At 34.3% G+C, this 121,896-nt stretch overlaps 2 protein-coding genes across 2 annotated transcripts in view; both read right to left on the reverse strand.

Moving 5' to 3' along the window:
* The window catches only part of LOC111050989 (transcriptional coactivator YAP1), a 76,517-nt gene extending 34,967 nt beyond the window's left edge, over positions 1-41,550 (reverse strand). The window contains exon 1 of the mRNA XM_039434516.1: positions 40,827-41,550. Coding sequence (XP_039290450.1) covers positions 40,827-41,296 — 470 coding nt within the window. The 5' untranslated portion in view covers positions 41,297-41,550. The remainder of the gene's footprint in view (positions 1-40,826) is intronic.
* Positions 41,551-47,456: 5,906 nt separating this feature from the next.
* On the reverse strand, positions 47,457-120,782 carry LOC111050990 (multidrug resistance-associated protein 5). The gene is given in 32 exon segments (XM_039428021.1): positions 47,457-47,931; positions 48,659-48,823; positions 56,192-56,384; positions 56,895-57,078; positions 65,013-65,175; positions 65,802-65,986; positions 66,350-66,441; positions 66,866-66,994; positions 67,546-67,699; positions 69,118-69,247; positions 71,725-71,871; positions 74,040-74,224; positions 76,002-76,135; positions 76,457-76,538; positions 76,541-76,607; positions 77,155-77,281; positions 79,127-79,276; positions 80,100-80,296; positions 81,106-81,211; positions 81,938-82,089; positions 85,985-86,095; positions 89,864-89,974; positions 92,005-92,196; positions 94,637-94,951; positions 96,019-96,109; positions 96,820-96,962; positions 97,429-97,576; positions 98,726-98,884; positions 105,766-105,918; positions 106,550-106,666; positions 108,019-108,125; positions 120,590-120,782. Coding segments are annotated over 31 exon segments (4,458 nt in total). The 5' UTR covers positions 108,081-108,125; positions 120,590-120,782; the 3' UTR covers positions 47,457-47,817.
* Positions 120,783-121,896: the final 1,114 nt, after the last annotated feature.

Genomic DNA, 121,896 nt, shown 5'->3' on the forward strand with positions numbered 1-121,896 from the left:
CAACAGACTGAAAACAACTGAAGAGAGTTCCAATTAATAAAGTGAATCTCTGGACCGTCGACAATTTCCAATTAAGATTCTTCTCTGCAGTAACTAGAGGTGAATTCATACTTCAACTTTCCAACTACACTGTACAATGTTGCAGAGACGATGGCGGAAAATTGAGTTTATCAGTTGAAAGTAGTCGAACTACACTTGCATGCAAATTTCACGAGAATGTTGACTGTGGAGAGAATAAGCACTCAAGCCACACTGTAGACATTTTATGAGTCTTATTGATTCTAAATTGAGCAGCTCCAACAAATATTTGAGATACCATTTGAAAAAGTATATGGTAGCTAGTCAATATGATCAACTATGTTTTACAAAATTATTTTAGTTTCATAACAAGATAATGGAGGATATATAATGGGAGTTGGGGTTTGTGGAGTTGGAGAAAAGCTTGTCATTTTTATTCAGAACAATTTTGTATTGTGAATGAATGATATCAATTTTGCTGCATTGAGGATTCCTGTACAGTACTAAAAAAATACAATATTCAAAGAGAATGGTGATAGGTTGATGAAGAATACATCAACATCTTTGATGTAATAATATTATGATTTATGATTGATGAATTAAAAATAATACTAGAAAATATAATAATATTCTAGTATTATTGGAACACTGAAAGTTTTGAAGATGAATCGTCCAAGTTGAATTTCATCCGTACACCATTCAAAGAATGGTGCCGCTTCGCCGCAAATTTTCCTATATTCACTGATAATAAAGATTCTCATTCACTTGGATTTTTTAAAATCAACCATCTTCATTAAGCAATTTTGAGGATATTGTGAAATTTCAAGTTCCAGTGAGCAAGGTTTTCCGAATTCTATTATAATAATATTTTAGAGGAAAGTCGACTACGGTGGCGCAGTAGCTGGATAAGGCATTAATCATAATTTATTTATATATAGTACAAACATAGAAAGTCACACAGACAAATTCCAGCACAAGCCTTAATGACATATCTGATAAAAAAGAGTACAGTACATTTAAAAAGTGAAACAAAGAAATATGGCTAATATTTTCTTTGAATGATAAATTCCATCAATTGTTCTATTGCCGATGATGCCCAAATGAGCTCTTCGCCTGTGCGTGGATAATGGAAAGTGAGAGGGTAATTCGATGGGATGATCAAATATGTCCATGCCTACCGGTTGGATTCGAACCCGCGACCAGGTAACGCTAGCAAACTGAAGGGTGCAAAGCTTAGCAGTCTCGACTATCCTGGCCGACAACCAGGCCAAACTTCATAAATTTAGTATTATCAACCATTAATAGAATATTTAAGACTAAGAGTGTCAGGGCAGGTTCCCGAGGAAATATCTCATCACACATGTAAGCTCATGTGGGTATCACCCTCAGCAAAAAAGTAGAAAGAATAATACACTAACGAGATAAGCTGATGATTTCCAGCGAAAAGAATACAAGACATATTGAAAGTTAATCAGCATTAGCCCAAAGTACATTGTAAACTTGAGAAACCCTTTCATGACTCATAATTAAATGGCACGTGGGAACTGGACCAACAGCATAGGGAGGAGGGAGGACTACCACAGGGTTTAATTTGAGAATTAGGAGAAAGTATGAAATTAATGTATGATGTACTAATACTAGATGGCTGCAGCCAATAGACACAGCGACAAAGACAGAGAGTGTGAGTGAGAGAGAGAGAGAGAGAGAGAGAGAGAGAGAGAGAGAGAGAGACCGTACCTATTTATATACTGGTTCTTGAGACTTGGGAGGAGGTCATAGGTGAGCTTTTAAAATACGGCCTTTGCAGCAATACTCAACATAAACATTGGCGATTGAGAAATCTGTGCGAGCTTGCGAGTCAGTGCGCGTGCGAGAGTGCTAGGTGGTACTTCATCGACTGCGCCCTCTATAATTTCATTTTGCAATAAAAATCACGAGTTATATTACAGCTAGTAATAGGGCTTGACAATAAATTAAGAGATTGTTTGAAAGCAAGAACCGAATGAGTTCTGTCAGCACTCAGCACTGCGAATGGTCTTTGTTACAACTTCAGCTGACATAAAGGCAAAGACAACATGTTCCAAAGTAAAGGTTCCAAAGTAAATAAGGAAGCATGGACTTGTTAAGAAAATATCTATTCATTATTAGAATGAAATTAAAGTTTGGAGTATCAAAATTATCTCAAAAAATTTCGTAATTTGCAAATTGATTAATTTCAGAAATGCATCTGAATAATATTATTCACTTAATTTTACATCTGATTTGTAGAATAGAACAAATTCATAAACAATATTCATGATTATGCTATACTTGGAAAAGTCACGATCCTGTGTTACAGTACCCGAGAGAAAAGGCTCTTGGAAAAAGGAACACACAATAGGGGATGAAGACTCTTAAACAACTCCCTTCAAATTTAAGCTTGATTCATGAAATTTCAGTAAAGAATTTTTGTCAATGTTCAAGTGTATCTGACACTTTCAATGTTGTGGAGTACAGTCTCGAGTATGGGTGTATGCAATTTGTTGAATTAGGAATATTTTTATTTATTTTATTATTGTAATGGAATTTCTATATTGTTATGTTATGACTTATGAGTCATTGTTATGATACAGTGGAGGAGTAAATTGTGGTTCAAATTTACTCTTATTTCAGTCTAGAAATAATTAATGAATGAGTGATCAAAACAATGAAAACAATGAGGAATAAGAAGTGTTAATACGATTAAAAATTTGATTCTTTCAAAAGTAGGATTACAGTGATTCAAAATGCAAAAAAGGGAAAACATTTTTGAAAAAATGCGAGTTTATAATCATCTGAAGAACGAACAACCTTTCTCTAATATATTATTTATTTTTAAACTATTCGAATTACTGCCTAAAAAATTGAAGTATTTCTAGAGAAGAAGAGCAGAGTTTTGAGTGCAAAGCTGGAAACAGAGCAAGCTTTGGTCTCACCACTGCTTCAGCTGAAAACCAGATGCCTCCTTTCTTGCTATTTATAGAACTTTATAGATATTCATAGATCTTCGATGTTATATGCTTGGTTAATGAATGAATGAATGAGAACATGAAGGAACATCTAGTCGCCTTCTCTTCACACTCAGGCTCACAACCACACACAACCCTGGTTTGTGAGAGAATCATTGATGAGCAATTTTGAACAATCATTAAAAATTGAAAATTACAATCATCAACAATGTTGAATTACTCTCTAATCGAAAAAAAAACTATTTTAATAAAAGAAAAAATATTGATGCAACTCCACAGTAAGTTAACAAAATGTAGACTCTGATGAACAATAGCAAAGCAATACGTGTAGCCTGAATATATTTCTAATGAGTATGAAAAGTGTGAAATAAGCTTTTGGCCTCATAATAAGATAAGAAATGGGCTTAATTCACTTCTTAAAAAGGAAAGTCTACAAAGATTTTTTCTGTGGAAGACAATTTTAAACAAAACAACAGTAAATAAACAGAATCCTAAGCGATCATAGAGATTGAAATTGTAAGGGAAAATATCTTTCAATATTATAATATGCATTTTCATTCATATGAATCATATTAATTATTCTGATTATGAGCATACATATTATATAATTTGATTTGATTGGGTCGACGTCAACCTGTCTCCCCGACAACTAGTCTCCTCGCTATTTTGATCACAGGCGTCAGTAAATCCCCTGGCAAAATATACCATTGCCGTCAACTAGTCTCCCCGACAGTAAATCCCCTGCTGGATAGGCCTATGAGGGGTCTGGTTGTCGTGATCGTACCCGACAACTAGTCTCCCCGACAGCTAATACCCTATTGAACATTGGAACCAGCTTGAAGCGGGCGGGGAAGTAGTACAATCACAGATACTGTTGTACACATTCTATGAATTCCATTATTAGAAGAAAAGCTTGTTGGAGTTGTCACTTCTATCACTGCAAACATAAAATTAAAAAAATTAACTACCTATTTCTCTTTCCGAATTCAACTGACATGGAAATGTTCCTTATTGAATTGGCAAGCAGTTTCAGAATGAGTTTGTACATCTCGCTTCCTAAAGTGATTCCTGCATGTTTGCATAGAATATAACATATATCATCGCTTACCTCACCTAATTTTTATTACCATTTTATATAACATATTTTCAACACATATGAGTTTTAATTTCATATATATTCTCAACATATATTTCACTTAATTTCCATTCTTTATGATTTGATACAAGCCATATAAAAATAAATTGCACCTTTTTCATATATGAAGTTTGGACAATATGATATAACTCTTAAAAAAGCTATGAATGACTGGGAAAACCAGGCGTGATTTGAGGAAATCCATAGAGTAAGTGCATGGAATATATATTTCAGTTTACTCGCGAAAACTCCGGGACTCAGAGCGAGCGAGGAGCTTGGTTGTCGGTTGTCGGGTTCGGTGACAACAACCAAGCTCCTTGCACGCTGGTGTCAACTAGTCTCCCCGACAGTAAATCCCCTACTGGTTAATTGATTGATTGAGTACTTTATTCATGTAGATTACAACAATATATACACTTATATACAATAGCTTACAATACAGCAAAATTATAGATGAATTCACGTAATATAGACTAAGAAAATAATTATTATTGAACTGCATATGATATGAAAAAGCAATTGGTAATAGCTATAGATAATATTGTAATGCATCTACATAAATTGGCGGAGCTTTGGACATATCAATGTCCATTCTTCGGAAACAATATTCAATATATCCTTCCCACTAACTTTCTATAAAATACTCTACAGATTGATTGATTGAGTACTTTATTTATGTAGATTACAATATATACTGGCTTATACACTTATATACAATAGCTTACAATACAGCAAAATTATATATGAATTTACATAATATAGACTAAGAAAATAATTATTGAACTGTATAATATGATATGAAAAAGTAATTTGTAATATAATAACTATAGATAATTATATTGTTATGCATCTACATAAATTGGCGGAGCTTTGGACATATCAATGTCCATTCTACACTAATTTTGTGAATCGATTCAAGGTCAATATTGTTTATAAGACGAGAATATCCAATTATAATGGGTTGTTTTTTGATGGGATTAAGCTTAAGGCCATTTTTCTTTGTCCATTCCACTATCGAATTGATATCCTGATTCATTATTCCAACTGTTTCATTAATTTTTGTTATGGGACAGCTTAAATAGATTTGAAGGTCGTCTGCATAAGTATGGAAACTGGAGAATTTGATAATGGAAGAAAGCTCATTAGCATACAAAGTGAAGAGGAGAAGGCCTAAAATTGAACCTTGTGGTACTCCATGCATAACGTTTCTCCAAGTAGACTTTTTGGCACCGACAGATACACATTGTTTCCTACCTAATAGATAGGATTTAAACCAAACTAACGAGTTGTGACTGAAACCAAGAATAGCCAACTTATTCAGAAGGACTGTATGATCAACAGTATCGAATGCTTTAGAAAAATCAAATAGGGTGTGGATGGTGCATTTTCTTTGGTCCATAGCTGGTTCAGAGGGGACTAGTTGTCGGGACCGTAGACGACAACTAAGCTCCTCGAACGCTGACGACAAACTAGTCTCCCCGTCAGTAAAGCTCCTCTCTCAGGAGCTCAGTTGACGCCGTCAGTAAATCCCCTCGAATGTGGTTTTAAAAGGAGCTTTACTGTCGGGGAGACTAGTTGGCGCGTTCCCATTTGATTCACAAACTAGCATCATTTGTGTAAAGCTGTTCTAACGGATCGAAGTTTGATGTAGAAACATTGGAATTAGAATGCTATTAGAAATGCTACATACTAATTTAATTTGCATCAAATACTAATGAATCCCACCTAGCCTATCCCCGAACATAAATAATTGCTGAGTGAGGATTGAGGTGCCTCCAAACCAATATCAATTTCATGGTCAACAAAAATTCCTTTCAAGATGTGAATTGAGAAACAAGTAAAAGAAAGAGACGAATTGAGAAAACATTCATGATTATAATTATTTGATCATTCATTCATGATTGAATGTGATCGAGATTATATGAAAATAAGCTCATAATAACGTAATATGAAATTGATCTATTGAGAATAGGGAAGAACTCCATGAAAGAGCTAAGAATAAGAAAAACTAAGGCTTATACTAAGCATAGAACGATTTTGGTATAAGGGAGGACTTCAGACTGGGAACAAGACCACAGGATTAGTTCAAGATAAAAGGATAGGGAAGAACTCCTATTTTGCTAACAATACTTTCATACCCGGTTTCACAAAGCTTGGTCAAGACATTTCAACATGTTCGAATCGCCTACGCTTTACAACGAGTGCACAAAATATATGGGTTCTATGACGATAGCTTCTATCAAAAATTACAGTGCACTCATACAGACCTAGTTCTTGGGTTGGACCATGTTCAAATCTCTTGAACGAGCTTGGTCAACCGGGCATCAGGGTTTACGCTGAGCAGAGGGAATATAGAGAACTCTTATCTTTAAAAAGAGACTCTACGGTCAAACTGAGACTCCTAGCTCTATCGGTACGTCAAAGAATTAAGGATTTCGAATAATATAGTAATCTAGGCATAAAAGGAAGACTCTAGCATTTCGAATAGGTGAAGATTGTCTTAGGGCCGGTTTCTCGAGCTCGGGATTTAGCCAAGTCCTAGACTTTAAACAGCTGGAGTCAGAAAATTGGTTTTCCAAAACGGGGCGTAGTCGCAGTCATTGTCATAGTCACGTTTGAATTACATTTCGAAAAACTATACAATTGAACACAAAATAAAATAAAGAGAAAATAAGTTTCAGCTATTTTGTATTATTTAGAAATGTCTAATTTCGTCAAGGAAAAGCATTTCCAATTATAGAAATTAGAAAATAAAAACTACGACTACTGTTATAAAAGCTGTGACTACGCCCGGTTTTGAAAGCCAATTTTCTGACTCCAGCTATTTAAAGTCTAGGACTTCGCTAAATCCCGAGCTCGGAAACCGGCCCTTAAAGTTTAGATCAAGCAGAGTTACGTAGAATTAGGAAAGACTTAGTTTAGAAGGACGATTCTTAGTTTGTTAGACTAATCATAGAAAGATTCAGAATAGGGAACTATACAAAGAGACTAGGTTTTTAGAATGTGGAAGTAGATTAAATTAAACTATATATCATTGCTTTAATGGTACTTGAATGTTCAAAATAGAATTATTAGTACCTACCTTTTTAGTTTTATTTTACACACGATTCGTGCCTTACAAAGAAAACAAGAAAAGGGTGCTAGTAATTCTATTCAATTATACATTAGACATCTTTATTTGTCATGTTACAATCTGCAAGGGAGGAAGAAAGCATGGAAGTTAGAACACTAGATGAGATAGAAGACTCTAGGTTGGGACCTAACAGAGGAAAACTGATGAGAAGTGTGGCATGGAGAGTGCAGTAGCCTTTGGTGGTCCAGCAGGCAGCGGACGCACATCAATACATCCTTGAACAAGAAGTGAAAAGAAATAGAAAAATAAGAGAAAGATTGACCGACCCGACCGAGGCCTTTGCCTTGAGGCCGGCGACTTGGCCAAAATAAACTCTCACAACGACTCTCTCTCACTCTATCAAGAGGAATTATCTTCCTCTCATACGTTCGTCTCATTCACTCTCATACTATTCCACCATCTCTATTCACGCTCTAACCGGGAGAGAGACTATTTCATTACCACTATTCTACTCCCTATCTAAAAAGTGTTTCACTCTCTAAAGAGTCTAGTAGTCACTCACTCTCTCTCTCTCTCTTGCTGCGGCTGACATTGTCCACACCGGAACAAACAGCGTCTCGTGTTACGAGAGCAGCGATCCTCCTCCAATCGATGAGGCGGCTATTGTTACTCAAAAACGGGGCATAGAAGCCTCCTCCTCACTTTGGGATCCGAATCCGATTAGATACGATTTGTAAAGAAACTATCAAGATCGAAGGAGAACCATGCAACTGGCAACCAACAAAGCCATCAAACCTTTCCCCAATGAATTGGTTATCCGAAAATTCGAAAGTGTTTTGAACTTGAACTAATTAGCATGAGAATTGATAATTGTTGGTGGCATGAGAATTGAATGTTCTAACAGTTGAACGAATTCCATATTGAGGGTAACATATAATGAATGATCAAGTAATTCTTTCTGATTATTTAATAATAATCTGAATCTGTTTAAAGCTTGAATACAACTGTTCATCAATTTTTGTGAATCAGTTAATATTTTATTCTATTTTATAAACTGACTAGCTGGCCCGGCGAACTTCGTACCGCCAAATAGTTAATGCATCTCATGACACACTTTAGCTGGATGCACACCTGAGGAGGTGCGATGAGGCATTTTTCATCCAGGTGCTTTTTGTTTATTAGTTTGAATGGAAGAACTCACACACATTGAATCGGGCATGGTGAGGAACGGTGTGATAAGGCAATGTCCATAAGATCAACATTTTATATCACCAAGCCGCGCCTCCTCAGGTGTGCTTAGCCTTAGCTTAATCTGATTCACTATACTTTTATGAAAATTATCCAACAATCAGTATTTAAATTTATATCTCAATATGGACTTCCTATGTGCTTAGTTAGTTGTGCAGCAGTTTGTATTTTTAGATAAAGTTGAATGCAGCTTGCTGGGAAATTGAATGGTATATCTGCTTGCTGCTGATTTTCCCGTGCATATTCTAAATTTACAGCATTTTGAGTTCTACGACCCAAGTTTGGACGTCGTTCGTACCGCGGCATTATTATCAGAATTAGAATTTTGTTAATCAGTAGAAAGAAAATAGAGAAACAGATCTACCGACGGCTGTTGGATGACGCAATGATTATAACAGCTGATTTTTATTTCTGTGTGTGGCCAGCTCAAATTTTTTTTCTCAAAAGGATTACATGTAAACTCTGAAGAACCGTAGGAAAGAGTCCTGGAGTCGGATCATAGATTTGATAGGCCATAAACCTGGTCCTGAACATAACGAACAAAACTAAAAAAATCATCAAATTCGGTGCACACATAAAAAAGTTATTGAATGTCAAAATTTGAGGCTCGATTTTTATTTATATAGATAAGTCCGGCACACACACATCGATTTTTGTTCGTACGGTATTTTGCTGTCCTAATAAATTCTATTAGATTAAACAAATGATTTCAAACAAATGGTGTTTGTCAAGTTCCGTTCAATCTGATAGAATTCATAAGGACGACAAAATATCGTACGAACAAAAATCGATGTGTGTGTGCGGGGCTATATTTGTTTTGAAGAATAACAGGTGATGATGTTGTTGTTGCTGATACTAAAGGGTAGTCAACTTAGAACTGTTCCAACTGAAAATGCACGTAAGATTCTTAATCAGCTTGTCACATTGGACAGGGCACCTTGAAGATCTAATATGACGCAGTAAAAGATTGAGAATCAAATTATTATTGAAAACGTTGCAGGCCTATCAGGACTGGATTTCCCATCAGGCATACTAGGCGAGTACCTAGGGGTGACAAATAACTTGGCCAGATTCAATCAAGTCAAACCTTGTTTACGAGATGGAAATTATATTGTTTGATTCTCGAGTAATTCTCATTCAACAAAGAGGAAGATTCTGTCCCTTATTCTTCATCAGAATGAAGATGAGGACAGGAAACCGAGTGATTTACGATATGGAATACACCCACATTATCGATGCTTGTCTTAGGAGGCGACTAAAATGGACCTCAAGGCAACTCCAGAAGTTGCCTTGCCTTCAAACCCAAGGGATGTGCCCCATCAGGGCAGTTTCGGAGGGGCAAAAAGAAAAACCCAAGAGAAAAGAATGGGTGAAACTGCAAGCACAAATGTGGGCCAAGAGGCGAGGGTGGCCGGGCGCCCTAGAGGCAGTTTGACGTCCCCTCTCTCAGTGGAAGGACCTACAAAAAGGCCAGGAGTGGAACTCACGTAGGTCACGAGTTTATGGGTGAAGAGGCCAAAACTCACCACTGCTCAAAGAAGGGCGGCCATTTAGGCAAAAGTTCTTGGGAGAGGCGAGGCTTTTGACCCTGCGAAGTTTCGGAGGGGCAAAACGAAATAACCCAAGAGACCAGTGATGGGTGAAAAGCCAGGCACAAATGTGGGTCAAGAGGCTGAGTCAAGGGTGGCCGGGCGCCCTAGAGGCAACTTGGTCGCCCCCTTCGTCAGCGGAAGGACCTACAAAGAAGGCTAGGTGTGGAACTCACGTAGGTCACGAGGACTAATCAGTCTGAAGAGACTGCCAAGCATATCACTCTGGATTGCAACCAGGTGATGAATGGAATGTTAGTATAGGGAAAAACTCCTGGTTCTTGTAAAGGACATAGGTATTGGTTTGCCTAACTAACATAGGAGCACAATAAGCATTGGTTGACGTGTGGGATTCTTAGAACCTTTGGATCCTTGAATCCGTCCCTTCAAAAACAATAAACCATTAAAATGAGTCATGGCAAAATACAATCACCATCTGTCATCAATATAGACCATAGGTAGTTATGATGCATAATAATTATTTATAAAAATCGTCTGGCAATACAGTAGAAGCACATCCTCAATCTTCATAGGCTAATTTTAAAGCCTACGCCAATGCAGAACCAAGTAAAAAACAAGACATTTCAATCAGATTCGAATTGGATCCAGGACAAAATTTGAATATTTGTCGAATGTAATCTTTTAAAATTCCTAATGGAGTCGCATAAAATGTAAAATTTTAGTAAGAATAGGAGGATGTCAAGTTAGCACGTGTCATCTGTTAAGAATTGCATGTACAAAAGGTGTTAAATTGGAGTGATTTTGTTTCCGGACCACTTATATTAATCTTGATGAACAGTTTTCAAAAAACGTACTTTAGTACTCCCATTACAGGATGTGATTAACACTTTTTAACTATGAACATCATCAGATAAACAGAGAATGGAGAAATTGCATTCTGCCTCGTTTTTGGGGAGTGTAGAAGTCATGCGCTTGGACATTTAACAATGTAGTAAGCAACCGTTGATCTCAATATCTCAATTACTTCCTACGCCTAGAAACACTTTTATACTATGCAGTGAAATGGTCAGGAACTACTGAGTTGCCAAACTATAAGATAAAAAAGCACTTGGGATATCGTTAACTTCACGGAATCTTATCATGGAGTGATCTAGATTCAACAAAACCCGGTCACACCATTTAATATCTCACTAATAACAAGTTATCTGGAAACATGACTATCTTGAAAAATATAGGAAAACACTTTGGTGACGTTCCGCTTATAATAACGGAATGGTATATCCAGTGAATTTGAGAGTTTTTCCACTGAATTTGTCTGCTATTATAATAGAATACGATAAGCACCAAATATAAATTGTGGTAGAGAAAATTTTCACTTCAAAAAAATATATAATTTATAAATAATTGGAAATTGACAAGAATTTAAATTTTGAGGGGGATACGTCAACTTAGAGAAGTAATTTCCAAAATAATGCAACATAATCACATGTTATTCATGATTACCAACATATTTTAGGAAAGGAATTAATCATTTGAAGTATTATGTCAACCTTCAAAATTCAAAATCTTTAAATATTATTCCTGGATCAAAAATCAAGTGAAGAAGCAGTGTGTGATATCATAACCTCAAACTTTGGACAACATCAACTTTTTATAAAAAAATTTGGAGAGAAATAGTTCAGGCTCAGCCTATTTTTTCCTCCAATGTCATAATTATATTATTATGATTGTAGTATTTTGCTCACTAAATATAAATCACACTACACGAATAGGAATGATGCTAGGCGTTTATTTAAAAATAAATAAATAACTTGTATTAGATAATAAAGACATGGAAGCAATATGAAACTGATTTTTTAAATTGCATAGCTTGCTTCAAAAACGAATACAGATACAGCTCACAAGGTCAAATTTTATTGAACTCATTTTTATTGCCTCACCTCAATAGATAAAATCAACAGTCTACCTTACGAAATAGAAATGAGTTGAAAAGGAATATAGACTGTTGATTAGTTGAACATGATACTGTATGAGAATAGAATAGTCTATTGACGAGTAAGGAGGTTTTTGAATGGCTTTCTTCATTTTTAGTGACTCAATATTGGAAATTCTCAGTTATTAAGGGAGGCAGTCGGAGAAAAATCGTCAGATTAAAGTTTCATAGATTTAAATTGCTTTTCATAAATATAACTTCAAACTGCTATGTTTACACATTACAGAAGAACGTACAAACGAATAGTTGTAGCCTATGTATTTCGTATGCTAACACATTTTGTTCTTGAGTTTTGACTACATTCTTTGCTACAGAAACGCCGAAGATGAAAAATCGTTAAATTCCATAGTACTTTCTGTACTAAGACGAAGATTTTAAATGCGAAGTTTTCCAAAGAAAGTTGTGTCTTCAGGAAGGGATGGGACATGCGCATTGCGTAATTGATAATAGCCCTACTTTAAATTTAGATTCCACCATCTGTCTGTCTGGACTGTTGTATGCCTTGTAACATCCCCCCAACCCCCAACAAACCCACTCAAATCGGCCGCGGCATATCAACAATTTAAATACAAAAACAATATTTACAGCTCCAATTTCCAGCCATTGCCAAAAGTCAGAAGTATGCTTTGAACTGAGAAAGATGGAAACAACCAGGCTCACCAGCAACAATACTACAGAAATGAACAACATAGACAAATAATAAAACTTGAAAAAATGTTTGAAATCTAGGTATAATTTTCAAAGATCATGGCTAAGTTATTAGAATACAATGATGTAATTTAAACTTTTTTTGGTAGGTATGTTCAGTTGGCCCTTTAGAGGCGCACTAAGAAATCTTTTGGCAATATTTTAACTCTAAGGGTTGTTTTTAAGGGTTTAAAGTTCGTATTTTAGCATGTATATTCTTTTTCTCCCAATCTCTTAATTATAATTGAAATTTTCATATCATATGTTACTATAGAACTATAATCTGGATAGAGTACCTCTTCGAAATAGTCGTTAACTGGCAACTAAATTAATAATTTTGTCAGCTTGGCATTAAGTTGAGTTGACTTTGTTAGGTTGGCACCAAGTTGAAGATTTGAATGCATTTATCGCGGAAAAATTGATTGGGCACTGCTACTTCAATCCTGGGAATATTATATTACTAGCCGTCAGGCTCGCTTCGCTCGCCATATCCGTTTAGCCAGACGTTGAGTCTGGACCCCCGACTGGATTGTCCTAACATATGATAAAAATGCTCAAATGGAAAATGCAGGCGAGCGAAGCGAGCCTGCTGATCTCATTCTTGGACGATCCAGTCAGGGGTCCAGGGGGCGGAGCCTCCTGGCTAGACGGATATGGCGAGCGAAGCGAGCCTGACGGCTAGTTATTAGAATATGAGACCAATTTGAGATGAACAGATTGGAAATACATATTTACTGGATTCGTGGAATATTTAATTGGATTCGTGAATCCTCGAATCATTCGATTAATTCATATCATCGCAGTCTATCAAGGGAAAAATTGTCATAGAATTGAGTTGTTTTGTTGAATTCAAATGTCAAGAGCAAGGAAGTAATTCAGATAACAGAAATTTAACAGCCTAAGTCATAAATGATTGGAGAATAGTAAACAGCAATAACAGCATAGATCAGTTTCAATAACAGTCAATGCAAATTAGGATTGCAGTATTATTTTAGAACACTCTAAAAATACAAATCTATCAGGAAAACAAGATGCCTCAGTATTTAAGTGGTTGCTTACACTTAATTTAAATATGATGCTAAAATTATTGATGCATTGAACAAGGAAGGAAAGGGGTGAGTAGGAATATGTAAAATTAGGAACGATTAAAGAAAACTGCAGTAAAAAAAGTTGCAATAGAATCAAGATTAGCCAGGGTCAGTATTCAACTTAACATAGTAGCATAATATTCGGTTTACTGTTTGACGTTTTTGAACACTAAACTTGTTGCAGAATCTGTAAACAACCAAGAATTTCGTCTATTTTTACGTGTTCTAATGATTTTCTATTGTAATGTTTGTTTCTATAATGATGTTTTTAAAATTTTTGTGTTTATAATCTATTCTTGTTCATACCATAGATACGCTAAAATTTCCATTTCAAATGTGGTGACAACTATAGATCATTGATGAAATAGGACGCAAACGTAAATCCAGACTGCATCACTTGGAAGTTTTCGAAAATATTTGAGGGATATATTCCTCGCCTTATGTAGTGACCTAATAAATTAATATTTTCTTGAGGTTAATACATTGTGGTACATTCGAAACCAAGAAAAAGTGGCTTAAGCCTCCTATCAACAGTGATTGACTCAGTGGTTAGTGTGACAACTATATTATAGCTACTGCATATCTAATCATACCAATATCGGGGACCGAGCTTCGCTCTAGAGTACAAAAGCATAAAAAATGTATTACGAAAGAAGAAATTATAATAATATTCATACATAAATGTTCTATCTAATAACAGTAAATTGAGATTAATTCCCAGAGGAATGCAAAAATTTCCCTCTCAAAGGCCCAGTTGCACAAAATTTCAAATCCCGATTAACTTCACGTGAACCAAATCAGAGAAGACCATTTTAAAAATATGGATCTACTGGGATTAATCAGGATTGAAAATAACCCGGCTTTTTTGCAACCGGCACTAAGTACCTGATTGAATGATAACAAAAGTTCAGCAGCTTATAGTTTGTGTAAAATAATTTGAGATTTGGCCATCCATCCGAAGAAATTACAGGGTTGCCAAGTCGTGTGAAATTACAAATTTCTAATTCAACGTCAGAATTGGATGTAGAACATCATCCCCGATATCCTAGTAGAACTAAAAAAGCTTCAGGGTTGACGGATTAAAATTTAACTTTTATGATAAAATTGGAAACATCGCGAAGATTTGTTTTTCTTTTGAATATCACTTCTCTCAGAATCATGGGGCGCCGTAATGCGTAGTAATTTTAAATTAGATTAACGGGGAGAATGTCTCCTTTCTATTGGTGTTTGGATCATTTTTAACCGACTTATAGTAATTTTTTAATTAATGATAATGTTCGTCAATGTCGAGACATTTCGAGCAGAAAACATGAAATTTTCGACATGCTGGAATCTTTTTTGTTTCAAAAGATAAGTAGGTGGTGGAAGCGAGAAAGTTTCTCACAAATAATTGAAATTATTTTTACAATATTGTCAAAAGTAGATCGGAAGAATTATTTTGGTCTCCAAGGAGTTTTAAAGTCAAGGATAGCGGCTGAAAGGTGTGCCACCATATGCTATCAATAGCTGGGATCAACAAAAACAAAATACAGAACGATTGAAAAATTCAGCAACTGTAGCATGCCACATGATTATAATTGACAACCTCGCCTCGAATAATCCAAGCAGTGTTTCATTACAGCCTTTCTAGAGGCAATCAGCAGCTTGCGTTTTAAATAATTTAGTCAAATATCTCGTAAATTGCCAGCCTTCAGCATACAATTTGGTACACAATGCATACCATGCAGCCACTCTCCTAAATTTAAAATTCCTTGAAGACCTAAATACGAACTTCCGACTAATTTTGCCAATTGGTAAAATAATTTGAATTATTTGTGAGAAATTTTCTCGCTTCCACCACCTACTTATCTTTTGAAACAAAAAAGATTCCAGCATGTCGAAAATTTCATGTTTTCTGCTCGAAATGTCTCGACATTGACGAACATTATCATTAATTGAAAAATAACTATAAGTCGGTTAAAAATGATCCAAACACCAATAGAAAGGAGACATTCTCCCCGTTAATCTAATTTAAAATTACTACGCATTACGGCGCCCCATGATTCTGAGAGAAGTGATATTCAAAAGAAAAACAAATCTTCGCGATGTTTCCAATTTTATCATAAAAGTTGAATTTTCTTTTAATCCTTCAACCCTGAATCTTTTTTAGTTCTACTAGGATATTGAGGATGATATTCTACATCCAATTCTGACAGTGAATTGGAAATTTGAGAAAGTTGTAATTTTACACGATTTGGCAACCCTGTAATTTCTTCGGATGGAGGGCCAAGTCTAAACTTATTTTACACAAACTATAGTCATAATTTTGACACAGTCCCACACACATGAACTCGCTCACTCACTTCCATCACCAACAGACGACCAAATAATTATTATCAGCTGTTTTTCCAAGGATGAATAATAATTATGCTTTCAATGTCCTTCAGCGAGTTTTCCCAGGGATAAGACTTAGTGCAATCGAATCTTTATATTATAAACCTACTATGTTTTGAATTTCGTGAGAATCGTTAGAGCCGTTTTCGAGATCCGGTGAAATACAAACAACTAAGCATATAAACAGAAGTTGCTCGTTTAATAGTATAGGATAGCTAACCAAAGCTCAGATAGATAGATGTCGTGAATACATGTTGAGAGTCTGACAGCTGATTTCCCGGTGATTTGGAGCCTAGTGCTGAAGGCTTCAGATCCATTCATCTAGGACCATCATCCCTCTCATCAGCCATAATTACCCGAATCTCTTGTGGGAATAATTCTAAGCAATAAAATTCAACATCTTATGAGAAATTTTGTTAAAATTTGGTGACAATAAAGAAGCGACCACGAACAACTTCAAGAAGTCACCAACAAACGAGGACATCCTACGGTATATTTACGTATGTGGTTTTGCTAGACATTCTCCCCGACAATCTTTTGTACTAGCCAAGCAATACAATGAACAGTTTGCCACAGAAACAAACAGAGAATATGGGACAAGAAGCTGATTGCCGTTCGTTTCACCACAAAATCAGCCACCGCTGCTCATTATAAACAGAATACAGTCACATTCACTATAAATTGTCAGCATCCTTCATAAATAGCCTCAATGCTGCCCATTTCAACAATGCTGATTATTTGAAGTGAATCTCACTACAACAGCAGCAGGAGCAGCAAAAGTAGCGAGTAGATCTGACTGGTTGGACGGCCTTCAGCTGGTTCAGTTCACTTCATACTGTCACCATTGGCTAAATAGAAAGCGTTGGTGTTATGCTGGCAGGAATGCTGACAGTCTAAAGTGAATCTCAATAAAGTTGCTATCAAGCCACTGGTCAGCTGGTCTCACAGCTCCACCTATATACATTTATATTCCGCTAAATACATACATTGTAAATATATTTGTGTGAGAGAGCCAAGCCAAGACAGGCAACAACTTCCACTTCCTAGTAAAATCTGCCAGCAAGTTTAACATTATATTATCCGAAGTGAATGACGTCACTGATATAAGGGTTTGTTGTTATCTGAGTGGTCGCAGTACAACAGTCAACCTCTATCAATGCAACAGAAGTGTGTTGTGTAACCCGAATCTGTATTGCAACGGTAAATGCAAGACGAAGAGATGGGTTCAAATTGATCACCATTTATTTCTCCAAAAATACATCATTCATTCATATTATAATATTCTTATCTTCTGTTTGGGGAAGAGAAGTTTTTTATTTGTTTTGCAGGAGTTTGTATTGAACTTTCAGCAAAAGATGCTTCTTCAGTGAGTGGCTTTACAGTGAATCAATCAAGTAGTATAATCAATTCTCCAATAATTATTGATATTCTATGTTCAATATATCCATGAATTTATTCAATTTCGTATTACAAACTGCAGGCGTTTATATACTGAGGATTATTAACATAACATCAAGTGTTTGTATATGCTTGCACCAACTTCCACTTTATATGAAGCTTACGTTTGAACACAGATAGTTTCTATATTACATAGCCTTTCAATCACATTTCTGTAGAAAAACAATGGAAAAGAACAAGCATTGCTTCATATAAATACTAACACGAACGGTAATTCTAAATTCATCAGGAGGCTTGCGTTTTTCAACCAAAAGACTCAAGCTGATGATCATGAAATGCAATAAAAAATATAATTCAACTACAACTCACCATGAAATATGTGCTTAGATTACTCACCTGAAACATAAAAGAGAAATAAATTAATAAATAATTACATGATCCATAATTCCCTCATCATCCCTCCCTCATTAGTAGCTTACCAGCCTAGGACTCCAGCATGCATCATTTTCAATTATTTTTTTCAAATTGGAAAAATTGAACTCTTGGTCTGTTTTGTTCTCATGAAGTTGTCGAGTTGATTATGCATGATCAATTAATTATTGGAGAAATTCCTCTGAATCTCAATTGAAATTAGTTAGATTAGATTCTGGAATTAAAACTACTTAAAACATTCTTGCAATATTTAGGACTGATATTGTACACAAAGTTATGTTATGTAAACAAAGTGACAGTTTGATGCTGTACCGTACATTTTTTAATAAGAATACCTGTAATTTGCAGAAAATAGTTTATAAGCTTCATCTAATTTAACGCTCTATGTATAACTACCTATCTATATAAAAGAAATCACGAAACGTCAACGGTATACTTTCTAGAGATATATTTTTCAATTTCATTCAATCCAAAGCTCTACAACATCCAAATTATTGAAATTACTTAATATAGTTCTAATTTGCAAATAAATTTTATCAAGTCTTACTGGACTAACGCTCTACAATCTCCAAGGTGTCATTTTTACACATCAATCAACAGTTGCTTCAAAAAATTGTTGCTACTACCACCTTCTTCTACTGTCTGCGATACCAGAATCTTTTGATACTTAAGAAAGAACGAAATATAGACTGCGAATGTGCTGTATAGTAGTGAGTGTGGGCTTGGAAGGGACAGTGCATGCCACATGCACTGCAGAGCACATGAATGACGAGGGAATGGTTTAGTTGGCCGGCTGGTTAATCGTGAAGTCATGAAGCCGGTGCGTCATATCCTCGGCTTATAATTAGGAACTGTAGAACAAATTGCCTGGAGAAGAGCTAGACAAGCGAAAACTTTCCTGCGGAAAAGTTGGCACAAGTGATAGATTCAATGAGTGGGGGGAAAGGGGTGAACCGGTCAATTCCCTACCGGCAACCGCTCCTAACGGTAAAAAATGCTGATCCGCAATGCTGAACGGAAGAGCTGCGAGCATTTAAGGAAACGCCAAAGAACGCCATAAAACTTATAATATGCGTGTTTTATCGCTGAAGCCACATTAACATGCTCGTAATATTTGAAATCAACTCAAATAACAGTGCCATCGAGCCATTCCTGCAACTGATCCACCTGCATTTATAACTCTATAAATGATACAAAATTTAATGTAGGCAAGTTATGTAAATGAAATCCTGATTGATTTTTCTTCTGGATGTCCCATACCATGCTGATTCAATCATGACAGATCACAAATAAATAATGAAATGAAAATATTTTTAGCTGTCTTTTCTACTCAAGATAGTCCTATTCTGACATCTCTGGTAACACTAATAAAATATTATACACTAGTAGGTAGCCCGTGCTTCGCAAGGGTCTATTTTAAAACTGCAAAATGAAAACTTGACGTAATAAAAAATTTGAAATTTGAAAATAGGCCTATAACCATCCTCGGTTAATGAAGAATCTTTATGCAAAATGTCAAATCAATCCGTCCAGTAGTTCAGACGTGATGATGTGTCAAACATAATTTTCCTACATCATGTACGTGTATGAGCCAGCTCTTTCCATTATTATAGTAAAGATGATGGATAGATGGATGATTTATCAGTATATTTGAATGAGAATAACTTTTGAATGGCTTGAGAAATCGGTGCGGTTTTGATGCGACAGAAAATCAGTTATTTTTATTCGAATAGGATCCCCAATCATACCTATCATCTAGTGTCCCTTTTAAAAGAAATGTTCAGCTGCTTCTATACAACAACTGGAAGCATGACAAATTGAAATCTTGACGTAATGAAATCTTGAAGAACTGAAAATAGGCATAAATAACCATCCTCGGTTAATTAAGAATCTATATGCAAAATTTCAAATTAATCAGTAGAGTATATTTCAGCCGTGATGATGCGTTAAACATAATTCCCTATTCCTTACGTGTATAAGCCAGTTCTTTCCTTTATTATAGTATAGAAAACTGAAGAATACATAATACTTGAAAACCTCACAGAATCATATTGATTTTCCAATAGCCTACATCAATAAATTTTAGTTCGATTAGGATCCTCCTCAATTTGAATCAGGCAGCCTTTTGTTTTCCCAATTCCAAACAAAATACTTGTTTCACTGGGATTTCGTGTCTGATAGTACATTATAACTGAAGAATATAAATTATTACTTATTTTTTTGTGATCTATTCATGTTTTTCTTATGAAATTCAATGATAGGCCTACAGCATGAATACTATGTCCAATTCATTTGTACTGGTGGCAAAATTTCAGATTAAAAATAATTATTTAATAAAATCCTAGTTCAATTGTAATGAAAACAAATTCCTTCAAAAAATAATTAATAATAATACGTTTCGAGGTAGAAAATTAAGAACGAAAAAATTGGGAAGCATCGGGATTCCAACCGAGGAACCATCGCTCCGTAAGCTAGCGTTTTACCGTTGCGCTACACTGCCGTTCGAAAATGATGGTCTTGTAACAACAGCTTTATAACCTCCTCATGAAAAAACACATTTTGGGCTGCAATAATGTAGCCTATGTTGTATGGAACTTCTTGTACGGTAGCATAGATGAATTTGATTATTAATTCTGAAAAATCTAGAAGGAAAATTGAAATTTGGGCTCCCAGGTGCTCGAGATTGATACTTTTAGAATCTATGTTCAAAATTTGGAGATCTAAATCATTCCCGTTTTTCCGGTATGCAATCCACAAGTTGACATGTTTTGATGCGAACAAACGAACACATGAACAAACACAACCCTACTATCTCTTATTATATAGAAGAAGATAGATGCAATCCACAAGTTGACATGTTTTGATGCGAACAAACGAACAAACACAACCCTACCCTCTCTTATTATATAGATGCCTAATATTCCGAAAATAGATCATATTTCCTCATTTGATGAAACTGTACCAGTACCGATGAAAAATTGTGACTAGTGTACTACTTGTCTTTTAATTTTTAAAGGAGCATGAAAGATAATATAATTGGATATAATTATTTTATTATAGTCTAATAATTGAGTTGATATCAATAACAATATTGAGTTGATATCCGCTGCTGACTTTAGGTTAGTTCAAAGGGAGTAGGACTTGGAAATGAAAAGAAGGTTATAGAGGTATAAGCGAAATGTGATTTAAAGTGACTTTAAATCAATTAATACTTAGGATATTCAAGTATATGCTCATGTTTTATTAACATAAGTTGAACAAAATTCGTAGTTGGAAATGAAAGAAATTCATGCCAGTTAGCTACCAGGCCGCCAAGGATTGATAGTAAGGATCAGATCAGCAATTGATGTAAATAAAAAATAAAAGGTCAAATCTAATATGAAACTCAGCGATCATACGATTACGGTTGTCTCCTAAAATATGGCAACTGGAATTAACGGAGCAGGCTCGTTTGCCGGGAAAGAAAGGCGTTTCTTAATTCAATGTCACTGTCAAAATAATGATTGTCATTCTGAGGACATGCAGCGCAGGGTACGCCGGAGGAATATTTCGACACTGTACGCAGAGGATAAGGTCTTGGCCAAGCATCTACAACCTTATTGGGAAGCCATGTGCTGTACTCAACATTAGTATATAGTCCTATATACTAACCTTGTCCTGTACCAGCATATCGTTGTCAGCTGGGTTAAGGCTCACACGGGTCAATGGAAATTATTACGGTTATAGCTTTTGAGTATTCAGCACTGCTCATATAATTGCCGAAAATGGGCCAACTATGTATCATCGACCATTGCTCAATAATTCAAATCAATCGCTCAGGAAACCAAGCAATTAGGCTATAAAACTAACAAGGCTTTCGTGAAAAAGTAGCCCTTTCTCGAAAAAGCGCGTTAAAGCTGCGTTTACACCAAAGTTATTAATAAAATGTTTATTTTTCGTCTTTATAGATTCCATTAGATTGAACGGAAATTGACAAACACATATGTTCATCATGTGTAAGATAAGTTTTGATCAATCTAATAGAATATATAAGGACTGAGAAATAAACATTTTGTTAATAAACTTGGTGTAAACGCAGCTTAAGTGTAATCTAGGTATTTCATTGTGTAGCTACTTTGTAACTTAGTTACAATTATTTTGCAGATTCTCCTTCGAACTCAATTTGTATAAATGTTCATTAAGACACTATAATGTTTGACGATTTGAATAGCTTCTGATACTGTTCTCAATGTGACAAGAGAAAGCTCTTAAATAATAATAAGTGGATTATTGATTATTGTTAGTTATAAGTACCACATGTTTCATTAATGCAATAAATACATTTTAATTAAAAAGTAACCAAGATCAATACATCCGGTTATCAAATCATACAATTAATATACTGTAGTTGCCGATTGCCAATCAATAAAATTAATGACTTGCAAAGACTAAATTAATGAATAATTTTGATTACTGATTGGTTCAGAGTCACAACAGTGTTCTCGTAACAATGCTATAGACTTGGCAGGCGTTTCAATTTCCAATATGGGAATAAGACAATTTTTTGCTTGGAGACCACAGAGCAGTCCAACCTCAACTCAACTCAACCAGTGGATAGACTGCAAAGTCAGTACCTGAATTATGATCAAGTCGTTCGAGAGAAAGCAATGCTGTCTGCTTATGTAATTTATCCGGTCTCTAGAGCGAACAAGTACCTACAAAGGTGCAAGCAACTTGACATGGCAGAATATCTAAACCAAAATAGACATTGAGGGATACCAATATGGCGTGTTTTCAATTATGGCGTGAGCCTGTACAACTCAACAGATGAGGAAAATCGGATGAATTATAAGTAGTCAAGTCCCTGTATAACAATAACAAAAAGTACAACAGTTATTAGAAATATTGAAAGATATTTGAATGACAAATATTATAATACATAAACAGTATATAAAGTCACTTGAAAGCAGTTTATGTAACTTATTTCAGTTAATTATAAACCAGGAAATCCTTAGGGATAAGTGTAGGGATATACATGAAGAAGTGCGATATGACTTCAATTTCAAACGATCTTGTCAGTGCCTAGCTCAGCTTAAAAGTTGTGATTTAAAAAAATTATAATTTAAGTTCATGAGCAATGAAAATACTGTACTGAATCTATTGCTGAGTACTGTAGTGTATAGATTATTAATTTATCATATTGTATTTATGATAAATATCGGGGGACTGAGCTTCGCTCTGGAGTGTAAAAGCATAGAAAATTTGTAACGAAAGATTAAATTAATAGTTTATATTTATTTATTCATTTTATCAGTCGTACAATTATTTTTACAGTTATATGAGGAGGCACATCAGGCTTATGCGCAAAACTGTCCCTTTTCAAATTCATACTACAGTCCAAATCAAAATGTAGGTTAAGCTACCTACTATCAATAATCAAAATAACAATTTATTCACACTTCAAAAAACAAACACATCATCAATTACAAATAGATATACTATGAATTCGATTTAGAATGATATACTATGTTTGCCACAATATTTGTTAATATACTATGTACTATTCTACACTAACAGCATCTAGTTACTATTTTGGACTTTCTGAAGTAAACATGTTTTCTAGAAAAAAGAGAAATAAGCGAAGTTTTTCTTGCTGAATTTTTATTCTCGTGAGATCAGCTGGATGATCCCACACATGCACTCGTTCACTCTCTTCCATTACGGTATCGACAGACGAAAAAATTTCCAGCTGTTTTTCCAAGGACGTATTTATCCTTTTAATGTCCTTCAGCGAGTTATCCCAGGGTTGAGACCTAGTGCAATCGAATTTTCTTATCATAAACCTACTTTGTTCCAAATTTCGTGAGAATCGTTAGAGCCGTTTTCGAGATCCGTTGAACATTGAACATGAATATATATTACATGAATATTTATATATATATATATAATATATATATATATATATATATTACATGGGTTTACTTACCCATATAATCATATAAATATATAATAAATATATACAGAAATTGCTCGCTTAATATAATAGGATAAAGCCGGGTCCAGACGTTCATTCTTTTTTACCATCAGTCTTTTGCTCAAGCAAAAGACGGATCGTTTGGTTCAAGAAAAAAATCTGGTGGGGTGCACTCACACAACTTTCCTTGCCGTTATGAAAATTGATCAACTGACGCTAGTGTTCCCGCGCATCTCAGGTCTACTTTTCTAAGATCTGAGCCAGCTGGTGACAGGACTATAGCGCTGCAGACACACGAAGTCTGCTATCTCTTCATAGTGAATGATTTAATAGGATCAACAGTTGCCAACAGTTTGCCATTGAATAATCTTTTTTTCTCGAATTTCGAGAACATTTTCAATTTTAGGTGAAAATGCTACTGAACATTAATTGTAGAGATTTTTATGCTCAATCTTTTCCACTTTTTCCAATTTTTTGTTTAAATTGTATCAGAAGCCTGATAATTGAGAATCTAAAATCAAACTTTGCATAGATGGTGCAGTGCTCCTGAAATTTTTACAGATATGAGACTTGTGGCAGTTGATGGAGCTTATCAATGACTTTTCTAGGTATGAATTTGATCAAAATCGTTGGAGCCGTTTTCGAGAAAAACACGAAAAACCCTGTTTTTGACAACATTTTCGCCATTTTAGCCGCCATCTTGAATTGCATTTGATCGAAAATGTTCGGGTCGGATCCTTATAGTGTAAGGACCTTAAGTTCCAAATTTCAAGTCATTCCGTTAATTGGGAGATGAGATATCGTGTACACAGACGCACATACACTCACACACACACACACACACACCACACACACACACACACACACAGCACACACACACACATATATATATATATATATATATATATATATATATATATATATAGACCAATACCCAAAAACCACTTTTTTGGACCCAGGGGACCTTGAAACGTATAGAAATTTAGAAATTGGGGTACCTTAATTTTTTTCGGAAAGCAATACTTTCCTTACCTATGGTAATAGGGCAAGGAAAGTAAAAATTGCGTCCACACGCATCCGTCTTATGTGGTCCGTTTTCCTATTTACCGCAGCTCCACTGCGTTGATATTTCATAATTTTCATCAATTCTTTTTGATAAATTATACGCATAGAGTTTATTTTTGTTGCTACTAGCAGTGCCTAGTAGCAGTAGCAGTCAATCTATGCTCCTTCACATTTATTCACTAGTATGTCATACGCGTTTCTCTTTTTATCTCTATGACTAACGCTATGACTGAAATCGTAAGTTAAGCCCGGTCCAAACGCTCAAGTTCAGCTTCAGTCTTTTGCTCAAGCAAATGTCGGAGCATGTAAGTCGTTCGTCTGGACGGTAAAACGGATGGGTGTTCAAGCCCTTCAAACTTAAAATGTATCGGCCGGGAATCTTTTTCCATCAAACCGTCCGTCTTTTGCCTAACCACCAAAACCTAAATCGCTTAAAAATGGAGATAGAGAAATTGTGATTACAGATTCGAATTCAGCGCCCTCAAATTAATAAAATGCCTAGCGAGTACTTGAAAATATGCAAGTTTTTTATGCATTGTATATAACGCCATAACCCTTTTTTGATTCTCATGAAACTCTCAAAATTTGATGTTGATATTATTATTTACTATCATGATTTATAATATGTACTATATTGTTGATAAGAATACTATCTATAAATTTCAATCCATTTACAATCACTGTGTCTCGAGATATTACATGTAAACAAAGCCATTTAGTGATTAACAGTAATATTTTTGTCATTAAGTTGTTAAATATAGCATTATCCAGTAGAATCAGCGAAAAAATACGATATAAATTATTACTCATCTACCGGATATATATCAACCGTATACAATTCAGACTCAATGAACCATATCAAGCCCAATTTCCATCGGTCATTGACAGAAGTCAAACATCATTGTCAACACGATGACAGGCATACCAACCAGGAAATTATGAAAATCATTTCACTCAATACCCTTGTATTATATAAGTACAATACCCTTGGCTTGTTGCCAATGTTTAATTATATGACATGCGCAGGACATACAGTAGCCTACTTCACTTTGGTTTCTATTGCAGATTGCAGTATTCATTAACTTCTCGATGAGTGAGTGTATACTGAGCTGTCAAGTTTCCAAGCTATTATCATAAACAAATGTCTGTGGTGAATCAGTGTTAATATATATTAATATATTTTCAGTATTTATATATCAGTCTTATTATTAGTTATTTCATTTCATTTATCAGTTAGTTGGTTTATATTCTTATTATGTCAGATTTACGCACATACCCACGCGAATTCATTGAACTCTACAAAGCACATCCATGTCTTTGGAAAATAAAATCGAAAGAGATAAGAGAAACGCCTATGATATTAAACCAGTGAATAAATTCAAGGCCCCACTAGGGACTTTGTAGCTAGAAAAATAAACTCTATGAGTATGATCTATCGAAAAGAATTGATGAAAATTGTGAAATATCAACGCAGTGGAGCTGCGGTAAATAGGAAAACGGACCACATAAGACGGATGCGTGTGGACGCAATTTTTTTTCTTGAACCAAATGATCCGTCTTTTGCTTGAGCAAAAGACTGATGGTAAACTGGACCCGGCTTTATCCTATTATATCAAGCGAGCAATTTCTGTAAACCTGTTTTTATATTTATCCGAAATGCTTTTAAAAAAGAGAATTTTCAAAACCAAATATACATCGTTCTTCTTCACATTCAAATGCAAAAAAAATGACTTGCAGAAAATTAAATTAATTTTTAAAAATGAGTTTTGAATTAATGGCTAAAGGTGGACTACCCAGACCCACTTTACATACAAAATGAGATTAGTACGAAGGCAAGACAATAATATCAGAACTTAAATAATTTTTAGTAAATCCATGATAATTGGTTACATGTTTACATGCTCAATTGGTTCAATCACGAGTTTGATAAAACACATCATTAATTTTAATAATTAAAACACACCAATTCAAACACTTCATACATTTCGAGATTGATTGAAGACATCGATTATTACAGGTAGATAGAGACTCACTTTAAAAATAAAAAGGTTCCGATTAAACACCAAGAAAGCCGTATCAAGGCAATTACTAGACTGTATCAAATTGAGCAACATCTTTTTAATCGTGAGTGCAGAGTGGGATTCCTTCTGGTAAACAGCCAGACTCAATTTTGTGTGTCTTCCGCTCTGAACTCTGCATGTTTTGTTGTATTCTGCTTCTGTCGCTCTTCCTGTTGAGTAGAATATCTCGCTGCTCGTTGTTTTGTGTACAGCTTTGCTGCGAACTCGCTACTCATTAGCTCATCTATTTTATCAAATCAACACGTTCGCATCAAATAACTTATCAAAAATATATAGGTCTACAACTCATTTTCCGAACTAGATTTCATTTTTAGAGGAAAAATCAGTGTTTTGTAAGTAAATAAGCGATCAAATTTTATACAACACAGCTCTACAAAAAACATCTCTCTCACTCTCTCTGTATCTCCTCGATCTAATGAATGACAGATGACACAACAAATTTCCATCACGTGACTCATGTTCCCACGATCGGCCAAGCACTACTACATTTACAATCTTCCCAAATACCATACCTATCAATGAACAATAATCTCATAAAAAAAATAATAAAACAATAATCTTCACCTGTATCCCCGAGGATCATTACATGATCATTACACTGATCAAAATCTGTGTAAACAATTGAAATAGTTTGATTCTGAAATATGAAATTTGTATTAGCCTAATCATTATTATTTATGTGTTGAATTTTTTTCAATGGTCTGATGGCACAGAACAAATTTTGATTAAAATATTAGTTTTCGGGTCATGATTGTTGTAAGTATAATATGCCGAATGGCACTTACAAATTAAAATTAATTTTCAATTCATTTTAATTATGAATCGATTTTCAATCAACAAAATAAGAAAAATCTATACAAATTAGCGTAAGCTACTAAATCTTGCGTATGTTTTCTGTATGATAAAAATATAATTTAGAGTGCACAAATTTAATGAAGTAATTAGTAATAAGTGGTACCTCGATATAGTACACTCCGTTATGATAAATTCCTCGTTATAGTACATTTTTTCTGCAGTCCTTTGAAACGTCCATATGTAGAAAGACCCCTACATAGTACATTATTTTGACCTAGACCTAAAATCGAATCTAACCCAGACATTATAAATTTTCGTTTGCCAGAATCCAAGTAACTACTGTACATATTTTCCACATTCAACATCGATACACATCCCGATTTGGTACAGACCTCGTAATACTGCAGTAAATTTTTGAGCGGTCCCTTGAAATTAATATCGAGGTTCGACTGTACAACTTATTCATATACGTAGAAGATGTTTCGTGAATATAATATCTAGAAGACGTGTAATGAGATGATGAGGCTTTCTTCCATACCAGTTTTCCCCACGTTTTCATGTTTAGCGTCCCACCATTTAATTCGAGACCCATTTCCAAATTCTGTCACTATAAAAATATATAAGATAGATGAAAGCAGGATGATGAACAACTGCTCAAATTGCAAGACATCAAGTGTCTTTCATGTTCCCCAATTTTGAAGTGTTTTTCTGTTCCCATTAATAATCAATTACCAAGAAGTTACTTTTATCAGAGATTCATAATAAAATATTCTAGTATAGAGAATACCATAGAATAGCAAAGAAGCTAGAAGTACTGAAGTAGTTAAGTGTAAGTAGCAACGGTGCGGCGTTCATTGTATCTTATAAACTATGTGAGTGCTCTGTTGGTAAACGACCACCAACCACCATGACGCCATGACGAAGAGGTGGTCCCCGGTCTCTGTTGTACGGTGAGGCGACTCTAGCTCCAGCTCTTCTAGACTCTAGTAGAGTCCGACCACAGCCATAGCCCGAGTGCGGTGTTGCCAATGTCATGCCAGTCCAGTCCAGCCGCATCACTCACCGGCTCACCGCTACAACGCAAGCACGCAAGGCCTTTTATTCCCTGTTCCCTCGTAGTCTACTGTCTCTCCATAATGTACTCAGCGCTACTTGTGCTATGCTATGCAATCAACTCACTTCAAACAATACACTTACAGCTGAAAATTGTTTAATTATTTGGAAAATAGATCATGTATCATCCATAATATATTCTCGATAAGTTTAAGGCTAGCAAACAAAAAGAACAGAGCTTACCGAATTTAAAACAGTGGTAACTTATTGAAACATGAATTTTAACTAGTAAGGAAAAATTCAAACTTACTAAAAGCATGCATTTAAATATGAGATTTATGAGATACGGTAGATTTTCCCTAGTGATGTATCTGTCCACTCCCTTTCTTCGGCCAAAGATGAGATTACATTCATCAGTTGTGATTTATTCATCTTTTCTTACAGATATACAATTTCCCTTGCGGCTACAACTTTCAAACATCCTACTGTAGTTCTAATGCTGTGATTTTGTAAAAATGGTAGCATAATATTTGATTTGGCTGATATCTATTTCACTCTGAAAAAGGAACATCGACATCACCACCATACCTGTCTATAGTGAAATTAATGGATTACTCTGACACCAACGGTACTTGGCAGACAACCAGTATGGAACTTGGCAGAAGTTTGATTGATTTATATGAAGAATCGTTTATAATTGAGCAGTTATTGGGCATTTTGTGTGGGTGCACTACTACTGTACTAAAACATCAGCCAGATCCTGATACGGTTTTGAGCCGGCGTAGCGAATAGATGGTGTATAAGAGAAAGAGGAAGAGAGAGAGAAGAGTGAGAGAGTAGCTAATATTAGATCGGCAGTCGCCAGTGTCGCTTCTCCCAAAACATGGAAAACGACCTTATTTTTACACCCGGCGCCCGACAAAGTGACGACGATTTCAAGCCCAATACCACCTCACTAGCCCAACCCGTGATTCCTCCAATACAACCAACAACAGTCAAACTCAGATCAGCCCAATAAATGGGGACCAGGGCAAACAGACAGAATTTATATATGAATAAAACGAATCGTCGATGACCGGAATGAACAGAAATTAGGATAGGCTAGCTAAAGTTTTCGAGGAGGTATTCAATTTTAAATAGTAAAATGAAGTTTGATGGATATTTAATAATGTGATTATACAACTATTCAAAATAGAAACATGTATCCATACCTACTACAAAGTTTTTCTCTTTAACATGACTAGAAAACTGGATTGATTGAGTCGCGTGTTTGTTCTTGTCAAATAGTTGATGTCAAAAAACTTGAATTATAGTATTGTAAAAGCAGAAAATACAGTTTCAATCCATCAACAACAGTACTGTGACAATATGTCAAAAAACTGTATTAAGTTACATGATTTTTTCTACTGATACTTTTCCCTTGTAGGTAGTTCTGATAATTGACTATTGGGATGATTGGAGTTCGGATAATATTGAAGTTATATACAACAGCCTACAAACACACCCTAACAAACAAAATTTCAATAGTTGAAATGATATACTCAAAAACCTAATTATTGCTGTTCATTCCGTTAATAAGGAGTATAAATTTATATTCAATAAAAAATCATTGACACCTTCTTCATAATGGAGAAACATGTACCGTACACGGTAAAACATGTTTTATAGTACACGCGTTAATGGTGACTATCGATCATATTCGAGTCTGTTTAGACAATATTATTAAAGTTTCAAAGATATTACTAGAGACAAATATTATGGTTTTGACATATTTGTTGGATCCCCACACTGTCATCTTGACCTTGCTATGGCATACAGTTATGATACAGTATTGATATAATGTAATATTATTATATTAATTTTGTATAGTGTTTTTCGTGTTAGGCCGCTATCGATCTCACTAGTGTGGGTAGAGGATGAAGGAGGTATTAAGGTAAAGAGCATTTTTCAATCACTCCAAGAATGAATATGAATATACCGTAACGATTTGAATACTTATAACGCAACAACGACAAACAAAACATAATTAGATGATGCTTATTTTGTCTAAACTATCTAGACGACTTCATTGGTTCTCCAGTCATAGAGACTAGTTTCCTAACAAATATGACGATTTTGTTTAACAATGATATCTATTGAAAAAAATGATGATTGAAAATAGACTTTTATAGTATAATAAAACATGCTATCAAACATAAAATATTATGTGTTGATTGTTGAGGTTATCAGTCGAAAGAATTCTATTATTTTTTTTCATTTTATTGCACGGCTTGATGTAGCCTAGTTGTCAAACTTATGAAACATCGTAGCATTAAAATCAGTATTATCGAGTGAATAGCGTATCAAGTTTTGAAAAATGATGTTTTTCAACTAAGGAATTTAGTTACATTTCCTCTTCGAATTGGTAATACTGTATAGCAGATTTCTAATAAAACAATAATTATTGCATTATATTATCAAGTTTCATCATACTCTCCTTGAAGAGAGTGAAACTTAGGTAGAGAGAATGTTTTTACTTTAAATTTAATGGAAAATAATGAAGACATAATTTATTGATGAATAAAATGTATTTGAAAAAGAATTGATCATTATTAAAAGATTCAACAATTGATATTGGATCAGATAAACAGTATCCATCGATGTCATTACGTATGAATCACATAAGAATCTATCAAAGAAGGCAGTATTATTGAAGGAAACGTCGCAAAATTCTCTCCAACGAAATTCACTGACTTTAAAATGTGAAACTCATCATACAGATAATTTCAGACAACTTTTCAAACTTTTATGAACTTATAAAGTAATTCCATAGCAAAACAAGGAGCTTCAAAAATTCTAACATTATAACTATGGTTTTATGAAAAATCTAGACAGCTTTTCGTTCGAGAACCGAACAATTGCAGTGTTGTTGCTCTACGCCAGGGCTCTCCAACCTACGGCCCGCGGGCCACATCCGGCCCGCGGATAGATTTTGTCCGGCCCGCCGAGAGTTATTGCTGCAGATTTTTAAAAATATATATCTATACACATTTTTGACAACTGTGAGTTCAGTACTCTTCTCTTACTAACCACTCCATTTCTAAGTGTAAAATAAGCTGTAAACAAGCAGCGATCAACCATTGCGAGATATTAGCAAATGGTCTGCACGGACTGTACATGTCTCTCCCAGTAAAAGACTCTAAAAACATAAAAAACCATGCTTAAGCTATGTTTTCTCTTTTTGGATCTACCTACAAGTGTGAGCAGACATGTTCAAAAATGAAGTTTGTTAAATCAAAATACAGATCTACCTTGTCAGATGAACATATTTGAAAACAATTTTAATGATCGGAACCACAAAGTTTGATCTTAAATGGGCGGACATTCTAAGTGGAAAAGAAATGCAATCTTCTCACTAAAAATAAGTATTCTCTTTTAGCTTGGTAACTTTCTGTAAATTTGTGTATTGTCAAGTTGTCTTATTACTATTAAAAAATTATTATCATTTTGTTTAACTTGCTAAATTTATGCATTGTCAAGTTTTCTTATGACCTTTCTACACTCAATAAATTGGACTTTGCATTGGAATGAAATGAATTGGTTTGTTTCTTCCTGTGTTTTAATTAAACCTACTTGAAACTCCTCATATTATTTAAATGGAAATATAATAATTTTACACCCCACAAATTCCCGTCGTGTGTGCCTCCACAAGTCAAATTCACGTACATCCTTGTTATTGGCCCTCTAAGCCTCCCAAGAATTAACAATGTGGCCCTAGGATAAAAAAGGTCCCTACTCTACGCTAAGGGACTTGACTAAATCTAATCTACCTGCCGTCTACTGAGAAAACTATGAAAGATAGATATTAAATACTGTACTGTATTCTATAACGACCAGAACATCCATGGGGATGGAAAAAGAGCACAAACTACAAAGAAGGAAAGCAACAACATTCGTGGCCGAAGGTTTCAGGTGCCGTTGGTAGAAAGTAAAAGGACTGAGGAGGAGGAGAAAAAAGAAGAAATAGGATTGTATGAGAAGCAGCAGAGGGTCCAACAAACCCACCAACCTGTCCACTGTGAAGGTGGTCTCAGCTTAGTGTAACGTCACAGGTTTCTTTCTACCTGTTGATTGTGAGGCAGTTAGCCGGGGGGGGGGGGATATTCTTGGAATCGCGGTCGTCTTTCCGCCCTTACCCTCCCCCTGGCACTCTACCAGAACCATAATGGAAAACCAAGGTCAAACACGCCCCCTCCCTCCCCCGACAACGTGATCAGTCGACCGAATCTCACACGGTATGGGTGCTCTTCTACAAAAAATCGCCCGGTTCCTAGAATTTTGTGAATAGCTGTAACAATAAATGGGGCCAAAAATTGGAACAGTGTGCGTGGCCATGTGATGGGAGTATGGGGCAATAAAAAAGCGAACGGAACACAGGGTTGCAGCTAGCAGGTGAAATTCGAACGGTAAATTCCAGGGCATTGTACAGGTTTACTTCAAAGTTTACTAAAATATTGTCAATTTTTGTCGAAACATGATTACCGTATATGAAAGAAATAGATATACAGAAATGTTTTTTTATAAGGGTGGATCATTATTTATTTAAGAAGTACTGTAGATTATTATTTACTATTTATTCCAGTTATTTGTGAGAAGTAGAAATAAGTACATTGAAAGTTGTAAGAAAATGAGTGAATAATAAATTATTATGGAAGCCAATTAGGTGCAAGGCTAAATCAATTGAATTGTTATTTTCTCATTATCTTCAAAATATTAACGTACAAAACAGAAGGTTATTAAATAATCGTTTACTTGGAGATCACTACTAAATTTACAATTTTCATGATTTGTGTGGGGTAAATATAGCATAACAATAACTAGGTATTTCAAAATATATTAAAACTCCAAAAAGTTCATAATTACATATTTCCTATCTCTGATTAAACCCTACAAATATTACTAAGGAATGACTTTCTATTATGAAGAGTTGAAAAATGAATACGAAATAGACCTACTGATAAATAAATCGATTTTAGTGAAATGTCCTCACTAATTGAATACAGAGAATAAGAAAGATGAATAAGGAAAATGGAAGAGAATATAACGGCTGATGTAATGAACCGTACACCTTCGAAGACCTTGAATTTATTGTTTCTACGCCAAAGAGAACAACTCCGTTATTCTATGATAGGATTTTCTATTATGACTGAGGAGTTGGAGCTCAAGTTGAGTTTCGCCCAATAATTGCATCTCAAAATAAATAACAAGGAAGCCTCACTCTCACTCTCAAGTCTTCATTCATCTTACTTACACTCGGATGAGAAGAAAACAACTTTTATTATAGAAACTGTTTCCCCAACAAATTCCCCAACCAGAGTCCAAGCAGGTAGAGTTGTAGCTTATGAACAGTGAATTTCCTTGGAACAAACTTTCTACCACCACTCCTTTATTTTATTTACATATACATATTTTTTACTTTGGAACACAATTTATTGCTGTATGTATAATCATCAATATTTCTACTGTTGATTCCTGCACTGAAATTAAATCAACATTAAGTTAACGTAAACCAATCGGTTAAGTAAATTTATTTCAAGTTAAAGTAGGATAAATACTTCACCTTACCGTTACACAACATGCAGTAAAACTTTATTGAACCTATAATGAGAAAGGGCGGGCACTTAAATAAATTCTACCCTTGTACAAACCAACTTCAGTTTGATCTGTGGGTACTCAAGAAGTTTCACATTTCATAGGACAATTGGCAAGCATCTGAGCGCCGTAAAACAGATACTGTAATATCGATTTGATAAGTTGAAAGACCGACACTGGCAAAGCGGAACTATTCATTTCTTTCACACGCATGGTCAGAACCAATCAATGCTGAATCGAACCAAGTATCCTCTAGCTATTATTTTCGCTATAAAGATGATAACTTCATTTACAGTTAGAACTTAAGCATTTGTTTTATAGGCGACTTAAAAACGTCATTGCGCACTAAAAAGGTGTTGTAAAGGCGCAGCTTTAAACTATCGGTCATGTCACGACCACAAGGTGTTTCTCCCCATCACTAATGATTCACAAAATCAGCGCGCTTATGTAAGGCGCTGCACGATCACGCTGCTCGTTGCTAATGCTAATACTATTCGATTTGCAACTTTCACGGTTCCAAAGGTCGAATTTATTCCCATGTCCATTTGTTAAATCAACTCTTTTATGACAGATGCTGAGAGATCCAGAGAGACCTTTGTTTTAAAGGTAATTATGAAACGAATTCGAACCTAGATGTAACAAGTGAAATAAAATGAATTTCATAAGTGAGATACTAACTTGTCTTCAATCTTTTTGCAATCACAGCCTTAGAGTAGGAAGTGGTTTTCAATCTATTAATTTTGCCCTAATGTAAGAGCAATACCTAATGTTTATACGTGATTTATGTTAATTGACAGGAGCTGACAATTCCACTCTATGCTTAATTAGAATTTTATTTTCACTCTAGCTAGGCACTTTCATTCACTTAAATTCATAATGAGTAACTGGAATATGCGAATACAGTCACGATTGCGATTGATTCATAAATGTGAATCACATAAAGTTCGAGTCCCTTAGCATTAGCAATTTCATCAATAACTGAAGATCTAGACTTCCAGACAAATGACTCAGGTACAGAGAGCTGATAATCAATGAGAGCTGAATGATGAAGCTTGAATACAAACTTTTGATCGGTTCAGCAATGAGGAGTCACATTGTAATTATTAAATAACTGTAGAAGGAGATTCGCAGAGGCATATTTTGTCTAAAATCAACAATCTTGATAATCTCATCTACAGTATTTACGAATATGTGGCACACTCAATTAGCTGAAGCTGTTCAAGTTGATTATTATCCTAAGGTGCATACAAACTTAAACGCAATGAACACGCGCATTTCGCTTTTCATCAGCTGATTTCCCCATAATACATTATAATTATTGAAGAAAGACATCACTCCAATGGGGGAAGGCTGACTCTCCTTTCTGTGAGTGTAAAGCAGTTCAGAATGTGATGTACATGGTGGAGGAGTGCCCCAGAAGGCAGAACAGCTACAGGGAGGCCTCCTGATGGCTACAACGGCATCAATAGTCTATTTAAATTATTTGGATGCATGCCTCTTATTACCAGTACAAAATGACTATTAAATTGGATAAGATGTTTTATTCGTTTTATTTATGGATTTTCTATTTACAGTATGTTTAAGAATGTTGTGATATTATATGTGTTGTGTATTTGCTTTAAGCTAAATAAATTGATCACTCCGCTCAAAATTGGTATTATACTTTACATATTATCACACAGAATATACTAATACAAAATTTAAAGATTCTTATGTGAAGCATCTAGAAACATTAAAAAATTTAGCCAAGTTTCAACTTTGCATATGGAAATAGAGTGCACTAATTGACATAACAGGTGGCAAATTTATTTTTTTAAAAACTCACAAACTAAAACAAGGTGTAGGCCTGTGGAAGAGCAAGCGATTTCACTTTTCAAAATTATTACAGTAACTTGTATAGGTCGTGGAGGGTGGAGGGTGGGGGGTGGAGGTAGAACATCTTCTCGTTGCGTAATGGCCGTATAACGATGTCTGCCTCATGTTAACGATTGAAAGTTGCATCTCAATTATAATACAATGAGCAGAAACGGCATTCGCCTCACGACTATTTTGAGCTTCTAACGAAATGTTAGCACAATCCCAGGATTGCCTCTGCACTGAGTGATCATGTCCAACATCAATTAAATGGTTACTCTGCAATAATATTGAAATACATTATAAATTCAAAGCTGGTGAAACCGTGATAGGTTAAAATGATTTTCAGAAATATAACAGGTTATAGCTGAATTCACTCAGAAACGACAGCAGCTTGCTTCTCAAGTTATCACGTAACCGTAATTCAAACATCGTGAGAAAAAATTGAGTTGAAAATAATTTATTGAATTTGTCCTTGATATGTATTCAATTTAATACGTTTTGGGACATTCAATACACAAAAATTATAGAACCATGGTTTTATTTCAGGTGGATATATATTTGACAATGACAAATCCTTTCCAATCTATAGTTATGCTACCCAGTATTTGGTGCATTAATTTATAAAATTAAAGTGGATTTCACTGGTACTTGTCTCATGATAAACAAAGACACAAAAGAGTATTCAAGAGTTGCATTCATGTTCATGAAAAACTTATCTGTAATTTAAATATTCTTTATAGATTCTATAGGTAACAGGTGTGATGCTGATGATGTTCACCTGATTTGATGCTGATCTCACCACCCAAATTTTGATTCAGGATGAAAGTAGATACTCCAGTTTTTTAGTTGATATAGTGTGACCCAGCATGACATTGTTTATCAGAGTTACGGTATGAATGCAATATTGCATCTAAAAAATGGGAAGTACTGGAGATATTTCGTATTTAATAGTCACGGAAAGATATGAGTACCGGTATTTAAAAATTCAATTGTTCTACAGTACTAACTCTTGTACTGGAAAAAAATGAAATGACCAAACTTGTTGGATGTGGAAAAAATACTACGTCAGATAACCGACACAAACCAATTTTTACTGATGTATTATGTCATCAGAACGATTCCATCACATATCTGGTCTAAATATGAGTAATAAATTGTAAAGAATTTATTTTTAACGAGAATGAGTCAACTAAACAGTGTGATAGATTTATAAATCTCAATGAAATGAATGATTCTATAGTGAGAGAAGATAGTAATATTATTCAATAGAGAAGGATAAATAAACCGAACGTTGAAAATATTTTGTTTTCATAGAGATAATAACAACGGGATAAAATTTAGAGTACAGATAAAGATTACGGTACTGATAATGTACGTCATTTAAAAGCATTAGTCATATACAATTTCGAAAAGGAAAAGCGCGGTATATGAAGCAGAATGAAATGATATGCTGATTGATAAACAAAAAAACCACTAGCACTAGTACAGTAGCTGCTAATTATCTTTTGCAAAACACGAAATTTACACGTGGGATGAAATTTTATGAACAAAGAGTTGCATGGTTTGAATGCATAATGCATAATATATTATATTTAAAGTGGCTCATTGTATGAATATCATACGGTACTGAATTGTGTACACCTCTAGACTTATTCATGTAGGCCTACATTTTTCCCACATATATTGTTATTGCTCTTCTTGGAAATTAAGTTTTTGAATCAATTGGAAATATTCAAAAGTGTTTGGATCAGACATTTTGGAGAATACATAATACACCTCATGAAATACGATAGAATATTCATTCACTTGAGGTACCCAGATTTTCAGACACACCAAATTTACTTGTCGTAAGCAATCTCATGAAGAATAGAGCTGTAGCTTATGCTATCCTTTCCTTATTGTAGCATATACTACTGTATATTGATCCTTATATTTTGAATATACTGCATAGTTGATAAACCTCCAGACATATGAGTATTTATAAATCTGTTTACCTAGGTGGCTTATGTATAATTTATTATTGCGGATGTGCCCACATGAGATTTGCGCTTATGCGTGATGTAAAGTGCGAGGGTGATTTGATAAGATGATCAAAAACGTCCATGCCTACCGGCGGGATTAGCCGGAGGTAAAATTACAATATTTAGTGTTTTTTTTTATTGATGTTGCTCTTCATTATGTAACTTAATAATTGAGCTGAAAACACATTTTCATAAATGTTTCAATTAGATGCCGTAGACTAGATACGGTATTTCACAACACGGTTGTATAATTTATTAATTGCTTGAGAAGTAATTACTTGGATGGGATGAAACAACGGAAGATCATTCAATATAGAAATAAATAATAATTGAGGCAAATGGAAGCATCATCTCAAAGAGAGCCGCATCCACTCTCTACTCTACCAACTACCTTATTACTGGTTCTCCTACTTAGCTTGAAAACAAAACAAAGGCCTGATTTGATAAAGCCTGTTATCGAGACCCTGCACATTATTAGGCAAGACCTCACTTCCACACATGCAGCAATCACATTCTACAATGTTCAAAGTCTGTACACTCGAATAGATTATGTGGCCTCCTGATAATGCATTATGAAGCTTGTCAATGTACATCAAAACGGCCACACGTCTTTTTGCAGAAAACAGTTGTGATAGGCCTAACGCAACACGGGTGACAGTCGTTGTGTTGACGGCATTCAATTCAAAACCTCAATCAATAGTCTACAGGTTTCGAAAAGTGTCAGGATTATAAAAGTGCGGTACACCCTACAGTTTACACGGCCCATTAGGCCTACTTCGTTAGTAAAATCGAACGAACAATCATCACAAACCATTGAAACATTCATGAAGGATCGAAGGAGGCCAAAATACAACATAATCTCTTTCTCATTCAAAAAAATTTAAGATATTCAATAATAAAACCATTTCCACCCAAAAATTCCAAGATGACTAATATTTTGTCGTTTTATTCATTTTAGAAATCTCCCAAAAGGATTGGAACCTACCATCACACAATTCCAAATCAATCTTGAGTGAGTTTGACACCCAAGGCCCAAGGAATGGCGCTACTTAGGCCTAAAAGCCAGGAGGCGAGTCACGAGGATGTTTAGATGTTTGTGTTCCATTCATTTTCCAAGGTTGGATCAAATTTTCCACAAACCGAGTGTCCGAAAAACTAGAAGACATTTGAGGTCCAAATTGAAATTTACCATGTTGATTACAATCATTGAATTGAACTGGTTATCTAGTTCTGCTTAATACGACAACAACTAAGTTATTGTTACCGTATATTTAGTTTACGTTCAAACTTAAAATGTTATCTATATGCAACTGAAGGCTATCTTTCAGAAATATGAAAGTGATCATGATTACCGAGTGTCTGTTGCATTTTTTTTCAGTTATCAGATGGTCAAGATTATTATTTATGAATTTCTGAGATATTTTTTCCGAATTGCCAACAGCAATGTTAGTAGGCCTATTATTGTTAGTAATGTAACTAATAATGTTATTAATGTAATTAGTACTAAACTACTATGTTAGTTAACAAATTATTGTTAGTTAACTGGCAAATAGGCTCACTAAGAAAAACGTTTCAATGTTACTCAACTGCGTATTTGTGTCTAGTTTGCATGTTACATAATAATAAAATTCGTTTCAACAAAGATAAAACGCTCAGCACCAAATCCAAATTGACTGATGCACCGTACTGCAATACACTATACCGTATTGGTTTCTAAAATCAAGGTTACATCATGACTCTCGGTAAACTAATGATTTTAAATAAGGTGAATTAACAGTTATCAATAAGGTATGCCTAGGAGGGTGTCAACTAAGCACAATGTAGAATAGAGATCCACTCTGACTATTTAGTACACATTGTACGGTACCGCTGCTGTACCGTATCGTATGTCATATTTTTGCAGAACCAACTCAAAAACCAACATGCAACAGCGATAAATGGATTGACAGTTGACAAAAGAAGCAGTAGGGTACCACTATCACCGAAATATTGGTCTAGGTAAATTCAAGTTCAAAGACCGCTAATAGGTACACAGACTATTTTCATCCTCTTTTTTATAGCTGGCAGAAACAAAGTTGTAAATGAGATGGAGGACAAAAAGAGATCTTCAATGAGCTCTGGTTCTGGTCTGGACATACCAGAAGAAAATGTGGAGGTTTGTCCTTCACTTACAAATGACAGGGTGGTTTCTGGTTTTCAAATAACTCTGGTACCGTCCCCAAGAATCTAGGAGCCCTCGACACTTGATTATTTTCAATCGTTGTTACTGGACTGACATAATATGCAGATTCATTTTGTGTTTTGTAAAAAAATTGAGCGGGACTAACTAATAGAATTTCACTCTAGCATCCAAGTTACAGAAAGTTATTGAATGAACAGCCTACTTACTTGAGAAAATAAACTTGTCCCTCGGGAGTTCTGGCCTGTTCCCAGCCAGGCGGCAGAGGACCCAATTCGTCGATGGTGCCTCCAGTAATGTCATAACTGCGCTGCTTGAGGTGCTGCTGCACTTGTGGCGGAGGTTGCTGTTGGGCCGAAGCGTAGGTCTGCTGAAGAGATGCTGGTGAACTGTGTGCCCTCGGATGGTTAACCTGCAGTCCAGTGTTTGTGGTTGTTCCGAAAGCTGAGTCGGCTGAATTTTCACGACTGTGCGAAATCGACGACACCGATGGTGACTTGGAGCCGGTGGTCGGTGGATTGAAGAACGAGGTGGGCAATTTTCGCATTCTAAAAGGCACTTGCAAAGGTCTTTTCGAGTCGGGCTTGAGAACGGTGTCGAAGAGTGCTTGCAATTCCGTATCCGAGTCTTGGTCGATCCGCACTACCTGATTGCGTTCAACATCTTGATTTAAAGCCATTTTTACGACAGTAATATCTAACTCGAAAACTAAATCATTCGCAAAACTACAACTAAGTAAGATGAAATTATAAAAGAGAACCCAAATCCCCCCCGAAACTAATAACAAAATAAACTACACCGAGCCCTGCCGACGCACACACCCGCACACCTAACCCTAGCACTGAATCACTGCACTCTGAATCGTATTCGTATTTGTGCCTTCACATTTCTGTATTGTGAGTTCTGACACTTGAAAGGCGAGTCGACCTCGGAATGTGAGCCTGCGCATCAGCAGCCGATTCCGGTTCACCGCCACTCCCAGCCACTGGCGCGCTGTTTCCTGCTTTGGCCACCAGGTAGCAGCACCGTCCGAGCCTCACTAACTGCCTCATCAATGGACAGTTCATTCACCCGCCTTCTGACTGCTCACTGCTGTTGCCTCAGAGCAACCTGTGCAGACTCATGAACATCACGATCTGTCATCTATGCAGACTATGCATGTCGTATGAAGAGCAAGAGCCAGGCTATCTCTAAACTGAACCAATTTCTTATTTGAAATAATATTATACAAATTAAAAATGTGTGACTAAAAAATTATCGTAATAGATATGAAGCCAACTCAAAGCCACTAAAGTTGTATGTTGTATTCACAATAGAATAATATCCAATTGACAACATTTATAGATAGGCTTGATTCTTGAATCTGGAATCTCACGAGGTGCCTTTTATAAGCCTCCGCCTATCCGCCTATAGAGGGGCAAGGGACTGGCGCTGCTCTACCATATCAACCATATATGATTAGCCTATATGTATTCGCAGACAGGTTGAATAATATTTCTTGAGATCTTATATTGTGATTGATCTTCTGTATTCTATTACCGTATTCCAATAGAATTTGTAGTTTGTAGAGCTGTTCTCCTAAATTAGGTACATTTGCATTTTTAGAGCATAGTGTTTTTATAGGATTCCCTCTTCTCAAACATAATGAAAGAGGAAAATGTTATATTCTAAAAATTAGGCTACATACCACCATTGATGTGTTAATGGATGATAAAAAAATTATGTTCTCTTCACTCTATGGAAGGATAGAAGCTCAAAACAAACGGTGAACAATTTCCATTCTCTTCGGTTTGTCGATCGTAGACTGGTAGACCTAACTTTTATTATAATCAGCATAAAAAAGTATACCATATAAATAAAAATTATAGTACTCTTCTGAAATTGTTCAATCACGACATGTTTCGGCTATATATATAGCCTATATATATATATATATATATGCCATTGTCAATGCCATTATCAATTTCAAAAGGGTACCTACTTATATTCATAATTTTTATTCATATTTAGTAGCTCTAAAGAAAAAAAGTACCATTATTAATTAAAAAGTCACCTAGTGGAACAGTATAAAAATTGAAAATGCCTGACCTACAGTACTGCAGGCCTGCACAGTAGTACCTACACTTTTTTTACAATTGGTAAGCGCGACAATTTTTTTTTAGTTTGTAATGTTATTGTGTATAGCGTAATATTGTTAGTATTTTTATAATGTTAAACTGATACTGAAGTTCTCTTTCATTTTTTTCTTGTATTTTTAGTTTTTTTCTCTCTTTCTTAATTTGCTTTGTGTTAACTGTAACACTTCCTTTTTTCGACCCAAACAGGTTTTTGTAAACTTTGGGATTATTTTCCATTAATTGATTTTTTGTAATGTTCTTCAGGGTATGATTGTGATTTTTTAGTTATCAATATCGGGGAACCGAGCTTCGCTCTGGAGTGTAAAACCATAGAAAATTTGTAACGAGAGAAGATTCTTCTGGTGAGGTATAACCCAGCTGAGGAATAACCCACAAATGCACTCGCTCACTCACTTCCATCACGGTATCGACAGACGACAAAATTTCCAGCTGTTTTTCCAAGGACGTTTTTATCATTTTAATGTCCTTCAGCAAGTTATCCCAGGGTTGAGACCTAGTGCAATCGAATTTTCATATCATAAACCTACTTTGATTCAAATTTCGTGAGAATCGTTAGAGCCGTTTTCGAGATCCGGTCAAATACAGATATATCCTATACTATTAAACGAGCAACTTCTGTTTATATGTTTAAATGTTTGTATTCACCGGATCTCGAAAACGGCTCTAACGATTCTCACGAAATTCAGAACATAGTAGGTTTATAATATAAAGATTCGATTGCACTAGGTATCATATCCCTGAGAAAACTCGCTGAAGGACATTAAAAGGATAATTATTATTCATCCTTGGAAAAACAGCTGAAAATAATTATTTCGTCGTCTGTTGGTGATGGAAGTGAGTGAGCGAATTCATGTGTGTATGTGACTGTGTCAAAATTATGACTCAGCTGTTGAACTTTTGTAATCATTCAATCAGGTACTTAGTGCCTGTTGCAAAAAAAACGGGTTATTTTCAATCCTGATCAATTCCAGTAGATCCATCTTTTTGAAAAATGGTCTTCTCTGATTTGGTTCACGTGAAGTTAATCAGGATTAAAATTTAACCGGCTTTTGTGCAACTGGGCCTTTGTGAGGGAAATTTTTGCATTCCTCTGGGAATTAGTCACAATAACTGTGATTAGATAGAACATGAATGTTATAATAATTTCTTCTTTCGTAATAAATTTTTTATGCTTTTGTACTCCAGAGCGAAGCTCGGTCCCCGATATTAAACATCTAAACAAAAATTGTTCTTTTAATAGTATAGGATGTAATTATTTCTGTAACTATGATAATTTCATGCTCTGTATATACTGTAAAAAGTGGAAAATAAATTGATTTGATTTAAAACGGAATATGACTGAATTAATGATGGGTGAACGTTGAACAAAACAACCGTCGAGTATTGAAACAAATACGTAAAACCATTTAATACAAACCATTATACTGTATTCTTGAAGATAGAAGTGATAATAATTATAAGATCTGAAATTATCGATCAGATTTTAATTTCTCTGCAAGATAAAAACCAAGGGTTCTTGATTTCCCCGCAACAAAATTCTCAAACTAAGTATTAATTTTTCCTGTATAACAATAAAAAAATACAACAGTTATTAGAAATATTGAAAGATATTTGAAAGACAAATATTATAATACATATACAGTATATAAAGTCACTTGAAAGAAGTTTATGTAACTTATTTCAGTTAATTATGAACCAGGAAATCCTTAGAGATAAGTATAGGGATATCCATGAAGAAGTGAGATATGACTTCAATTTCAAACGTTCTTGTTAATGCCTAGCTCAGCTTAAAATTTGTGATTTAAAAAAATATAATTTAAGTTCATAAGCAATGAATATACTGAATCTATTGCTGAGTACTGTATAGATTATTAATTTATCATATTGTATTTATGATAAATATCGGGGGACCGAGCTTCGCTCTGGAGTGTAAAAGCATAGAAAATTTGTAACGAAAGATTAAATTAATAGTTTATATTTATTTATTCATTTTATCAGTCGTACAATTATTTTTACAATTATATGAGGAGGCACATCAGGCTTATGCGCAAAACTGTCCCTTTTCAAATTCATACTACAGTCCAAATCAAAATGTAGGTTAAGCTACCTACTATCAATAATCGAATTAACAATTCATTCACACTTCAAAAAACAAACACATCATCAATTACAAATAGATATACTATGAATTCGATTTAGAATGATATACTATGTTTGCCACAATATTTGTTAATATACTATGTACTATTCTACACTAACAGAATCTAGTTACTATTTTGGACTTTCTGAAGTAAACATGTTTTCTAGAAAAAAGAGAAATAAGCGAAGTTTTTCTTATTGAATTTTTCTTCTCGTGAGATTAGCTGGATGATCCCACACATGCACTCGTTCACTCTCTTCCATTACGATATCGACAGACGAAAAAAATTCCATCTGTTTTTTCAAGGACGTATTAATCCTTTTAATGTCCTTCAGCGAGTTATCCCAGGGTTGAGACCTAGTGCAATCGAATCTTCTTATCATAAACCTACTTTGTTCCAAATTTCTACTTACAAATAGCCTATATTGGGCTCTTCTATATTTTTCCGTCTATTTTGAATAGGTAGGATAATTGATTTGTTGTTCTTATTGCTTCTATAGGGGAAGACGCGGCTATCCTTTTGCAAATTGAGATAATGAAAGTAGTTTTCACTCAATGAAGAGCAGAACTGCATCAATGTCTTGAGCTATAATTCGCCAGCTCCACTATGTTTGCTGATAGCTATCATCATGACATATGTACCGTAGGCCTATACAGAGTGCATCAGATGCACTTATTTGCATGGATTTTCTAGAAAATCGCTTTGAACTTCTGTGGTACGTGTGTGGCAAGAAATTGATTATCGGTGGAATGCATGTCGCATTACCGACGGCAGTCACATCGAACCAAACTAACACCCACACCTTAAACTTGAAGAGTTTTGTAACAGAAACCACTTTCGATGGGATCAACTGAGCTCCTGAGAGAGGAGCTTAACTGACGGGGAGCTTGGTCCTCTGAATTTGCTGCGGGGATTTGCTGTTGGGGAGACTAGTTGACGCCAGCGTGCAAGGAGCTTGGTTGTTGTCACCGAACCCGACAACCAAGCTACTCGCACGCACGCTCAGTGCCGGAGTTTTCGCGAGTAAACTGACATATATATTCCATGCACTTACTCTATGGATTTTAAATAAAGATTAAATTTGATCTATCAAAATTAATCAATGTAGCTAGAATTATTCCTACAATTCACATTACATGGAAAAGCAAAAATATAAGAGTATAAAGTCTCAATCTAAAGTTTTGAATGCCATAAGTTGGAAGACTAAACAGTTGATCAGAGTTTTTCTTGATGATAATATGGGTTGTTTTTCCAACCTCAACTGTTTAGGTATTGTAAGAGAATACACTTGTATTTTGTGCACAGATGTTTATTGAATTATGTTCAGCTTTCAATGCATCTAGTGGCATCAATATAGACTATACTGGTAATATATTATATTGTTACAATTACGTATTATATTCATACAATTACAATATATTCATTCAATTACAATTACATATTATATTCAATATACATACATGCATGCATACATAAAGTACACACATGCAGGAATCACTTGCGAGACGTACAAACTCATTCTGAAAATTCTTGCCTATTCAATAAGAAAGATTTTCAAGTCAGTTGAATTCGGAAAAAGGAATAGTTTATTTCTTTCACTTTAAGTTTGCAGTGATAGAAGTGACAACATCAACAAGCTTTTCTTCTAATAATCGAATTTATAGAATGTGTGAAACAGTGTCTGTGATTGTACTACTTCCCCCCCCGCCCGCTTCAAGCTGGTTTCAATCTTCAATAGGGGATCAGCTGTCGGAGAGCTTGGTTGTCATTAGCGTGCGAGGAGCTTAGTTGACGGGTATGATCACAACAACCAGCCCCACCAGGGGATCAACTGTCGGGAAGCTTGATTGTCGTGAGCGTGTGAGGAGCTTGGTTGTCGCGTTCTAGTAGGGGATTAGATGTCGGGAGACTAGTTGACGGCAATGGTATATTTTGTCAGGGGATTTACTGACGCCTGTGATCGAAATTGCAAGGAGCTTATAGTTGTCGGGGAGACAGGTTGGCGGCGACCCGAAGAGCGACCTACAACCGGTTGCATGAAGAGCAACCAATAACATGTTGCATGTTATTGCAAAAAGCAACCAATAAAAGTGACATAGGATCAGCATTTTCTCAGGCATTATGCCTACATTGTGGCATTATGTGAATTTTAAGTATCTCAAGTTGAAAAGTTTTAAAATGTCATAATTAAATTAAAAAATTTATTCATTACAGATTTTGATAGAAAATATCGAAAAGCAGATCATGACATTGATAAATCGATGGTATAAGATTCAGGAATTTGGGCAGTTGTTTTGCAATGAAGTGTGGTACTTGATGCATTTTTAGAAGTACTGATATCTCTATAATGCAATTTTTATTTATTCTTACAATAATGATAAATTGTACTTGTACTTGTGCATAATACTGTCTCCACAACAATGCCAAGACTAATAAACAATGGTAAAGAACGATTTAAAATTGGGTAAGAACATTTCCTGGATATAGAACGTTTTCTGGAATAATAAAAAGGATGGGATTTTTTAAAAATAATAATACTAATGAAAATCAAACAACAAAATTGTGCACCATAACATAAATATAAATTTTTAATAGTATCTTTTTTACAGTCTTAACATAAATAGATAAAGATTTCACTCAAAACTAGATATTAGAATTATTATGTGATAACAAAACAATATTTACATTATGACAGCCCTTATAAGTTTTAAAATAGCTGCTAAGTGAAATTATCAACAATGAATAAAGTTTGGAAAAGCTGCAATGATATGAAAATGAACCTGAAAGCACACATTATTCTAATGTTCAAATATATTGAATTTCATTCTCAGTCAGACATTAGATAGAAACAAAATATCACAGAGACATGGTGGTTTCAATAATAATAAAATGAAAAAAAAACGCAAACGAGTGCATCAACTTCACTTTACAGAAATATTCTCACTTTTAGCTGCCTCTTTAGCCGCTTCAATCATTTTTGAAAATCTCGAATTCGGATCATCTAGAAGAGCTGAAGGGGTGTTCATTTCGGCTACCTGTAACATAATCAAAACATAAAAAACCGAATATTCTTATTGCCACAAACACTTTACAACCTCATGTAAAACGGAGTGAACAAAAACAGATAAGCTTTGATATACTAACATGACTTGAATCGATAAGGATCATTTTAATTTTAGTTTTATTTGATTAGTTTCATTTTTGCGAGTGACGAAGCAAAATTGTAATTGATGAGACCTTTTGCTTTGGTCGAATAAATTGAATGAAAAGTAGAATCACAGTCAAATTGAATTTTTGCTCAAATTTAACAAGTAATGTTGAGTAAAAGTATATAAAAATACTAAGTTTGGTTGTTGAATTATGAAGCGTTGGTGATCGACTTAATAGGGTTATATTAACCTTTTGATTAACTTGACATTTCAAAAACATTCGTTTTTATAATGATTATTAGTTTTGTCAGCGGCGTTTGGCCAGTGGTCAGTTCGGCGGTGGCCAATCTAGTCTATCTTGGTGGAAGTAATGACAACTATCATATTCATTATTGTGGTTTTAATTTTGTTTTTAGTAATAACACTCAGCCCCTGCGCTCAGGTTTTTAACCTTTTCACGGACTTTTCGTATTTAATAATAATACTATTTTTACTTTTAGCTTATTTTGTTAATTGTCAATTGTATTTATGTAATTATACATTCATGTATGCATTGTATAAAGGAGAAATAAACTATTGATTGATTGAAATCTATTTATTGAATGCAACCTACCATTCCATCGTCCATCACGATGATGCGATCGCACGATTTGACAGTGACCAAGCGATGTGCTATGGTCAGAACTGTGCAGTCATCGAATTCCCCATTGATTGTGCCTTGAATGGCTGCTTCTGTGTCAGGATCGACTGCTGCTGTAGCCTCATCCAGAACTAGAATCTAGAGAGGCAGAAAATTGGAACGAAAATTGTGAGAAATTTAGAAAATAACAAGTTTTACACAACTGTAGTCGGATTCATTTCTAACTGTAAGAATTCCTTATAAATAAAGTCAATGCTTTCCATGCACTATCAATGCTGAAAATTCGTTGTGAATCTGACTATAGGAGGCATACAATATAGCAATAAGCTAATCCAGTCAACAGAATATCGAGTGATTGTCATCAGCACTTCAATACAAACATTATTTATTTTTCTAATTTCAATAAAACTAATTCATTTGTGTCGGCCTACTTTTCATTTCATTTCATTTTTATTTCACCACCTACATCACAAGGATGAGGGGCACGTCAAGGAAGCGAATGAAAGTCGCTACTTTTGAATTACACTCTTCACTGGAAATTCCTTCAGTGAATAGAGTGGATTGTCTAAAAAGTATTTTTTTAGAGCTTGCTTAAATGGTTTAGGCTCTTTTATACTTTTTATATCGTGTGGCAGGCAATTATGAAAGCGGAAACCCTGTGTATGTGGCTGTCTCTGTGTTTTCAGCAGTCTACTGTATGGGAGGTCGAAATCGTTTTTTCCTCTTGTATTGTGTTCATGTATATTGTGTCTACATGGCCTAACCGTTACATACTTTTTTATATATAGAATTGTCTTGTAGATATAGAGGGATACTACTGTAAAGATTCTGTCCCTCCTGAAATAAGGCCTGCAGTGAGCGTCATATGGCAGACAGTTCATAATCCTTATTGATTTCTTTTGTAATATCAGTATTTGTTCTATGTATGTGTGCGGTGCGCTTCCCCAGGCTATTATGCCAAAACTGATGTGTGAAGCGAATAATGAATGATAGGCCATCATTGCAGTGCTTTTGTCTGCTATACTCCTTATTTTTCTTATCCCATAGAGTGATGTGGATAATTTGCTACACAGTGATTCAATGTGCTCCTGCCATGTCAAGTTTCTATCTAATATTATGCCCAGGAATCTTGCTGAACCCGAAATCTCCTCCTCAGTATTCAACTGGCTCCCAGCATTCATGATGGTCCTTGCCTGTGTTTGAAAGTTTACTATGGTACTTTTTGAACTGTTTATATTTAATTTTAATTCTAACAAGGCTTTTTTTGTTGAGGCTATTGTTGTGTTATAATGTGACTGTAGTTCCTCCTGGGTTTTTCCATTTATTATTAATGTAGTGTCATCAGCAAAAAGTATGCATTCTGAAGCTCTTGGGAGTTTTTTAGGCAAGCTATTAATATAAATGAGGAAGAGTAAGGGCCCCAGCACAGATCCCTGTGGCACTCCGTTTCATAGACTGGGGCAGAGACCTAGCAGTCATTTTTCTCCCACATTTCTTATATTTGAGCTCCACAATTTGGTACCTATTTGTTAAGTAGTTTTCCAGCCATTTCTTTGCCTGTCCTAGTATCCCTATATATTCTATTTCTGACAGCAGAATCGTCAAGTCCAAGGAGTCAAATGCCTTCCGGAGATCCAGGAAAACCGCCGAGACCCTGTTTTTTTGCTCCCAGTTCTCTGTAATTAAGTGGATGAAATTTGCTATAGCTGTATCAGTTGATTTATCGTCCCTGAATCCATGTTGATATTGGTGGATCTTTTTAGTTCTTTTGGGAAAGTTTAATATCTGTAGGTATATAGCTTTTTCTAAGTATTTAGATGGCGTTGGCAGATTTGATATCGGTCGGTAGTTCTCAATGTCAGTTTTACAGTTCTTCTTATGTTTAGGATGGACAAGTGATATCTTCATGCTGTCGGGCACTATTGATTCTCTTATTGAAAAGTTGATTATTTGTAGGATTGGGTAGGCAATTTCCTTTCGACAATGGTACAGCAGTTTCCCTGGGATTCCATCTATACCTGCTGAGTATTTGTGTTTTGTTTTTGCGAAAATTTCAAGCATGTCCTTCTCTGTCACTCTCTTGTATGCCTCCAGCAATTCCTCATCACTCTGTTCCAATTCACAATTAGCAGTGCTTGATGTCTGACGGTCTGTCTGCTCTATATTTAAGAAATAATTATTGAAGACTTCCACTAGGTTGTGGGATTTTTTTCTAAATTGCAATTTATCCTCAGACAGACTCCCTCATCCTCATCGTCATTCCTCCTCTTCCTTCTCTCTTCATTTATCACCCGCCATGTCTCCTTTGTCTGGTTAGTTGACCGCTTTATTCTCTCTGCTATATGTCTTTTCTTTTCATTTTTGACTTCACAATAATTTCTTCAGATAGGAATATTTATCCTTGTGATCCTGCTCTCCAGTCAGCATGTATATGGTATTAGCATCAAGAAGCCTCTGTCTCAACTTTCTAATTGTTTCAGTTATTTTGAATTGGTTTTTTCTCAGGGTGCCAAGTTTCTTATCTTTAAACGGGCAGATGCAAGGATGTGTAAGGATGGTACTGCATTGTTTTGATAAAAATATTGTACTTATCATTTACAGATCTTGTATTTGTCAGTTCACTCCAACTCTCTCTTTGCAGACGTAGTCTAATTAGTTCCATATTTTGAGTGTTCAGTTAACTTATCTTTGTCATATGAGGCGTTTGGAGATTCACGGCTGTGTCTAAATGCATTCTAATCCTTTGTGATCTGATATTACATTATCTATAATCCTGACTGTAGGCCTGATCATGTTTGTAATACAGTAATCTATGCTAGTTTCTATGTCTGTAGTTTGTCGAGTTGGTGGAAGCTGTACAATATCTAAACTATGCTGTGCCAAGATTTTCTTTAGTTTTCTCAAATTTGGAGAATCTCTAAGAGAGTTTATATTTAAATCACCCATTATTGCAATATTCTCGTTTTTTGTCATGATGCTAGTCAAAAACTTGTCCATATATTCTAAAAATTCCAGGGTATTCCCAGATGTCGGTCTGTAGATGCATACTATTATAAGCCCTTGAGATTTTGTTTTAAATTTCAGTGCAGCTATTTCACATGTCAATTCCATGGAAGATGATTCTGTGTCTATTATTTCAAGGTTGAAGTCCATCATGTTGCGTGAGTATATAGCTGTGCCACCCCACATATGTTGCCTCCTTGAGAATTCTGATTGTAAAGTGTAACCTGGTATATTAGTAGTTTCCAATTTATTCTTGTTGAGTCCGTTTTCTGCTATTAATAGGAAGTGAGGTCTTATCTTGTCCAATTCAATAACCAGCTGATCTATTTTTTTCTGAAGGCCTCTTTGTATGTTTAGGAAAAACATCTTCAATTTTCTATTTTTTGGTTCGTTTGGGTTTTTGTTTGTGCTCAATGCCTGTTTTTTGTTTAATACTTTCGATGTGTAAGGCTGTTTGCAGGAGTTGAGAAGTTTTTTGGAATGTTGCTCTCTGTTCTAAAGTTTTGTTTGCATGTGAGTCCATCAGTGTCAGTGCATGGATCTCTTCTATCCTGTTCCAAGTCCTCTACCTGTATATCTGTCTCATCAGGATGAAAGTGGCCATCAATGTGAAGAGTAGCATGTAGGATTTCCCTCACAATGTAACCTTTTCCCATTCTGTTCAAATGCAACCCGTGTTTTGTGTGGTAATGGCGTGGCAGGCTCCATAGTTTGATCAGCTTTATTGAGTTAGAGTGACATAGCTTACTTATGTGTAGGTTTGCCTTCCGGATGAGATTATTTTGGTGTGACCTTTCTGCCAGATCGTAGCGGTATGGTATGTCAGAAAGGATTATTTGAATGCCGTTATGTCTTGAAATGAAATACCTGAGAGATAGTATGTATAATTCTACATCTGATATTGTGGAGGTTTCTGTGAAAATGTTGGTTCCGCCCACGACAACTAAGCAGGTTTTATGGTTAGGGTAAAGCTCTGAATTGTGAATATATTTATTAGTAATTTCAGCTAATGAAGCGCCAGAATATATTAAGCCACAGCATCCATGATTTTTTGGCAGATAATTCTGTAGCTGGCAACTCAGATTTCTACCTTGACTGTCGGCTAATATTATTACATTTCTATGATGAGGATAAGTGTTTGATTCAGTGAGTGCGCTGTCCCTCAGCTTGATTTTATTGAACTGTGATGTGGAGCTGAGCTTTTTTATTTCTTGGTTTAGCATATTTGTATTTTCAATTAACTTCTGAATCCGCTTCTGCTGCTTTTTGATCTTGATTTTGAGAATGTTCGACTCCTCAACAAAATCATTTTCATCAGCTTCACTCTCAATATTAGGCCTACTTGGAAAATCAATATTCAAGTCCAACCATTTATTCCCAGCTAGAAACTCTGGATTCTCTCTCGATAGGTTCACCAGGAGTTTTGCATTTTTTACAACTTCCCAACCACACGAGTGAGAATCTTCCTGCTGCCTACACTGGGATTGTTTGAAAGATGATGTGCTCACTATATTCATCAATTTGGAGAGCCTTTCATAGAAAACAGTTGCTGAATCATTGTTCAATCCGGATGCAGAGTCAAAATGTAAGAAGACTTTGTCAGGCAGCTTTATAGCTATCAGACTCCAGTGAGATCCTTCAGTATTTCCACCATTCACAGTGTCTATTTTGGAGTTTGAGATTGGGGCCAATATTAATTTATAGTCAAAAGGGTTCAAATTTTCTATACTATCAACGGAATCATTATCGTTATTGGCAAGCATAATTTGTGTGCAAATGATTGGATGTAATATAAGGACATCTTTTGCCTCGTGCAGATCCCTCAGCTCGTTCCAGATTTCTGAATCACTCAGCCAGCGTTCAGTGATGATTTCATTGGAACCCACTGCATTAACGTTACTGGGTTTGCACTTAAGATTTTGGATTTCTTGTATGAGTGCATCCCTATGAACAAGAAGCTCACTCACACGAGAGACCAGTTCGTCCTTCTCCTTGAGAACCAAATCGTCTGTTTGACATCCCACATCACATGAATCAATTTTCCGGTGCTTATTTATTACTGAATCAAGAGACATTCTATTTTCAAAGTTTGATATTTTTGTAATTTTTGTAATTTTCGGAATTTTCACATTTTCTACTTCCTCATTATAATTAATAAGCTTCGATGGAGTAGCAGGTGTTGCATGATTGGAATGTTTGCCGGTGCACGCTTTAATCTTCCCACACACCGAATCAGTTGTTACTGAGCTTGTACAACCCTTAATAATACATCTCCATACTAGGTCACTATTGCTTAGACTATAACTTTTTCTAAAGCACTGCTTTTCGTGGTAGATGCATGTGTTGTTTCTCGCATTTTTGTATGTGAGGACAGACATTTTTTGCAAATTAAGAGTGACAAATGACTGAACACCAATATACTCAGAGTGGAAGAAGCTATGCAGTCATCTATAGAAACACTACTGATTAATTTGTGCTCCTTATTCTTATTGCTTATTACTATTGAATTTTTACAATATTGCTCAATGGATTAAATTTCAACTGTTAGCCTTAAACATGCATGCAGATACTATTACTATTTGTTATATATAATTAATAGTTTCGAGTCAACGAAGTTATTACAAAATTTGAACTACACAAAAAGTTATTCAACTCAACTACACAAAAAGTTATTACAAAAGTTCTATTGTTATCAAGGAAAATTTAGATAGTGATTATAGACGAAAAGAATTTAATTTTTCACCTGAATGTACGTATCAGTGGTGAAGAACAATGGGAAGACCAAAAAGAAAAGTTTTATTCTATGAATTAGGAGGAAATATAGTTCAACAATTTACTTCAATGAAAACAATAATTCTGCTGCAATATTTACGGACGAACAACAATTTCGTATTCATTTATCTATTTATCTTAGAAAGACTTTATATTATGATCATTACTTAGATTAAACAGTTTATCAATGGGCTCAATCTAAATGAATATATTGTTGACAGGATTATTTATCAAGGATTCAGTCTATTTTATTGATATTAGGCTCTATAAATCGTGAAAATTAATTAATTAATGTGACAGGAAGGAAAATTGCACATGAAAGAGCAAAGCAGTATTTCAATAGTAGATAGCATACACAGTATAGTATACATATACACCATAAAATATAGTTATAAGACAAGATCAAAACAGGCGAAAAATAGAAAAACGAAAACGGATTTCTGTCGGTCGTGCCCCGTCCAGGCCCGGGCCACGAGCGACTGTTGCAAGATGCAATGTTTACAAACCTACAAAGCAGCTTGCCAATGAATATCCGCTTCGACCTGTGTAGAGTAGAAATAAACTATTTTATGCTACAACCAATTCAGATATCTATGACTTCATACAGTGAAACCACGCGTGAGTAATTCGGTTGACCTCAACTAAAATTGTATATGTATTCTTATATTATAGATTTACTACTTTTGGCTTTTGTTTAGTTACGGTACTTTATTTGAGAGGAAATTTAGTTTGCTCTATTGAAGCAATCGGGGATTCACACAGTACATTATTTAGGCTTCTGATTACGAGAATGAGGTTTGAGTTACAATTTTTATTTAATTGAATTATTAAGTAGTGGAATTTACTGTAATTTATGTAGTAAAATTGAATAGGTTACATCTATTGAAATAACATTTTTCGAGTTAGTGAGATCAGTATTTGAGAAAGAGAAAGAAAATAATAAAATAATTCTTCACTTTTCAATTGAAGAAATTACTGAGGACAAGGACGGAAGTTGATATTATTAACCCCGTCTTCGATTCAAACACATTAACCCATCTGTAATTAATTTATCAATGCGAATTGTCAAAAGGATTGAATGTAGTCATTCTATCAGCAATTTGGTTGAATTTTAATCCAACGAATATCAAATAAAACAGTTTTCACACTGCTTGCTGAGTGAAGGTCTATTTGATGTTGACCACAATAAGTGATGAACCCTCTACAGATTTCATCATTTAACTGTGGAATGATTGCTTTCAGTTCTCTGCCTCCAAATATTTAAGTATACATTGATTTGAGATTGCCCACTGATGTGGAATGATTGCTTTCAGTTCTCTGCCTCCAAATATTAAAGTATACATTGATTTGAGATTGCCCACTGATGTGGAATGATTGCTTTCAGTTTTCTGCCTCCAAATATTAAAGTATACATTGATTTGAGATTGCCCACTGATATCGAATGATTGCTTTCAGTTTTCTGCCTCCAAATATTAAAGTATACATTGATTTGAGATTGCCCACTGATGTCGAATGATTGCTTTCAGTTCTCTGCTCCAAATATCAAAGTATACATTGATTTGAGATTGCCCACTGATGTCTAATGATTGCTTTCAGTTCTCTGCCTCCAAATATCAAAGTATACATTGATTTGAGATTGCCCACTAAAATATATTCAGTGAAAATAACAACTGATAAACGCATTAATGGGAGAATTGATTTGAAATACCAAGGTGCCCTTGGTAGAATTACCTTTGATTTTCTTAGTAGAGCTCTAGCAAGACACAGTAGTTGCCTTTCGCCAACTGACAGTTTGTCGCCAGACTGTCCCACGTCCGAGTCCAATCCTCCAGATCCCATTGAAATTCGCTCTTTCAAATGAGTCTTTTCCAATACTTGCCACAGTTCAGTATCCGTTGCTTTTCCATACGGATCAAGATTACTCCTAGAACGTGAAAATTTGTTGAACATTTTCTCATCATCTCAAAGACATGCTACTAGATCTTCCTAATCCTCCCAAATCATGATGCTAGGTAGACGGAAGGCTTTTTCTGTTGTTAAATGAGAAAAATTAATAAATTGTTTTATTAATTTATGATTACACTAAATGCGAGAAAAACAACAAGGTCAGTCGACAAGTGTTTCTCACGGAATAAGATCATCTATGTTATTGAGCCTCAAGAAATAATTCATTCCTTTCTTGATCTATCTCTCGAGTTGCAAATAATAATTGAAAATTATTATTTTTCATGTCAAAGATGGAAAGTGAAACACAGACTAGTCAAACAGAGAATATGAAATTATTATTTTTCATAAGAAAAAACTTTCAATTTAAAATTAAAAAATCAATATCGATATCAATGAATACTGAAACATTAATCAAAACAAGCAAACGCCCTAATAAATATAAAAGTTATAACTAAACAAGGTAGGCAGCTACTGTGTAGGCAGCTACCTGACTGTCCCCGTGAAGAGCACTGGGTCTTGAGGTATGATGGAAATTTTCTGTCGAAGGAGATCTAGGTTGACGGAAGCGATGTTGACCTTGTTGATGGATATCGATCCACTGGCCAACTCGACCAGGCGGAACAACGCCACAGTCAGCGAACTTTTCCCTGAGCCTGTTCTGCCAACGATACCTAATCAAACAAGATTGATCGATGAATTATTGGAGAAGGGTCTTAAGGTACGTACAGATATACGCGCCTCGAACACGCTCCGCACACGCTCCTATGATGAACGTTACGCAAGAAGTTACGCAAGGGTTCGCTAGAGGTTCGATATAATTATGTTGATCGCGCGCTTGTCGTATTGTTGACTTCGCTACAACCTACCTCACAAATTGTGAAACGTTCAATCCAGCTGATCGGGTGACAAAACTAAATAAAATATTCTGACCAGGGGATTGCTGGGTAGCCTAAAAATATAATATATTATGTTGATATAATAAATTGACGATGAATATATTATGTTTATTGCATTTATGTTGAAGTTTTATTACAATAAAGGTTATGTCTGTCAATGTTTTAAAAGGTGAAAGTCTTGCTTGGGAGTTCGGCTTCCTTCTTCTAAATTCTAATATGCTGGTATCTACCTATTATTAAAAATAATTTTATATTATTCAATTTTGTTGATTTAATTATTAATTTTGATAATTTTATATGCTATCACAGAGATCGTAGCTATTAATAAACGTTACAAACAAAAACGTTAACCGCGCATGCGCAACTATTGGTTAGTTCACCCTAGAAACCTGCCAAGCTCGAGCTCTGTTCCTATAAAGGTGCGTACAGACTTTCGCTCTGCTCCGCAATCGAACGTCACTCGAGCAGATCGATTGATGATCGACCAGGGAGCAAGAGTGAAACGCGAGAAGAGCTAACATCTCCCGTAACGTTCATGATCGGAGCGATTGCGGAGCGAGTGCGGAGCGTGCGTGGAGCGACTGCGGAACGTGTTGGAGGCGCGTATATCTGTACGCACCTTAAGGTTCATATTTTCATTATAAGGTGCATCTTCGTTTGTGCGTGAACTTCCGCAGTCGACGACGACAAGCATTGTTGACATTCATATTGTCCAAGTTTCAAGTGTGCTAAAACAGCTGATCGAACAAATTTTCATTATTTGTTTTTATTATTCAAGAATAATAACATTTCTAATAATATCTAAATATTGCCATTTAAAAGCATAAAACAGTATAAACTCAACCTCCCCCATTAAAACATAATTGAACATAATCTTTTAGGTTATTTAGACAAATTGAAATCTACCCAATCTGAGATCCTTACCCTGTCGTGGTCGACGACGGCATTTACGCACGAACGAAAACCCAGCTTTACACTCTCTGTTCGCGTTCCGCTCTTGCTCGACCTGCGATCATCTATCGATCTGCTCGAGTGACGTTCGATTGCGGAGCAGAGCGTAAGTCTGTACGCACCTTTACAACTCGAATTATCCATCTAAGAGTAGCTTTGAATATAGAAACATGAAATATAGCTGCAGGAAACGAAATTGAATAGCTGGTACTGAAATTTAAAGATTATTCAACTGGAAATTCAGTTTTTATGAATACAATATTATGCAGAATGTGAAAATAGATACTTCGTATCACCAATCTTATCATGCATAGAAGGTTTTGAGCCCTGGCGAATGTTGAGACTACGGTTAATATTACACCAAGTCTTCAATTAACCGCTAGATGCCACAGCTTTACTCTTGGCATTGCAATTCTTACTGTTTGCACAACATTTAATTGAAAAAAACTATTCATATTCATAACATTTTATGGAAAAATTACAAAAACATTTCTGTAATCACTTGTAATTCTGTTTCATTACTTGGAATGATACGTTTGACTACCTTATCCTGTTAGGGTGGCTACTAATGACAGGAACAAGTGCGTCCAGCATGTGTGAACGGACATGTCTTCCAACGAAAAAACATTTACGCTAATTAAAAGGCCTCGAACGAAAAAACAGCTTCTAACATAAATAATCAACCAGTAACAAAAAATAAACCACTGAAAGATAACAAATTATATTTGAACGAGCATTAGCGAGTTCTCACTTTTGACTTACTACAGCCAGGACTTCCTATATACCGGACCTGCGCCTACAAAAAAAATGGCCGCCGTATGTGGTGGCCTGCAATGATATTTTAAACGGGAACTAGACAAACTAAGACGCTCTCTAACAGCTGATTAATGATTTTTTATTAGTAGGAATTTCTATAAGACCACCACATACGGCGGTCATGTTTTTCTAGGCTCAGGTCCGGTAGTATATAGAAGGTCCTGCTACAGCCCAAAGTCGTTGTCCGTCTGTTTTTATGTTCTATTTTAGAAAGAATCTAATTGATCAATCAGCTTCAAATTTTGAACACGTATTCTTCAAACCATTTACAGTTCAAGTTTGTAGGACAACAAAATTAATGCATTCCTTCGTCCTTTTTCAGGATATAAAAATAACATTGAAAGTGCATAAGAAAAAAATTGCTTTGATTCATCATTTAGTCAGCTGGAATTAATTGCATGCTATTTCTATAATTTTCCCATTCATTTAAAAAAGCTGATGCTATTTGGGAGTTATCACACAGACTGACAGACTTTATGCGCTGACACATGAATTCAGCTGAATAATACACAACATATTCTATTTATAAGTTCTCGCTTCCGTTGATGTATGACTGCCTGTCTATTGACTGTCTGTAAAGGTGCGTACAGACTCTCGCTCTGCTCCGCAACCGAACGTCACTCCAGCAGAGCGATTGATAATCGACCGGGGAGCAACAGTGGTTCGACCGGGGAACGCGAGAAGATCTAACATCTTCCGTAACGTTCATGATGGGTGCGTGGGCGGAGCGACTGTGGTTCGATGGTGGTACTAGGGCGGTACGAGGGCGGTACGAGGGAGGAGCGTGCTCGGTGCGGGTTGGAAGCGCGAATATGTGTACGCAGCTCTACATACGCGTAAATAACGTACTTGTGATAGCAGTTGCTATGACGTTGAAAAATTTGCTATGATTAATTTTTTTTTTGTTCAGAGTTAAACTTTTGAGTAGAAACTACTATTAGTGTTCAATAACACTTGCTTATCCAATGTAGGTACTAATTTATTTCATTTTTGTATGATTTAATTTATAAGCATCTTTATTATAAGCATCAAATAGAGCATCTTTTAAATTTATAAGCATATTTTTTTGCAATTGTGAAGGAAGAGTTTTGTTTGGATTCGTATTTGGAAATTGATCAATCTAATAGATTCAAAATTGTAGTAGATACATTTTTTGGACCAAAATTGTGTACAAATTATCATTTAAGTTACGTAAGTAGCATAACCTTTAGACTGTGTATTCCAAATTAAGGTTTGAAGCAGTTTTGGGCAAATGCCTGTTGTTTTTACCTGAATTGTAATTGCATATGAATAAATAAATAAATAAAAATGTTGAGAACATTGAAACGGTTTGAGATATCGATGTACGGGTTTCACCATTATTTTATATATATTTTTTGAAATTCTGTATTGAAATCATGTATCACATGACCACGTTCCCATCTGAAAAAATGAAGTTGGATTCAAAATCCAGCTGGATTCGAAATGAAGTTGGATCCATATGATGGATTCAGGAAGGCGGACAAAAGTTTTGAAGTGACAGAAAGTATTTTTTACTTTTCTTGCCCTATTACCATAGGTAAGGAAAGTATTAGCAGTATCAGTCGAGCGCTCGATGAGAAAGGTAGCCGTCGTTATCTAATCGAACCGGTGCAACTGTGCTCATCTTTCTCGTAAATAACTTTCCTTTAACCTATAAAGTCAACTGAAATCATGTCGCATTGCTTTAAATGTGAAAAAAAGTTTACTGGTGATTGTGACGAAATTCGATGTAGTGAATGTGGTAAAACCTTCCACCCCACGTGTACAAGAATTGAACTAAAAAACTTCAAAAAAATGAGTGCCCAGAACAAAGCAGTGTGGAAGTGCGATGACTGTAAGTGCTCTGTAAACAAAAACACAGGTCAGTGTGACTCTTCAAATTTTCAATTATCTGAATTAATAACTATGTTAAGACAGGAGGTAGAGTCATTGAGGAAGGATATAACGTCCAAATTAGATACGTTAACCACAATAACCGATGGAATAAAAACTCGTCTTGATGATCTAGCTTCAGAACAAAACAAATTGAAACTAAAGTGTGATGATTTGGAGAAGAAAAACACGGAAACTGCAAATCATGTACGCTCATTACAACAAGAAATAATTTCATTACATCAGAGAAGCAGAATCGACAATTTGGAGATAGTTGGAATCCCGGAAACCACAGGAGAAAATCTCATAAACGTACTCGAACGCCTAAGTAAGCCTCTCAAACTGAATTTCAAAGAAGAGGACGTTTCGGTGGTGCATCGCGTTCCAACAAAAAAAGGAGACACTTCAATTATTGTCAAATTCACATCACGTAGGAAAAAGGCTGCATGGCTCGCGGCGGCAAAACAGAAGAAGGGAATTAAGCTGAAGGAAATCTGCAATTCGCCGACCGACAATCAGGTTTATATCAACGAACATCTTTCACCATTCTTCAAGCGTTTGTTCGGGAAGGCCAAGGAATTGAGAAATAAAAAGAAACTCATGTTTGTCTGGATCAAAGACTGTAAAATATTTGTAAAAGAGAGCGAAAAGTCGCGAACAAAAAGAATTACTTGTGATGAAGATCTAGACATATTCAACGGTGATTGATTTTTTCCGTAATGACAAAAAAGCACAGTGCATAGGTTCATTGTCATTTGTTCTTTGATCTTATCTTTGTGATAATCAATACATTCTTTATATAAACTAAATAGCTGCAACAACGAAGTGATAATTTACTGCTTGAACTGCTACACCTATCAATTGAATTCTATCAATTTCATGTTTCACTTCTTCATGATGTTGTAGATTGTCTCTGATAATGATGGCACTCCCACCCCTCGCGACATTGCTGGGATGTAAAGCATGATAGATCTTAAAGCCTTTGAATTTGATAAACGATTGATTTGTAAAGTGAGTTTCAGATATAAGACACATATCTATTTTTTCTATGTCTAGAACTGCTTCTAACTCCTGTTGCCGTTGTAACAATCCATTCGCGTTCCATTCCATTATTTTTAGTGAATGAATCATTTGATTTTCAGTAGTCTACTCTGTTCTAACTTCTGAAATTTAGATTGTAGTGAGGTGATTATTTGCTCTTGTCTATCCAGTTTTGCCAAGATTAGCTGCAAAATATTATTGGTGCCTTCTTCAACTTCACTTTTTGGTTCTTCCAATTTCGATCTATTTTCTTTTGAGACAATCTGGGCGAAAGTCAATTTCTTAACTGCAATACCATTGTTTAGATTGTGAGCTTCTGTATTTTCCGTGATTTTTGGTGGGATATTTTGAATGATTTTCTTTCGTGAATCTGCAATAGTTTTTGTTTTAGTAGAATTCCTGATTTTTTGCAATTCGATTGCAACAGTGCAACCTCGATAGCTGGCTGGATGTGCTTCACCGCAATTAATACATTTTGGTAGAGCATCGTTGGGTTTCAAACATTCCTTTGTTTGGTGTTTACCTGCACACTTAACACACCTAGGCTCTTTGTGTGTGGCCGTATGCTTGGCAACGTTTGCATTGCGGTATCAGATTTGCCTTCTTTAATGCTTCAACTTCCACTCTACAGCCAAGTATATTTTTCAATTCAAATACTGTTTCTATATCTTCTTCCGCGCTGAATGATACCATGAATATATCTAATGGTTCTCTTGTCTTCCACCTCAGCTTGTTTACAACTTCTAGAACTTTCAATACTCTTACTTTCAAATCTTCCAGAATCATTTCTGTACTACAAGAGTGATAAAGCTTTTTAATCATCACTCTTATTGGTCTCGACTGTTTATCTTCATAGGAGTGCCAGTTGAGCCCATCTTTAATCAATTCTCTGGTGATATTCCGATAAGTTTCTGAATCAACTGCATTTACTTTAAATGTTTCTTTACTTAACAGTTTTATACTAAATTTGTCAGCTGGTGACACTTTTTTCAAACTCGTAAGAAGAACATTCAGATTTTTTATACCATCCACAATGATTGGCGGTGGTGGCATTTCTTTCTTCTTCCTCTTCTCCTCCTCACTGATTGGTTTTTCTACAGGAGTGATTTTATTATTCAAATTTTGTTGCTTCTTTTTTGCAGACTCATTTTTGATTTCTGGCGATGGGGTGCTAAGCTTCCTCTTCTTGGTAGCCCGCTTAGTACGAGTTCTGATCCATTCAGTTTCCTTAGCCAATTCTTCTTCATTTGTCGAGTAGTTCTCGGCTGCTGAGCTAGTAGGCTGTGGGCTATGGATCTTTTTCTCAATATTGAGAAATCTTTTTTCCAAATCCTGCATTTTTTGCAAGAGTTCGGCGTTGCTTCTCTCTAGCTCCTTCCTCTTCTCATCAGATTCCTTCCAGGCGATGAAAAGTACCTGCTCGGCTGACGATTTGAGTTTATTTGCTTTTATGTATTGATCCGGTGAACACTGGATTTCTGGTGTATTTGCCATGTTGTTGGTGTCCATGCTCTCGTTAGTGGCTTCCTTTTCTTCTTGCTCTGATGCAGGAAAACTTGGTGGCTTCACTAAGTCGGACATAGTGCGATTTCACTACCATACATTTCAAACAGCACTCGTAATAAACACTCACGCACACGGAAACGCGAACAGAGCTATATTACTGCCGCGAAAAGCAGGTCGCTTTGCTTGCATAAAATACCGCGGTTGACGACCAATACTCGATGCAATATTTTTGTTCCACTTTTAATCGCGAACAAACTGCTGACTCACTACTTCTACACTACACTATTACTACTCCACTATACGTCCGTACTCTACGAGTACTAGCGCAATACTGAGAAAAAGTATGAGAACGATTCAGTATCTCATAAAAGATTGTGGTCCAAGGTGGGTGTGATCGGGGATCCCTCTCAAATTGAAAATACTACTTTACTATGACTTCAAAAATCTGGTCCACCATCTTGAATCCGCCATATTGAATGCAACTTTATTTTTTTAAATGGTAAGGTTGTCATGCGATACATGATTTTGATACGAAATTTAAAGAAAAAATGAATAGTGGAAACCGCACATCGATATCTCAAACCGTTCAGAAGATATTCACATTATTAATCAATACCACTTATGTATTTCATTTCTGATATATGCATGATATTGATTAATAATGTGAATATCTTCAGAGCGGTTTGAGATATCAATATGCGGTTTTCGCCATTCATTTTTTCTTGAAATTTCGTATCGAAATTATGTATCGCATGACCACCTTCCTATTTAAAAAAATAAAGTTGCATTCAATATGGCGGACCAGATTTTAGAAGTCATAGTAAAGTAGTATTTTCAATTTGAGTAGGATCCCCAATCACATCCACCATCAAAAAACCTTTGTGTATGAAATATTAAGCCGTTCTCGGACTTTTCACCCACCCTGTATATAGTGATATCAGAGTATGGCGGAATACCTTTTCTTTTCATATTATCCTTAAAATGCAACATTTCAAAGAACCTTGTGTATACATCGACACGCAGTTGAAGAAGGAATATTCCTGCCAAATCTCATCAAATTCAATCAACGCGTTTGGCCGTAATCGCGTTACATACAGACAGACAAAAGCAAATCGAGTTGAAACATAGACCTCACTACGTTCGTTCAATAATTACAAGTTGCGGATTTCAGAGATCAATGCAACAGTTCATGAGCGATTTCTTCAACCCAGGAGGTCGCTAGTAATAGAATATATTATTTAACCTCAAATAGAACATCAAAGTGAAAATAAACAACAAAAAATTAAAAAAAAAAAAAAAACAAAAATCAACCACAACAAATATATTTTGTTCGAAGACTTAATGACAAAACATGCATGTGTACACACATGTTCAACATACTTTTCCTGTCGTTAGTGACCACCCTTTATAGTATACAAAAATTGATATTGTGTTTTTAACTCAACCCACAGTTAAATTACATACGATCTAGTGCTAATGAACCATTTATTAATCGGAGTTACCTATTTTTTCGCCATGGCGAATTTTGAATGATATATTCTTGAGTACGAGAGGCAGAGTAGTTCTATAGCGTAAGCACACGTCTTCGAATTTGATTGATCCTTTGGCTGGCCAATCGTCAGGGGGCTTCGAAGTAACACCATAGCCACCTTCTTTCTTCAAGGACTGCAATTTGAAACCGAAAGATATAACATTGATCTGTGAGCATCGATTAGACAAGAACAAAATACAAAGTCGAGAACAAAAATGAGTTCGATTGATTCTGGTACAAATTGAACAATTTTTAATTACAAGCATGATATTGAAATTGAATGAAATTGATTTCATGGGTCCATAAAAACGATCAACGATTGCAAAGTAGTTGGAGAAACTGTGTTTTTGTAACACCTACGAAAAAGCGTTTACTAAGGCCAGGTCAAGACTATTCTCTTTTATTGATTTTATGAGGAACTGAAAAAGCAAATTATTATATATACATTATTTGTTGAAGGATTTTGTTTTATTGATGATTGATATTGTTTTCACCTGGATTGTATTTTTTGTATATGAATGAATTATCTGGAAATATTCTTTTATCTGCTGGAATTGAAGGTTTGAGGGATTTAGTTGTATCGATGATTGATGTTGTGGTATCTCTACATAGTAATATTATTTTATCAGTTTCCATAACCTCTTTGATATACTACGTAGTATTATGCATGAATACAATAGTTACTATTGGAACTTGGAACCAACTGAAAACGTTTTTTAGTAACAAATTATACAGGTATGGAGAATTATATTCCACTTACATGAACATATCCCATTATGCGTTCGACGGATATGAATCTGGTTTCAGCATCAGCCAACAGTCGTATGGTGTACTGGAAAATGCCACTGATGGTGGATGAATAGGCAATGGCAAGCCCTGCCAGGGCTGGCGCAACTTGACCGTGGAATACTATCACAAACGTTGCTGTTATACCAGTGACAATCACTGGAACAAGAAACTATGTATCAGAAGAGAATATTGAAATCTTTTTTAAAAATATTGAAACTTTAAATGAAAGTCTATAAATTTGAATTGCAAATTTAATATAAATTTATAGGCAGAAAAACATTATATATTTTTTAATATTTGAGAGACTGAAGTATAATAAAGTTTTTTGAGATGGTGAAAATATTTATGTATCTGTGTGTGAGAACGACTTTCACATTATTTTTTAAAAAGAATGAAATAAGTGATACGTTTATTAGAAAATTGACTCTATGAGTTGATAAGACATTTTTCCCATCTCAATAGCAAACTCTACAGAAAAATTATTTCGTGTTGAATGTTTGATATCAGATTCAGCATTACCTGATAAAAAATCAATCCTCAATGCAAGCCATCTCATAGCAATACAACACATGTAAACACACGTCGTATTCTGATCAAATATTTTTGAAAACCTGAAAAAGTAAATCCGAATTTATTTTACAAAAAATATTTACTGTAATGTAGAAAATTACAAACATAGATAGTATACGTTAAACTATTGAATACAATCAAAGGGAGCACCTCAATTTTCATTTTGGACATAAAATTGAACTCAAATTCTAGGAAGTGAAATAATAATTTAAATATTTTAAATTATATTTATAAAATTATAAAATTTGGAAGTAGAACAATTTTGGGCTAGGCCTGTTCCTTTCGCCAAGTAATATTTCTACTTATTTATATTATGATTTGTAATTGTATTATGAGTGATCGATTCACTTTCAACTAACCTGAAGTCAACCACTACAGAGCATTTATAGATTTTATTAAGATTTTTAAACGAAAGTAAAGTTGTGAGAGATTTATAATCTACAGAATAATTAGGTAGTATCTTACTTTCTAGTGAATTCTGCTTCTTTTTCAAATGCATGAATTGTATCCAGCCCAGATACAGTTTCTGAGATTGAACTAAAAATTGGCGATCTAGTGGTATTCTCGAACCTTTTCAAGTCCCTTATTGCCACCCTGAAAATAGACACATAATAATTTTTCATCAATAGAATAATGCAATGATAAAATAATGAAATATTTGAAAAAATAAATGAAACAGCAAAATCGAATATTGTTAAATTATTTTAAAACTAATTCTTCAGATCTTCAATGAAATTACGAAATTACGTTCTTACTTTGAAAGAACACAATAGCTACATGCAAGATGCTCAAAAGGTACAGTAGAACACAAATTATCAGAATCAATTGGGACCAGCCTTCATTAGGTTGATCAAATATTCGGATTATTGAAGCTTTTTCAATAAGACGACAGATATGGAAAAACTTCCATTAAATATTTAATAATATTATTTACTTTTTAATTATAACCGGTTGAATACTTAATTGTAATGATTAAACTATGCTGAAAGAGTGTTACGGCTCTTAAAAATTATTTAAATTAGCGGAAATTTCGCCTACATTCTTCTAAAAGCGATTCGGATAATCGGAGTTCAGATAATCGAAGTTGTGCAGCACTTGGATTTTGATTATCAAAACTATAGTGGGCTATGCTATAGTATACTAACCTGAAGATTCTAGTCACAGAGTAATAGATGATCAATAAGATGAATAGAGGTACGATGAACCATTGGAATACCAAGCAAATAGTCAAAATGGCAAAAATAAGGTTCCAGCCATCTTGAAGTAAACTTTCTAACGTATCTGGAATCCTTGCATCAACTGGAAAAGATAAATTTATAACCTTAGAATAATGTTCGAATAATACGAGGGTCATTTTTTGTCAACCTACAATTACATATCAAAAGACACAGACAAGCGGTAGGGGGATGGTTTTCACAGATCTGAACAGCTTGTAATCCTCACCAAACGCCTTGTGACCGGTGCGGCCAGATCATTAATGGTTGTCGAGTTACAGACCCCGAAACATGGTCGTCTCACTTGAATCTGACGCCAAGTGCTAGTTCCGTAGTGTATTTCTTTTTTGCAAGCAGAAGCCAATCAATGAATCTGATGAAGAGTTATTCAAGTTTACGCAGGAAACGTTATAAGTGATGATATTGTGAATGAATGAAGTCGGAAAATCAAAGACATCAAATGAAATGACTTCCGGAATCGTTGTGATTCATGAAAGCTGATGCAACCAAATGGCTTCTCCAGCAAATCAAATGGAATAATTTCGAACACCCACCATACAAACCTGACTTGGCCACTTTCAACTTGAACCTTTTTGCCAAACTCAACCATGCATGACTTTGAGGCTCTCAAACTAACGAGGAGCTCCGAAACAATGTCATAGCTCATAGCCCACTCAACTCATTTGGCGGAAGAATTTTAATAAGGATTATGGTAGGCTGGTCCACTGGTATGACAAATGCCTCTATCTTTACGGAAATTATATTAAAAATAATAATTAGTTAAAATAACTTTTAGTGAAAAAGATATTCTTTTATATACATTCTATTATTTATGGTCAATCGGAGGTTGAAGAAATGACTTCGTAACATTTGACAGATAATCATCCACTAACAATTTATTCCTGAGAAATGGTAAGTGGGATTCTTGAGTGAAAATATTACAATCGATTAGAAGTGCAGAGTGCTGAGTTGCATGGATTAAGAGATTTTTATGAATGATGCATTGAAAATCGTATTTCATTTTCATGCTACATCTGCTTCACCTGTTTCACCTAATTTTAATTAATACAATTTACAAACTCATTAAGAAGTAATGTATTCATTAGTATATTTATTTTGCTGAAGATGAAGCTCACATGAGCTCTAGGCTTGTAAGTGGGTAATGAGTTAGATGATGGTGAGAGATGAGTGGACCAACAGCTTTAGGTGGGTTCCGAACCACCAGGAAGCGATTCATAAACTCAGGAATGGTATTTAGAGGAGTTCGGCTCTTAAAGTAGTCATCCTTTCAACGGGAGTAGAGGTGCATTGAGTTTAACTCATCTTATCAATAGCTTATAATATTTTAGTATATAATAGCGCGACCACGAACGAATCGCATCCCTATTTCAATTATTATTTGTTTGTAAATTATTGTTCATACAATAAAACATCTACATTAATAAAGAAATAATTAACAATATGCAATAAAGTAATAAAGAAATGTATTAACTTATTCAATACCTTCATCAATATCTTTGGCGAACAAATTTTGAATTCTTCCGACTGGAGTCTGTTCGAAGAAGACCATTGGACCGTACAACACTTTTGAAAACAACTGATTGTGCAGATTTTTTGAAGCAGTCAAAGTAATCTATAACAAAGAATGAGAAATATTGGAAAATAATGGATTAGCAAATTTGGAGGATAATGAATACACAATCAATAATGAGAAATAATAAAAATGATAACTATCTTTCAGTGTAAGAATTAATAGAATTTCATAAGTTTGGGAGTAATAGAAATGAGGAATGACAAACAAATCTGGAAAACTTGCGAATAGGTTAACTCTAGTTAAATAATTTTTCAACAACGTTTCTTAAGACTTTATTATTAATAACAAGATTTCAGATTTTATCAAATTCAAAAGGCATACCAGTGTTTAATGTCAAGTCGGCCTAATGCAAACTTAATTAGAATTTGACAACTCTTTAACCTTCCGGCAGTCGCGCTGTTGTAAAAAGTACAAAAGTGTCAGTTTTTTTGCTACACAAAACTATTGAATGTGGTGGTCTCAGTGAATGAGTTACCTATGCATTCCAAGACTTTCTCCCCATCACTCCACTGAGTTGCAGTATCAACCGAGCAATGGTTCAGTCTTTAGGTGTCATTTAGTCGCGACAGTGCATAAGTCGGTCGCACTGTGCATAAGATAGGGAAAGACTGTATACGGGGACTGTAAACGAACCAATAACACACAATTGATGGCTTTGCTTGATGTACCTTATTGGCAGTGGCGTAACGTTTCCAAACCGGGCCCCCCGCAAAAAAAATCCGGGCCCCTCTTCTAAAATCGTACCACCTTTCTCCAGCCCCCTTCTCCCTTAATCCCAAGCATTAAACTCTAATGTGAACGTACATCTTTCATGAGTGAATTACATAGCTTAGTTGAAAAAATAAAACTTGTTCTCGATTGAATTCTACAATTCAAGTCAAGAATTACGTTTTAAGCTACAAATATAGAATCCAACCTTAAGAGCTAGAACTAGAGTTAGTAAGTAGTATCTGGTCTCAAGATTCATGAATTATTGAAATCATTCTGACAATCTTTGTTTGAATCAGAGAGAAAAGAAGTAAATCTTATCTATAAGTAAGTGGTTTGAATAGTCTCAGTCTGGATTGTCTCACCGGATGTATAAATTTTAATGATTTGTAAACAAACAACATTCCTAATTTTTCAATAAGCTCACTACCAGCACACAATAATTATTGAAGGTCTGTCAATGGAAATATAATTATTATTACGAGTAGATTTGAACAATGATTGTTTTTCTTTCTTGCCTTATTCATTATTTTCTACTTGTATTCTCTTGATATTAATTTATAGCTAGACTGATAACATTGTTCTATTGCATATTTCTTCTTACACAATGAATGAAACCTGTCATTTTCCACAATAAAACTTCTGCTTTTTTATCAAAAGTTACTTCCATGATTATTTAATTTTTATTTTTGAAGTATGCAATATATAATTATCATTTTAGGCCCTAGCCCGGGCCCCCTAGACCGAGTAATTTTATTTTTTCAGAAAACCTATATTAGCCTACATATTATCCGGGCCCTAACCCGGCCCCCCCGCGCCGCGGGGGCAGCGGGGATGTACTTTACGCCACTGCTTATTGGGCTATGAAATGGTAATCATCCAAATGTTCATAGGCGTAAAATATTCCAAGAAGACGGAAAAAGTAATTATAAAATTAATTAATATGTTTTGACAATAAACAGAGTACATAACAATTGGAAAATTGGATGTTGTACAAAATACAACACGCGACTGTTCGTGTGATTGAGTAGGGCGCGACTACCGGAAGGTTAATAAAAGTAAATTAAATTGAATGTGCATTCGAAAAGGAAATTGATAATTTTAATTTCCAGAAGGTTCATATGAAGCCCCATTCCCAGAAACCACTTCGAGTTTGACTTCGATTTTCTCAGCAGAGAAAATTTGGTGTTGTAGAACACCTTATGTCCAGGAAAAATAATAATTATTTATTATTTTGTTCATTATTACGTGGACAATCTTTATAAGAGTTGGAAAAATTCCCGAAAAAAAGAGTTTGATAGGTCTCGAACCCGCAATCTTAGATTCATGAATGGCTATGAAATAAGCTACGGAGTCACTTGGAGTATGCTATATTTGGTTGGGCTTTATAGCTGCGAATCACAGATTGAATAATTTGTTTTAATATTATTAATTAGAATTAATTGATAAATAACAATGAAAATAGGTCTATGACCATCCTTGGTAAATTCAGAATCTTCATGCAAATTAATCAGATCAGTGGTTCAGACGTGATGATGCATCATTCGTGAATTTCCTATCCCGTACATGTGTAAGACAATTCTTTCTTTGATAATATTGCACGAAACTAAATACATGAAAACAAATTTAGAACAGACTATTTATGAGATAACTATTGATTAACTTGATTAAATATTGTGTGATCGATGGAAACTACTAAATTATCAAGAAGTTTGATAGGAACCGCTTTGTTCTACAGGTGATTTCACAAAACAAGCGGTATTCGGCAATGCATGGGGCCAGTCTCGTATATGTTGTACTTAGCTTACCTTGGAGAAAGCGAAACTTCGAACCAAATTGCTCAACATAATGACACCGATTGCACCACCATACACATTTCTGTAAAAGGTATAGTTATCGTTGTCTAGAATATTTGAGCTAGTGATGGTATCATTTCCAACAGTTATCTGCTTACCCTGAAAATTCAAAAAAATATTTCAAGTTATAACAATAGTATTAAACGAAAATCCAAATTGAATGCTGTAATTTACCCCGAAGACTTCTACTACTGCAAATATTGACAACAGGGTAAACAGCTAGACAGCTAGTGTTGCACTTGTCAAGTAATTTTTGACTAGTAGCGCTCATCGCGATAATAATTCATCTAGCTGTTTACCCTGTTGTCAATATTTGCAGTAGCAGAAGTCTTCGGGGTAAATTACAGCTTCAATTTGGATTTTCGTTTAATGATATTATCAATTCATTAGCATTTAAATAATTGCAATATCACAGTAATTTCCATCTGTAGTAAAGTTATAACAATTGATATGCAAATACTAATTTATTACTTTCAACATTTTCAATAATTGATTGAGAGGTTTCAATTCGATTAGAGTGTAATTTTAGTTTGAAACTTTCTATTTTGAGAGTGGACACCTCATGACTAATAATTTAAGTGTTCGAGCTGTCAATTAATCCTCAAACCAGTTCAAAACTTACAGACATAGTCCCTAAATTAAAATGCCTTCCAGTGTTATTTTGTATGACATGATACTTATTGAAGTTACAGATTCATTGCCGGCCAGGATAGCCGAGACGACTAAGGTGCTGCACCCTTCAGTCGACAAGCGATACCTGGTCGTGTTACGCCTGTATGTGGGCATTATCCAGCAAAAATTTAAAAACAATATTACCAGGTAATTGGTTTGTATTTTATTTCTAACCTCTTGTGAGATCTCTAAAATTAGAACTTAAAGTGATTTAGAAGTGTAAGCAAAGCAGATTTTGTAAGTGAAAGTTGTATGAACCGTAATGTTCGTTAAATTAAGGTCGAGCTCGAAAATGATCGAACAAAAAACTAAATATATGGAAATGAACACCAGAGGACTTGGAGATCCAGGAATCACCAAAATAGGAGAAAGCACGTTTGAAAAGGTTACAAGCTTCACATATTTAGGAACGAAAATTAACTGTAGAAATAAAATATCTTTGGAAATTAAACGCAGGATAATGCTTGGCAACCGTGCGTACTTTGCAAATAGCAAACTGCTTAAGTCAAAACTCCTCACTAGAAATACAAAAATGAAGATTTACAGAAAGCTCATAAGACCAGTTGTCACATATGGATGTGAAGCATGGACGATCCTGCAAGAAGACTGCAAAGCGTTACTGGTGTTTGAGAGAGCTGGTGAAGAGGATCTACGGTCCAGTACATGAAAATGGTACATGGAGAATAAGAAAGAATGCCGAAATAAAAGCCATCCTGCAAGGTAGAGATATTCTCCGGTTCGTCAAGGCAAGAAGAATAGGGTGGCTTGGACATGTTGAAAGAATGGCCGATGAATGAATGCAAAAAGGAATGCTGTATAAGAAACTGGAAGCTGTAAGAAAAAGAGGGAAGCCGAGGGTTCGATGGATGCAAGATGTGGAGAGACTTGAGAGCGATGGGAGTGAGAGGTTGGAGGCGAAAGGCAGCAGACAGAGATGCTTGGAGGCAGATTGTGGAGGAGGCCAAAGCCCACATCGGGCTGTAGCGCCAGGATAAGTGAGTAAGTAAGTCGGAAATGATCTCTACTTCAAACTGTAGTGAACTAAGTTACAAATATTCACCGAACAAATGTCATTGTCGTTTCTTAGAGTAATATGATTACTTTCCCTTAATCCCTTTAGTTACAATTAGAATTCAAATATAGTTCTAGTTGAAAATTAAAACTTTCATATTGAAATTTTCACTTCCTTCTTTGATTTACAAAATATTCACCGGGAATTTTCGAAATGGCAAACTCCGTTTCTGGGAATACGCTGATATAGCGATTTTTTCATGCCACTTCCTCACTAACAGTCAGGCTTGGTGTAAATTGATTTTTTGCTGAGGGTGATGCCTACATAACTCCAGGCTTGAGCCTGTGTAATGCAACAAATTAATCTTCAACTTCACTTTCAATGATTGGAATTTTAACATACTGCTGGTTACTAATCTACATACAGACCTGTAGTCTTGTAGTGGATTTCCTTATATACCTTATTTGTAAATGCAACTCTCACTTTATTTGTAGCATTCTGGGAAATAAATTGATTTGATTTGAATAATCTAGATGATGATTAATTGGGAATTGAATTGAATTGATTGAAAGCTGAAACTGACCCCACTGCCTTCCTTGATCCAGAAGGCTAGCCACCAAGAGCTGAAGGTGAGGCAGCCGATGTTGAGCAGCATGATCAGAATGAGCAGCAACGACAGCGAATAGCCGCCGGCCGCCTTCATGTAGCTCAGGTAAGTGTCCACGTTTATCGAACCTTTCTCCACTTTCTCCACTTTCGTCAGTACTCCTAGCAAAACACACATCACCAATGGTTCAGTTACAATTATTCAAAAACACTTTCAAATTAAAAATTGATAAGCATTTCTTCAAATTTTATGTGAGCCTAAGTTAAACTTACCCTAAGATCAGACCCTAAGATGGAGTGATCCATGGTCTAGTGGATAGAGTGCTTGCGTAGATCCCGGGTTCAAACCTTCACAATACCAAAGTTTTTTAACCAAATCACTCCCGTGTTATCGGATGGGCACGTTAAACTGTCGGTCCCGGCTGAAGTATGACAGTCGTAAGGCCCATTGACGGCTTAAATTATATATTCAGGCGGTGGGACCTTCCCGCAAGGGACTCCCCACCAACAAGAGCCATACAAATTTCCTTTTTTCCCTAAGATCATTCCTTTAAACACAATGTCAAATAAAAAACAATTTTTTTTATTGTAATCAAACAAAAATCAACATTAATTTCACAGATAGATGATTGAAGAGACTTGAACAGTTTGAGGATGACAGAATGAACGTTGACTAATTTCAATATAATAGGTATTATCTTCCTATTTTATATTCCATCTTCTGATTTAAACTTTCATTATCTTTTTATCTAGAAGTCGAAAAATGAGTCAAATAAAGAAGGTATGTATATTCATTCCATTCATGAGTAGATTATTTTATCCCATAAAAATGATAAATTCTAACAATAAATTTGCAGTATGTATTTTTGGAAAACCCTCCATGTATAATGTAATTATATACTATTAAATAGTACATAATAACATAAAACACGTTGCGAAAGATTTGAAATTAATAAATATTGAAAGAGCATTGTCAAAACCAACTCTTTATAGTCTAGGGAGCCATGAGGGTGAGTGTGAGCAAAATGCTCACGCGCGACCACTGACGTTCTGCAAGTCCGTGTTAACGACTGCTCGCGTGTTAATATCGAAGTAGGCAAAATGGCAACAAGGAGTATGCCTAGCTTCAAAATGAGAATAATAAGTTTGATTAAAATTACATAGTTCGCTCTAAAGCCCGGTCCAGACGCTCAAGTTTAGCTTCAGTCTTTTGCTCAAGCAAAAGTTGGAGCATGTAAGTCGTTGCGTCTGGACGGTAAAACGGATGGGTCTTCAAGCTCAAGTCGTCAAACTTAAAATGTATCGGCCGGGAATCTTTTTCCATCAAACCGTCCGTCTTTTGCCTATCCACCAAAACCTAAATCACGTAAAAATGGAGATAGAGAAATTGTGATTTCAGATTCGGATTGAGCGCCCTCAAATTAATAAGATGCCTCGCGAGTACTTGAAAATAAGCAAGTTTTTTCTATCGATTGCCATTTAACCCTTTTTTCTTTCTTGATTCTCATGATACTCTCAGAATTTGATGTTGATATTATGATTTACTATCCAGATATATTAAGATGTACCATATTGTTGATAAGAATACTATCTAAAAAATTCAATCCATTTACAATCACTGTGTCTCGTGATATGACAGGTAAACAAAGCCATTTAGCGATTAACAGTAATATTTTTGTCATTATGTTGTTAAATATAGCATTATCCAGTTGAATCAGCGAAAAATACGATATAATTATTACTCATCTACCGGATATATGTCAACCGTATACAATTCAGACTCAATGAACCATATCAAAATTCATATTGAAGTGACACATAACCTCTTGGTAATATTCATTAATTAGTGAGAATGAATAAGAATACAATTTTTATTATATATTTTTTCAAAATAGATTAATAATCAAGTACTAATTGAAGGATTTAAAAATCGTCATACCTAGCTGCTCCACAGATGTACCGTTAGTTTTTGCTTTTGAGGATGAAGATCCGTTATTTGCATTATTCATCGACTCACTCTTAACTGCTCCCAAGGAGTCGTCAAGATTAATATCACCATCATCGTCTTTGCTACTGGAAAAGTTGATGAAAATGAAAATCACAAATCAGATATATTCTAAAAAAATCCATAATAATCAATAGCAACAAGAGAATTGAGAACCACAATTTCAAGCTTATATTGTTCAAAACCTGTCATCAACAAGATATATTTGTACATGAATTGCTACCAGGATTGTGATGATTTCATATGATTAAATTGAGTTGATTAGGGTTTGAAAGAAATTATGATATGTAACAATAACATTTATTTTTGAAGTTATAATGTATCATAGTTTTTGTTGATAATATTCTTTGATCTAGTTACTAAGAAGCATATTAAAAGAGAATACGTACTTGTTGGATTCATGAGATTCTTGGTGCGATTGTTCCCATGTCTTCACCATGGCTGCATATTCCTTATCCATGGCTATTAGTTTTCGTGAGTTCCCTTTTCAACGATCTGCCCATCTTTCAGCACGTAGATTTCATCACATCTATTCAAAAACTACAAGGACTTGACTATTATGGCACCTTCACAATATTTTATACCTCAACAAATTGAAAAATCAACCAATGAGATGAAAACAAAATTGATGCAGATATTCAACACACTTGACGCACTTGACACTTGAAAACTGTGACGTTCATTATTTGTAAACTAGCATTTTTTTTATGAGTACATTTATATGAATCGTATGTTTCATGGTTCGATAGCCATTAAGCAATCGAATGCTCTGTCTCGTTATTTTGATAGATTTCATCAAATCTATCCTGTCACAAAATCATCGGCCATCTTCTGAATTTTAATATGTGTAAAAATTGGAAAACCGTTCACATGTAGAAACGTATCTTCCTGGCCGATACATTTTCAATTCGAAGACTTTCAAAACCCACACAAAACATTCGCATCATACGATTTATTCCATCACATAAGTTGAACGATAAGTTTGAGTGTCTGAATGGTCTTAGCAACGTCAAAAGTTTTATAAAATATATTGATAATCGAATAAATGTGTTCGAACCAAATCGACGAATGGAAAAGAAAGAATCACCTGTATCTGATGAGTAACAAGGATAACAGTTTTATCCTTCAAAGCCTCTAGGATCAAATGATTGAAGAGGTGAGCTCCCACATTGGCATCAACTGCACTCAAAGGATCATCCAGGAAATATATGTCTCTGAAACCACAAATTAACTTGTAATAATCGATAAGCAATGTAAAAGTAACAAGGCCTTGAATTTAGCTTAGAATGTAAAATTATGAAATTAATCACTTCACTTCATTTAATAAGCATAAACAATTATTGAGAGATTTCACAGTTACTGTAGATGAACAGATGAAGAAAGATTGAAATATCAATGATAAATAATAATGCAAAATCTTTATTATGTTGATTGAAGATACATTTAAAATACTATAAATTAGAATTAATGAAAACATTGAAAACAAACTATATTATGTGTTCTTCCTCCTTCCGATGTATATTTCTGACCATTCGGTGTTCGGTGTATTTTCGATTAATGAATCCCTGCCAACTACTTCCTCTATACTAGAATTATCTACAACATGTAATTATCAAAAATATCGAATAAGTTTACTGCTTACAAATTGAAAATTGACTCGAGGATATTTCAATAACAATAGCAAATACAAACTTTTTATAATTCCGTTGGAATTTCCGGCAATTTTAATTTCAATGAGGGAAATAAACATATTAATTAATTGAATGGGAGGAAGACATCTATTAGATATGATGATTTCTTAATCCATTCCGAACTGCTATGTATACACTCGCGATTGACAAGTCGGCATTAAAGTGGAAAAATCACTATTATACAGAGTGTTAACGAAATCTAGGGACTCTAGGGCATTGTTTCTGGGTAAAAAACATACCTACATATCATATTTAAATTGTCCGGAAGTCTTCAGTTACTCACACAGCGGCCATTTTGCTTTTTCACTTATTATTTTTTTTTTAAATAATGGTTGAACATACGAAATTGAAACTTCGCACAATCATTTAAAACAACTAGACAAAGCTACAAAAAAATATCATATTTTTTCAAAGTCATAAAACAAAATGGCGGGCATTTAAAATTTTGTTTCTTAAATAACTCAGAAACCGTTGGTTTCACGGAAAATTACACGAATAATTTAATTACCTACCTATCGATTGGTACCTGATTTTTTAAGATTGGACTTTTTTAAGATTAACTTAGATATGGCAACTTTAGTGGTTGGTGACCCACCTTTAGAGGATTATGTAACGTTATTTTATTGTTTGAAATGACCTATAATCGCTTACTATTAACATGCATTGCAAATAGATATTGTTGCATTATTGAGGCGACTCTATTAGCATGCCATGGTTTGCACTGCAACAAACTTTCAGTGGTCACCTAACACTAAGGCTGCCATATCTCAGTTAATATTGGTCCAATCTCGAAAAATCAGGTACCAATCCAATCAGGTACCAATCAGGTACCATAGGTAATTAAATTTACAAAAATAAATTATTTTGGTAAAGTATTTGTAAAACCATCGGTTTCTGAGTTATTTAAGAAACAAAATTTTAAATAGACGCCATTTTGTTTTATGAATTTGAAAGATTATCATAATTCTTTTGTAGCTTTGTCTAGTTGTTGTGAATGATTGTGCAAAGTTTCAATTTCGTATGTTCAACTATTATTTAGAAAAAATAATAAGTGAAAAAAGCAAAATGGCCGCTGTTTGAATAACTGAAGACTTCCGAAAAGTTTAAATAATATTGTATTTAGATATGTTTTTTACCCAGAAACAATGCCTTAGAGCTAGAGTGGTAGGGAGTTCGTAAACACCCTGTATAAATTAGCAATGCCATTACTTCATTTTTATAACTGCCAAATAAATAAAGTAAATAAATAGAATAGACAATATAGCATTTTATTTTATTACGGAGTTTCACAATATCAATATAAATTCAACAAGTGAGTTGGGAATGAGTGAATGGGAAAACAGAGTTGAGTGAGCATTATTTGCTGACCTGTCAGCGTAGAGAGCCCGAGCCAGAGCAACTCGCTGTTTCTGGCCTCCTGACAAGTTCATGCCTCTCTCTCCTATCTCCGTCTCATCTCCACCAACCAGTGAGTTCACGTCATCGTGGAGAGCGCAAGCATTCAGTGCTTTCCAGTATCTACACAAAACAGAAAATGATAAGAATTTTCTTCAAATCGATAGAATTGAACAGCTTTGTTAAAACAACTCTGACACAGTTGTGAGAATATGGTGATTGTATAATTATTGAACCAAACAGTTCAATTCTATTTTTCGATATAAAATGAAATTCACTATGATAATTCTATTAAAAAATTGTAACAAACATCTTTTTTAATTGTAAAATAGAATTCATAGGAATAAAAAATTTTTTGAGCCAACTTCACTTGGAACAGATCAAGGGCAAATTTAAGTATTTCTGATGCATCTTGCAGCAAATTCCTATCAAAATCAAACATATGAACAAAGACCAGTAGTATATCTTAAATAATACGAATAAAAAGGATTAAAATTGGAGTGCATTAGTTACAGGTAGAATATTCATTATATAATTATAGCACCATAATCAATGAATAGTATATTCAATAAATTTATATGATTTGTAAAATCAGTAATACAAATGAGAAAGTTTGGATCATAAACTTTTTGCAATTTCCTGAGAGCTCTGGTATACTATTATGCGATAAAGAAATTGGGGAAAATATTGGAGATTATGAATAGGGACGAACATCCAGATATATAGATTATTCTTATTCAAAATTATGCACGATTGATTTCTTAAAGACACAATACGTAACAAAACTAGAACCTTCATTTAAAACACCAAATAATACTATAATAGTAAAGGAGTGAAACCTGAGCGCAGGTTCAAGTTGCATGAAGAAACAAATTAATTGAAATCTCTAAACGTTTTGTAAAGAGCTTAGATTACGCCACAAGTCTATTGGATTATAATCACTCACCGAGATGGTACAAATTTCTCTCCAAATAGAATGTTCTCTCGCAGAGTTGCATTCTGAATCCAGGCCTGTTGACTCACGAACGCACACGAGCCTTCTCTATAAACTCTTCCAGTCGTCAGTTTCAATTGGCCAAGGCAAGCTTGCAGTAGAGATGTTTTCCCAGATCCGACATGACCACAAATACCAACTAAATGTCCCTGCAATAAACATCAAAGTTCAAAGTTGTTGAAATACAGAAAGAAGAAATTGTGAAAGTAAAAAACCATGTGTGCATAAATCCCAGTTCGGAATGAATAAATAAATGTTATATTGTAAGTGGGTTATTCAGAGAGTATGTTTCGCTACTTTGATATTTGAAGAGTTGATGACCAAAGTGGTTTAACAATACGGGGACTTTAGTATGGTTATATTGGCACTATGATGAGCTTCGTAAGGACTCAAAATGCACACTTACCAGTGTTTCATTTAAAATTAACAAAATCTAAAAAGTTTTCTATTCTGGTTTTTAGGAGAGCTCTAAGCTTCTTCTTTTACCACAAAATCATAAATAAATTTTACAAAACAGCTTGAAAATGTTTTAGTTATGGTGACTTGAATAAAATATTTTTGTTTTCAATCATCAAAGTTTAAAAATCTTAGGATGTAATTATAATTTAGAAATAAAAATTGGACTCATTTAAACAGTATGATAAATTCATTTCATTCATTTGGACTAATTTGAAAATAAAAAAAATCTTGGAACATTTTATTAATAAAAATTCTCAAGATGGACTGATTTTGGCTTGACATGTTACATGTTGTCTTCTTTTAATCATTGTACTGTATATGATTTGTGCCACTTTTAATGAATGGATGTAAAACACATTTACTACAGGAGAAAGGTTACCTTACGCTGGATAGTACGGTAATCCAAGTGAGTAATTGAAGCTTGTGGTATCCTTTTACCTAAATTTTTGAAACTGGATTAATAAAAAGATAAAAATATATGAAATATTGAGGGTTTTACCTTAGCAGCACTGAAATTTATTCCAGTTAGAACATTCACTTGACCCTTTTGATCAGTGTTGTTACTCTGAATTTCCATCCCATTGTGCTTATCTTTAGGATTGTATCTGAAAACGGAAGTTCAATTTGTTATTATTTTTTATTCAATGATAAATTTACTGAAATTAACTTTCAAATTTTATGCTCCTTATCTATTGATAAATTTATAAATTTACATCGGATATGAAGACATGATAGATTCATTGTAAAAAGGTTGGTAAGGAGACAATACTTTTGAAAAACAATTGACATTGAATAGTTGATTCAAGATATTGAAAACAATTTCTGATGACAAATAGTAGGCATGTATTTCAAATCTATGAATGATTGAAGGTTCAAATTTTATATAAATAAGGTGCATAAAAAACTTTTTTATAATTATAATTCCTATGCTAGCAGTCTATTAATAAAAGTAACACTTTCAACAATAGCCTGCAAAAGTAACAGTAATTGTTCTATTCAAATAAAACCACTAGTTATTATAAATCAATAATCAGTGAGTTAGCTTACTTCTTTTACTTTACAACATTTATGGGGTATTATTCAAAAGAACAAAAGCTATAGCCTATACATATTAATAGTCCTCCACAGATAATATCTTTAAATATTAAGAAGACTCTACACAGGTAAAACGAAATGATTCAATAAGCGCAATTAGTTTGAATCAATAAAAATGTATGAAGAATGCACCTTTACCTAGTAAAAAAATCTAGATGAAAAACTGTACTAATTTCAATCAAGTCCAAAGATCCAAAACGACAATCTAGCAGAAAACTCTAACCATCCATACTCACTTAATCTTTTTACTTGAAGATTTGTTTTTGTTATGTTCATCTTCAGGTACTGATGAATTATACGAGAATGAACCATTGGCAATGCACACGGCTTGCGTCTTGTTTATTGAACGACCAATATTAGTTTTCACTTCATCCATAATAAGTATTTTCTGAAATTGCATATAAAGAACGATTACAAAATGTTTATGTAGAATTTGAGTTGAATAGCATACTTGATCTATTTACATTGATAGATACTTATGAAATTCTGTTAAATAGTCAGATAATTTTTATTTATCAATTCACAAGTATGAGAAAAATCAGTTGAAGAACTAGATCGAGTCAATCATTGGATTGATCTAAATTCTGAAAGTTTGGATGGTAATAAATCATTAAGTATACAATCGAGTATAATACAGTAACATGAAATTCAAGAGCTGTGACTTTCATTATTGAAAATTTCAAAACATATTTTTATAAATAAATGAATATTGTTTTGTTACTGACAATCACATACATTGTTTCATTCTTAGTTTTGAAAATAATACATTAACTTTCAACTAAAGAACTAGAGTACTGTACAAATTGAGAAGTAGCCTATGTATTCTGATACTAAAAACATTTGAAATGTTGTGATTATTTCTATTAATGAGAATACAGATAGAGAAAATGTTGCTGCATTTATAGAAGCAGAAATATTCTTTTGAGTCCAACACAATAAGCAAAAGCAAGCGAAGCCAACACATAAACATAATTATGAATCTTGATAATGTTTGATTAATCGTTGAATTGTTTTTTATGGTAGAGCTATTATAAGGCGAAAAATGACTCGTACTTTTCAAAGATTCAAGAAATTAAGATAAAAAAGCTAAAGAATTAGAATAAATAAATTAATAAAAATGAGGAATGCTTAGGAAAAACTAAACGTTACTGTATGAGAACTACATATTTTAGTACTAGATAGATGGTTTGCAAGAAAAAGAGGAATTTACTTCTATTGCAAAATATGTGTGTAAATCTGTGGCTCATATTCTCATGTTTTGGCGATTTTCATTTATTTTCAAGAGTATAATTTAATAAAACTGTATTGAAAAACTGTATCTCAAGAAATGAAATATTATTATAATCTAAAATGAAGAAGACACAATTGCAATATACCTACAGCAAATGTGAGTTTTCTTTAGTTATCTGATATAAAAAAGCGTTAATGAAATGACAGTGTTGAAAAAAATATTTCATAAATGAGATTTGTAAACACAACGTAGCATGCCATCACTAATTACAAAAGTCCATGCACAATCCCAATCTAGAAACTCAAAATGCATTTTATTAATCAAATTAAATTAAAGTTGAAAATTGATTCATATATTGAGGAGCATATTGTGTTTTGTTTTATGAAAAGTATAATAGAAGGGTTTGAAACTATATTATTTTTTATAAACTATCAACTATCAGCCTACAAATATTTATAGAAGGATTTTGAGATCTAAACTAAAGAATGTATGCTACAAAATTAATATATCGGATATTTCTATGTACTTTACCAGTTCAATTAACCGGCTGGACGCAAGTTCAGAAAATATTTTAAAACGTGTGATGAGAGAGCAGGAATAAGTTGCCCACTAGAGTGCTTGGAATTGTGGAATGTTTGAGCCCAACACGTGATGTAATTGGCAACTAAAATCTATCCTAGCAGTCACACTACCATGCACGGGATATGACGATGAGAAAAGCTTCAAACTTTTAGTAAAAGGGTTGGATTAGACTGAGTTACTCTATTCAAGTGGATTAGAAAATATTTGGCTTGGGTTCTACAGACAATTAATAATTGAATTTTACAAATTATACAAATGAAGAATTATTCAAGGATATTGACATGACATGCAATTTAATAGGGAGAGAGAGAGAGATAGAGAGAGAAAGAGAGAGAGATAGAGAGAGAGAAAGAGAGAGAGATAGAGAAAAGGGATGGATGCGATGTACAGGGACATGAAACATTTTCGAAAAAATATGCAATTTGAAGCACGAAATAGCAATGATACGTCATGCTGTCTAAAATTAAATCCGTTGTTCTCAGATATTAGAGACATGGATGATTGTAATCGATTTACCTTTCATGGATATTTCCTTCATTGCCTGATTAAAAGGAGAAAAGTATTGTCAGTATAGAGAGAAATGAAATCAGAATCAGTCAAAAAGGGAATTCTGTAACTGTATCATTGCTAGTTACAATAGTAGAATGAAATAATACCTAATGAAACTGGAAATAAATTTGAGAGAATATATTTTGCTGAAGTACAAGTTTAGATTGAATACCTAAATTTCAGTTTATTACATCTGAACACTTATGCCAAGTAATTTGAATAACAATATGACTCTTGCACTCTAAAGCGCTCTAGCATAATAAATGTAGAGGGTAGATAATTTTTCAATTCGAAGATCAAAAATGAGGGATTATATTTTGCCAAAAAATATTATTACAGCATATCGTATTATATAAATATTGTTCATTTAACCATTAAAGTATACGAGCGAAGATAGTGTTATGGCATCATGCTATATTGTTTTGTTTCAATTGTTTTGTTCAGAATATTATATTGTGTTACAATAACCATCCATAGCCATGCACTTCCTCTTTTGTGAACGGACTCTTTGAATATATCAACAGCGTAGGCTACTGATTTTTTGTCAACAAATAATAATAAACTAACGAATAGCTATTATTATTAGCGCTAAAATTATTTATTTATTTTGGCCACATAATAGAATAGTAATCAAGAATTAATTAATTTTGAAAGGATTTTCAATTGCGCAAAATGGTCGAGTACTCGAGGAAAAGTACAATCTTAATAGGATAAATGTTCTAATCATCAAGTTGAGGGTTTCCCCGAAATTTTATTGCACATATCAATCAATAAAATTGTCAAAATGGTCAATGTTAAGAGTTTTAATATCGTGTGAAACATGTGAGCTATGTGCAAAATCAGAAAAATAGCATGAGGCACCATGAATAATCTCAAGAATTTATCATCAAAATATAGGAGAGCGTGCTCAAAAAACTCAGTTCAGTACAATACTTGAAGCAGATAGCTTTTTATCAGAATTTCGACTTTAGCAACACACACTCACATGTAATGGAGAGCAACTTAATTAATTTGATGAGACTTTCAATGACACAGAAGTATTGCATTATTGCATATTATGTAATGATAACAGTATTGATTAATATGCGTTGGAGTAAAATTTTAGCGATTAACATTTTTAGGTATAATGTTCTACATGATTAGGACTTTTTTCGAACATACAAGAACATCAAGATTCCATTATTTAAAAGATATTTTAAATAGAAAATAAGCTGTGTTATAGATTCTCACCAACTCTTAACCTGTTAATTTTTCACGGTTGTCAACATTGAAAATTGCAGCAACTTCAAATCTTGCATTAATTTTTGGACACCCATTATTACTATTTATCAGTAATTAATTAAGCAATGGATTATATGGCTTATAACCGTAATAGCTAATTGATTCGAGAAATCATACATCTTGAGTGGATTTAATGCTGTGAATTTCTTTAATAAATTCAACTCTTTATTACACAAAATTAGGCTATAATTGTATTAATGATTACATCTTTATAAGCAAAGATTTAAAGACTAGTTGCAATCTATTCAATGAATTTTATTGATTTCTAGAATTTATCGTTTGCCAGTAAATATAATGTTACTATGTCTGAATTAATTTCAACTTCGAATACTCCATTTCGACAATGAAATATTCTATTAAGATTACCACATCGGCGAGTATTCATGGAATTCTTATTCCGTAATCAAAAGCTGCATGCACCCGAAGTTCGTATTTGGAAATGTATTATGTTGACTGCTTCTATGCATGACAGACAGGTTCACAACGTATCTAGGATAGCACAACTTAGTAGACAATTTTCAATTCAATTATATTCAATACTTCCGAAAACTGAATTATTTTTATTTGGGTTCGTGAATTTCAATGATAGAAAATTCATTAAATGTAAACTAGGAGTTATTAATTTGAAAATATAATGCACCTGGAATCTTTGAAGAGATATTTTTGAATCAATGATATTTTCAATGGCGATGCGAAGTTGGTTGAGTGAGACCCGAAAGTGGGCAGCGATCATTGATATCAACGGGAAAGCCTGAAACGCACACATCACTAAACTGTAACTCCAACGCTGCACTCAATACTCAAGTCAGAAATCAGTGGCATCTAACCTGTTCTAAGGGCTAAATTGCTTATTTGAAACATTTTAAATCACATGCCTGTTGAACCTTACCGCATTGTATTAGCTGCCAATAAATAAATTGAATGATATAAAGTATTATTTCCGATAAAATTCAATTCAAGATGGAGCACAGTTGGAATACTGTACTGATGAATAAGATATCAACTTAATTTTATCATTAATATTGTATTGATAAGATGGAGCGAGAGACCTAGAAAGAAAATAGCCAAGCCGGCTGAGACTGGATTGAACGATTCAAAGAAAAAGAAAAACGGTAGCTGACTATAATGGACATACACAAGTAAATTTCAGTAGCTTACGTAACTAATTTTATTCTTTTTATACATCATTATTGGAAAATTTGCACATTACCATTAAATAATTAATTTAAAGATGAGTTTATTTGATAATGAACTTATTTTTATGAGCAACTTTACTGAATAATTTAAAATAGATAGAAAAGCTGCAAGAAATTTTTTTGTAATTTCTGCTGAAAATCGTTATTTATTGATGATTAAGCTTATTGGAACCCCCAATTACAGTCCTTGGAATGAAAACAACACTTAATTTGAGAATATGGTTTCTAATGAAACTGACAACAGTATATGGAAATAAATAAAATATTGGAATGCATTTTCTAGAGCCCAACGATACAAATTACAAAATTCTACAGTTTTGGATTGTTATGATAGCAAAATACAGATGAGATTGTCATATAATACGCTGAGAGAATACAATGGACAAGCAAAAACTAATAAATACTACGAAAATGATTGTGTTTTAAACCTCCAATCTTCTCATAGCATTCAAGCCATCGTACATTTTGATAGAACTTTCAGAAAGATAAGTCATTGATAGCCGGATGCTCTTGCCGAAAAACACCAGAATTGTGAACGCCTATTGGGAAAAAAGAATTAGGATGGGGGAATTAGTTAAAACTAAGGTGGGTCCATACTTGAAGAATGTTTGACATTTCTGTTGAAATTCATTTCTTTTGGGCAATTTTCATTATTTTTACATCAATTATTTATAGTTTCAAGCATCTACTAGTTAAAAAAATACGTAGAAGAAAATTGTATTAATTAATAACATAGTTTTTAGCATCCCAGTTAGAAAATAGAGACATAAATATCTTAATATTATTGGTGACTCTCATAACTGGAATGAAGATTGAAGAGCTTTCACCTGTAAGTGCCCCTGTCCTTTCAAGTCAAATGAGTAGCACCTCATTCGCTAGTATCCAAAAGTTCAAAGTATTACATCTAAATTATTCAAACATCTTGATCAAAATTTACTAGAGATTCTTATTAAATCTCTATAATATTGCATTAGGTATTAATGAATAATAATTGTAGATAAAAACTCGACAAAGATCGGGTTTTAGGTGAGAAAAGCAAGTGTAACCACTAAGCCTAATCGAGATAGTTTATATATTATACCAAACGCCTGGGAATTAACAATTTTCAGTTTTAAAGAGTTGAGGAGAATTTCAAATGAGTTACATACCGTGAAAGTGCATACTAAGACACCAAGTTATTTGTCTACAAACACAAAATATAAAGTGAATAACAAACCTCACAATCTCACAATTTGTTTTCTCAAGTGTAGATGTGAGAAAGATACTGGATTGGGCTATGAAGTATGGAAGATTTGGAGTAGCTGTTACATACTTATTTTTTGATGGAGCGCAAATGATTTTTTCTTCAATATGTATATTGGATGTTGTTATTTTTATAATTTGAGAGAAAAAATTGTAGTAAAGTTGATAACTTATGAAAAATAACATCTCTTAAATGGCGGCTGTTTTTGTCCATACACTTCTGTAGACATTGTGAAGAGTTGTCAATACTACTCTGAAACTTTGAACGTGGTATTGCTTGAATTTATTGTGTTAATATCTCACTCAGAACTTGAAAAGTGTACAGAAGATTGAGTGGACAGAAGTGTACGTGTTTTTTACCTAGCCCATAAAAAATAGTCACAAGGTGAGAGGTCCCGAACCGTAACTAGAGATTCCACTATTGATTTCCACGCGGCCAGATGAGGCGTCTAGGGAAGGCGTCTGCCTTAGAAATTCTGTAATTTCTCTGGATGTATGATATGTTGGAACCGAACAGTATTGGGATTTATAATATTTATATGTAATCTTCTCAATTGTGACAGATAGAATCAAGCAAAATTGTTATATAACGAGCTGAACTGACAGTGACGTTTTCTCGAAAAAGTAAGGGCCAATAATGAAGTTTTGACTAATGCCTCACTAAACATTCAATTATTCGCCATTGCTACATAAACAGCAATTACAAACATAAAACCCCAATCTTCATCTACCAAGGCTCCATCTACGATAGATAACTGCAAGGTTATTTCGTGCACGGCACTCTGTCTTCAACTTCTCACACCGTCAACTAGAGTGTTTCGACAAAAACAGTCACCATTTTATAGATGTTATTTTCCGTAATAATCAATTTTACTACACTTTTTTCCTCTCTGATTATAAAAATGACATCATCTCAGGTACACGCTAGATAGAAAAAAATTGAGTATCGTTCAAAAATGAGTATTCATTGTCCAACCCGAGTACAAACTTGTTACTGAGTGTCAGTGTCATAAAATATTAATGTATTAGAAAATACATGCTGTGAAACTAGTGGTTTCAGGCGGTGCATATTTTTCTACGCAATTATTCATATTTGAATTTGATTAATTTTCACACAACCCCAAAACTGCCCACAACCGAATCACTTGAGAGATCAACCTTGAAGTTGCGAAGACAACTACATGCCGCTGAAATCGAAGCAGCCGACTTCTTCGAAGTTTTCAGTAGAGATAGCAGAATTACGAACAATAATACAATTGGATAGGCCTGCAACAGATCAACATCTCCATCGATTCAAAAATGAGTTCAACCCATGTGAGTACACTTGTCAACTCTGTCAAATCCAACAAATAAGGTGAGTAGCAATTGGAAACCCCTATCATAGTGAATTTTGGGGAAGGAACAGTTTTGGGCTAAGCCTGTTTCCTTTCCCGTTCATGAATGTTACAAATGATTGTGTATCAATAGATAAATAAAAAACTTGAATTAGTTATTTTCCATAACAAAACTATTCACCATGATAATAATAATTTTATATTGCATTCTTAAACCTCTTATTCTCAAATTCTTCATTAAAAATTTATTTTCTTACACCTAATTCATACCCCATGATCTAGAAACATTATGGAGTATGATAGGATTCAAATAAGCAGAAGAAGATACCAATTATTCTGATCAATGAAACCCAGAATTGATAAACAAAATCAGGACAACATCCTGACTATACAGAAAAGAAAACACCCTGTACAGAAAAGTTTGTTTTATTGACTTTTGAGATTTTGGTGAAAAACAATTCTACGAAAAAAAGGTTGTTGGGATATTTTATGGATAGATATGATAAGCAAATGATTCAATTAGCCCAAACTAGCACTAATAAAAAATACAGTGAAACCTTGGAAATTGATGAACTGGATTATATGAAACTAATTTTTATTGAGTAAGGACATCAAACAGTTGAAGAACATGAAGAGTCACATCCGTAAAACTGCCACAGCTCCGTGCATAGTTGAGTCAAGCAGCAGCAAGCCGCACAATCACATCACAAAAAAAACACATTTTATCTTTAGATTATCTTTCAAGACCTTCATTCTGTCCATTGCTAAGAGTCCGTCAATGATAGTTTTCCAGCCCAGGTTAATGTTGCTCAACACCGATCTGAGTTGTTTCAAGCACAAGCCTTGAACTGAAAAAGCCTGCAATCATTTTCAACAGTTTGGCTTCGGATCAATCTATTAAATTTCCAACAAGCTATGAAGAAAGTACTCGATATTTTCATAAACATAAGCAGCTAACAAGTATTTCCCAACACTTGCTTTTTTAATTTAATTGGTGTCTTGAATATAAATGAACCTTTTTGAATAAGGTACCGTACGAAGTGCGAAAATTCCCTGCAATTATACTGAATAAAATTTGCTCATTGAATGACTCGAAATATGAAGAATGTTGATAGATTGAACTACTACTGTTGGTAGAATATTCCTCTTGAAAATCTGGCAGACCCTCAATTATCACAGAAAATTAACTTGATGCTACATACAAGAATCCAATCACTAATATTCTGTTTCACACCTGCAAGTTAAATACAAGACCCCCTGAAAATCTACAGTTGGATTAATGAGAACATGCTACCAATTTTAGAGTATGCAATCCCAGAATATTTAAATCAAGGAGCAGAGTAAAGACCTGAATCCGTTCCAAACACAAATAACATTCGTAGAGAGTGTTCCATCCTTTATCCGAGAAAAACAGTAAAGGATGAAGCATCTTAAAGGTGAAAGTTTCCACAGAGAATGCCTGTCAATAGAGAATGTCAAGATTCAACAATAGTAAATTAAAGGCAAGTCATATTAATCACACGACTTTGATATTGAAAATACCTTTAAGGGGAATTTATCTAAATAATTGTAATGAGTGATTCGACAGTAACAGTTGGAATAGAATGGGAACACTACTTACAAATCGACTACGTGTCCGTGTTTAATGAGTTTTAATTATCTATGGAATGAAATTTTTACGTCAAAATATCGAGACAAAAATGATGCACATTGGTTAGGTTTTGGGGGTTTTATTATCTCGCGACAATTAAAAGAAAAATTGAAAATTGACAAATGGTTTATTCAAATGGTAGTGTTGAAGTTTTGAAGCCCTCCGTCAATAGACAATCTTAGTTGCCGGGAACTTTAGTTACTTCTCTCCCTAGAGAGAAAAAGTAATACTCTAGTATTCTGTTCCATGATGTAAATAAAATATGGATTTAAATAGAAGGTAGAGGGAGAATTTTCAAGCATCCAAATAGAAATGTTATTTATAGTTTACTGTACTTAGTATAATAATGCTTAAAATCAAAGTTTGTCTTTGCTTAGAGAATGATCGTTTTATATTTTATCAATTGATATAGAGAAATACAGCAAAAGAAATGAGATACATATTATTCACTGGATATCATTTCAACATTAAATTTATTCTAGAACGTAAGAAGAAAATGTTGATTTCTAATGATTTCAACGATTTAACGATAATATTAATTAAAATTCAAATAATTCTTTATTCCTTCAAATAAAATTTTTCTTTTACATGAATAACTAAATTACACGAATTCCTCCACAAAGACCAGTTTTCTGAGTGTGGAGAAAGTTCCATAGGTAACATTATGCAATCATCATGAATAAATAATAAAATTGATTCAAGCTGAGCTAAAATAAGTAAATCACAATGCAGAAATGAATAATAAAATTGATTAAACTAAGCATCAAATAATAAAAACCATTTCTGTGAAATAAATATTCCAAAAGAATAGAAGGGCTGTGGGAATGGACCATACTAACCGAAAAAGCATTAGATTTTTTCAATAACTTTGGCTCTGAATAGTTATCGTGTTATAAACGATTTCAATGCACTCTATCAATAATAGAATGCATTCATATTCTTTCAACATGATATGCGGCAAAACGTGGATTAACTTTGAAAATTTCAATGAAAATACAGAAAGATTCTTTTAACAAAGAAGAATATAGGATTTTAAATTTTAACCAATGATCTATCAAATCCTATGCGTGAAGATTTTGTAGAAATATACTATAGTATCAAAATATCTTATAACAAAAAAATCAGATCTATGAAATTATATGCAAGGTAATTTTATAGTATAAAATATTTGAAATGCATACAATAGTTGAAATGGAATTTTCCTAGTTAATATAATAATTGATAATGGAATGGTTACCTGTGAAGCTGTGAGGTTGTTTCCTGCGGCTAGATGAGAGAGGAACGTTGTTATGGCCGATACAATTGGGAAAGTGGTGGCCAGAGACATTGTCAAGCTGCGGCAGTAAGCTGTCAAATGCAGCAGTCTCATCTCTTTTTTGCGTATTGCTGGAAAAATAATAGACTGCATAATATAAGAATCTTCTATTGGCTAAAACAATCATTTTATCAGAAAGCAAACTTCAAGTTTTCATGGAAAACTCTACTCCTAACAATATAGTTAACGAGTTGGCGAGTCAATGTTTTACAATTAAATTTGAAAAAGTTTCAGTAGTTTCAAGATGACTCGATTCCTAATGTATTTGCAATTTAATAATTCTCGAAATTTTATGTTTAATAGAAATTGGAATACATTCTCTCGAATCGGGCATTGCGATCAAAGAGAACTGATTGTCGAGGAGTTGGAAGTTTGTCAGTCATATTAAGTTGAAAGTCAGATACATGTTCATAAATCTTACATAACGGATAATCTCAAATTGCATACATCCTAATTACATGCTGCGTCAAAATACAGTCAAATTTGCAATTTATGTATTTCCATTACTTTTAAATTTCACCATAGTAAAAGTTGTTGGAATTAGATAAATCTTTCGGATATTGTAGTATGATTATTTTGGAGCTTCCAGATGGCTGAATTGATCCGATATTTTCGACATTATTAGAATTACAGACGATTTCTTGAAAATCGACATATTTTTACCGCCATCTTGTGTTTTTTATGATGACAAAACATTTTTGAGATTGCCATCATGGATAATCTCTGTCTACACATTAATACAAAGAGATTGATACCATTCCCAAGTCAATTGTTGGGATGGGCATTTAGTGGAAAAAGCGTGTTTTCCGCTGCAAAAAGTACTTTTCTCTCTCTTTCCAATGACGCTCCAGCCGTGGAATATGGACTTACAGCCTCCAACCAGATGTAATTTTAAAGCTTTGCAAATATTCTAAAACACTGTACCATTAACATTAGTGTATGTCTACTGCGAATACATTTACAGGGTGGAAAGTGAAATATTGTCCCCAAAAAAATGTATGTTCCAAGTTTTTGAAGTTGAATAAATCATGAAAAGAGTGGTCGGAATGAGACGATTCTCTCGAGTATCATAATTTGGTTAATTCTAAACACTTTGGTAATAAAACCAATCCGATATCTCGGACAATAACTGAATAGCAAGCGATATAAAAATTTCTGTCAATGATAACCGCCATCTTGAATTTTCAATGATGTCGAATATTTCCGTTGTCTCCATCATCAATATTATTATTCGAATTGTTGTAACGAAGAGATTGAGACCATTTGCAAGTCTCTATCTTGAAGTAGTCTTGAAATATCGATTTTATAGTTCTAGCTTGTTACCTCATGCGTATGGAAAAACGCTCCAGAAATCATGCAGGGTTTTATTTGGAGGGCGCTGGAGAACTCATTCTTTGATGTACAGCGCATAAAGATATACCGTTGCAAAGTTGAAAAAAGGCTCTAAATTTCATAGATTCAAAATGTCTCTGTATCTATTGCACGAAAGAAGTTATAATAGAATAAAATTTGAAAAAAATGTTTTTTCTACAACTGCGCGTAAAGAAAGAATTTACATACACAATTCTCCTCGTAAAACAGCTTATTTCTGAGTAGAATCTACTTTTTCGCTCGCTAACCATCTGTGCATGCGCAGTAGATTTTCTTTACGCTCGCAAATCATTCGCGCATGCGCAGAAGAGTTTCTTTACGCTCCCTAATCAGCTGATGATAAGCAGCTCGCCAAAAGACAAACCACTCTCGGTCAGATCTTAACCTAAAAAGTCGGTAATTGTACCGATTCTACAGCCATGATGGATATCAGTGTAGACGAATTATTATAAACTCCGCCAGATATAAGTGATTTAACAGGTTTGTGCAGTTGTAGAAAAAATATTTTATGTAATTCGCGCGTAACGCTTCTTTATCGCTCTTGCAATTGTCACGCATTATGCTCTTAATACATAAATAGCTATTTTTGGGCTTCTGAAGGTAATAACTAAAAAAAATATGCGTTCTAGAGGAAAATTTTGTAAAACAAAAATTGTAGAGGAAGATTTTTGAAATATATTCGTCCGAGAAAACGGTTAAATATCTTGAACGGTTATTGAAATACAAGCGATATAGCAAAACCCTAAAATTTGGCGGCCATCTTGTTTCCGAGGTGTTGGCGAGGATGACATATCTCGACTATGTGATCTTTTGAATAAACTGCTCTACCTACCCAAAGTTAGTAGACAGTCTGTCTAACTAACGTTGCTACATACCTACCTCATGTACGAGAAGGAGGTTACAAAGTCCATTTCTCAAGGATGGGGTGGACCCCCTGTTAGTTTCCCAGGAAGGAGACTTATGCCAGTTGATAGAGTTAATAAATAACTATACAGGGTATGAATTTGAAAAAAGTCATTTTTGAGAAAATCGTGATAGAAATTCAACAAAATCCATTTTTTTCAAGAATAATACGGAGCTCCTGCAATTTTCCCAGAAATGAGACTCATGTCAGTTTATAGGGCTTAGCTATCCAGGGTATAAATTTGGAAAAAATCGTTATATAGAGGGATTATACACATTATAAGGGATTAGGGATTAGTACATAATCATATTGATAGTTTGATACCTGGTATACCAATAGATCTTGGCATTTGCACTCAATCTTCTTACAATAGATTGGGGTTTCAAGATGAATGGAAGGAAAGCGTTGAAAGTGTCTCACCTGCACTGGATAAAATACGATGAAAAGTAGCATTCCACTGAGCGCCCATGGACTAAGCAGCCATACAATGTACAACATTCCCAACGTCATAGTTACTGGTCCACCAATTATCATAGGTCCAAATAGGACCATGTCAAATATTCGTTGGCTATCATTGGCGAAGATATTGATTAGCTGAAATTAAATTCATACCAAAGTAATAAACATACAATACTAATATAATGAAGTTAAGAGTTCAGTGATATATGAGCAAAGATGTAGAATTGTGCCAATAGACATGTAAAATACTTTTAAAACAGATGAAACATTAGCTGATCAGTTTCTAAAATAAGCTAGAGTTCTGAGACTTCGATATAGGCTTTCCTCGAATGTGCCATATCATTTTATTCCAGACGTGCTCCACAAGGGTCTAATTGAAACCTGAAAAACTGAAAACTTGACGAAATGAAATCTTGAAGAATTGAAAATAGGCCTATAAACATCCTCGGTGAATTATGTATCGATAAGCAAAATTTCAAGTTAATCAGTTCAGACGTGATGATGCGTCATTTGTGAATTTCATATCTCCTACACGTATACGCCGATTCTTTACTTTATTATATTATTGATGTACCTGGGCACATAAGCGATATTCTTTTTCTTCACAAACAAACTTTTGCAACATTTAGCCTATATCACTTTAGGTTTACAGTAGATCATTTGATAAAATTATTTTGTTTTAAAAATTTATTTTGTATTTGTTTACTTCAATGAAAATAAATGTAATATTATTAAGACTGTCTAAAAATAAATGCTAACATTATCATAATTATTCACGATAAAAAAGAACGATTAGGTTTCGAATCTCTTGCCAGTTTGCCGATTATACCACAGAAAAATAACGGGAATGATGATGATAGAAATAAGTTAGCCATCTTTCAACAAATTGATAACATTGTATAGATGCACACAATTTTCAAGAAGAGTTCTTCTGATAAAGATGAGTCTAGATGTAGATTTCTCTGCGTAAATTATTGATGTATGGGAACGAGTTTTAGATTTCTCTGCGTAAATTATTGATGTATGGGAACGAGTTTTAGATGTATTTCTAAAAAACCAAAAAAGCAGTTCCAAATAAGAATCGGAAATTGAAATTCATAATATTGTTCTCGACTAGGTTTGCTCCGCTGTCCTACAGCAGAACAGGAGCTCTAGTTACTTTTTTGTAATTAAAAGTGAAAGAGTAATGAAAATCTACTTACTTGGCCAATGGAACTGCTTCCAAGTGAATTTAGACGAATAACTTTTTTATACAGCAAAGCAAGGCAAGCTGAGCGTAGACGAGCTGCTGTCCTAAAATGAAAAGCAAACATGATTCATGCATTCACACATCTAAATGATGGTAAATTATCGTTGAAAGTTCTAATTGGGTTATCTCATTCTACCTACAGGGATCTTTCCTGGCAGGGCTCTACAGTGAGATTCACTTTAAATTGTCAGCATTGCTCGAGTGGGAAAGCATTGATATCAATTAAAAGTAATGCTGACAGTATTTGAATGACAATACCAACCTTTGATGGCCTTATGTCGAAACAGTCGTGGGATCAAATTCCTCCAAGAGAAAGGATTTTAGATAATATAAAAAAATTTCAATCAATCAATGCTAATGCCGGAAATTTTTTTCAATAAGTTTCTATGTTCTGCACATCATGAACAGCATTATGGGACGAAAAATTTGTTACCTGTTATTTCAATTTCACACTATGAACAGAGATATCTTGAAAATATTGATTCACCTTAATATTTCAATTTTATTTTTTTAGATATTTCAAATTATTTTTTGGGCGATGAGTTTAAATTATGCTCTCCTCTGATCATGTAGTCATTATGGGAGGGAGTGAGGGTTTCCCCACTTCTGATGGAAATATTTGTCAAAATGTATATCCATTAAACCAATTTTCAAAGTTTCCTTTTGGGACAAACTAGTTGAATAGCAGTTGAGAAAACATAAATCTATGGATCATTTCTAATACCAAATAGGCGAGACGTGATAATATTCTTACCTGTAGCTGATAGCCCAAGTTGTCGAATAAAAAATGGTTCGAAGTATTTCGTTTAAAGTCAATAGTACAGCCCACATTATACCCTCCGATATTGGAGCGTCTTCATTTTCAGCGAATACAATAAGAGATCGTAAACAGATTGTCTGAAAAAAATATTCTTATAAAATTCTTACTTAATCTTATCAACCTTAAGTTAGGATAAACTATTTAGCTGTAGTATTAAGATTAATTCAACACTTTTGTCAAATATGTGTTTGAATTTACTTTTTATTAGACTAATAGTGTAAAGTTAGTTTAAAAATGAGAAAATAACAGAATTAATATGTGAATGAAAACAAGATACGTTACAAACAAAGATACATTTTTTATAAACAAGATTGATTTGAAATTTTCTACCTTCAAATTACAGATGAAATGTAAATTTCATGACTCAACATAATGTAAATAGCATTAACATTGATATTGCATTATTTAATTCACATTATTTCCATGAAAACTAATATTCATGAATAATATTCAGAACGGTAACTACCTAGAAGCTAGCATCATAATAATTTTTTAATTGAATTATTGTGATAATCGTTGAACTATTTTGAAATGGATACTTACAACACTAATAAATCCAGATAATAAATTGAAGCCGAATATTATTGAAGCAAAAATCACTCGAGTTCGTATGAATTTCCATACCACTCTGCCAAGAGATGCATCCTTTGGGCCATGCCTAGTAACTTCAGCACTCCAATACGATTCCAGTCTGCAAAAGTTTAATTGATTAGATGGTTGACACATGCTTTACTGGATTGAACTGTTACCAATTAATTATTATTCTTATATTGAAGTTTAGCTTCTCAAAATATATTATCAACTTCAATATATTTTTATTTATTGTGCAGCCTATAGTCATAACGAGAAAATTAATTTGAATGTATAGGCGTAAATAAAACAATTGGATGAAATTGATCAAACTCTTCATTCAAACGAAGAATCAACTAAATGAAAATGGAGGATTTTCTCTCTGTTGAGTGCAATGTTAAAGAAAGTTTAAATACTTGATGTGTCATTAAAATCCAGAAAAAAAACTTTGTAATCAAGTCAATGAACTAACGCCGATGATTAGCCAATCATGAAGTAAGCAACTCGCACCAACAAATATAATATTTAATTTTTTCTAAATTTCTAAATATAAGAAACATTGTTGAGACTTTAAAAAAGAAACTCTATAACACCTAGATCGCTTTCTTTCTTGAATAGTTAATCAATTTTAATTCACTTCTATGTACACTACATAGAATTGAGTAAAGTCATATGTCAAAGAAATCTGTAAGTTGTAAATAGTAATTTTTTCATATACTCTATTAAACTGATACTCCATCTTCTCAAGCATAGTCAAGTGTAGTGTCTCGGTACGCGTAAGTACTTATTTTCTTTGTTTACATTTATCAGGCATCATGCAATATTATAATCCTTCATATTTCGATCAATTTCTATAAATAAATGTTTTGTAAATATCGAGAATAACTATTATATTGTGGTCATAGAGCTTGATTGAATGAAAGTAAACTTCAAAATTCTTGACTATGTTATGATTCTCACACTGAAGGTGACACCTACATACGCGTTGCAGAGCTAGCACGTTGAATATAGAAAGGGTGATAAAAAGAGACAAATGGTCAGTTTCTCAAGTGTTTTTGAAGCTCATTATAACTGATTATTAGCGGAGTTGGTCTTATGCGGCCACCTAACCAATTACTATTATTGAGCACTTACCAAGATTGAGAATATTGAATGTTGGCGTGAGTGATTTGATGCTAGGCTAAACGCGGAACCAATCACTTCCTGGGATGAATTAAAAGATAAGATGTACCTAGAATCTGAGAGTGTAATTGAGCTGTTTGTTACTCACCTTTGACAATTATAATCACAACTATCATAAGGAGATCCTTCGGGAATATCATCCAAATCCAGCCCTTTCCTGTAAGCTCTGTACATGTATTTCGAGAGCCAACTGAACGTTATGAATGACAAGAGACCTGCGCTATCGACATCCAATTTTTCTTTTTCTCTGTAATACCAAAAACTATTATACACAAATGCACATGAAAAATTGGAATAGATTGAAGTATGAGTGCAAAAGTTTGATCATCTACATAATTTTTTAAGAAATAAAGAGTCCCAAAATTGATGCAAGATTTGAATAAAATGAAAGTTTAATCTAATCTTTCATAATAAAAATGAATGTTTCAGTATTTAATCTAATGAAGAATTTCACATAAGTCGAAGAAGATTGAGAGTACAAACTGAGCAAAGCATGGTGTGTGGACGACAAACGTCGAACATTCAAACTCGAATTTGAATTTATTTTCCAAAAAAACTAATACAATAAACAACATATTTTTCCTCCACCTCCTATCTAAAAAGCTTACTTTACTCCCTGGAACATAATACTTAAGTTTTTTTTTCTATTGGTCAATACTATAGCCATCTAGTCTAAAGACTAATGAGCTAATTTTTTCTATCCTAAATTACTACTTGAAAAATTGAACAGTAAATTTCTCATTAGGAACTCTTACTGCTATTGTTTAATTATTAATATCTACACTTATTGACAGCACCATAGAAGCTAGATTCACACAATCACTGCACTGCTCTTTCACTGGACACTACTTGAACAAGCACTACACTAGTTCAAACGGTTTCCTCCTTTTGAGCCTCCGCACCAACCCTCCATTGTCTAGCAGCTGGATCGCCTCGACGTTGTCATGTTGGTGCAGTCGCCCCTCGTGCCTCTCCGCATGTCTCTGGATCTCGGTGGACACCAGGTCGAAGTGCAGGTCTCTATGAAGATCGCTGTTCCTGACATACCAAGGAGCATCCACAATGTTCCTTAGCACTTTGTTTTGAAAACGTTGTATGACATTGATGTTGCTGTCTTTGGTACACCCCCAAAGTTGTATACCATACGTTCATACTGGCTTTAATATCTGTTTGTACAGAAGTACTTTGTTTCGGAATGAAAGGATGGAGTTTCTTCCGATCAGCCAATACAGCTTATTATATTTGATTCCAGGCTCTTCTCTCTTCTTGACATGGGGCTTCCAGCGAAGCTTTGCGTCCAAGGTCATACCTAGATACTTGGTATCATAAGCATATGGTACAACTTGGTTGTTGATAGTTATTAGTATGGGCAGGTCCTTCTTATTGGTAAAATTGATGTGAATCGACTTTGTTTCATTCAATTTCATTTTCCACTTTCTAGTCCAATCTTGAATTTTGTTTATGGATCTCTGTAGTTTCTCTGTTGCAATATGAATATTAGTGTCTACTGATAATATGGCTGTGTAGTCTGCAAATGTTGCTGTAGTATTCTCATCAAGGCTGGGAATATCGCTGGTATAGATTCGGTAAAGAACTGGTCCCAGAACACTGCCTTGAGGAACTCGGAACTCCTGCTTTAATTTCCTTCAAATCAGAATATGTACTTTCATGCCTGACCCTAAAGTATCTGTCAGTCAGACAAAGACTAAATATTCAAAGTGAATATTGCTTTGGTAGCACTTTTTTGCGCTTGAAAATGAGACCTTCATGCCATACTTTATCAAAAGCTTGCCCTATATCAAGGAAAGCTGCTGAACAAACTTTTTTCTCTTCTAAGCACTTCTCTATTACATTTATACGATGCACTTGATCTATTGTTGAGTGTTTCACTCTGAAGCCAAATTGGTGATTTGGAATTATGTGCTGTCTGTATTGGTTTTAGCCTACTAAGTAAAATAGTAAGTAAAACAGGACCACTGCTCTATAAATAAAGAACAGAATGAAAATGCAGAGTAAATTACCCACATTGGAATGTTTATGAAAATATTTAACAGCTAAGTTAAGTGATTGCAATTGTTGCATAGCCTACCAATAATAAAGGTCAAATGAAAGAAAAAATATAGAGAAATGTGAGATGCAAAGATATTGAATATATTGAAAAATAGAGCAATCAAGTGCAACTGATAAAGAAGAAGAATACAAACAGTAAATGAATGAATGATCATCCAAATATACATGAAGTATGTTTATGAATAAGAACTCAAAAGCAATAATACTCTTAAATACATGGTTTATTATGTAAAACCAAAATGAGTTGAAATTAATTCAAATCAGATTAAAATGCAGTCACAAATAAATTTGAAGTACCTAAGATTATAAATCAGAGTAATGGTTGTACATGATAAATTGAAGTAAGTTCAAATTCAAAGTAAACAAGATAAATGACCTTGAATAGTAATTGATACGGTATCAACAATGATTAAGATTGATATTATGTAGTCAAGATTATAAATCCATAATAAGAACTACAAATAGGTTAGGCCTATATAAGCAATAAAACATTTTGTGATTGATTGATAATTTTGAAATAGAATAATGCTAAAGACTTAATTCCATGTGCAGAATTAAAGGATTGAAATTTGATACAATAATAAATTGAGACTAATAATGCCTTGTAACATAAGTATAATTCAAATAGTCTAATATTTGAATTATTATTGGATAAGAAACTTTCAAAACAATAATGTAATGTGAAATTTAAAGGATTAAGATCAATTCACTTAAATGCATAAAACGCACACAACTATAATAGTGATAGGATTGCATGGTTGATAAACAAAGCCTAAAATACTTTTGCCTTTATATGATGAAACAAACTCTAATCTCAACAATTATGCAAAATATAAAACCCTATATTGCCAAAGACAAATTGAAAATACATATAAAAAATACTTCAATTACCAAAATAATGAATGGAGATCAGAAGTAGCTGAATCCTGGATATGAACCAATATGCCAGTGGCTTAGCTGTCCTCAAGTTCATTGGAACACAGGTATGGAAAAGTAGCTTGTGGTGAATTGCATATCATGTTGGATCAAATGATAATTAAAAGTTCAATCTGGTCACCCATAGGAAACTAATTCAAACTTGTAAGTCCAGTCAGAATTAAACTGTAGGCCAATTCGTGGAATCACAATACATGAGTTAAGTTGAAAGGTTGATGTAAATAAGTGATGAAACATTAATAACGTTCACGTCAAGTAAGAATAGAATGTTCAACAAGAGGTTAATTGAAAGTTCATAGAACAATGTATTTTAACTAGTTCAGGGCATTAGTTGAACACTTGAAATAGCAATTAAGCAAGATATACTCACGAATCACAATTGTTCACAATTATCACAAAAACGAAATGGTTATGAATAATGATGAGGAAAATTACTGTGTATGAACCACAATATTTGAGATCAAGAGTTCAAAAACTTGTAAGAACATAATTGAAATAAAGTTCAAAATGGCGTAGTGAAACGATACATGAAAGTAAGTTGAAAAGTTCAAAACCAAGATTTGATTTATCATTGGTCAGTTGAAGACACAGAAGCAACACTGTTTTGATTGAATATTAGATATTGAATCTAATATTACGCGCTCGCGCAACTAGAAACGGCATACAGCCCCACCGAAGACAATTGAAGAAAGTTGCAAGTAACAAAGACAACAAGACAACAAGTAAAATCCTTTCAAACAACTTGGATAGGATCGGTAACAATGATATTGGCCTATATGATGATACTTCATGTGGCTCTTTACCTGGCTTCAGTAGCATTATAACCTCTGCTACTTTCCATATTCCTAGTACGAATTTTAGTCTGAAAGAAGCATTCAAAATGTTTGTTAATTTCACTATTGCGTTCCCGGTTATCATGTCAAATCCAGGGGTTTTTTGTTATTCAGATTTCTTATTTCTCTTTTCACTTCTTCTACTGTGACACGCATTATTTCTTGATTCGGCTGTAAGATATTCTCATCCGCTTCTAAAGTTTCCTCTTCACCTGAGTTGATTGGCTGGAAAACGTTTACAAGATGATCCGCAAATGTCTGTGCCTTTTCATCACTACTGCTTGCCCATTGTCTGTCCTGCTTTCTGAGAGGAGGAGATTGTTGAATGGTTCGTTTTATTTTTTTAGCTGCCTTCCAGAGTGAGTAGTCCTTACTGCATTCTGCTGTCAAGTTTCTCAAGTAACTATTAATTGATTCATCCTTGATACATTGAATCTCTCTCCTTAGTTCTTGAGTTAGATTGTTCAAAACTCTTTTGTCTTGGGGGGAACGTGATTGCTGCCATCTCCTTCTAGCTCTTCGTTTTTCAACAATCAATTCTCTGATTTCCGCAGGGTAATTATTTCCAGTGGTTCTTCTTCTGATTTGTGGGGTATTACACCATGCTGCCTGTTGGATATCAGTCACAAACTTCTCCAACTCCCGATCAATATGTTCTTCGTTCCTTAATGGTGAGTTCAATTCTATTCTTTCCTCCAGCATCTGTTGGAAGCCATCCCAATCAGTGCGGCTATTTGCTAACGCAGGACAAGTATTTTCCTTCCGTAGAATTGAATCACTCAGAGTCATAATGATGGGTGAGTGGTCGGAATTGAGGTCGAAACTATCCTCTAAATGCAAATAATTAACTGATATATTTTCCTTCCGTAGAATTGAATCACTCAGAGTCATAATGATGGGTGAGTGGTCGGAATTGAGGTCGAAACTATCCTCTAAATGCAAATAATTAACTGATATAATTTTTGTCAGGAAGAAATCTATGAGATCTGGGATTTTCCTGGTATCGGTGGGCCAGTAGGGTGGTTTACCAGTTGAAAGAGCTTCGCACCTCATCTCTTTCATTGCTTCGAAGAGCTGTCTTCCCTTGTGAGTTGTTAAGCGCGATCCCCAATGCACGTGCTTTGCATTGAAATCACCACCAAGAATGAATTTTTCTCCTAACATATCAAGCAATGTCGAATACTCCTCTCTTCTGATGGAATATCTGGGAGGACAGTAACTAGCTGCAACAACGAAGTAATAATTTACTGCTTTCACTGCTACACCTATCAATTGAATTCTATCACTTTCATGTTTCACTTCTTCGTGATGTTGTAGATTGTCTGTGATAATGATGGCACTCCCACCCCTCGCGACATTGCTGGGATGTAAAGCATGATAGATCTAAAAGCCTTTGAATTTGATAAACTATTGATTTGTAAAGTGAGTTTCAGATATAAGACATATATCTATTTTTTCTATGTCTAGAACTGCTTCTAACTCCTGTTGCCGTTGTAACAATCCATTCGCGTTCCATTCCATTATTTTTAATGAATGAATCATTTGAATTTCATTAGTCTACTCTGTTCGAACTTCTGAAATTTAGATTGTATTGAGGTGATTATTTGCTCTTGTCTATCCAGTTTTGCCAAGATTAGCTGCAAAATATTATTGGTGCCTTCTTCTACTTCACTTTTTGGCTCTTCCAATTTCGATTTATTTTCTTTTGAGACAATCTGGGCGAAAGTCAATTTCTTAACTGCACTACCATTGTTTAGATTGTGAGCTTCTGTATTTTCCGAGATTTTTGGTGGGATATTTTGAATGATTTTCTTTCGTGAATCTGCAATAGTTTTTGTTTTAGTAGAATTCCTGATTTTTTGCAATTCGATTGCAACAGTGCAACCTCGATAGCTGGCTGGATGTGCTTCACCGCAATGAATACATTTTGGTAGAGCATCGTTGGGTTCCAAACATTCCTTTGTTTCGTGTTTACCTGCACACTTAACACACCTAGGCTCCTTGTTGCAATATTTTTGAGTGTGGCCGTATGCTTGGCAACGTTTGCATTGCGGTATCAGATTAGCCTTCTTCAATGCTTCAACTTCCACTCTACAGCCAAGTATATTTTTCAATTCAAATACTGTTTTTATATATTTTTCCGCGCTGAATGATACCATGAACATATCTAATGGTTCTCTTGTCTTCCACCTCAGCTTGTTTACAACTTCTAGAACTTTCAATCCTCGTACTTTCAAATCTTCCAGAATCATTTCTGCACTACAAGAGTGATGAAGCTTTTTAATCATCACTCTTATTGGTCTCGACTGTTTATCTTCATAGGAGTGCCAGTTGAGCCCATCTTTAATCAATTCTCTGGTAATATTCTGATAAGTTTCTGAATAAACTGCATTTACTTTGAATGTTTCTTTACTTAACAGTTTTATCCTAAATTTGTCAGCTGGTGACACTTTTTTCAAACTCGTAAGAAGTACATTCAGATTCTTAATACCATACACAATGATTGGCGGTGGTGGCATTTTTTTCTTCTTCCTCTTCTTCTCCTCAATGATTGGTTTTTCCACAGGAGTGATTTTATTATTCAAATTTTGTTGCTTCTTTTTTGCAGACTCATTTTTGAGTTCTGGCGATGGGGTGCTAAGCTTCCTCTTCTTGGTAGCCCGCTTAGTACGAGTTCTGATCCATTCAGTTTCTTTAGCCAATTCTTCTTCATTTGTCGAATAGTTCTCGGATGCTGAGCTGGTAGGCTGTGGACTATGGATCTTTTTCTCAATATTGAGAAATCTTTTTTCCAAATCCTGCATTTTTTGCAAGAGTTCGGCGTTGCTTCTCTCTAGCTCCTTCCTCTTCTCATCAGATTCCTTCCAGGCGATGAAAAGTACCTGCTCGGCTGAAGATTTGAGTTTATTTGCTTTTATGTACTGATCCGGTGAACACTGGATTTCTGGATTGTACTGAATTAACCTCCAAAAATAAGCTACTCAGTTCACTTACTTGTTCTTTTTGTACCCTTGAGGAGACAACAGGTAAGTTAAGGGCTGTAAGGGCTGTAGATTAAAAGATTGATTAATTAGCTTTATCAAGGGCGATGTTAGGACTACAGGTCTTCTTTGTCACTCAACCCTTAACTTCCAAGAGCGGTAATGAATCCACATATTGATCAACTCCGATTGTGAGTACACAAAAAATCCAAATGCAGACATTGTAACTATGTAAAAAATGGTTTGCATGATGGGAAATCTCTTGAGTAGTTTCATAATGATGTTTTAGTAGGATAAAATCTACTTACTTCGGTTTGAGTCGAACCGGTATGAGTGTCCTGAGTGAGTGCTTGTATCTTGAGAAACCTTTCTTCTGAACATATTGGAATGGCGATTTCTGATAAGCCCCTCGATAGTGATAGCAATTTCTGGACGAAAGAGTGTGTGCCGCTGTGCCAAGTCTTGAAAACAAAAGAATACATTCACCCCTCAACTGGAAAGGATCATACATTTTTGAAAGAAATCGTAATATTGAGTATTTCTTGGGAAACTCAAGAATTGCACAGATTACAATGGACATATTTATACTTAAATAAAAATATATATATTTTACATATTCATTATACAGTTTTTTTACAAGATTACGCCTTAAGGACTCCAGTAATGGAGTGTAAGACAAGTCAGGTCAATAATTTTGAATAATACATAATCAACACTAAGTAGATCAAACCTAGTCTTGGTTTGAAAGGAACTCTTCTACACTATAAAATACTCTATCAAGTAAATGTGCAGCCTTTGTACTTAATTTAGAAAGTAAATTCTCTTCATGAATCAGTTACTCATTGCCATCTACGCGTTTCACTGGCTAACCTATTTATTGAAACGTGAGAAGGCTCAATTAGAGTTGAAAAGTATTTCACTACAAAACTTCTTCAATGTAAAATCTTCTGTTAACTCAAGTGCGAATTGAAGTGTTTTTTCAGGCAAAGGGCAAAGTGCATGACTGCATCAAGATTTCATAAAAACCTGTAGCTTCATGAAATCAATATTTCCAAGATTAAAAACAATTGAAACGTTCATTGAATACATTACCCATCGTCAACACTTCCTTTCAAATCCACGTCCATCCATACTGCTTCGTTATCATCGGGAGATTCTTGGTCAGAATCCCAGTCTCTACTGCTATGATTGTCTGTCATCTGTACAGTCCTATAATTACAATAATCTGATAAACAATTGATCAAACCATCGATTGTAAGAATGGCAAGTATTTCATTTATTGGAACTATTATTTTATAATGAAATGTCAATACATTTAGAGCACACATCTTATACGAGGTTAATTTTTCAAACTTCGATTGGCCATACATAAAATACTTATGTAGTCTATAATGATTTCATCACTTGAAGTTACTTACACTTATGATTATTTTTAAACATAATCGCCGTGAATATTGAAGCATTTGTCATAGCAGTGGACCAGCCTACTAAAACCCTATTCATAGCTTTAGGCCTAATCCTATTCTATATAATGAATCATTGTAGCCCAATTATTTTGTTATGGAATCAATTTCTGGGAGAAATTCTTTATGCTTCCATGTTTTTATAAATAGATAAAAAATAGTGACCCTCTGGGTTGGAGAACTCGCTCATGAACTGTTGTATTGATCTTTGAAATCCGCAACTTGTAATTGTACTGGGTTGGTGGGAATTGTGGAAAAAGCAAAATATTTGTTTTACAAGGATAATTTGACAGTAGGTTTCATGTGGATCCTATTCGAATTGCAAAAAAACTTCTTTTCTGTCGCTTCAAAACTTTTGTTGGAACCGTCATATGAATCTAACTTCATTTCGAATCCAGCTTAATTTTAAACCAAACTTCATGTTTTCAAATGGGAACGTGGTATTTCGATACAGGATTTCAAAAGAAAATGACGGTCATGTTGTATAAAATAATGTGGTATCAAAAATTGAATAAATTTGTTTAAATTATTAAAATAAGAATTAATTGATTAATAAAAATGCAAATAGGCCTATAACCATACTAGGTAGATTCAGAATCTTCATGCAAAATTTCAAGTTAATCAGTTCAGTAGTTTAGTAGCTTAGTGATAATGCGTTTCTTTTATTTCATTGCATCTCATGAATGTTTATTAAAATTGCTTCTCAATAAATGTACAGAAGATAAAAATATATAAATAGAAAGATAGAAGAAGGTAGATAGATATATATCCTGTTAGAAGATAGATAACTAGATTGAAGTTAGTTATAGAAGATAAAAAATAAGATATATAGATACATAGAAGATATTAATACTAAAATTATATAATGAATAGAAATAAATTTCAATAAGATTGTATTTTTACTCAGTCCCAAGCAGTAGGACTACTGAAAATAATCTATAAAAATAAAATATTTTCAACTTGAAATAATTTTACAATGAGTGTTAGATAACACCTTTTTAATAAAAAATAAACATTTTTATAAGCCATAGCCTCAAAATATTTGTTGCATGCTTGTAGGAGTAAAAATGGTAGCTTAAAAACTGTAGGCCTACTCACTCATATGTGTGTGTATTATTGTCACCATAGTTAACAGATTTGCTGCCATCCTTATCAACCATTTTCAATTCGATAAATGAAAGCTACTGGCAGCATTCGATTATCACCTAAACGAAAAAAATGAAAACTTGATGAAATGTAAGTTTTTTCAAATATCACAAGCTTTGAAATTTTATACCATATACTAAGCAATTATCTCAGAAAAAGTACTTGTTTGAACACCAAATTATTGATTGGACGAATAAATAGAATACAACACACGTTACAAAAGGAAAAAATTAAGAGTACGAAGTACGACTATTAAAATATTAGGAAGAGGATGTTTATAGAAAAGCGTTCCTGTTTGTTTATTCTATGATACTATGCCTAAGATAAAAACAATATAAGAATGAATAATGAGAGAGATGGATTGATGAAAGTGATCCATTATAATGTAATTTTTTATTTACTTAGTAGGGCTTGGGCTCAATCTTTATTATTTTATAGGCTCATTGGACTCAATCTTAAGCTTTATTTATTTAGTAGGGCGTTTTTAAAATAAATCAAAATCATTTATTTATCCTTAATAATAATAACAAAAGATAAAAACTTAGAAATTATAATTACATTGGAATAATAATACACAGTATTACAATACAAATACAATAAAAATAAGGAAGGTCCCCGCAAGGTAAAAAAACCTGTGCGCAGAGGCCGAGTGTTTGAAAAAATATAGATATTTTACATTTTCAGGAAAAAAGATGAAATAAATTAATTCAGTGAAAGGAAACAGTAAAAAACTGAAAGAAAAATTGCTAAATTTGAAAAGAAATCGTTATTTATAGGTTCATTAAATAAAGGTTTCATTTCAAGATTGAAATAACTTGGGTAGGCTTATTATAATCGCAACAAGTCATAACTTTATATTCACTAAATAAGTTGAGAATGTTAGATTGAAGAGAAAAATCATTCTTTCAAAGAAATTGTGGCAAACAGGAATTTATCGATAACATCTATAAGGAAATTGGTGTTATGTTAAACATCAATAAGTTGCTGTCTAAAGTATCTGTAATCAATAATGATGAATCATCTACATACACATTCGAATGAGGTAAATGTTTTATATACTAGCAAGAAATGACAATATGAATTAATGATTTATTATTGATATCCTTATACGCATTATTGAACTTGAAATAATAATTTTACTTGACCATTTTTGAAACCTTCAAGTTCAAATTCTTTAATTTAATTACCTTGAATTCACAGTCTAGAATGTGATGAGTTACAAAATTTTGAGAGTTTTCATCGATACAATTTTTTTAAAAACAAAGCAGACTGCAAGCGCGAATCGAAGTCTTGATTCTCTGATTGATACAAATATTTGAGAATAACGAGCGATAAGCAGGTTTGCTAAGGTTTTCTAAGGTTTCTCTACGGGAGAATCGAAAAGTGTACGTCACAAGGCACACAACACTCCAAAGAATGTGGCCAACTGAAAAGCCAAGTTTTTGCTGAAAGCACTAAATCAAGAGCAATAAAAATCACATGAATCATTAGAGTGACACAGATTCAAAGAAGAACTTTGAATACGATGTTATCTGGTAACCATTCTGTAGCTACAGTTGAAGGCAAACATAGATAATGAGAAAATTATCTGCTACGACCATAAATGAATTTTTTCATAATTGTATCAATCTTTCTATTATTCAACTTTTCTATTCACAAATTTCAATTAGAAGAGAAATTCTTAATTTTTCTGAATGAATGATTCACTCATTATTTTCTTAGTTTTTTCTGAATAAATTTTTACTCCACTTTACTTCACGTAACAAGATTTGAAAAAGCTTTGGATCCGGAAAAATTATTAGAATATTACTGATTTGAGGAGTATTAATAAATAAAAGTAGGTTTATTTTTTGTCGGTGCTACTGCCCTAGTTGAGTCGCAGAAATACTGAAATTCTTATCTTTATTCATTGCCTCTTACACATACTGTTATGTAAAAATAATCATTGCACGCACTTATTGTTGTATTAAATTGTTCTACATAGTCTATTTTTACGTACAGTGTAAATGTATGATTATGAGACTATGTGCATCACATGAGTTGTGTGTCTGACATACGCTAGATAACTGAAATTGTTGAATTGGATCAATTAATCTCAACTTAACCTGAGCAATATAATTTCTTAGTAATGTTCCCTCAATAATCACAATTGGAAAATTAAATTTATTTATTTATTAATAATCATTACATTACATAAATTTTGGGAATAATCCCATTTGACAGGTAACTTGTCAGTACTAATACTAATACTATAATACATACAACCAAAAAAATAAAATATTTATTCAGGAAGTGTCAAGTATCATTAAGGATGGTAATGATAATATATTATATACATAAAAAATAAATTTTCTTGTGAATAAAATGCTGTGATTGCGTATAGGCTTTTCTCTAATAACATTTTTTTGACTGCCTGCTTGAATAGAATTACTGATTCAATGTTTCGAATGTTTGTTGGCAGCCTATTATAGAGTCTCATTCCTGAATAAAATGGAATTTTTTCAAAAGCTACATTTCTATGAATTGGAAATGCAATAATATTTCTATTTCAAGTATTATATTTATGATTATCTGTACAAAATTAGAACTTATTGATATTTGCTTTAACTAAAACTACTAGCTGGTGAATGTAAATGGAAGGAAGTGTAAGAATATTAAGGTCTTTGAGAAATGCTTTACATGAGTCCCTTGATCTCAGTCTACAGATGACTCTCAATAATCTTTTTCTGCATGATGAAAATTCTACGGCTGTCTACAGAATTACCCCAAAACATTGTGCCGTAGCTCAAGTGGGAGTAAACATATGCATAATGGACGGTCAATAATGTGTTTCTGTCGAGTGAGTGGGAAAGAGTTGAAATAACAAAATAGACTTGGTTCAATTTTTTCATCAAGTTCTCCTTCCAGGAAAAATTCTGGTCGATTACAAGTCCCAAGAGTTTAGTTGAGGAGGAGAGTATTAAGCTATTTCTAATGGTTGAAAGGTGAGTCTCATCTATCCTCGTTTGATTGCGTATGGAACGAAATTGTATTAGGTGTGTTTTACTGCAATTTAAGGAAAGTCCATTTACTTTAAACCACTTGTTGATTGCTATAAGTGTATTCTTTAATTGAGTTACCAATGTGATCTGATCAGCGTTTGATGCTATACAAGTTGTGTCATCCGCATACATAATTAACTTTGAACTGGTTGTTGTCTTAAAATCATTAATGTACACCAAAAAGAGAAAAGGTCCAAGGACAGATCCTTGTGGTACTCCATTTGGGACCCTGGTAAATAAAGAACATTTTGCAGAAGATGGATCTCTCACACATTGCTTCCTGTTGGAAAAATAGGAGCGGAGCCATCTTAGAGCTGTGCCTGTTATTCCATAAAAGCTCAGTTTTTCTAGCAGGATTTCATGATTTACACAGTCAAAAGCTTTTGAAAGATCGCAGAATATGCCAGCAGCATGCTGCGATCGATCAATTGCAAATGGCATATATTTGACAAAATCATAGATTGCTCCAGAAATGTTCTTCTTTTCACGAAACCCAAACTGATCTTCAACCAATAATCCATTATTCTCGAAATGAGCAGTCAACCTAGATACAAAAGTTATCTCGTATATCTTTGAGAATGCAGACAGTATTGCAACTGGTCTATAATATTACTCAGATCATTGGGATCTCCTTTTTTAAGAAAGGGTAACACATTACTGTATTTAAAAATGTCAGGGAACACACCATGTTTAAAAGATTGATTAATTAGAAAAGTTAGAGGTTTAATAATTTGGATAGCACATTTTTCAATATATCATTTTTCAATTTCATCTATGAATACTTGATAGGACACAAAGGATTCGGTCATAGTAAGCAATGCAAATAAATAATAAAAACAGTGACTCTCCAGACTACTGCATTTCTAAAAAACCTTTTGAAATTCCTTTTGAAGAACGAGAAAATTTCATAAGTAAAGAATAGGCCCGCATTGATATCGTCTTTATCGCCCGTATAATTTTCTAAATAATATTACAACTGCTTTCGAAGAGATTAAATTAGGCCTATCGAGGACCATTTTAAAACTCAGTAAATAAGATTCATTTTTTCAATCATCAAAATTTTTCAAACTTTAGTAAATCATCTTGAATGGAAATCTGTATTTAAAAGTCTGTATTCAATACTCTGTATCTTGAAAGTATTAAAATTTCTCTGTATCTTTGAATGTCTTACTTTCTCATGTAAAAATTGAAGAAAACGTGAAAAGTCAATTGAGATATTGATATTTGAGTCTATTGCAGCAGTCATCATATATTATGTGTAAGCTCTAATTATTAATGGTAAAATTCAACATCTTTCATAATTAACTGAAGACTTATTGGAGAATTTGGAATAACAAAAAAAATGCAATTGCGAATTTTTAATTACAAAATTATCATGAAACTTCGTGGAGCATAACCTTGGATTATTTTCATAATAATAAATTATTATTTATCATTCTATATCAAAGAGTCTTCTTCCACTTGTTTTTTAGTAAACATTCCAAATCAATAGAATATCATTCAAAAGGACAATGAAAATACTGATGATGATGTAATCTAAGTTGAAATTATGTTCTATCATGTTAGCCTATAATATCAATAGTATCTATCCACATACCACATATTGGTTGGTATTAACAATAGGCAAACAACTCAATGTGAAACATTAAAGCTATTAAAAGGAGAAAATTAAAAGATTCAAATTATTATTATGATAACACGGGTGAACGCACCCTTCCCCCCACCCACTGCATTAAGAAACTCTCCCCCCCCCCCCGTGTAATATGCATCTCCTGGGCACCCTTGAAAATAATAATCATCCGTTGTAAAAGAATAGTGTGAATTAAAATACAGACTCTTCACATTGCTTCAAAAGGTTAGTGTGAGGAATTAACAAATTAGTTGGTTGAGACCCTCAACTTGACCCTTAATTTGAAATAAAGTATAAACTAATAATTGCTAATATGATCAATAAACTAATTAATCAATCTCCAAATTAAAATGTTATAGTGTTTAAATTCCTCCAGATGATGTCAAGTCGAAAAATTGAACTCAAAGCATTACTGTATCACTCGAACTAAGTTTTCCTTTAAAAAAATATTTAGCCTTAAAAAATCGATTTGATGAATGGTAAGCTGGAAAGAAATGCCATAGTAATCTAATAACTCATCAAATGAGTTATGTTGGTTATAGTTCACTTCTAATAGGTTATTCCCCTAAAGTAAAAACTTAAGAGCTGTTTTCCCACAAACAGTTTTTTTGAGTTACTAAAGTAATGATCTGATGGTGCAAAGTTGTTGAAATAAAAAAAGAAGAAATTCACTGAATGTCGATATTAAAGTAAAAAACCATGTGTGAATAAATCGCAGTTCGAAATGAATAAATAAATCTTCAATGAATAAATGTCATATTATAAGTGGGTTATTCAGAGAGTAGCCTATATTTCCCTATACTCCCTGATATTTGAAGAGTAGATGACCAAAGTAGCATAACAATACGGGCACTTTAGTATGGTTATATTGGCACTATGATGAGCTTCGTGAGGACTCGAAATACACACTCACCGGTGTTTTCATTTCAACTTAACATAATCTAAAAAGTTCTCTATATTGGCTTTAAGCTTCTTATTTTACCACAAAATCATAAATAAATTTTGCAAAATGCTCAAAAATGTTTTGGATATGGTGATTTAAGTAAAATATTAAAACAAATATTTTTGTTTTTAATCATCAAAATTCAAAAATCTTAGGTTGTAATTATAATTTAGAAAAAAAATTGGACCCACTTAGCGGAAAAATTCATTTCATTCATTCATTTGGACTCATATGAAAAATAAAGAACAACCTTTTTGAAACATTTCATTTTTATAATACTGTTTTGGGCTTATCATGTTGCATGTTGTCTTCTTTCAATCACTGTTTATGATTTGTGTCTCTTAATGAATGGATGTAAAACACATATTACTACAGGAGAAAGGCTCCCTCACGCTGTAAATATAATATAATAAATAAGAAAACCAGAATTCATTAATAATCTTATTTTCAAATGTGATTAAGAAAAGAGAGGATTTTGAAGCTAATGAAAAATCACTATATATTAAAATCAACTATTAAAAAAAAAAAACAAGAGAAGAACACAGAAATGATCATTAAACGTTGTAAAATACTGATATGGAAAATTTCAAAATGATGTTCATCGCTCAAAATCTCTTTTTATAGACGCTGCAAGTAGATTAAAATTAACAACTGTAATGTAATAAGAAGTAAGAAATAGTATTGTTTCAATACAACGGCATTTGATCAATTGGCTTTTAAACGTGGGTAGCTTAATAAGGAGAAATGTGATGAGTCAACTCCAGGAAGTAACAACTAGGAAGTGACCTTAAATTAATTAGATAGTTTTATTGTTAAAAAAACTTCAAATAAAACAGAAAATCAAGCTATCTTAAACCACAGAAAAAATGAATAATAATAAATTGATTAATTCACTGTGTTATTTCCTCAGTGCTCAATGTAATCGTTATCTTAAAGTATATTTTGACACCGTAATATTATTTATAGATAAAACTTGGGTTTCCGCAATTCAACAGTACCTGTTAAAATTTTCCGAGTTCTTCCTTCCCACTAAGAATTAGCTTCGAGCCAGATTTCATCGAATACTACAGGATAATACAGAGTATCTATGCATTGCACACAGCACTGCGAATCAAAATGAAGGTAAAGGGAACAGAAGCCGTGGTTGAATGGTTCAAGTCGTCGCCTTCATGCAAAAAGCAGTGGAGTGCGCATCTCCGCAAGTCTTTATTCTGGAAAGACCAGAAGCAGTCACAGTAATAATGTGGCCAATGTTGCCAGTTCCCAGGGAATTCCTCGGAATCCGGGGAATTTGAGCTCGTTCCGTTTATTTCAATTGTTTTGGGGATTTTCTGAGGGTTTTTGAAAAAATTGTCTTTTTCCGTCAAAATCACGGAATTCTCTGAATTTTACAATAACAATGAACGTTCTTCAGAAATCAGTATTTTAGCTTTATTCCGAGAACTGTGTGGGGAAAGTGCATTTGTTGTGAGAAGCACGCGACGCAGCACAGCACAGCACAGCACAAGGAAGACAACTGTGCTGCCATGTTTCCTGATGGCGCCGCGCAGGGGAGGAGGCTACAGCCGGGAGGACACTGTTCTCCCAGTCAATTTCAGGCAAATACAATAATTTAGAGGATTCAATAATCTTCGAATGTTCAAAGAACGTACCCGTGTTGATAAAACAGAATTGAGAAGAGGAACATTCATATATACTAGAATTCCAGAAACTTTTTCTTTTAACCCTACTTTCAACTGAGAAAAACCATCATATATAATTTTTAGTGATTTTGGTTTATCATTCCGGGTGATTGAGATTGATTCCGGGAAAGATTTTGGGTAATTTTGACCATTGCCATTGGCAAGACTTAAAATGTGGTTTCTGACTGTTCTGGGCTCTAGATCAAAAGCAATGTTTTCTTCGGTGATAGAGTGAGAGCTGCCCATCCGGCTTAATGTGTCACCTGACAGCCTAATATAATAGGGATAAAGAGCTATTTGAAAAAAGTTTAAAAATTCACTTCCAATTTGTATGAATATTGTTCATTTTGGATTGGTACACTTGTAAATATGAATACTTGAAATTGGTTCATCATTAAGAATAAAGCTGTGATCTAAAACTAAGTAGGCTACCCTAATGAAAGGTAACTAAAAAATCGCTCTTTGACACTTCACATCGTATGAGGAGAAGAGAGGACATTTTAACAAAGAAAAGCCCTATTTGAATGTTTGATAAACGTTTATCTAACATCAAGGTTAAAAAACTAATATTTAATGAACATTGAGAACGACCTAAAAAGATGTTTATTAAATGTTTAAAAAACATTGTGTATTGTCAGGGTAATAATAATATCGAGTGACCTGGTTGGCTCAGGCCAGGTGTCAGAGTTTTCAGGTCGCAACTGATCAATTTCAGGGCCTCTGCCATGACGTAACGACTGCTGTTTAGGCAGCTGGGACCGACGGCTTAACGTATCTATCCGAAACACGAGAGTAGCCTGAAAAAACTAACTTGCCAGGGCTAGGATTCGAACCAAGCCCTGAAAGGATATTAGAGTCCTAAGATAGGGACCGAAGAAATCGCTTATTACATAAATTAAGCAAAATCTTCATAAATCATTGGTGTTCTATGTACGGAAGAATAACCTATTTACCTAAGGATATCAGGAGTTATTTTCCATGTTTAATATATTTAGTGAAATCAGGAGCAGCTGCAGAATCCAACATCTATAATAATACCTAACATGCCACCAAAATGATGGTTCCCCAAGCAAGTTGACAGGGATGTCAAATAACTCTTCACATGAGCTATAAAAATAATAATCTGTTAAGGAAATTATAAGGTGAACAGAATTTGGGACTTTGGGTTTCCATGCCGCTGTGTGAAACATATTTTTGAATAGATCAATTTACTCGATAGAGAAGTATAGAGGAGGACCGTATCTTTGAGGTACGGCATCAAGTATCAAGTTACTACACACAACACAAAACATTTAAAGAGAATTGCAAAACCGTTGTCTTCAATCTTAGACTTCACTTTGCTTGGTCAACTAATATGTTAAATACTGGTAGTTCTGTGAACAGTAGACCTCACGCAGTATTCTCATCCACAAGTACCTGATTGAAACTATAGACCTTATGGAAATACAGCAATAGACTGGCTTCTCCACACATCTGTGTAATCACTTGTCAGCTGATTTATGATGAATAATTCTATAGTCTGATTTTTACTCTAATATTGGCGTATGAAGGAGGCTCCTTTTTCCTTTTATATTATCCTTGAAATGCAAAATTTCCAAAAACCTTGTATATACGTCGACGCGCAATTAAAAAAGGAACATACCTGTCAAATTTCATGAAAATCTATTGCCGCGTTTCGCTGTAAATGCGCAACATATAAACATTTAGGCGGGATGCACACCGGAGAAACGCATTTCGTGAAGCCCTCTTTCATGAAACTTGTTTCATGTAATCCGTTTCACTCGCGCATGCATACAAAAGAAACGTTCCCTGCTTAATCTTATCAGTCGATTGCGAGCAGCTTTCGTTTCACGTTTCCTGAAACTTTTTTTACGAAACGCGTTTCTCCGGTGTGCATCCCACCTAAGAGAAATTCCAAACCGTCGACAAGAATCTTAGACCACTTTCAATTAGACAAAAATATTCAGAGTGTTTCCAGATAGAACGGGGTTTCCTGCTGCTGTTGTAAAATTAAAAGCTAGGAAGCCTGTTACAAATTTTAAATTTGCCTATACTTGATTAACCTTCCGGCAGTCGCGTTGTTGTAAAAAGTGCAACAGTGTCAGATTTTTTGCTGCACAAAACTATTGAATGGGGTGGTGTTAGTGGGTACGCGACTAGGTGCTACCCCGACTACTTGTCCCCTTTTAAAACCGGTTTTTAGGGGACAAGTAGACGTGAGCCATACCCGTCTATTTGTCTCCTTTCTGAGGTGGTGACAACTAGTCGGGGGAACACCCTGTCGCGAGGTGTCAAGTTGTCGTTTACGGTCAAGACTAGTTGGCATCTCCGGTCCAGTAGGTGTCAAGTAGTCGGGGGGACAACTTGACGGCAATGGCATATTTTTACGAGGGTACAAGTAGTCGTCTACGGTCACGACAACCTATCCCCTCGACTACACTCCACAAGAAACCACCATTCCGGCTGGCTCTTCATTTGAAAGTTGGAAAATGAAGCCTAACTATCAAGTTCTATATGAAAAGGTATTAAGATTCCTAATTTTGATATAATAAGATATTTTCAACATCATGTCTTTGTGGTGAGGCTTTTCAACCATGGTGCAATCAAGAATAAGTATAGAAACAGACTGGATGTTGAAAGAGCCTCAAAATATTTGTCTAGCTTCATCTAATAGCTCATGACTGATAGCTTCATCTGCCATATCAATGATGGATGAAAATTTGACTGTCCTAGCATTAGGCTCAATTTACTCGTAAACGGTGCGTCTGACGGGAAAATATAGCTAAACAAAATGTGTTTAGAATTGTGTTCTACATCTGGTTCAGTCATCAAAGGGGCTTATTTATTTTTTTTCAACCAACTCAAAAAAATTGTCCTAAAATAGCAAAGACGGCGAATATCTCCCGAACCGTGCGTTTGACGGGAAAATGTTACTGAATCAAAAGTACTTAGAATTCAATTCTACATCACAACCAGTAAAAATTGTTTGATCCCTCCTCCCTACGCCATAAGTTGTGCCAACTGGTGCTCTGTAGGTGACAAGTAGACACCAGCATGCTAGGTGTCATGTAGACGTGAGCCATCCCCGTCTACTTGTCTCCTTTCTAAGGAGGTGACAACTAGTCGGGGGGGGGGGGGGAAACACCCTGTCGCGAGGTGTCAAGTTGTCGTTTACGGTCATGACTAGTTGGCACCTTTGGTCCAGTAGGTGTCAAGTAGTCGGGGGGACAACTTGACGGCAATGGTATATTTTTACGAGGGTACAAGTAGTCGCCTATGGCCAAAATGACCAGGTGTCAAGTAGTCGGGGGGACAACTTGACGGCAATGGCATATTTTTACGAGGGTACAAGTAGTCGCCTATGGCCAAAATGACCAGGTGTCAAGTAGTCGGGGGGACAACTTGACGGCAATGGTATATTTTTACGAGGGTACAAGTAGTCGCCTATGGCCAAAATGACCAGGTGTCAAGTAGTCGGGGTGACAACTAGACGGCTACCCGTGTCAGGTGTCAGTGAATGACGAGTCACCTATGCATTCCAAAACTTTCCCCCCATCACTCCACTGAGTTGCAGTATCAACCGAGCAATGGTTCAGTCTTTAGGTGCCATTTAGTCGCGACAGTGCATAAGATGGGGAAAGACTGTATACGGGGACTGTAAACGAACAAATAACACAGAATTTATGGCTTTGCCTGATGTACCTTATTGAGCTATAAAATGGTAATCATACAAATGTTCAGATAAATATACATAGTTTATTAGGAAAAAATATCATTAAGTTATAAGTTTTGAATAAAACTTTATAACCTTTGGAAAATTGTCGTGAATTTTTCGGTGATGAAAAACCGCAAAACTTTGAGTCTGTTTATGAGAATACTAAAACAATATAAGACGTCCCACACACTTTAAACTAACCACTTTTATAGATTAATGAACACAGTTTATTAAGAAGAAATATTAAAAAGTTCTATAAAATGGCTGAAAATATTTTTTTTCTTGGCGCTAATATTGCCGTAGTGGGCTTTGAAAGTCCGCACAACATTGAGTGTATTAAAAAAATCAGGATTTTAGAACTAAAATTATAGAAATCATAATAATTATATAAGTCCTATAGGCCTACCTACAAATAATTCTATAGCTTATATTTAATTTGAAACTTATAGATAGCAGTCAAGGTTTGGTAGCGTTTACAAAAAAATCTTTAAAAAATATACAATAAGATATAGCCTACAACTGAAACTCTTTATTACATACCAGGCTGTCACACAAAAAAATTAGATGCCAGGGACTAAATCTTTATATCTTTGGACCGAGGAGTTTGGACAAGAAAAAAAGATTAAAAAAATGATCCGACTTATTTTTTATTTTTTTATATCTTTGGACCGAGGAGTCTGGACAAGAAAATAAGATTAAAAAAATGATCCGACTTATTTTTTTTTAAGAAACCATTTTGACATTGAATTATTGTTTTATATGTCAAAATGATCACAAAATACTGGAGAATAAGTGGGTATTTTCTATTTCATAATAGCTTTACTAGATTTCAGGGAAATCAGTATAATAACAATTTTTTAAATTTGACCATAGTCACCCCGCCTGACGGTACCGAAGGTTAAAAAAAATTATCAATTTGATAATGTCACTTGAATTATTCCTGGAAACTCTAATATTACGGTCAAAATATTAAGAACATTTTGAAAATTCAGTCTTATCATCTTGCATCCTACGGTAGGCCTAATTCAGGCCTATAGTGAGGTCCACGTTATAATGACAGTGGATAGAGATTAAAGAAAAGCTTTGCCTAATATCTGCCTGAATTAATTATATTTCTACATCGTTAAAAACATATTTGGCTTCGGTGTGGAGCTAGAAAAGGTTAGTACTACCTGCTTTGTCGAACGATAGACAAGGATAGCAACATCAAAGTTTATCAAATACTGTCATTATAACGTGGACCTCAGTATAGTAACAATTTATCTTTATCTTTCATTATCCATTTTTTCATCATTATAAGGCCAGAATTCATTTACCACCTTTTAACAAGAAAGTGAATAACTAGAAATTAAAGATAGTAAACTTTACAAAGATCCTCAAAGTGAAAAAGATTTAAATCTAACAGAAGTAGCTGGGCCTACATAACCTACCAATTTACGCAAAACTTAACCTGAACATTATAAGTTATTCGATGGAAAATAATATTGATAACTGGAGACAAAATATACCTACGTGAATAAATCCACTGAAATCAATGTACTTGGTTATCTGTACAGATATAATCACAGTAAAAATAGTCTCATAATTTCTTTGTTTTATAATGTCAGCAAATTATTTTTCTTCTCCAGTCTCTACTAAACTGACACTTGACAACAGAAGGACGACAGAAGTATACTGTGACTTGACCACAGAATAGGTACAGAATGGAAACTTGTAATCTAACCAATGCTTTTTACATGACGCAAATACTGGACACGTCACGTGACCTTGGGAAGTTCTAATCCTGGCCTTCTGATTGGCTCGTGGCAGTGAATGAGATCAATTGATCCGGATCATTAAAGTGATCCGTACCTACCATCAATGCTATAGTGAGGTCCACATTATAATGGCAGTGTATGATTGACAATACTGTTTCTGTCCTTTTCTATCATACAACAAAACAGATAGCACTATCTCTCTCTCGCTTTGCAATGTTGTCTATTTGCCAGAATATATTTTTATATTTACTTTTGACAGTGTCTGTACAAAACTGAACAAAAAATTCTCAGCCGCCATTTTTTTTCTTCATTCTATCAAAATACTTAAGTACACAAGTCGTATAATTGATTCAAAATGTATTTTTCTTCTTCTTCTTTGGATTTAGGCCCAGTGCGGGTCACAGTCTCTCTCAACTTTTGCCTCCAAGCATCCCTGTCCAATGTTGGACAGTCCCTGAGGAATGTTGCGCTGCTGAGATGATTAGATTTCTTGGTGTTGACCTGCAAGGAAATGTTGAGTGGGATAGCCACATAAAAGCATTGGATGTAAAATTGTCCTGTGCTATTTTTGCCTTGAAAACAATAGTTAGAGTGGCAAATAGAAAAACAGCACTAACTGTCTATCATGGCTATTTCATGTCTCACATCAGATACAGTATCTTATTCTGGGGCAGCAACCAGACAAACCTTCAGAATATGTTCCATAAGCGAAAGAAAGTAATCAGGGTTATTGAGGGTGCCGAATCTAGGGTTTCATGTAGGCCAATTTTCAAAAAAACTCAAATTATTAACAATTCCAGCCCTTTATTTTTTGGATATTGCATCTTTTGTTTACAGTAATAAGTAGAAATTCATGGAGGATAACATTTCACACAGATACCCCACAAGACATAAAATGTTTAACCTCCAGTACCCCACTCAGAGACTTTCGCTCTTGGAGGGGGGACCACATTATGCTGGGCTCAGAATTTTTAACTGTTTGACGGACGAACTTAAGAGTGTTGACAGTCATGGTACATTTTATACAGCTCTCAAAGATATACTGACTGAATGCTGCCCGTA

The sequence above is a fragment of the Nilaparvata lugens genome, chromosome 1, assembly GCF_014356525.2.
Source record: "Nilaparvata lugens isolate BPH chromosome 1, ASM1435652v1, whole genome shotgun sequence".
NCBI classification, from domain to species: domain Eukaryota; kingdom Metazoa; phylum Arthropoda; class Insecta; order Hemiptera; family Delphacidae; genus Nilaparvata; species Nilaparvata lugens.